A 144,179-nucleotide genomic window follows, 5' to 3' on the forward strand; every position below is an offset into this window, starting at 1 on the left:
TTATATTAGATCAACATGGATTACATTTTTCTCCTTTCTCACTGCATATTCATCTTATTTGTTCTACCACTCTTGAGATTATTCAGGTTTTCTATCCTGGTGCTTCTTGTGGTGTTCCTAATCTGAAAACCAAAATATGTTACGTCTACTTTCAAGTTCAGAAGATCAAGTTTCAAACATGGAAGTTATTATCAATAATTAAACCAAAAACCCATGAAGAAGCCACTGTGGGACAAGAATTTTGGCCTTTGAGCACTGAGTCTATTTTTATTTTGAACTATTCCACGTTTATTTTTGCCTCGTACTCCATAAAAGAGCAGCAGTAAACATGTGATGATCAGCCTTAGTATTTTCACAATTAAGGTATTGTTTTTTATATAAGTTGAACTTTTTTCCCCTGGGACATCAGAGGAATCTCATGTAAGAACTCTCAAGATGCCTTAAATACAAATAATAGATAATATCCTTCCCAGAGAATCTTACTTCCTGGATATCCTTTAGATTCACTTGGGAACATAAAAATGGGTAACACTAATCATTTCTTTGGAAAGCACAAAATATTCTAGGCTGCATTAAAAAGTATATGGAATTCATAACAAGTGAAGTATCAGTTTTTTGTTGTTTTGTTTTTTTACACTAGAGAGATGTTCACTATATTCATTTGAGGGCTCCACAGCAAACAAACAAAAAACAACCCAGTAAAATAGAAGCGTTTTCAAGAAAAATATCAACGATGAGTAGAATTTTAAGAAGCAAGAATTACGCAGCTTGCAAAAAAAAAAGAAAAAAAAAAGAAAAAAAGACATTTAATACTTAATTTTATTCCTTAAGATTTATGAGGAGTTTTCTGAGTACAGTGATCAGGTCCATACACATTAAAAATAAAGTAAGTTAAATTAAAAGTACTGGTATGTAGGCTAGATATGTTAAAACTCCTCTTTTGGATATCCCTAAAAGGAATAGATTCTTATATTTCGAAGATCTTACATGGCTTTGGAATAGAGCAGAGATACCCTCAAAATGCTTCCCATGCAGTGATAGGACACTGTCTTCAGATGCAGAAGTCCTGTGATTTCCAGGAACCTCTAAACTTCAGTTAATGTAATAAGTAAAATACAAAGAATATCTGTCTTCCTCACAGGATGTAGTATCAATTTAATACAACCAACATGAATTGTTAATGTGTAAAACAATAATGCTAAAATTGTCATGACACGGTCTCCGCTCTCAGTGAGTTTATAATCCAGTAGTAGAGGCAATATGAACAATTCTAATATAAGCTGTAGTGACCAAAATTCTGTAATGGAGGAATAAATCAATAGTGCTATACCCTCTCCCCGAGGAGAAAATGATTGATTTCAACGTGAAGAGTGGGAAAGGTTTCACAGACAAGGCAGTATTTGAGCTGAACTTGGAGGATAAGGAAGAGTGCAAGAAGCAATGAGATACAGTGGAAAGGGCATCAGTCTTGGAGCCGACAGCCCGAGTTCTGCTCCACACCTGCCTGCATCACTCACTGCAAGCCTGCAGGCATCTCCGGCACAAGGAAGGCCCCGAGCACGGGGCTCTGCCTGCCTTGCTGTTTGTTTAGGCAGGAAAGAACAGCAAAGTCTACTTGCAGATTTCACTGGGGGCTGAGCTGTTTTTGTCCACCCGTGCATAGCAGTGCTCTTCTGGCCTGAATCCTAGTATTCATGTTCTACTCCCCGGATGGTGAGAACCCTTGCTTTAGGATGGTAATCCCTGATCTTGCCAACTGCTAAATCCTCCTAGTCAAGGACCACAGACGCACATCTACCATCCAGTTTTAGCCGCTTTAATTGGATAAACTCATTGTTTGGCATTCTTCCATGATTTCTTTTAAAACTGTACTGGTTGTACTATTTTATCCATTTTTCATTTAAGGTGTTAACTTTAAAAAATGTATCTTTCATTTTCTACTTTTAGCAGAGAACAGGAAGCAGGAATAAGGGAGCATAACAAGGATAGTCCTATAGCTAGTCCTGCCTCAAACCAGGAAAATTAGTAGAACTACCCCATGCATCCCTGGTTAGCTCTGCGTGAATATTTTTAGGGCCCAGGTTTCGAGTTTTGAATGTGGGCTAATCTCTTTAAACTTGGATCCAGCCTCCAGGATCCAAATTTTGCATCTGAAAATAAGGATATTATATAAATTGATAAAAACATCAAGATCCAGTAGATAAAGAGGCAAAGAAAATAAAGAGAACATTCGTAAAAGATACTGTAACTAGTAAAAATGTAGGGAAACAGTTAATAATACAATTAACTGTTATGTATATATATAATTAACTATTATAGTAATAACAACAAAATATCCTATCCTAGGAAGGATAGGAAAGAAGAAACTAAGTCTCACATATTACGGGTGGCAATATAATTGGAATTTATTTGGCCATAAAATGTTCTTATTCTGTGATGCCCTCTTATGGAATTTGTACTGAGAAAATGATCTCAAAGAAGGAAAAACTCTGACAGTTTATCTGATGACTGTGGAAACCTCATAAGGAATCTTCCTGTTTCCATCCTTGCCCTACACTGTCCCCCCCGCACACTCAGCCCCAGCACAATCTATTTTCATCACCGCAGCCCTCTGCTCAGCACCCTCCCTTATACCCTCACTTGACCAAGGTATAAGGCCAAGCCTTAGGTTGGCTGACAAGGCCACCTATGCCCTCCCTTCTGCCTCTGGGACCTCATCTCTGTCACGCTTCTTTCGCTCTTTCCCCTCCAGCCACACAGGCTCCTTGCTGTTCCTCCAAACTGGTCATACTCCTACCTTAGGGCCTTTGTTCTGAGTATTTCCTTTGCCTCAGTTCTCTTCCCCCAGAGACCCACGAGGTCCCACTCTGCTTCTCTCAACCTTTTGCCCAGCTGTCATCTTCCCAAGAGGCCTGTCTTGACCTACGCAGTTTAAAACTCCAATTCACATTCCTACCCCTGAATAAAAGCGGGATTGCTGATTTCCCCTTTCCCTGCTCTCTCTCCTATGTACTACAGAAATTACTTACAATGTCTATGATCTGTCTTCCCCACACAAAATACGAGGTCCACAAGGGCAGGGATTTTTGTCAGTTTTGCACTGATGTATCCTAAAAACTTGGACTAGTACCTGGCACTTACACACAGGCAGTCAGTAAATAACTGTTGAATGAATGAAGTTTAAAATAGCAAAAAGGAGGAAGCATGTCTAAAAACAGAGGGTTGGCTGATTAAAATCATGGTAATGGAATGCATTCTAGACTGATGTAGTCAAACCTCTTAATCTTTCTGCGTGATTCAACCCTTTGCAACCAGGTACTTTAAAAAGGGGAAAGACCCCTCTCTGCATTGGGGAATCTGAACAGAGAAGATGAAGCACCGGCAGCTTCCCTCTTGGGGTACCAGGATACCTTGAGAGTCCTGGTCTTCAGGAAAGGACTGACAGCTGCATTGTTTGGCCTGACATAAGAGAGCTCAATGAATATTTTTTGACTGAAGGAAAGAAGAGCTTATGCCTCTGTCCTGGCTGCACTGGGTTCCTGGCTCCTTTTTAGGTGGGGAATGATCTGTGAAGTGGAGTTTGTTCCCAACAGGTGATCTAAGTAGGGTAAAGGTCAGGTCAGCCACAGAGACCCTGGCCTGTGCGTGACAAGGGCTCACACGTTCCTCAGAGCTCTTCCATCTTCTGCTTTCACTGCTGTCTTCCCCACCCCGTCGGAGTAGAGCCATCTCTTCATTGTTTCGACACCTCGAGGCTGTCGCGTGAGAAGCAGCCACTTCTCTCTCAAGGTGCCTTAGGAAGACAGAAGCCAGGGGTGGGTCTGCGGGGGTGACCAATTATTATGGGCTCACTTTACCTAGTACGTTTGATAACTTAGAAATCACAAGTGATTCTCATCAGGTGTACATTTTTCTCTGATTTGAAATGCAGAAGAACAGTTTTAATATTTAACACTAAACTTCATATAACTTTTATTGCCTTTCATTTTTTTTCTAACAGGAAGTAGTGATAATATTATATACAAGTCCACTACAAAGGCAGACATCTGGTTTTCTTTCTTCTCTTTTAAGGGGGAAGATAACCGCAAACAGAATATTAACATGAAGAAATTCTCAATAGGATCTACCCCTCAACTATCTAAACCAATGGTTTTAAAACTTTATGGGGGTGGGAGGAAAACAAGTTTATGGCCCCAAGCCCGGAAATTCTGAGTTAGTAGATTTTAGGGAAAGCCAGAAATCTGTATGTTAAGAAGCATTCTAAGTGATTCTGGAGCAGGTGTTTCATAGACCCCACCGGCAAACACTGATATCACCTTGGACAGAATATAGAAAGAAGGATGAAAAGAACATACCTGACCGAGAACTTAAAGATGTGATCCACTGTATAATCAAGCAGTAAGTAATAAAGATTAAGCAGCGGTCACAAGAAACATCTTTAGTCATGACAAGGCAGTGAACCCCCTCCTGGGAATAAATCATCAAATGTTGCTATCAGTGAGTACACAAACTGCTAAAAATGCATGTAGTCCTTGATGGAGAACTGCATTTTATGAAATTCAGTGTGTTTCTTCTGCAGAACAACGGAGTGATACTAAATGTATCATGTAAGAAATGATTTGGTCTGTATGTGAAAAATATAGAAAAGCTCACAAAAATTTCAGACAGGACATTTGAGAAAAAATAAATCTTGGACAGTCTACCCCTTTGATTTTTCATATCCATGGGACCTAGCTGTGGGTGTTACCTAAAATCCCATCCATGGATCACTTTTGGTTTCCTAGTTTGTTTTAGGCGATTTTTAACAAAGATTCATTTTTATTCTTTCGCAGGATTTTTCCTTTGTAAGTATGTGTTCCAGTTAATTGTTCCATGGGAATGAGCTAGCAAAGATCAGATTAGCTAGTCTGGAAGACATTCTGAAACAATTATGAAATAGATGCTGAAATACAATTGTTTTTGTTTTTGTTTTGCGATACGCGGGCCTCTCACTGCTGTGGCCTCTCCCGTTGCGGAGCACAGGCTCCGGACGCACAGGCTCAGCGGCCATGGCTCACGGGCCCAGCCGCTCCGTGGCATGTGGGATCTTCCCGGACCGGGGAACGAACCTGTGTCCCCTGCATCGGCAGGCGGACTCTCAACCACTGAGCCACCAGGGAAGCCCTGAAATATAATTGTCACCATAATAATACTGATGACTACGTAGCAATGTAGAAAGATGCTTATGAGTTAAAATTCAAAATGATGTATTTAAGATTATAACTATGTAAAATCATATACTATGAAGACAACTGTGACTAACTGTACCGTAGTGAGCAAGGCTCACTAACTAGGTAGCATCTAAGTATCACTGACTGCTAGGAGGAGGGGAGCCATCTACGAGGTGTGAGTTACCCCACACGAGGCCCACCAGACATGGCTTCTTCTCCAACTCACAGGAGATTAATATGCCACATGCCATAAACCGTTAAGCCATCCTTTGATAATTTGCTTATTGTTTAGTGCAGACCCTCCCCAAAGTCGAAAATTTGTGTATGACTCACAGTTCGTCCTCTGTATATGCGGTTCCTCCGTACCTGTGGTTCGCATCCACGCGTTAAACCAAGTAGCAGAGCAGATCGTGCAGTGCTGCAGTATTTATCATTGACAAAAGCCTGCATATAAATGGACCCACACAGTTCAAACCCACGTTGTTCAAGGGCCAACGGAATTGAAATAATAGTTGTTCTCTATTTCATATCTTGCTATAAGTTTTATTGTTTTCACAGCTTAAGCTATCAATATATAAAATTAAAAATAGACTCTCTCCTTACATTCTTTGATGTCCCTCAAAGAGGTTCACACATTCCCAAAGACATCTCAAGTGAACATTACTATTTCACTTGGGCTAATGACAAACTCTGTGCCTGTTTCCTCATCTGTAAAATAGGCATGCTCTGAGCTTTGCCCACATCACAAGGTGGCTGGAGGAGGGAAGCAGCATGCATAGCAGGGTGAAAAAACCATAGCATTTAGAGCCATGTAGTCATGAGTCCTAATTCTGGCTCTGAAACTTACTATCTCTGTGACCTCTGGCAAGTTATTAAACTTCTCAAAGCCTCAACGTGAAGTGGGCAATTTCCACCTTATAGGGTATATGCATGCACGACGTCTAAAACACTGCCCAACATGCAATAGACGCTCAAGAAATGCTATTATAGCAGTGCTTCGTAAACCACAAAACATATTATGTAAATGCAATGTGTTCATTATGATAATAGAAAGAAAAGGGGAGAAAAAATATATGAACAGAACTGGCCACAGAAGCACAGTACTAGGAATGTGAAAAACACAAGATGTGCTTGGAGAAGGGGTAACATGATATGGCTGAGTAAAGAGAGGAGAAGGGAGATTCAATATGGCTTCAAGGGTCTGACAGGGGAACTAGGAGAATGTTAATTCCGCTGTTCAAGAAAAAGGGAAGATGATGAGTTCAGTTCTGGACAAGACGGATTCAAGGCATTTAAAGAGATGTCCGCTAGACAGACCCCAGGAGAGAGACCTGGGCTTCTTATGTAGACTTGGGAGTGATCACCATAGAGATGAGAAGTAAAACTAAGAGGACCTGATGAGAATCAAATGGAGTTTAGGACGTACAAAATAAATGGTAGGAAAGAGCCTGAATAAATGTAAACACACTTACACAGGACTATTAAGAGGACAAAGGTTGCCTAAATGAAGTCTCCACCAGCAATGGACGCAAAAAACATAATATGGTACGAAAATGAGAGCAATAGTATCTATAAAAATCTTATTAACTTACTAAATTTATCATTTTTATATTAACTCACAGAAATAAAAGTTAATAGGGCTTCCCTGGTGGCGCAGTGGTTGAGAGTCCGCCTGCCGATGCAGGGGACGCGGGTTCGTGACCCGGTCCGGGAAGATCCCACATGCCGCGGAGCGGCTGGGCCCGTGAGCCATGGCCGCTGAGCCTGTGCGTCCGGAGCCTGTGCTCCGCAACAGGAGAGGCCACAACAGTGAGAGGCCCGCGTACCGCAAAAAAAAAAAAAAAAAAAGTTAATAAAATCATTGGGTTCCTTCAGGCATGCAAATTGCAACTGGTGAAACTCAATGCTTCTAAATTTTTGCTATGAAATTCAACAACATCTTTCCACATCAATAAATATCCAAAGGAGACTAATTCAAAAATTTCAATGTTTATTTACACTTTGCATATCTCAAAAAGTTTGGAAAAAAAAAAAGTTTCAAAAGGAAGTTAGCAAATTCTCATAGATCTGCTTGTTTCTAGCACTTGGGGGAGATGGAGTCTTGGAGTTTTTAGAGACTGGAATCCTGATGGCAGAACTTCAAATGTTCTCATCACTTGCCAAGGAAGTGCCATACTTGATCTGTGTTTAAAAATGGGGGAAGCAGGGTGTTAGGGAAGGGGTGGAGAGGGAGGTGGGGAGGAAAGGAGGATAAGACAAATTTAATTTAGACCTTTCGGAAAGATTTAGGCAGATAAAAACAATCAGAACTCAGTATGACACATTTCTATATTTAAAGCCACTCACCTTTAAACTCTCAGCCTAAGTTCTCTCATTTGGCTAAGGTCTTATATTCTAGAGCCTTCCCACCTTATTTCCTACATCTTACTGGGTCACTTTAGTCTTTATCGAATAGTACTGAAGCTAGTGTCCTAGCTACGGCATGAAAGGTCTAGGAAAACCCTGTACTGTAAAATCTGACTGTCTGTCAAATACCCCAAATGGGATAGTATTGCAAAGAAACAATCTGTTAGTTTCCCATATAAGGAATATCGTTTGCTTTCCCACGAAATCATGTCTATACATTTGCTCCTTTCTAAACATCTTACAACTCGATTCATAGTAAATAGTTCTCATTTTTCCTCCAAACTTGCAAGTTGAATATTCTTCTGAAGTTTCATATTAAAACAAAAAGGCAAAAAAGCCTTGCAATATTTTAAAAGGCAAATGATACACGCACATGCTTGTATTTTGAAATTTTTACTACAGAACATTTTTACTTGTTTCTCAAAACAGCTTCAAATAATGGTAATTTAAAAAAATGCTATTTTTAATCCTACTATAAATTTTGATTTTAAGATCTTTAGTTAAAATGAGTGATTCATTAAAATGATGATAGATAATAAATAAAGTCTCCTAAATGCAGACATTTGGAGGCTTAAAATTTATCAGGACTAGCTGGAACCTCAGTACTTCACCAACCGTCACTGCACAATCAAACTACTTTCTAGCCTAAAAGTAATAAACATGTTCCTTATTTTCTGAAATTAGGAAATAATTGATTTCATCTGAAAATTATAATGACTAAAAAAGTACTTTACTTAGTTTATATAATTTTTAAATTAATCTATTGTATTTTTTGGGGTCTCCACTACTGTAAATGAATACATTTACATATCTAGCTCCTCAAGAACCAGCATATACCATACCTTCTTCATTACTTCCTTTATTCAGTGAAAATGACACCTGAAAGATAAGAATAGAGTCTCTGTTATAATGAACGTTTAGATGTGGAAACTATATCCAGAATGGTTTTCTTTTAACATGAAATTATAGAACAAAGGGAATACTCCTCTTTGCCTTTTATTGTTATTGCCTGTTCTTTCAGATAAACAAACCACAGACTTAAGAGTCAAATAAGAAAAAAAAACATTCTTGAAAAAATTTTCTGTCATTAACCCATGGGAACTACTGAGAATGTGAAGAGAGGAGAGGGGTTTTCTTTCAGTTTCTTCTTTGGCTGAGACCTTGAGAACAAAAATCCAAAACACATATTCATAGATACATGCACACACATGGACGTAGGTACAACACACAAAGAGACATTATATAATGTATTTAGCTGTCTTCTAAAGTGTTTAAATTAATTTTTCTATTTTGATGACTGGGCCAAGATTCCTAGAAAAGACATAACCTGTGGTAGACAAGATTGAAAAGTTTTTCTGAGATATAAGATTTCTTCCTAATTAAGAACAATACATTTTTAAAGGTTTAAAAAGAAATTTAAAGAGAGATCCATTCTCCACAGAGAATGCACAAAGCCCAAGATAACCAGAATAAGCATCTATGTAACCAACACCCAAGTCGAGAAATGGAACATGCCAGGCACTTCCCCAATCATAACCTCTTCTCCCTGAGGTATAACCACCACCCTGATTTTATAACACACTTTTCAGATTTCAAATTTAATAATCAACTTCTAATTCTCTGAATTTGCTCAGCCTTAGTGGGAAAGATCTGCCTCTGATATTTGAGGTCTGGGGCAAATGTACAAATGGAGACCCATATATCATACACCTGAGTATTTAAAGGTTATAAATCAAGCTAACAAAGTGACTATAAAAACTGTTGCATCCTACTATCTTGATAAATATACCTTTGCACTGGCTTGGAAGCTCTCGTTTAGCATTCTGGACACCTTAGAGACTGCCTGAACATGGCAAAGTACGGAAAAGAGGCACATGGCCTTCATCCCACCCCGCTTCTGCTACCCCAGGCTCCATTCTGTGTTGAGGGCCTCACGTGCACAAGGGTAGCTCACACATCTAGGTATCCCCTGCCTCCTAACAGCCACCCACAGGCCGCTGTAGAAGTAATGGTGAGCGGAGTCCACACAGTCACGAACGTACACTTGGGGGGAGATGCCCATGTAGGCCCTGGAAACAGGCTTGCAGCTATCTGGGTAAGGAATTCCAGGGACTTGAGTAACTAAAAGGTGGTCTAGAATGGGGGCTTGGGCTCCTGGTGAACGCACAACTTTGGTCCCTCGGTCTTGCCCTGTGAGGAGGGACGTGATTGGATGAGGGCCAAAGCAGGACCCTCTAAAAGGAAAGACCCAAAGCAGGGCCCTCCTTAGGTCTAAGGACAGTCCTGAAGAACAACTCAGCAGGAAAATATAAATGTCAGCAATATTAAAAGATTCTCTATGATAGTTAATGTGCCAACTTGGAGGTTGGTTTTGGCTGAGATTAACTTTTAAACTGATGAACTCTGGGTAAAGTAGACTGCCCTCCATAATGTGAGTGGGCCCCATTCAATCAGCTGAAGGCCTGAACAGAACAAAAAGACCAGCCTCCCCAAGCATGAGGGAATTCTCCAGCAGACCGCCTTTGGACTTCATCTGAATCCCTGGCTTTCCTGGGTCTCCAGCCGGCCATCCCCTTCTGCAGATTTTGGAATCACTAAGCCTTAACAATTTCTTCATATGTATCTCTTATTGATTGTTTCTCTGAAAAAAACACTGGCTAATACATTCCCCTGAATCATAAATGGGTTAAAGTTAGTTTTCCTTCTACTCTTTAAGAAAAAGGTTAATCAAATATGCTTTGTTTTATTTTCTATCATACAAAATGATGATATAACAATGTAAATAAAGAAGACCTCTGTACAAATTTTATGTAAAACATCCTTGAGATTTTTCCAAGTACTTTCAAAAAAAAAAAAAAAAACCGAAAGAAAATTCTATTCAGCTTCCTAGCAAAGAGAAAATTCTTAACCATGGTTGGTTTTGAGGATGGCAGAACTTAAATCATTCTGGGTGTGAAAGTAACACTACAACATAAAAACTGAGATTAGGCCTTTGGGATTTAATGGCTCTGTTTTTCTATATAGACTATAAAAGAGAATAACTTGCTTATTCTTTGAAATTCTTATGCTCTTTAAATTGTGCAGGACGCCTATTACAGAGTTTGTTGGAAAGGTAGCTGTTTAGGTTTCCTGCTTAAAATTAGCAGCTGCTTCTTGCTGGAGCTGTCAAACATTTCAGGGGAAGAAAATGTGTGATATATGAAATAGAATAATCGAGCAGCTTCTCATTAACCTAAAAAGCATTACAGAAAAGAAATGGACAAACTACTCTAGCTAAAACATTTATCATTACATTTTATTTTAAAAATGATTCCCAGAATGCTTTATTTCTTTATTCCTAAAATCTATTTCTTGGTTGGTAGAATATATTCAGACTGTACAAAGCCTCATATAAAAGAAAACAAACATCACAGGTAAATCTAACAGAGATAAAATAACTATGAAAGTCTGGAAGTTTTTTTTTTGTTTCTTACACTTTTCCATATTAACATATGTCAAAAGAGACCAACATTTAAATTTGAAAACAACAATGGGTTCATGATACACATCAGCTATTTAACTCTTCCCCTACTGTCAATGACTTCCTGATTCTTAAACATTACACTTGCTTACAGAAAATGGAAGAACAAAGAAATGCACAGAGCAGCATTTTAAAGTGACCCAATCCCAACCCTCACTCTCAGAAGTCACCATCATTACATTTTCCTTGTAAGAAACAGAAGGATTTTCAGTTACTTACTTCTCCTAATTTCTCAGTAGGGGATGAATGTGGGCACCCTCTACTCATCTAAGATAAATTCTCCAGGAAATTGTATTACTTTATACTCTCATTCTAAAAATGCTATCTCCTTTCCTCTCCCACTCCAAAAATACTTCTCATGAATATTCATATCTTTAATTTCTTTCAAACAAATCTAGTGTTCTTATTACCAAAGTATTCCTCTTTTATCAACCAAAGAAGGCTTACTCTTTTCTGTCCCTACTCATGTAGAAACTGTATTTTAAATGAATATGAACTATTAAACAACTGTTTTGTACTCCTTCAGATAACCCCACCAGGTCCCTATAAGCATTTTCACCTGCAGGTTACATGTGTTCAAATTAATTAACAAACATGACACACTCAACCAACATAAAAGCTTACTTTACTACATGATATGAAGATTGATGTTCTTTTACTTTATTATAAGGATTCAAAATTAAAGAGAAAAAAGTTCCTGATTTTTCATTCAGGTGCAGTAGGGTTTTAGTTGAATTAAATTACCTTGGGTATTCTCTGCCTACATTATGTTTCCATGGTTCATAAGGCAGTTACTCTATATTCATTTTTCTTCTTCTTCCAGTTTTACTGAGATATAATTGACATACAGCACTGTATAAGTTTAGGGTGTACAGCATAATGATTTAACTTACATCATGAAATGATGACCTCAATATGTTTAGTGAACAGCCATCATCTCATATAGATACAAAATTAAAGAAACAGAAAACACATTTTTCCTTGTGATGAGCACTCAGGCTTTACTCTCTTAACAACTCTCACATGTAAAATACAGTGGCATGAATGCTATTTATCCTACTCTACTGTGTATCTCTAGTAGTTACTTATCTCATGACTGGGAGTTTGCACCTTTTGACTGCCTTCATTCAATTCTTCCTCCCCCCACCCACCGCTCTGGTAACAGCAAATCTGATCTCTTTTTCTGAGTGTGTTTGTTTGTTGCAGTATAAATGACCTACCACACTAGGTTAGTTCCTGGTGCACAATATAGTGATTCGGCATTTCTATGCGTTACAAAATAATCACCATGATTAATCTAGTTACCATCTGTCACCATACAAAGATTTTACAGTATTATTGACTATATTCCCCTTGCTGTACACTTCATCCCCATGATTCATCTATTTTGTAACGAAGTTTGTACCTCTTAATCTCCCTCATCTATATTCATTTTATTTTCACATTTCTTTTCTGATTTCTGCTTTATAAATCAACAAAACGTGACCAATTCTTAGTTATCCATAAACAAAATGTAAGAGTTTTTTTTGTTTTTGTTTTTGTTTTAACATTTTTTTGTTTATTTATTTGGCTGCACTGGGTCTTCGTTGCGGCACGTGGGATCTAGTTCCCCGACCAGGGGTTGAACCCCAGCCCCCTGCTCTGGGAGTGTGAAGTCTTAACCACTGGACCATCAGGGAAGTCCCTGTAAGAGTATTTTAGGTTTATGTTAGTTTAATCTACTTCCTCTTCCTTTCAAGAATGTATACAATTGGCTAGTAGCTGAAAAAAATTATTTTACTTTCATCTCCTTTGTTCATCTTTGAGTGGTAATGCAGTGAAGCTTTTAAGAGGAAAGAAAGGGAAAGGAAGAGGGAGATATACTAGAATCAGATCCTGATTTACCAAGAAAATACATTATTTAAATTTTTTAATAGTAAACTGCCACAAAGATGTTCATTTTCAGAGTCACAAATAAAACAAATCTGTATGGCATAAATATTGTAGCATGACCTCATTAGAAAAATCACATCCACAGAAAGGTTCCACTCTAAAGGGAAACACAGTCCTCTTTGATGGAGATGTAAAGTGAGTGCCCACAGAGGGAAGGGTCTCTTGCCTAGGCAGTCCAAGAGGTCCAAGCAACCCTGGTAATAAGACGGCACCCCAGACAGAGTGATTTCAGAACTTAGTTTTGAGTTGGCTTGATTTAAAAAACCAGAAGCCAAGGATTGTCATCTTGTTCTGAGATGTGCAAGGAAACTATTCTTGATGTCATCAATAGCTTTAAGCAGAGATGAAGTACATGCCCAAAGGAAACGATCTGAGAAGCATGCTGTTAAAAGTCCTATCCAACAACTATAATGAGCTGTAACATTATTCTTCTGGTCATTACTTTTCATATTTGAAACTATTTAAAAATATTCATTAGTTGGTAGTTTCCCATTAGAGCACAGAACCCCAAAGTGTGCACTTCTAAACTAGCTGCTTTATTGATTATCTTTGTTGTGGGCCTCTAAAAAAATGTTACTATGGCTTTGGTGTGAATTTTTTTAAGTGCTATTGCTTTTAAGCGATAACAATGCCTCAGACTCACATCAGACGCTTTTGATGATGGATTCACCTCAAGTCCTTCGCCTGGTTATGTAAACGCCAACATGCGTTTATGAGATTGCTGGTAAAGTTTAGGGATGAAAGAGGTGGCCACAGTATATACTGATGTTAACTGCCCCCGTACGGAATAACCAACTGTTCAGGCACTATTTGTTGAAAACTTATTACTTTGCAAATCAGTTGTCCACATATATGCAGGTCTATTTCTGGATTTGTTTTAACTGATCTTTCTCTAGTTTTATACCATTACTATACTATTTTGATTACTGTAGCTGTATAAAATGTCTATAAAGAACAAAGTTGGTATTCTAATTGATCTAATTGATCTATAGATCAATTTGAGAATTGACATCATAACAATATTGAGTCTTCCAACCCACGAACATGATACATCTTCCCATTTATTTAGTTCTCTGATATCTATGGGCAATGTTTTACAGTTTTCAGGGTACAGGTTCTTCACATTTTTTTTCCAGATTTATTCCTAAGTGTTTCATATTTTTGAAGCAATTATAAATAATGTATTTATTTTTCACTAATTTTTGTTCCTTATAAAAATACAATTGCTAATGTATATTGAGCTTATATCTTGCAACCTTGCTAAAATCACTTATTCTAGTATCTTTAGATTTTATGGAATATTTAATATAGACATTCATGCCATCTTCCTTTATAACCTGGATGCCTTTTCCTTCTTTTTAATGCCTTCCTGCACGGCTAGAAGCTTCAGTACAATGCTTAATAAAAGCAGTGGGATACGAGGTCTAGAGTTGTAGAGTTGTATTTACAGAAAGGTTTTTAAGTGCAAATTTAAGTTGTTTATGTCTGTTTCTTCTTCAGTGAGTTTTGGTAGTTTATGTATTTCAAGGAATCTGCCCATTTCATCCAACTTGTGAAATTAACTGGTATACAGTTTTTTCACAATATTTCTCTATTGTTCTCCTAATAGCTCCTAAAACAGTAGTGATGCCACTTGTCTCATTCCTGACATTAAAGATTTGTCTTCTCTCTTTTCTTTCCTGAACATTCTGGCTAAAGGGTTTATCAGTTTTGCTGGTCTCAAAGAGTCAATTTTTGGTTTCATTAATTTTCTGTGTTGTTTTTCTGGGCATACAAATTCTCTTAATTATGAAATATCAATACTTCAAACACACAGAAAATGAAGAGACCATTATAACAAATATCTACTCTCTAGATTTTTTTAGAGTTAACATTGTTATTTCAGAAAAGTTACAAGTGAAGTCTCTTTTTCTCCCAACTCATCAAAAATAAAGACCTTATTTATTTTTATTCCCTCTCAGAAGTAACTTCTCCTAACCACTATGCTGAAACTGGTGATTATTGTTCTTATTTATGTTTCTAAAATGTCAGCAACGTATCTGTTTGTATTCATTAAAAATATATGGTGCTGCTTTGGGTGTTTTAAAATTTACTTAAATGATGCATACTGTATCCTGCTGCAAATGCTTTTTTCACCCAATACTGCACTTTCAGGTTTTATCCATGTAGAGCCATATAGTTCTAATTCACATATTTTACCTGTGGTATCGTATTCCACTGTACAAATATACTACAGTTTATTTACCCAGTTTTCTATTGACAGACACTTGTCCAGTTTCCAACTTTCCCATGTCTGATCATAAAAACTATGTATTAGTGTCTCTGTAGAATGTACATCTAGAAAGGTAACTTCAGAGTAGTGGGTTATAAGCATCTTCAACTATACTAGAAATCACGTAATTGCTCTTCAAGGTAGCTGTACTAATTTATACTCCTATAAAGTATATCAACGAGTACGAGTGGTCTCCCTTCTCCACTTGCTTAAAAACACTTGTAAACGTTTGCCTATCTGATAACTATGAAATTGTACTATGTCTTAATTTGATTTCATTGATCACTGGGGAAATACAGCAGATTTTCACATATTTACTGGCAATTTAAATATTCTCTCTTGTGAGTTGCCCATTCATACTTTTGCCCATTTTTTTTCCTACTGGTTATTTTTTTCTTGTTGATTTGAATAAGTTGTTAATCCTTTTGTCACTTATATGCAAGTACCTTCTCCCAATCAATGGCTTATCTTTTGACTTATTTTGTGGTATCTTTAATTGTTTACAGCTTGAAAAAAAACTTTAAATTTGTCAGTCTTTTCTAGGTTATTCCTGGCCCTTTAATATTCCATATACATTTTAGGATTATCTTACCAAGTTCAGTGAAAACCCTATTGAAATTCTGATTAAAAATAGATTGACTTCATTACTTAATATGGGAGAAATTGTCATTTTCATAATTAAGTATTCCTTTAAACTGTTGATAAGTCTATTTGGGTTTTCTGTTTATTCTTGATTTGACATTGTAATTTATATTTTTAAAAAATTGTCAATTCATCTATGTTTAGAAAGGTATTGCCAAAAGCAATTTAGAATGTTCCTTTCTCTTTTTTTTTTTGGCCACACCGCGTGGCACGTGGGATCTTAGTTCCTGAAAAGGGATCGAACCCATGCCCCCTGTCCCCCCTGTAGTGGAAGCATGGAGTCTTAACCACTGGACTACCAGGGAAGTCCCGAGTATTCCTTTCTGATTACTTATATATCTCCTGTGTCTGTAATAATGTCTTAATTTTAATTTTTGATATTTTTATTTATGGCTTCTCTATTTCACTGTCTTTCCTGTAATAAGTTTGTCTATATTATTAGCCTTAAAAGAAGAAAACCCAGCTTTTATTTTATTTTTTTTTAACATCTTTATTGGGGTATCATTGCTTTACAATGGTGTGTTAGTTTCTGCTTTATAACAAAGTGAATCAGTCATACATAAACATATGTTCCCATATGTCTTCCCTCTTGCGTCTCCCTCCCTCCCACCCTCCCTATCCCACCCCTCCAGGCTGTCACAAAGCACCAAGCCAATCTCCCTGTGCCATGCGGCTGCTTCCAACTAGCTATCTACCTTACTACGTTTGTTAGTGTGTATATGCCCATGACTCTCTCTCGCCCTGTCACAGCTCACCCTTCCCCCTCCCCATAACCTCAAGTCCATTCTCTAGGAGGTCTGCGTCTTTATTCCTGCTTTACCCCTAGGTTTTTCATGACATTTTTTTTCTTAAATTCCATATATATGTGTTAGCATATGGTATTTGTCCTTTTCTTTCTGACTTACTTCACTCTGTATGACGGACTCTAGGTCTATCCACCTCATTACAAACAGCTCAATTTCGTTTCTTTTTATGGCTGAATAATATTCCATTGTATATATGTGCCACATCTTCTTTATCCATTCATCCGATGATGGGCACTTAGGTTGTTTCCATCTCCGGGCTATTGTAAATAGAGCTGCAATGAACATTTTGGTACATGACTCTTTTTGAATTTCGGTTTTCTCAGGGTATATGCCCAGTAGTGGGATTGCTGGGTCATATGGTAGTTCTATTTGTAGCTTTTTAAGGAACCTCCATACTGTTCTCCATAGTGGCTGAACCAATTCACATTCCCACCAGCAGTGCAAGAGTGTTCCCTTTTCTCCACACCCTCTCCAGCATTTATTGTTTCTAGATTTTTTGATGATGGCCATTCTGACTGGTGTGAGATGGTATCTCATTGTAGTTTTGATTTGCATTTCTCTAATGATTAATGATGTTGAGCATTCTTTCATGTGTTTGTTGGCAGTCTGTATATCTTCTTTGGAGAAATGTCTATATAGGTCTTCTGCCCATTTTTGGATTGGCCAGCTTTTATTTTAATTGATCCTTTTCATTATCTCCTTGTTTTCCATTTCATTAAATATTTGCTCTACTCTTTATAATTTTCTCTCTTATAATGTAAAAAGATAGAAAAAAACAGAGTGCTTGTTGAGTTGAATGTTCAGCATCTCAATTTTCTTTCTTCATTTCTGCTGTACAGTTAATTTCTCTCAAAAATTATTTTTGCTGCATCATGCAAGTTTTGACATAGAGTGATTTAGTTGTCACTCAATTTTAAATATTTTATAATTTTTCATAATTCATTTTTTTGAGGCATGACTTGAGATGTATTTTTAGTTTCCAAACAACACAGATTTGGGGTTTTTTTCTTTTAATATTTTTATAGCTGATTAGCAACCTTGTTATACTGTTGACAAAGAAAGTGGTCTGCATTACCTCAACTCTTTGGTATTTGTTTTCCAACTCTTTGTGGCCTAACATATACTCAATTTTAGGAAGTGTCCACATGTACTAGAAAAAACAACGTATTCTCTAATTATATATATTGATAAAGCTTGTAAATTTTGCTCCCATCTTCTCAATGTATTTTCCAAATAACACTTTATATACAGTAAAGGATCCTAAAACTAGCATCTTAAATCCCAGAATCAATTGTCATTAAATATCAACTGATATTAGATCTGAAAGGAAAACTACATGTGTGTGCACACACGCACACTCATGTGTGCACACACATACACAAATATACATTCCTTGTTCCCTATAAAGGCTCTGAACCTTGTTCCCTGAAATAAAGCTCCAACTTCTGGGCATACAGTCTTCAAAAACTGGGAAAGAGTCCTACCTTTTTGGCTATAAAAAAGACACACTACCCAAAAAAATGTAATTGGGTGGTCCTGTGGTTGAACTACCACTGAGAGTTACTCCTGTTGCTGGTGGCCACACACTGTAGCCCAGAGTAACCAACTGCCTCTGTGGATCCCTAGTGTGTTCAGATCTAAGTAGCAAACCTTGTTTTTGACACAGCCATGCCTTTCATGGTTGCATATAATTCAAACATCTGTATTTATAAACAAAATCAAGTAACCTTTCTGACCATTTCAGTTCTCCTTATCCTCCTCAGATCAGCTATCCTTCTGAAGATCTCTAACCTACGTCTGATAAATTACTTCTGTAGATATTTTCTCTTTTGTTTCTAAAATGCATCCAAATAATAGTCATCAGGGTGTTGGCTTTTATTTTTTCTTGGTTATGGTGACACTATTTTTCCTAATTTAATTGATCTGTACATATTGTTGGGTGACCACTTAATGATTTTGGGGGGAGGCCTCAATGCTACTACACTTAATTGTATTTTGATCAATATATGTTCACCAGTATATGCTTCCTGCAACAGTTCTCCTTATCCCTCAAGAGTTTAGTCCATTTCTTTTCTTTGTATACTTTAAAAGTATATGTTCACCAAAACCAATTACTTGATCCTAAAATCTCACCTAATTAACGATCGTTCTGCATATTCTGTGAATACACATCTAGAAAGTGAAAACCTGTTTTACTATCTGGCCGTGTTTTAAGCATAACTTCGGGCTCATTTATTTATCTATTTTTTTTTTATTTTTTAAAGATTTTTTTGATGTGGACCATTTTTAAAGTCTTTATTGAATTTGATACAATATTGCTTCTGTTTTATTTACTTTTTTGGGTTTTTTGGCCACGAGGCATGTGGGATCTTAGCTCCCCGATCAGGGATCGAACCCACACCCACTGCACTGGAAGGCAAAGTCTTAACCACTGGACCACAGGGAAGTCCCCAGATTCATTTAACATCTACACATCTGTCTTAAGATAATATTACCTAAGTTGATTAACTTGTTAGAATGAGGTCACTTATTCTAAGTCCACTAATAAACCTTGGGGTTATAATTTGTTTCCATACAGGCCCAGGATTGATCTGGTCTGAATATGATCAAGTTTGATAGATGACTTTAATGTCTTAAATTATTCTGAGCAAGCAAAGGTCAAACGAAAGCTGACAGTACTTTGAAGTCAGTGCAACGTTCAATATATAGCAAAATAGAGAGATCTGGGAATATATACCTAAGTAATGCTGATTCAAACATCTCAATGTGGTTGTGAAGAGATAAAATGCCAAGTCAAAATGCTCTGACTACAAAGAATTTCATTATTACAAGTTGATAAAATTTTCAGGAGAAATTGTTACCTAATCTGAGCTTCTGAATCACTAATGAAGCTGCTAATAGAGCAATTCTTTGATTTACAAATTTTTAATGGTGAAATCCCATATACAGTAAGTTCCACTAGAGCTGATGATGAGGGACTGCTTTCTCTGCATTTTGATTTTCTACCATAGTTTCCTCAGTGAAAAATCAGTATAGCACCTTCTTCATTATTACGAAACACAACAAACCTACCAAACCATGTAATTAAAGCTGGATGTTAATGTTTCTGAATTCTAATCTTGTTTCCCAAATCAAACTATCCAGATCATATCCATGTTCTCCAATTATTATTTTTTTCCAAGAGGACTTTTCCTACTAATACGCTAGGAAAAAACTTTTTAAAAACGATGTAAGATTGAAACTTTATTCTTACAGCTAATTTTAAGACAAGTATCTATTATATCTATCATTTATAAAACCCAAACTAAATGAATGAAATAGTCTTAATCTGAGATTAGTGGGAGACTACGTGAATAAAGTTTTTAATTTGTTTTCCTTAATTTTTTTCTTAAAGAATTAATAATAAATATTGGTGAGAACTAAGTTCAGAATGTAATGACACAAATATAAAACTGAAAACTTGAAGAAAATACACCGATATTGTAGCCTGCATTACTGTCATGGCTCCCCTGCATCTTCCCTTGCTTCCCTAGCCCGTTTGCACCAACGCAGCCAGAATGATCTTGTTAAAATCTAAGTCAGATCATATCACTCCCTCAGTGGTTCCTTCTTATTCAGAATAAGAAATGAAATTCTTAAAATAGTCTCTAAGGGTATTTTACAGTGTCTTTCATAATAATTTGCCTCCATTTTCACCCCCAGATCCATGCATTTCTGATCTCATCTCCTCCTTTCTCCCTTAGACTCTTTCTACTCCACCAGCCACTGTGGCTCCTCAGTTATTTCTTGAACATGTCAGGTACCCACTTGCCTCATGGCCTTTGGGCTGCAGCATGGAATTCTCTTCCTTTACAAGTCACTTGGCTCAGTCCCTTACCTTCTACAAATCTTGACTCAGGTCCGTTCTCCCCTCAGTGGGGCTGTTCCCTACTACTTTTCAATCACTACAACTCCCATCCCACTCCTGGCACTTTATCCCCTCTTCCCTCATTCATTTTTCATCATAGCATTTATCGCATTCACAAACACTATATATTTCACTTGTGTATTTATTATCCATCACCCCAACTAGAATGTTAGCTATACGAGGAAAGAGGTTTTTGTGTCTTTTAATACTGCATCCCCAGCACCTAGATTCTAACCACACGCAGCAGGCAATAATTAAATAACTGATTAATTAATGGAAAAAAATCCAAAGCAGCCATTGTGAGCAAACATTTTTGTTGTTCCTTAAGACCTAAATTCACTAGTTTCTATCCGATAATTAAGAGGAAAAAAAAACCAAACCCCTCAATTTATAAATGGGATTTCTAGCCTAAGATCACTCCTGAACACACTTTACACAGCAGCATTACTTGATTATCTGAATGTGAATTTCCTTATTTAGTGGTTTCCAAATCAAGCATTACTTTGCTAATAAATTCAGTTGCCTCCAGGCAGTATTATCACTAAGACATGTAAAAATCTGAGGGTATCTTCTTAGTTAAGAGAAGGAAAGCTTGTGAGGTAACCAAACTAAATGGAAAAAAAAAAAAAAAGGAAAAGAGATGTATTTATTTCATTTTTTTTGAGCCAAAATGCACCTGTGCCAGCAGCCAGTCACAATTTAGACACTGGATTGTGTATAACTCATAGGAACAGGTCAGTACAGAGGAGGGCAAATGCATTCACACAACAATAAACTGGTGAAAAATAGTATCATATGAAATCAAGTTAAGTGGTTAATGTACTTTAGAAAACAGAAATACAACTAAAAGGTTTTAAGGTTTTTAATCTAAATTCCCTGCATGAAAAAATAATTTTAATGTTGTTTTTAAACTTTATGCTCCCCAAAAGTCTTGATACATTTCACTGCTAGATTTTTCAGAATTTCTGCTAGACTTCCCCATGACATTTATAAGAATAAAGGATGCCTTGGACATTTGTTCCTTACCGATTCAACTAATGATCTTGCTTCCTCTTGAGAGCAATGGAAAGGGCTATCACATACCTGCACATTTGTGCTGGAAAGGAAAAGAGAATATTATTATTAAACAGGATAAAAAAGGAGCAATTACCAAAAAGAAAACCAGCTCTCAAATGCTTTACATTTGAGTGTATGATCCCAGCCAACAGTTGCTGAGTCTTTGGATCTCAGTGGATAATAACACATACACACACACTCTCTCTCTCTCACTCACTCACTCAAAAGGAGACAAGAGACCTTCTAATGCAGAATGCTAGAGCACTGCAGAAATGTGATTAAGATACCCTGAAAAAGGACCTGGATGAATATAAATTAGAACAACTGGGGTCTTGTACATTCTTTCAGGCAAAGTTATAAATATAAAGTGCTCCATAGCATTGCACCCTCCAGAATTAAAAAAAAAAAAACAAATGATAGTATACAAATTTAAATAATCTCCTGGTACATAAAAGGCTATTCCACTACTCTTCACCTTTACTGAAGAAAAGAAAAAACAAATTTGACCCATAGAACAACGACCACGAGGAAGAATTTTCCTCCAAGTGAGGTGATAAACACTGTAATTGGCTGCTGAAAGATGCTGTAGAATCTCTTTCTCAGACAGGTATGGAACACTAAGCTAACAGTGGTGAGAGGAAACCACAGGAACATGAAAGCTCAGTTTTTGTACAACTAAGGAAGTTTAGCAAGGCATAGATAGCAGCTCCTCCCATGAACAGTAAAGGCTCTATAAAGTCCAAAGTCTTCCCACACAGTGGGAACTAGCATGCTATCTCCACAAACATGCTGCCCACCACGTATTTCTTACCTCCTAGATGAAAGCAAATGCATCATTCCCCTCAAATGTATTAAGTCTGATTTTTAAAAATTTCATCAAAGAAATCAGATTAAAATGGATATAGAAAAAGGTAGTAGAGAAGGGCATTAAAGCCAAATTAATTTTTCAGAATTGAAGAAATAATTGATTAGCAGATCTCTAAAGGAGATAATTAATAGATGAAACACACACATGCACACACACACCCACACACACGCATGTATGCTCTCCAAGTGGTTCTAAGGGATGTACATTATCAAATTTATTTTGGCAATGGCTTTGTGAAATATGCTGGGATATATATGATAAAAAGATCTGTAGTTATTTATTTATCTTTTCAGCTACATCTGCCCGTAATCAGACACTGGGTACATAGCATTATGAAAGTGGTCATTTTGCTCTCTATCCAGACTCAAAATGTGGAATTTGTTTTCATTCTTGGCATAAGTGATGATGTTTGATGAAAGGTGGCATTATCATCTTTAAGACTAAACTATGTTATACTCTCTCCTTCATACTCCACGTTTAAGTAAGCTAAAAACTGAAAAAGGTAAGGCTTTATAAGTTAGATGTTTCTCTAAAGAAAGTCAAAACTAAATTTAAAAGGAACAAGGCAAAAAAACAGATACTGAAAAGTCTTAAGTGCTACTCTTCTGAAGAAAACATGGTGTATAATACTAAATATGCTATACACCAGCGGTCCCCAACCTTGTTTGGCACCAGGGACCAGTTTTGTGGAAGACAATCTTTCCATGGACTGGAGTTGGGGGGTGGGGGTGGATGGTTTGGGGATGATTCAAGCACATTACATTTATTGTGCACTTTATTTCTATTATTATTACTTTGTAATATATAATGAAATAATTATACAACTCACCATAATGCTGACAGGAGGCGGAGCTCAGACAGTAATGCGAGCGATGGGGAGTGGCTGTAAATACAGATGAAGCTTCGCTCACTCGCCCACCGCTCACCTCCTGCTGTGCGGCCCAGTTCCTAACTGGCCACGGACAGGTACTGGTCCGTGGCCTGGGGGTTGGGGGCCCCTGCTACACACAATGTTTTTAACATTAAAACTACACCAAAGTGAAACATTCCTTGGGAATTCTAGGAAAATGGTGATGAGAGAACAGGGAGTCCTGTAAATAGGGTTGTCAGATAAAACATAGAACACCCAGTTAAATTTGAACTTCAGATAAACAGCAAATTATTTTTTAGTATAAGTATGTCCCAAGCAAACTATTTTTTTTAGTATAAGTACGTGCCACGAGACATTTACATTAAAATCTGAAATTTAGATTTAAGGGGGTGTTCTCTATTTTTACCTGTTAAATCTAATAAACTATCTCTAAAGTAATCCTCTATTTCCACAACAAAGCAAAACCATCAGCAGAAATATTAGAAAAGAAAGAAAATATTAAAGCCAGCACTGTAAATTTCAAAAACTAATAACTTTTAAAATATTCTGTGAATTTAAAAAAACTGAGTAACTTTTAAAATATCCCCAATAAAATATCTTGACAAGTAACCAGCTAGAATCTAGGAAGCCAACAAGCTCTACCATTTTTCACCTTGGACAAATTATTAGTATGGCTGTTTCAAGAATTAAATGAAAGGTATATACAAATGGACTTAGGAGATTCTTGAATGATATATAAAATATAAAAGAGGAGAGATTACAAAACCCCTTATTACTATTTCTCCAGTAGCCCCCCCTTTTTTATAGCATTTTATTTCTACAAACAGTGCCATCCTCCTCACTAATATTCTTTTAGTTATTAAAGAATGCAATCTGGGTTGCAATATACTTTCCTCAGGATTTAAGGAAGTGATTTTTACTTTGAATGTTTGAAGGTGTAATAAAAGGCATGTTATCAAGAAACATTTTAATTTTATCTGAATTGTCCCTTATACAAAAATAGTTAACACTGACTCATATTATTTATTGATTCAAAAAAATTATTCTTATGCCATGTGTTAGGGACATTTCTAGATGCTGGGGATACAATGTTGAACCATGGAGCCCCCATGAACATTGTAATATTTAGGGTTCTTTCTAGCTTTCAAACTATGACTATAGCATACAAAAGGAGAAGCAGTATAACCACTTAAAGATGATGGTGCCTACTATAAATGAGATTAAAAATACTGACTGGGAAGAATGTGCTGCTTTCCTTTTTATAATAAGATATTAAATATTTTGTTCTAAATTTATAAACATTGTGTACCCTACACACAATCTTGATGATCAAAATAAGCAGATACGACATTAGAACAAAAGATCAACAATACCAAAATTTCTATGCACAACAAACCAAATTTCATTTACAAATAATAAAGATATATTAATAGCTATATAAAGAGCAAAATAAGTGATTAAATAAAAAGAAACAGGGGCTTCCCTGGTGGCACAGTGGCTGAGAGTCCGCCTGCCAATGCAGGGGACACGGGTTCGTGCCCCGGTCCGGGAAGATCCCACATGCCGCGGAGCGGCTGGGCCCGCTGAGCCTGCGCGTCCGGAGCCTGTGCTCCGCAACGGGAGAGGCCACAACAGTGAGAGGCTCGCGTACCGCAAAAAAAAAAAAAAGAAACAGAAATAGAAAATTACCTGCAAATAATAAACATATACCTAAAAGATGAAAGTTACAGGGCCAGCAATATGAAATTTTAGTAAAGAGAAGATTATTTTCTTCAAGACAATTTCAAATCAGACAAAGGCCCACACTCATGAGAATCCTCAAAGACAGTGCTCAGGATTCAGATTGCTCAAGGCTTTTCATTCTAAAGCAAAGTACTCAAGAGAAAAGGAGAGAGAAAATTTAAAGAGGTAAGAATGATGATTTGGGTCCATAACCTCCAGAGTTTGTCAAAGAAAACTGACTTTGAAGTAAATCTATACAAAGCTAAAAGAACTGGAGCTATCCATATATGGATCAGATACACCTTCCTCTAGAAAGGTAAAGGAAACAACTTCAAGACATAAACAGTTTGGAAGAATATATATATGGAAAAATATATATATATTTGAAATAAACCATGATGAAGAAAGGGTGAGAGGAGTTGAAGAGGAGTTGAAGTTGTATTTCTCCTACAAGGAATTTAAAGTTGTTTTTGGTAAAAACAGAAATAACAAAATTATCCCTGCTAAAAAAAATACGTAGCTTCCAGAGTAAACATTAAGCAGTGGGGAAAAGGAATAAAAATAACAATGACAAAACTTATTGTGATAAAGAGGATTATCAATTAAGTAATTTAATAAATGCAGGGTTCCTGGAAACAGTAGAGTCACTACTGGATTTAAAAAACAACATCTAGGGACTTGCCAGGTGGCACAGTAGGAGTTAAGAATCCGCCTGCCAATGAAGGGGACATGGGTTCGAGCCCTGGTCCAGGAAGATTCCACGTACCGCGGAGCAACTAAGCCTGTGCACCACAACTACCGAGCCCGTGTGCCACAACTACTGAAACGCGTGCGCCTAGAGCCCGTGCTCCGCAACAAGAGAAGCCACTGTAATGAGAAGCCCGCACACTGCAACAAAGAGTAGCCCCCACTCGTCACAACTAGAGAAAGCCCGCGCGCGGCAACAAAGACCCAAGGCAGTCAAAAAATAAATAAATAAATAAATAAATTTATTTAAAAAGAAACATCTATTTGTTGGCTTGAAAATATTATTCAGCAATTACTCCAACAAGTATTTATTGAGTGACTACTACATGTCAGGGATAAGGAATATAAAGATGAACACAACATCTTTATTCATCTACTTTTTTTTTTTTTTTTTTGCGGTACACTGGCCTCTGACTGTTGTGGCCTCTCCCGTTGCGAGCACAGGCTCCGGACGCGCAGGCTCAGCGGCCATGGCTCATGGGATCTTCCCGGACCGGGGCACGAACCCGTGTCCCCTGCATCGGCAGGCGGACTCTCAACCACTGCACCACCAGGGAAGCCCTATTCATCTACTTTTGAGGAACTTATACTCTAGAGGAGAAGACAAACTCATAAAACAAGCAGTTAATTAATAAATGCAGTGATAGGACTACACAGGGGGGCAAGGAATAGAGTGTAATGGCACCTTAGCAAGCACAAGGCTAGGATGAGGGAAAGTTTCCTAGAGAAAGCAAAGTCAAAACCAAGTCCTAAAAGATAAGTAAGTCAGCCATTTCAAGAAGTGAGAAGAAAATCATGGCAAAGGAAAACAAAATGAGTATGGCCCAGAGGTCAATAAGAACATGGTGTTTGTGAGGAGTGACAAGTGGTTCTAAGTTGTTGGAACATGAAAAAAGAGGCAAGAAGTGACGGAAAATGAGGCTGGACGGGTAGCAAGTGTCAAATCCTGGAAGGCCCTGTTTGTTCTTCTAAGAGAAGTTTGGATTTAATGGTTCTAAGCAGAGAAGCTCATCAGAAGCCAGGGAGCTTTTAAAACATACAGATGCTTAGACCCTACTCCTCAGAGATCCTAATTCGCCAGGTTTAAAGAAAAGGACAACACATTTGAATTTTCTAATGGTTTCCCTGGGTAATTGTGCTGTACTATACGTTGTTTGAGAGAACTGCTGTGACAATGTCTTCAGGTCAGACCTAAACTGATTTGCGTGGGGAGAACAGGTTAAAAAGGAAGGGGGGATGGTTTGGTAATCAATAACAGAGTACACTGTAAGGAACTGAGAGAGAGAAGCAATTCATTAGGTAAAGACAAAGGAAAGAAAAATTTTATTAATATAAATATATTTTATAAATCAAGTAGTGACAAAAATAAAGAAAATATGGACAAAAATGAGTTAAAATTCTGAATATTTTGACTTGAAATTATCTAGATGTGTAAAATTTATAACCAGAAACTTATATCCTAAAAATTTTCAAGCTAAAAAAATTAATTTTGTTGTATTCTTTGAAAACACAGAGGAAGAGTAAAGCTGTTGAGAGAGTAGGTTTGAAGTCTGGCTTAAATCCATCACACAGTGAGACCTTCAATAAGTCACAATCTCTACGTGGCCTCAATTTCCTCATATGTAAAATGGATATAATAATGATACACATCTTATAGGGTTCTGGTGAATATTAATTAGATAATACATATAAAACTCTTAGAACCTGAAAACTACTAGAGTTCAATAAATGTCAATTCTTATTGCTAATGTAATCCTTATCATTACCTAGGAGGCTACAGCAAAATGACTCCACAGAGCACAGAAATAAAGCTACCTTCACAGTAAAGATAATTAGAATCAACATAGAAGGAATGCTATCAAGCTATAGAAAATCTAACCAGAGATGCTCTCTAGCTGTGCAGCTCAGGAAACCTGGGAACCATACAAGTCCCGTTAAAGACGGCAAAAGCTTTTCTGAAAGTACCATTAGGAAGGAGAGGAAAGCAAACAGCAAGCAAATACCTCTTTGGACAATCAGAGGCCCCTCTTTTTAGAGGAGCCCACCACATTAATATCTGACTTAGAATATCTGACCATAAAGAAGAATTCAGTCTATTAGTTACTAGGATAGTGAGGGCTAGATGACATTTCATTACACCCAGTTTTCTTGTTAGTAAGTTGTACTATTTATGTTAGAAACAATTACCTAAATTTTAAGACTATGCTGAAAAAACAGAGTATTCTATCAATACATAAGAGGTAAGAAAAATGGGAGGAGAAGATGGAGTCCACAGTGTTACTCTAGACTCAGGAGAAACAGAATCGGAAGCTATAATGCCCAAGCATTTCCAAGATGAGCCTCTGATGACTTGGATAAAATATTCCTTGAGACTGCCTAATTCTTTACTCCATATTACTTTATTCTAATGATTTCTTTAATGTCTCTCTTGATGCCCAGACTTTATGCCCCAGAAGGACAGGGACTCTATTTATTGTATTCACGGCAGCAACCGTCCCATCAGCACAGTACTTGGCAGTAGACCCTCAATCAGTATTTGCTGAAGAGTAAATGGCTTCCCACTTTCTCCTGATTCAAAGAGGACAATGAAGATGGGTAGGACTCTGCTCTCCAGAAAGACTGTGTACTTTTGCTTCCTAGTTAGGCTTACCAAGAGTCAGTTGTTTTTGTTTCCAAACTTTTTTTATGTCAGTGGTCTTTGGTATTACAATTTCATAATTAAAGCTGTAATTATGCCCATCAATGAAGGGAGTATGGAAAGAGAACTGTTTCTATGAACACCAAGTAGGCTCTAAAACCACTGAGGCTGTACACACTATCGAGGCTCTAAAAAGCCTCCATAAAGGTGAATCACTATAAAAACTTGGTATCAAATTAGGTGTGGTAAGACAACTGTAAAAGGTTAGAAAAAAAGAACCCTAAAAATTTATAAGGGTTTTTAAGTGTAAGGAGTTTAAAGATTACAGGATTTGATCTTTACTTTCTGTTATATATTGTTAGGCTATATATAATCTATATGTAATCTATACAGAAAATGTCTTAGCCCTATATCCACAGATTGATAAATGAATGTACATTTAAATGTTTTAAAGTAAAAATTAAAACGCTTGAGTTATATATTACTATTGTTTGATTCCCCTTCAACAATTAGCTGGTGACCCAGATCATGTTGGATAAGAAGGCTTTTAAAGGTTCTTACCAAGAAATGATGTGGTACTTATTACATAAATTAATCATATGTCTGCATGTTGAAAAGTCGCTGAAAATCCACCTTTGCATATATTCACAGTGCATTATAATGAAATGCCTCTTTACTTGACAGTATACCGCACTAAATTATAAATTCCTTGGGAAAAGGGGTCATGTCAATTCCTAATTTCATAGTGCCCAGCACTTGGTAATGTCTTCCAAATAGGTGCTCTGTAAACATTTTTTAAATGAAAAAACATTTCAATTCTCTTAAAAAAAAAATCAGATCTGAGCAGTATCATATGGCTCTTTAGTACCAGTTAGTAATAAAATAAAATAACTCTACATAGAAAAGACAAGTCCTTACCAATTTATAGCCCCTCCAGCACACTTCTCCATAAGCAATGCTTTCCAACATTCATGAGTAGATTTAATAACTTCAAGAGCAAAAGCCTAGTTAAAAACCAAAAACAGACACAGAAATCACATCATTATACTAACATGGAACTAGTCATAGTATGACAGTTAATTATTAAGAACATGAGCTCTGTAGTCAGGCAAACCTGAGTATAAATTCTCATATCCTTATTTACCAGCTGTGTGACTTTATGCAGATTACTTCATCTCATTATATTAATTTCTTCATCTATAATATGAAATGTAATGAAGATCATCTAAATCAAGGGTTGGCAAACTTGGGCCTGTGGGCCAAATCCAGCTCACCATGTGTTTTTGTAAATAAAGTTTTTACTGAGCACAGTCATGCCCATTCATCTGTGCATGGCCTCTGACTGCGTTAGTGCTACAATGGAAGAGTTGAGTAGTTGTGACAGAGACCATATGGCCTACAAAGTCTGTAATATTTACTTTCTGGTCCTTTACACAAAAAAGTTTGCCAACCCCTGATTTAAATCATAGAGTTGTTGAAAGAATAAATAAGATGTTGAATGTAAAGCGGTTAGCCTACTATCAGTATCTTGCTTGTAAATAAGCATATACCTATTAATTTCACCTCATCAAAGGCGTAAGTAGTCCAACTGCATAGTCGTTTTAGATTATCCACTGTCTGAAGGTAGTAAACCTCAACATCTTCTAATTTTTTTTCTTAGTATGAATTCATATAGCGTCTAAAAATGCAAAATCAACAATAGATATAGATCTAGTAATACCATCTAAGGAAAACTTGCTTTATTTTTCCAAAGCAGAAAATTCTTTATATTTTTCCCCCCAAATGTTCCTAATTTTCCTTGTGAGAGATTACAGTCTAAAATAATAGTTTTATATTTAAAAATCCTAGACAAAGCCCTCAAGATCTTAAGTGTTCTTTTAATGTACTTTTAAAAAATACTGGGTTCAGCAATAAACTCTTGTATAACAAAATACTTATTATAATTTTAAAGTTTTCACGACCATGGCTTACTTTACCTGCAAAACATACTTCATTTATTAGTACCACTTAAAGGTTGGTTTATTATGTGAAGTTTATATAGTGGCAGTAAGTTTAAAAGACATAGTCCATGTTTTTGACTTTAACTCTTTGGTCTATTTCCTCCATATGTGTCATATTAGAGCCACTTTCTGGTAACTTTGTGGTTTTCTAATAGAAAAATCCTCTGACAGTAAGAGAATTCAAGTGCTGTCTTAATTGTTAAGCAGCTTAATTCAGCCATGGTAGGATGAACACTTAGGAGGGAAGCCCCTTTGGATCTGCATTAATGGTAAGTAACTTTCCCTTCTCTGGAGTAAGTAAATGGAAGGCTTTTCTTCATATACAATGTGCAGACTTAGACTGATCATGGAAATCCTTCATTTTCTGAGACGAAGGATTTATTGACAGATAAACAGATGCATATAGGTATTTATCAGCCTTACTGATTTACTTAGAGAGATCTCCTAAAACTTTTTTAAAACCAAAAATGATAAAATAATGTCCTTAAATATGAAAGTCAGTAAAAAGCACTTTTGTTATCATACTATATACAAATGTTCACATATGAAATCCCCCAAAGTGAAAGAAATATTGTACAGGTATCACAGGCATATTTTAAAATAAAGATTATGAACTTCACCTTGTTCTTGAATTCTCCATTAAAAGCAAACTGGTTTTCTGGTTTTCCCTCTGGTATCTTATAAAATCTAAACCAATTAAGCGTAGCTTCTAAGTAACCAGGTTTGTACTTCTTAACATCTTCAATATCTGTAAGTGAAGAAACAAAAATACTTTTTGTTAAAAATCAAAATCTACTCCTATTAGTGGCAGAGCACTGGCGTGAGGGAGTCAGTCCAACCCTGCTGCTCACTAGCTGCATACTCGTCAGCATGTACCGTATCACCTCCGGACTTGCCTTTTCTTCCCCATGTAAAATGTTACTCCTTCATTCTACAAACATTTCTTGAGCACCTTCAGATACCATGTAAGGAGTAGGGGATGAGTCGATGAAGACAACAAAGTTCTTTTCCTCAAGGAGCTCAAAGGTTTAATCAAAAAAACAAACATACAAAACAACAGGCAGATAGACAACAAATTGTATTGAAGTGAGAAGATTAAGTGAGATATACTTAAGGACTGATGTCATTCTGAGGACAATGGGGGGCTTCGAGTAGGGAGAGTTACAGCATCAGGATCCGTGTTTTATATGTACTAAGCCAAAGGATGCTGACAGTAGAATGGAGAGGGCAGCACCCAGAAGAGAACATACTACAGGTGGATGAGAAGGGTTTCATGCACTCCTAGACCAAATATTTAGTAAGTTTCTCATTATGTATCCGACACTGTTGTAAGCAGTGAAATAGAACAGGAATCAGAAACAAGTCCCTGCTCACATGCTTACATAGTAGAAAGAGACAGACAACAAACAAAGACACAAATACACAATTTAAGCGGTGAAAAGTCTGATGAAGAAAAATAAATCAGAGTAAGGAAGACAGAGAATGTGGTCAGGGCAATTTTAAACAGTGTTAACTGGATGGTTCAGAGTTTTTCATTTCAAATTAGTAATGATTTATAGGATTTACTTTTAAGTTCTATTACCACGTAAACACCTTAACCATTACATTTTGAAGACATTCATTTAAATATAATTGGAAATACTACTGTATTAGTAATAGGCCCCTCCCCCCAAAGAGGTCCCCAACGAATGTATCATTTCCAAAAATATCATTTCAAAAAGTATGAGAAATAACTAGATAAAACTAGAAGTCTTTACTCTCCACTAGACTGTGGCTTAAGGGAAATTTAGCATAGTCCTTTATTCACAGTATATTACGGCAAATGACAAACAGACTTAGCACCACTTGGAGCATTAGAAAGCTGTAACTAAAACCAGGAGATGACACCAAGCATAGGGATAATTTAAAGATCACTTGGTTTCAGACATGCTCATGCAAGCCTTGTGGGAATCCCCACTCACTAGGCATGACAGGAAAAGGTAAGAACTTTGCAGTCATGGGTTGAACAGACAGGAATTATCCTTTTCCTTTTTATCCTTGCCTTGTGCCTGTTAGGTAAAGGTTTAGCAAGAGTGACAGATGTCTCCAAAGGCCAGGTGTTTCACATAAGTGAAATAAGTGTGGTAAGGCAGAGACCATAGAAATGGCAGAGACTATGGCAAATAAAAGACTGAGTATGCGGCCTAAAGGCACACAAATCTAAAATTTTAAAATATGTCAATGGGCCACACATCTATCTAAAGTAATTCTGGAGCAAACTGCAGAAATGTTACAACTAACTAAGAAAAAAGAATCACTTGAAACTGAACACAGGTTAAGTAAGTGATGGAAGATGTTTAAAACAGTGAATTCTAAAGATTAAGATCACATCTTTTTAATATTATACACTGTATCCTCGGTACAGAGTTCTTTGTTACGCCCCAAATGGAACATTCAATAAAGATTTCAGCTAATTAAATTCTGATTATTTTTCCTCTTTACCTTATAAAAAGAGCTTCCTTCTAAAGTGAGCTTTCTATTGACCATCTTCTGACATCTTATCTCATTTTTACAAAAATAAATCTCTGAAATTAACTGAGTTCATCCAATTCACTGTTTTCTTACTCAGAGGAAAAAAATATCTCTTAGTCCACTGAAGGTGAGCAACCAGAAATGCACTTTAATCAATGTCCAAAATAAATAATTTTCTATTACTTAAATCTGATTTATGACATCATTATATTTGCCCAGTCTACCATTTCCTGTTCCACTGCATAAACCTTTTTTTTTTTTTGATAATTGCTTTTTAACACACTGATTTCAAATAAGAAAGGAAAAACTAAGTTATCCAGTATCTACCTCAGCTGGCAAGGTTTTCCCTTCAGAAGTTATGAAGGGAACCTGTTAAGAAAAGACATCAATAATAAAAAACCTGAACATTTAACAATGCCAATAAGAAGTGTAACTCTACAAATATAAGCTAAACTTTTCCATTCTCAATTAATTAAACCCTGGGGAATAAACAGCTGCATTTTCACAAAAAAAAAAACATTTTAAATACGCAATTTAAATATTTTTAAAACCTCAGTAGCAAATGCCTCAAGCCAAAACCTTATATGCAATACCAACAGTCAGTTCAATGAATTACCAAAAATATGAAAAATTCCACCTGAAGTCTATAAACTGACTTACACAGTTCATAAAAGATTTTTATATAAATAACCTCATTTCTTCCTCATAAAACTCCTGAGAGTTGTGAGGAGTAAGTAAATTCACATTAAACTTAAGAAAACTACAGCTAAGGAAAGGTAAAAGGGACTTCCCTGGTGGCGCAGTGGTTAAGAATCCACCTGCCGATGCAGGTGACATGGGTTCAAGCCCTGGTCCAGGAAGATCCCACAAGCCACGGAGCAACTAAGCCGGTCAGTCACAACTACTGACCTGCGCTCTAGAGCCTGTGAGCCACAACTACTGAGCCTGCGTGCCACAATTGAAGCCCGCGCACCTAGAGCTCATGCTTCGCAACAAGAGAAGCCACTGCAATGAGAAGCCCGCACACCACAACGAAGAGTAGTCCCTGCTCGCCGCAACTTGAGAAAGCCCATGTGCAGCAACGAAGACCCAATGCAGCCAAAAATTAATTAATTAATTTTTAAAAAAAGAAAATGTAAAAGATTTGTCAAAATGTTGCCAACTCATTCATGGTAGAACTAGTATTATATAAATACAAGTCCTCTAATTCCATGAATTCTGACTTTTCTTCTATATTGCACATTAATAATTTGCCACAGGTTTATTTATATTAGTTTTTATGTGTAGATGTATTTTTATTTTGGTTTTATTGCGGGAAAATATACATAACATAAAATTTACCATTTTTAAGTGTTTGATTCAAGGGCATTAAGTACCTCCACAATGTTGCACAACCATCATTATTACCTAACTCCAGAATTTTTTCATTAGATATATTTTTTATAATATATGTTATTTTAAGAAAAGCAGCGATTCTCTAGTAGTCATTTATTTCCACTCTTGGAATTAATTTTATACGAAAGTTTCTACTAGAGATAATTATATAATTTATTTTCAAGATGAACTAATCCAACAATAAAAGTCAGAATAATCTAGAAGAGCTCTTTTATATAATCAAGCTAAGCTTATTTCAGTTTCAGTTTTTAACTACAATTAAACTCTCTTAATCGAGATCTACTTGATCAATTAGCCAGACGATTAACAAACACTCTCCACTTCTGTAAATATTCTGCCTGATGTCCACAGTGGTCTGTCTGCTGAGTCTTATAGACAGCTCTAGAATGAAGCCCACACTTGGCTCCCACCAGTTAAGTTTTAGCCTTAGCAAGCAGGTATGTTTATTCCCAAAACATTCATGCCAACTGCATCTGTTGTTATAATTATGAGATTTAATAAAAATTATATAAGGCAGTGACTTTATCAGTACAAAAAAATGAGATTTTGTTTCTATGAAAGTAACTTGAATGTTTTTAAAAGAATTCAATAAAAGAGACTGCTAAAAATATCTGCTGTCGGGGCTTCCCTGGTTGCGCAGTGGTTAAGAGTCCTCCTGCCGATGCAGGGGACACGGGTTTGTGCCCCAGTCAGGGAAGATCCCACATGCCACGGAGCGGCTGGGCCCGTGAGCCACGGCCACTGAGCCTGCGCGTCTGGAGCCTGTGCTCCGCAACGGGAGAGGCCACAACAGTGAGAGGCCCGCGTACCGCAAAAAAAAAAAAAAAAAATCTGCTGTCAAAGTAGGCCTGGGTCAGTTAAAGATGAGATAAAGATGTAAAAATTTACAATTAAACATGTCGATTGATCTGCAAATGAGGTGGGGAAGAGGATTTTAGATATGAGAGATCAGGGACAGCCTCTGACAAAAAGTATTTTAGTAAATTCTTAGATGAAGTGTGGGAGCAGCTCATTCACATAGGCAGAAGAGGAGTTCTGGGAGGAAGACTGTGCCAATCAATACTCTGAGGTAGGAGTGTGCATCAAACGTTTGAGGAAGACAAGAAAACCCTGCGTTTAGAGCAGGATGAAGTAAGAGTATTAGGAGATGAGATTATAGAAGCAGTCACATAGGAGTCTAAGGGCCAGACTAGGGACTTGGCTTTGCGATGAGAAGCCACTACAGGATTCTGGGCAGAGTATGTGTTGCATGAAGAATTCTAGCTGCCGTGTAGGGAAAAGACCGTGGAGAGGAAGAAGTGGAAGCAGGAAATCCAATATGAGGCGAAATGTGATGAGGGCTTTGATTATTGTAGTTGTATGGACGTGGTGACAAATGGTCAGTTTTGGATATTATTAGAAAGCAGAACTGAGACGAATTACCAGTTAAAGAAAAAATTAAAAACAACAAAACCCAGTAAAGATCAGACTTACGTAAAATTTAAAGTATCAAAGAGCTAAAAAGGACTAGTCTGTAACATTAAGTAGCAGTTTAAATTATAATACAACTAAATGCAGTCACCTAATATATATTACCCTATTTTTTTAGTTTCATAAAAGGTGTCATAACTTCTGACAAATAGTGTACAGCCATGATTTACTTTATAAAAGAGCTGCTTCCAAATTTGAAAGTTTAATTAACAAAGATTATATACAGTCTCAAGGGAATTTTTATATTAAAACTAAAAATACATGATTTATAAATAACCATAGTTCTATATAAAACCACTGGAAATTTTGTAAATTTCTTTATTAAATGCTAGGTAAAAAGCAAAACAGAAAATAATGATGCAATATAACAAAATTTAAAGTTCAATTTGGCTTTTCAAAATCCAGAGCTCTCCATTTTAATTTAGTTTGTCTTAACTAATTTTGATTTAGAAATTTATAAAAGCAGAGAAATTAAGCTAAAATATCTTAGTCAAAACCTACCACTTTATCTCTGTAGATGTGAGAGGATCATAACACTTTTCACTTTTTAAAAGCAATCTTTATGACTTATCTTTTTCTTTCTTTAGAGATACTGTATACCTTTCAACATGTAATCAAGTTTCTTTTCAGTATAAACCAATTCACTTGTTTCTAAAACGTAACTGAATATCACAAACTGTAATCTATTAAGAAAAAAAAAAGGTTTGATAATTGACTTTCTTTCTAATATTTATTATAAAAAAATACATTCTCTTATGCCAGGAGTAGCTTCTAATCACAGGTATTTGTCAAGACTTCCATTTTACCCAGATTTCAGACTTAAACACACTTTAATACTCTATTTTTGCCAAATAAGCAAACAGTAATGATGTAAATGAGGTAAAAAATTCAGTTGATAAGGCTCATTTTATACATACAGCCCATGAACAATATGAGAGAGAGAGAGAGACAAATCTAACCTACGACATATTTTTACTCTGGAGACTTATCAAAGACACAATGAACTTTAAAAGTAATTATTTACCAAAAACAAAAAAAAATAAGAAATTTTAATCATGAGAAAATCTTAACACATTCTATAATAAATACCTTTAAGATATTTATTGATATTATTATATTATATATTAATAATATATATTAATATTCTAATTAATTAATATTAAATATTTTAAATTACTCTCTTGCCTACCCAGAAAGAACCATGCCAAGTCCCCCCAACTTTTGATATAATTAAATATTGCATATTAAAAACAAACAATAAAGGAAAAACGCACTCTTACTTATTAATAAATAACTTCTTGGTACAAAAGAAAATCAAAAGAAATCAATCCTGAGAGGACCCCTACAAACAAGGGTTTTAAAGTAGTTATTATGAATATGTTCAAGGACGTTCAGGAAAATATGGTCACAATGCATGAACATGTGGAAATCTCAGTTGAGGAATAAAAACTATGAAACTATCAAAAACAACAACAAAAAAAAACAAATGAGGGAGTATCTGAAATGAAAAATCATGAATTTAATAGCAGAACTTGGATATGGCAGAAATCAGGTAAGTAGAAGTCAGATCAATAGAAATCATGGAGTCTAAAGAACAGTAAGGAAGAAAGACTGAAAAGACATGAGAGTTTCAGTGACCTGTGAGACAATTAAGAGTGGTCTAAATACAGCATACACAAAAATTAACTCGAAATGGATTAAATACTTGAATATAACATCTGAAATCTTAAACTTCCTAGAGGAAAACATAGGCTGTAACCTCACTGACATCAGCCTTAATGATGTTTTTGTGGATTTAACTCCAAAGGCAAGGGAAACAAAAGCAAAAATAAATAAATGGGACTACATCAAACTAAAAAGCTTTTTTGTGCAGCAAAGGAAACCATCATCAAAATGAAAAGGCAACCTAATGAATGGGAGAAGATATTTGCTAGTCATACATCTGATAATGGGCTAATATCCAAAATATATCAAGAACTCATAAAACTCAACAACAACAACAAACCCAATTCAAAACTGGACAGAGGATCTGAATAGACATTTTCCCAAAGAAGACATACAGATGGTCAACAGGCACATGAAAACATGTTCAACATCACTAATTATCAGGGAAATGCAAATCAAAGCCACAATGAGATATCACCTCACACCTGTTAGAATGGCTATTCTCAAAAAGACAAGAAATAACAAATGTTGGAGAGAATGTAGAGAAAAGGGAGCCCTTGTGCACCGTTGGTAGGACTGTAATTTGGTGTAGGCACTATGGAAAACAGTATGGAGAGTTCTGAAAAAATTAAGAATAGAAAAGCCATATGATCTAGCTAATCCACTTATGGGTATTTACCCAAAAAATATGAAAACACTAATTTGAAGAGACATATACACCCCTACGTTCACTGCAGCATTATTTACAATAGCCAAGATATGGAAACAACTCAAGTGTCCATCAACAGATGAATGGATAAAGATGTCATACATAAACATAAACATAATACTACTTGGAAATAAAAATGAATGAAATCCTGCCATTTGCAACAACATGGATGGACCTCAAAGGTATTATGCTAAGTAAATAAGTCAGAGGGAGAAAGACAAATACTGTACAATTTCACTGACATGTGGAATCTAAACAAAACAAAACAAACAAATAAAACAAAAACAAACTCATAGATACAGAGATTAGGTTAACGGTTACCAGAGGGGAAGGGGTTGAGGGGTGACTGAAGTGGGGAAGAGGGTCAATGGTTTGGTGGTGGATGGCAACTGGACTAGTCATGGTGATCACTTTGTAGTGAATACAGATGTCAAATTATAATGATGTACACCTGAAATTTATATAATAATAATTTTTAAAGTGGTCTAAAATATGTTATGAGTCTCAGAATGAAGGTAGAAAATATGGCCTGAAAACAATGTGAAAATATAATGGTAAATAATTTCCCAAATGTGGCAAAAACATGAACTTACAGATCTGCAAAGTTCAGGATATCCTAAGGAGGACAAATAAATATAAAGGAAAGACCACCTTAGCATATCACAGAAAAATTGCTGAAATCCAAAAATGAGGAGAAAACCTTTAAAACAGTCTAATAAAAACAATATATTATACACTAAGTTAACAACACACTGTTGACTTATCAAAAACAATGCAGGCCAAAAGAAAATGGAAAATCTTTACAAAAAAACCCTGTAACTCAAAATTCTATATCCAGTGAAAGTATACTTCCAAAACAAAGGCAAGAAAAGACAAGAAAAGACAGATCAATGAAAATGGAGAGAATTCATCGCCAAAAGGACTGCACTACAAAAAATGCTAAAGTTGAAGGGAAATAACACCAGATGGAAACTACAGATCTTCAGGAAGTAATAAAATATATGGGTAAAAAAATGGCAAAACATGGGTAAATATAATAGAATACATATGTGTGTGTGTGTTTTTCCTCTTAATTTTTTTAAAAGGTATTTTATTGTTTAAGACAATATGAAACCAAAGCACAATGGATGGAGGTTCTGGGACCAACTGGATCTCTCATACAACTTGCTGGTGGAAATGCAAAATGGTATATAAAGTCACTTTAGTAAAGTTTGACAGTTTCTTACAATGTTAAGCATATAATTACCCACTGACCTATAACCCTATTCTCAGGTATTTCCTCAAGAGAAATGAAAACATAGGTTCACACAAAGACCTATATATTTGAATGTTCATAGCAGCTTTATTGTATTAGCCCCAAACTCAAAACCCAAATTTCTGTCAACAGGTGGATGGATAAACTGCAGTGTATCTACACAATGGAAACTATTCAGCGACAAAATAGAACAAACTACACTGATCACACACAATATGCATGAATCCCTACAGCACTGCAAATACCAAAAAATACCTGTCCTTAGCAATGTACAGGTAACTCCAAAGAAACATAACTACAATTGTTAAAAATGCCAAAAATTTAAGTACAAATGTTTTCTCACTTTAAAATAAGTGAAAATGCACTATTTTGAAGGTATTTTCAAACTTTGCTCAAAACATTCAGTTTTTATCAATATATATATGCATACATTCATTTATTCATCAATTTAAAAAAAATTACCAAGCACCTATAACATGCCAGACACTGAACAAAGCTTTTGTAGTGGAAACATTAAATACCTAGAAACAAACCGAACATAAAATGTAAGACCTTCATTAGTAAATCTACATCAGTTTTCTAAAAGATAAACAAGAAAACCTGAATAACTGGAGAAATATATAAACATATCATGCTCATTATTGCAAAAGTTAATATTTTAAAGAGAGCAGAAATTCCTGACAATTAATTCCAAAAATTTGCCCAGAAGAATATATGCATTAGGAAAAAACCAAACAACTTGGAAAATGTAGAACAAAAGGAGGATTTGCCTTCTATATGTTTTATTATGAGGCTGTTGTAATTAAAATAATGTGGTACTAGCACAGAAATAGATCACTGACACCAAAGAGAATCCAGAAGCAGACTATCTGTATAAATAAGAATGCAATATACAATAAAGGAGACATTTCAAAAAAGGGGGAAGAGAAAAGATTTTTCTGTTAAGAGGTGATGAAAAAATTATTTATATGGAAAAAATAAATTCCACATGGATTAAAGATCCAAGTGTAAAATAATTAAAACATAAAAGAATAAAAAAAAATAAGGAAAAACAACTTTGTGACTATGGGGTAAGAAATCCTTACATAAGAATCAAAATGCTAAAGTCACATATAAAAATGATTAACAAAATGCAATACGTCAGAATTTAAAATGCCTGTAAGACAAAAGGCAACACAGCTTCTTTGAAGATAGGGAGAAAATATTTGCAACCTAAATAATAAAGAATATCCAAAATATCTAAGCAACTCCCAAATATCAAAAGAATACGTCAACTCAATAGAAAAATGGAGGGCACCATGCATAGGCGATTCACAGAAGGGAAGATACAACTAGTCAATAAATATATGAAAAAGATGCTCCATCCAAGCATTAAGCAGAAAAATGTAAAATTAAAACAAAATACCATTTTCATCTATTAGATTGGCCAAAAAAAAACCTTTTAAAGGCTCAGTAATAGTATGTCATTGAAGCTTCAAAACCTGTAAATTAGGCATTATTTATTTCCTTTATGTAAATTAGGAAACTGGGACTCCATGAGGTTAAGTAATTGGCTCAAGATCTTAAAGGGAATAGAGTAACCTCAATATAGAGTTGACCCTTGAACAACATGGGTTTGAACTGTGCAGGTCCACTTATACCTGGATTCGTTTCAATGTGTGTACTGCAGTACTAGTGATCCATGGATGGCTGAATCTGAGGATGCCTGCACTGCAGATATGGAGGGCCAACTGTAAAGTTACATGTGGATTTCTGACTGTGCCAGGTTGGTGCCCCTAACCACCGCGTTGTTCAAGGGTCACCTGCGCTACCTTTAAATATGGGGTGGCAGGGGTATGTGTGGGGAGAAGAACATCATCAAATTTGATTAGGTGATTACATCTCCTAACTGAACATATATCAAAATTGTTATCAATTATTCTAGTTCCAAGACTGGATTATCCAACCAGCAAAGAAGAATAGATTAACAGAATGGTTCTCAACTTGGAGGAACCCATCAGGGTCACCCAGGGATATTTATCAAACTATATATACAGTCACATCATTAACTTCCTATCCACATCCCCATATAGAGAACCACCTGTACTTCCATGAAAATGATCCAGAGGGGAAAAAAAAAAATGAAAATGCTGTTTTCACTGGCATTATCTCCACCAGATCACAACAGGAAGTAAGGAAAGCATATAATCAGCTGAGGATTTCTGTTTTTATTTTTAGATAAAAAATAGTAACACAAATGTAGTGCCATATCTCCTTGCCCATATTATTTAAAAGAAAAAAAAAGATACTAGAAAATGTGCTCATGTTTGAAATTCTGTCCAAAGAGAGTAAAAAAGAAAGTAAAAAAGGAGTTTCCAATTCTAAGGGATGCCACCAAAGGAAGTGACACAAATGCACAAAGCTCTCGTTCCAATGCTGTAGATGCTGCTCTCACAGAGCTAAATGTGTGCAAGACCAGACTCCAAACAAAGTCTGTGGGAAGTGAGAACATACGTTTTTAATGACATTTTATAAACATTCACAAGAAGTAACAGTTCTGTTCCATAATATTTACTGTATCATCACAAATAGAGGTTCCAGCTCAGAGAAGTGTTTTAATAGCTACACTTACGTGGGATCCCTAAAAGGTTCTCATGTTTTCCACGCTGTTCTGCATATCTATGCTTAATAGCACACAGACTAATGAATAGTATCCTTCATTTTAGTTGCCTTTTCTTTCTCTATTCTCCTTTTCCACAAATTCTACTCTTATCAACATCTATACTAAAAATATACGTTAACATCATGAAAAATGGAAATATACTTCAAAATAAGTTAAAACCAAACAAAGATAGAAGCCTATTTGTATTGTATCAGAAAAACTTCTTGGAAAAGACTTGGTAGATTTCTTTCCCAAAATATAAATATTTTTTACCATTTCACAAGAAATTTTACATGACCAGTAAAATGAAAACCATCCAGGTGCCTTGTAACACAGAAATTCAAATGGTTTTCTAATCTAATTTTAACTAGAACCACATAACCAAGTAGCTAAAAGCTAAGGCTTTGGGTCAGCCAGACTTTCACTGAAGTTTCAGCTCCACCACTTAACAGCTTCCCTAAAGTACCTAAAAACGTGCCAATGTCCCCAAGAAACCTATCTCATGATCTTTAACTTAAACTGCGTTTCATTCAGCACTAACTCTGAAGATAATTTAGGTCTTTCTATTTTAGAAGAAGACAGGCTTTAGCCTGTCTAAATAATGGATTGAAATATTCCTAAAACAACCAAAAGTTAGAGAAGAAAAGCTCTAGGGGTCATTTACTGATTAGAAGATCAATCCCACAATTTTAGAAATGAAGAAAGCTTCAAGAGGTTATGTGAGGGACTTCCCTGGTGGCGCAGTGGTTAAGAATCCGCCTGCCAATGCAGGGGACACAGGTTCAATCCCTGGTCCGGGAAGATCCCACATGCCGCGGAGCAATTAAGCCCGTGAGCCACAACTACTAAGCCTGCACTCTAGAGCCCGCGAGCCACAACTACTGAAGCCCGCACGCCCTAGAGCCTGTGCTCTGCAACAAGAGAAGCCACCACAATGAGAAGCCCGTGCGCAGCAACTAGAGACAGCCTGCGTGCAGTAACAAAGACCCAACTCAGCCAAAAATAAATAAATAAATGATAAAAAAATAAATACATTTGTAAAAAAAAAAAAAGAAAAAGCTTATTCGTGTATTGGGAACATGTGCTGGAGGGAAAAAGGAAATTAAAAAAAAAAAAAGGAGGTTATGTGACTTTCCCAAGGTCAGATAACTAATACATACAAGAGAGGATTTTAGAATTTAGGCCTCCCCTACTCTTCACATCATAGGAATATGACTGAAGCCTGAAAAAACACTGGAAGAGGTCAAGGTTCAAAAATGAGGCAAATGGGGCTTCCCTGGTGGCGCAGTGATTGAAAGCTTGCCTGCCAATGCAGGGGACACGGGTTCGAGCCCTGGTCCGGGAGGATCCCACATGATGCGGAGCAACTGGGCCCATGAGCCACAATTACTGAGCCTGCGCGTCTGGAGCCTGTGCTCCGCAACAACAGAGGCCACGATAGTGAGAGGCCCACGCACTGTGATGAAGAGTGGCCCCCGCTTGCCACAACTAGAGAAAGCCCATGCACAGAAACGAAGACCCAACACAGCCATAAATAAATAAATTAATTTTTTTAAAAAAAGAGGCAAATGATTCCCAGTAATTTAATTCTATTCTTAATTATAGTACATTTTACTTGATTTGTCCCCGTTCCTCAATTGCCTCCTCCCACATCCCATCCCTACCCACCCACGCCTATTTAGCCATACCTATTAATGAAATCAAAGGAATGAAGATCAAAAGAGCCATCTTTTACTAGGACTTCTAATCTTAATTATCCCACTGATGCCTCAACTATTGAAGAGCAAGTGGTCAGCGCTCTCAGAAAGCAAGACAGTCCAAGGCCACAAACACTTTTCCGAGCATCAATGCGATGCAGTGGCTCCCACAGCCTTTAGGGAAGTCACTGACCAATGCCCACCCCCAACCACCAGTGCCTCAGGTTCCCAGTCTGAAACAAAAAAGGGAACACTAGCACATCTTGCTTGAACTTAGGTAAACATTCAACAGATATTCCAAAAGAAGCACTCAGCATAGTTCCTCGACATACAGTAATTGTTCCAGAAATGTTACACCTTTTAGGACGACAATGGTGACATGCCGGCCCCTTTCTGTGCCAAAGAATACACGCAAAGGAAAGCAAAGAGAACACCATTCTTTCCGGTTACAAAGGTTAATGTGAATATTTTCCCTTAAGATTAATATGCTGTGCCCTATTTTTTCCCTAAATGATAAGGTTAACTTGTGTTTTAGGAAGTAAGGAAATTAAATACCTTATTAATTTGGCTTATTTTTAAAATAATAATTGCAGGGGCACTAGAATTGTTTATTTAGCACATGAAAATTTAAGTCAAATAGATTTGGTTTCCATGTGTTTGTTCCTGCCTTGAAAGAAAATAAAAGAAACTACATAGTTTTATTTGACTTTCAAATTTCTTTAAATGTAAGTTGAAATTCTACAAATATGATATACATATAAATTCTGATAGTTTCAGGACAAGTGCGATGCTGGCCTTTGAAAAAGTCCCAACTGCCTCATTTAAAATAATTCCCGTATTACTCATGTAATTTATTCATCCCAGAATGTATCTACATCAATATAATTGTTCTGATTTTCAATTTTTGAGAACTTTAACATCACTGCACAGGCAATATTTATTACAGGACATCAGACAAGAGTTTTCATTTATTTAATACCAATCAAAAGAAATCTTTATTGCTCTGCAAGTTGACATAGCTTCTAGGCTTCAGTTACCTCATGACATTACTTCTCCTGACATAAGGACCTTAGGCATTGTTGGTGGTCCTGAAGAGGCTCAGACATCTGTTTGGTGAATATCTGAAGCTCGATATTATAGAAGGTGGTTAGTTTAACCAAAAGAGAAATTACATATGCCCTAGCATTTCCATCTTCTTAAAAAGCTCTGAACTTGGTTATTTCAGAACCAAGCGCTATTATCCCTAACAGCCAAGGCATTCTCTAGTAACAATTTAGGTGCCCTGGGAGTCTTATTAACTCTTTCAGGTCATTAAGGTACCATTAAGAGCATTAGGGGCTGGAACCTAATTACAGTGCATTAAATGGTCTTAGTGCTCACCAAGTGTTAATGAGCCAGCCAAAGTGACCAATTTTCTATCAGGGCGTATGAGGAATTTGTTTTCAAATGCTGTTTAGACATTTTTTAGATTTTCAAAGTTGCTACTCAACTTTCAGAAGGCAAAACTTGAATATTTAAATAATAATGTTAAAATTACAGAAATATAGCCAGCAACCACAGTTTCCTTCCAGCTGAAATGTATTCTCTGATGCAATGGCTAGTTTGAGTTCAGTCAAGTCAAAGTTTAAAAAACTATAAACATTAAAACAGGATATTACAGTCTACCAAAGTCTGTACATGTTCATTAGGATCAAAGAAGTTATTTCCTAACAAATAAAACAACCACAGGGCTTCCCTGGTGGCGCAGTGGTTAAGAATCCAACCGCCAATGCAGGGGACACGGGTTCGAGCCCTGGTGCAGGAAGATCCCACATGCCGCGGAGCAACTAAGCCCATGCACCACAACGAGTGAGCCTGCACTCTAGAGCCCGCGAGCCACAACTACTGAGCCCATGTACCCTACAGCCCGCGCACCACAACTACTGAGCCCACGTGCCACAACTGCTGAGCCCGCGTGCCTAGAGCCTGTGCTCTGCAACAAGAGAAGCCACCTCAATGAGAAGCTCGCTCACAGCAAGGAAGAGTAGCCCCCGCTCACGCAACTAGAGAAAGCCTGCACACAGCAACAAGGACCCAACACAACCAAAAATAAATAAATAAATTTTAAAATATTGGTATCATGCTTCAAGCATGATACATCTAGAACTACATGTATAAAAATTAAAGAGTAATAAAAATTGCTTAAAAAAAACCCACAACCCCAGAACTTCCTTACAGAAATACAAATGTGTCTGAATACACCAAAAAATAGATAGATAGATAAAACATACTGTCTATAAATTAAAACACACTTTTTTGTTTTCAGAAAAGAAGAAACAGGTACTGACCATGTCAAAAACAGCTTCTTTTTCTTAAGGTAGTAGAAATTAATAGAAGGGACTTATTTTTTAAATGTCTAAATAACAATTATATATAGGAAATAATAAAAAAATTTCTCTATAAATTTCTGTATTACACACATCCTCAGAAAACTACAGAATTTTAAAGAATGTCCAGATAGTTACCCTTCCCTACATGTTAATTCTTCTTCCCATTGAATAAAAATGTCAAGTATAGATGACAAATGTTTAAACTGTTAAAAAAATCACTCCGTTGTGATAGAAATTTCAACTGATATACAGTAATTTATATTTAAAGTTACTGCATTCGATATTTTAAAGTTATTTAAGGAGAAGTTGACCACCAAAACAAACCATTTCTGACATGTATGGACTCTGACACGTATGAAGTCAATCTCCCATGCATTTTCTGTAAAACTTTTTGGAAAATGTACACCAGCCAACAATGAAAAAGGAAAGTAAAGCAGAGGGCATCAAAGAATCTAAGGAAGAATAGAACTAATAACCCAGAAAGGCAATGAACTAATAACCCAGAAAGGCAATGAAAAGAAACCCCATGATAATAGCTATGCAGCAGGCTCAAGGGTACAGCCTGTCTAAAACCAGTCATTCGATAAACAGTATGATAAATGAAGTGAATGATAGTTACATAAATACTGTAAATGTTATTTATTAGTTTTCAACTTTCAGATTCAAGAGACAAAACATGAAAAACAGTTATGGTGAAAGAGCAGAACCTACGCATTACAAATGTTTACACTGTAGAACTCATAGTGTAGCTGAGGGAAGCTGGGTTGTAAGGGGCAGAGAAGGAAAGAAGTACAGAAACCTGAATGCCCTGGTTTTACACTGGGCAGCCACGAGTTACCGTTCAAAATTAATGAAGCAATAAATACAGCTCAAAGTGTAATACCTAGAGTTATTAAGATAACAGAAGAAGAAATATGGTAACAAAATTGAGAGATGTATAAGATGTTAAATTCCTAATCTTTGAAAGCAGCAACTTTAGTTAACAGGGAAAAGAAACAGAGGTGTGAGCACACTGATTACAGAACAGAAGCAACCACTTGAGAACTAAAAACATATGGGGAAGAAGATATGAGAAGTAAGACTAGGGGGCTGGGGATGAAAAAGTAGGAAGGAGAACATTACTTTTCATTTTATATACGCTTTTTATACTTCTGAGTTTTTATTTCCAAATATATGACTATTTTTTATAATTAAAAAAATGCCATCCAAAGTCTTCTGTTTGTGATTTCAGAAGGTACACGTGGGAGGGACACAATAAAACGTTTAAAAGTTGCTTGGTTTCAGATTAAATACTGTTGATTAATTTTTAAAGATTTATAGTAGACAGAGAATAGCACCAAACTTTTCATAGAAACTAATTTTGTAAAATTTCCTTCACACATTTAGGAAGCTTTCAACCCCTGTGATTAGTGAGCATCTTTCAGTTCTCATCCCCTCCAATTCCCCCCTTTACAGGTGCTAATGAAAACACAAACAACACACCAGGCTAAGTAGTGAAGAAAAAAAGTAAGGTTAGGAATGACTTCTGTCCATTAATATTTGCTTGAGCAGCAGGACAACAGAAACTCTGTCTTTTGTCTGAAATCGTTTCAGAGGAGAGCTGGATGATGTTAGATATGATAAATATAAACCAAACTTCAGTTTCAATGAAAAATAAAAGCTGCTACATAGGGTTACCTAGTATTCCATGATTTAGGATTAAAAAAAAAAATTTATACTGCAGACTCTTCAGCCTTTCAATTTGCACCTACATCTATTCTTTTTCTTGGGTCTCTATCGAATAAAAGAGGAGAGAAGAAACGTGGAATATGTGGAGTATGTACAGTAACGTGGAGGTAAAAGAAATGAGAAGTCACAAAAGAAAACACTTATAACTCTTAAAACTACAGAACTTATCTTACAAAATCTAGATATATAAGAGTACTTAAGTATTGGAACTACTCAGTGTAAATAATATGCAAATATCCTTAAATAATCCATTTTCCCCTGTATACCTTATTCATTCTGGAAATAAACACAAAGCACAATGTCAGCTACCATTTCAGAGCAAAATATGTCAATAATTACTCATCTAGTCTTTTAAGATTTAAAAAAGTTATTATAAAGAAGCACTGCTGTATTTCTTAAGATGAAGATAATGTATGTGTTCCCTTTTAGTGTAATGAAAAAAAAGTACTTTTTGCCTTTCAAAACAATAATTTTAATTATTCTAGTCTGATAATTTCATCTCAACCAAAATAAGCTTCAATATTTCTGCATGTCATGGTTTCAGTATTTCTGCATGTCTCTCTGTATAAGCATACACAACAAGAATTTAGAAGAGGATGCCCAAAGTGCAAGCCGTCTCCATTTGGGGTATAAACAGAAAAAAAGTGAAAATACAGTTATATTTTTTCATTCTAACCCTTAGGAAACTGTAGGAGTAAGGTACTTTATACTGTGTAATCTGGTTTCAATACTGCTAGTTACAAATACTGTAAATTACACAAATATGAATTGTGCAGTACAGCATGGTAGATGGGACAATGGACTTTCTCATCAGACTGAAATGAGTTCAAATCATGGTTCCACTATTTACTAAATGTGCAAACTTAGACAAGTTATTTATTTATTTATTTTAAAATTTATTTATTTTTGGCTGCGTTGGGTCTTCGTTGCTGCACAGGCCTTCTCTGGTTGCGGCGAGCAGGGGCTACTCTTCTTCGCGGTACGCGGGCTTCTCATGGTGGTGGCTTCTCTTCTTGCGGAGCACAGGCTCTGGGCGCGCGGGCTTCAGTAGTCGTGGCTCGCGGGCTCTAGAGCGCAGGCTCAGTTAGTTGTGGCGCACGGGCTTAGCTGCTCCACGGCACATGGGATCTTCCCGGACCAGGGATCGAACCCATGTCCCCTGCACTGGCAGGTGGATTCTTAACCACTGTGACACCAGGGAAGTCCCTAGGCAATTTATTTAAATCCTTTGAGATTCTTCTAAATTAAGAATAATAATATGTACTAGGAAAAGCAACCAGTGTTTGACATATGTTAGGGAATCTGAGGTGTTAAATCACATCTCCAACAGTACTGAGCTAAAGACTAGTTTCCTTAGACTCTCAGCCTCTCCAGTTTAAAGGGACATCCCTCAGTAGAGTTTCGTGACTTTAGTGTGCCGCATCACAAATGAATTAGCTGAACAGTTTGCTTTTGCTGGCTGTTGTATCATTATATTATCAGTTCTCATCTGAGGAGCAGCTTATGTATTAAAAAACTTTTAAATTGGGTATTGATTTACTCTTGTTACATATGTATACATATATACGTGCATACATATATATGTAATACAATAATAAAGAAATCCAGTGCAAAATAATGAAATAGATAAGAAAAACATATGGTTTATGGGCTTGAGTCTCATATTTTAATTGTAGTTTTCATGTTTTAGTTTTGACCTTGAGTTTATATGTACTTCACCCGATCAGACCCCTCCCTTTCTCAATTACAAGCAAGAATGGCATAAAATCTCTCTTGTTGTTCCATGTGCAAGAAAAGTTTTTTGTTTTTTTGTTTTTTTTTAAGAAAACACTTCCTTTATTAAATGCAGCCATGCTTATATTTTGGTGCATTTCAAAAAGCAATGTTGGTCAGTGGTAATGCTTATGTTAAATTGAGCATGCACAATTATAATGGAAAAAAATCCCTAAGAACAGCTTTTACACATCCCTCTTGCTAGTGCAGCTCTGTGTAAAAACTAGAAAGTCTGCAAAGTATGTTTTCTGCATCAGGAGTTTCCCTCTCTGTACTTCTCCTTCCTGCTCCATGGTGAAGAAAAGGTTTTAAATGCACATAAATTAAGACAGTTTAAAATGTAAGTGTTAATGAGTTTCAGTCAATTCAGAAATGGTATATTTTCAAATTGAGATAAGAATTGAGGTCTAGAAAAGACCAGGATCCCAAATAAGGATGAAACTGAAAGGAAAAAGGTTAGAAAACTAGGGGAAAAAATTGGTCAGAGAATAATAATAGTGGCCATATACCCAACACTTCATATGACAGCCAGATGCTTAAGTAAATCATCTCTTATACTGCCAACAAGTTCACAAGTAGGTATAATTACCTACATTATTAGATGAGCAAACTGAAATTCAGAAAGGTTAAATGATCTATCCAAAGTCACTCAAGTAGAAAGTAGCACAGCCAGAACGCAAACTGAAGTCCGTCCGACACCAAAGAAAGTTAACTCTTTATCATACCAAACTTCTGGAACTTAAATTTCTGGGACATCAAAATTTTGTTAGAGGGCCGTTATCTTTCCCTTCACCTGTACAAGACAGAACAAAAACTAGGTATAAAACCAGCTTATGGGGCTTCGCTGGTGGTGCAGTGGTTGAGAGTCCGCCTGCCGATGCAGGGGACACGGGTTCGTGCCCCGGTCCGGGAAGATCCCACATGCCGCGGAGCGGCTGGGCCCGTGAGCCATGGCCGCTGAACCTGCACGTCCGGAGCCTGTGCTCCGCAAGGGGAGAGGCCACAACAGTGAGAGGCCCGGGTACCGCAAAGACAGCTTATGTCTTTGATGAACACTCCCCTTTTTGTTTTTTTATTTTTCCTGTTACTCAAGTGAATAAAAGAGAGACTTAAGAAAGAAAAGAATGAAGGGCGGGAGGGAAGGAGGTGAGGGGGAAGGGAACCCATAGATTGTACTTTCTTAATCTGAAGTATCGTCTGTCTGTCTGCACTCCTTTTCGTTCTCTTGCTCCTCCCATCAGTACGACATAACTCAGATACAATCATATTGAATTGCCCTTTATAGTCCATGGAGAGAGAATTAGAAAACAAAACGTATACGTTTAACTCCCAAAATATACACTGTGTTCTACATGAGCCTCTTTTAAATTCTAAGAATTCCAATGACACACTGATTTACTTCTGTTTCTGGAAAGTTACAGACTTACCATGAAACTTCGAGGCTTCAGGATCATTCACATTGATAGCAATTAATTTCCAATCTGTTTCACCCTGATCAATAAGAGCCAAAATTCCAAGGATCTTCACATGAACAACATCTCCACGAGAAAGAACCTTTAAAGAGGAAAGAAATTCAGCATTTGCCAGGCTTTGGAGAAATTTACTCATATATCATAAAAATCTATATGAAAGATTAAAAGCACTATAGACTGAAACTTAATAATTAAAATTATTGTAAACACAGTCCTAAAGCCTTTTATGATATCCTTCTTAGAACAGATGTCTTGATCCCTTTCTGGAAACTGAAATTATTTATAGATCTTAAAATTTAATGTACTAGGCCTAGAAACTCATACTAATAAGCAGAAAATAAAGTCATGTATATCATGTTATAATATAAATCTGGCTTCTGCTGCTTGGGGGTAAAAAGACATGAGAATCCTTTGAAACTTGGGGGTAAAAAGACATGAGAATCCTTTGAAACTGCTTTATAGTACCTTTTTTGCAAACTATATTTATCAGTTACTAGTGAAAAGTAAATTTTTATCATATCTGAATACAGCCTTAAGATAATGAATGACAATGAAAGAATTATTAAAATGTTAAAGACAGAGACAAAGCAGGTTTCATAAAATGCTTTAAAAAGATTTTAAGTGAAACCAAGAAACAGCATGATGTTGAAGCAGATGTTCCTTGTACTAAAGAAAGTTATTTCAGTGGTTCCCTCAAGTTGCCAATGCCAAGTTTATATGCATGCATTCTTTCTATAGCCTTTTATTTTTAAAGGTTTAGTCGGCTATAGAATTTCACTGTAAGCTGAAATCTGAACACATGCTTCAGAATAATTCCTTCATGTTTCAAAATTCAGCTTTACATCTGGAAATCAAGGTATGCAAAGGAAAGTCACTGTTGTATCTTGAAATTATTTGAGAGAAAACAACAGATCTTAAACCAGAAAGTCAAATAAATCCTTTCAGAACATTTGCAAAATGAATCTGAAATCTTAATAGAAATCTGCATGAAAGTGAAATTAGTTTATCCAACAGATTAATGTGACTGTATAAACTAAACTGAAATACCACTTTTAGGAGAATATGCACAATTATATTAGCCAGACTCTCACATGTTTGGGCTCTATTTAGTGCCCAGCACTACATTAGACACTATGTATACAAAAAGAAAGCATCCCCTTTCTTAAAGGTTTACAATCTTGTTGGGGAGACTTACACACCTCATGCCAGGAGGTCCTTTATAAAACAAAAATGTTCAAAGTTATCACATAATCATCAATGAAAGGTGGCTCCATTGGTTAACTCAGTGATGAACTGCATCCCTGCTTCTCAGCCAGAGGCAATTTTGCCCTCTAGAGGACATGTGGCAATGCTGGGGACATTTGGGGTTGTCACAACTGGGGGGGTATTATTAGCACATTAGCGGGGAAGAGGCCAGGGATGCTGCACAGGACAGTCTCCTATTACAGTATCATCCACCCAAAATGTCAATAGTGCCAAAGCTGAGGAGCCTGCAGCAGACTTTGGTGACAGGGGTGTTTATCAGAATTACTGGGAATCATATATAGTTTTTAAAGGCACCTTCTAAATTGTTTTATTTTTATTCACAAGAATTAATTTACTTTGAAATTTCATACAACATAAGAGCAGATTTGAGACTTTTATGGTTACAAGGGCAAGCAGGAAGCATGTCTGGGCATTACCAAATTTCATCAGAATGATAAATGCCCTCTGATCTCATAAGCAACAGAAAGGGATTAGACAAACCACTGCCTTGCAATAACACTTTAAAAACTGGAAAGGAAATTCTCTCAATCAAACCAAAAACTCAGGATAAGATGCTTAAAAACAGATGGTAAAATTCTTCTGAATACCCCACAATTCAATTCAGTCTAAAGCAATTCAACAAATTTTGCAGAACACATAATGTTAGATACCAAATGAATAACACTTCTCAAAGAACTTAACTTAAAAATTTCTGTATCTGTGATTCTAAGTCTATTAACAACTTCCAGGACTCTGCTCCTTTTCCTTTGTCCATTTACATATGTGGTGTTAAAAGAGGCTTTCTTCTATGATGTTCCTTATAGATGATTTAAGGACTAGCCAGGCATAGCCCGAAGCAAGATAAAGGATCTGTAGTCCCAACAAAGGCCTATTGTTTAAATGCAATTAAGTAGTTACTTCATGTTTACTAAATATTTTTTCGGGCCTCATTAACTAAAAGAATAAATTGCTTTGGATATAAGATAAATCCTATTGCCTCAGTTCCATTATAAAACTCTCAGTCTACCCTGCGAGGAAATTAATGTACACAGAAGATTCTGATACTAATTCCTTGGGAATCATACAGTTGACCATGTTTCAAACATGAGTCGACACTATGAAACAAGAATGTAGGTATGCCTCAAAGATTTCAGGCAGAATCAGACTAGGGTTATTACAGACTTTTCTAGCTATTATAAAAATACTTCAAAGGTAGGATTTTTAAGTCACAAATATACGGGGTCAAATTCTTCCTCCACCATTCCTAGAGGTGACTGAGGCCAACTACTTCACACAATATTTTAGGACTTGGTTTCTCCACAGTAAAATGGAGATCACATGACTTACTCCTTGATGTAAAGATAAAGAGCAAAGGAAACAACAGATGCATGAACTAGAACACAAGAGGTCTTCCACAGATATTAACATTTTTTCTCTCTGGGCTCTACCTGTACTTATCTGCTCACACTTGTCAACTGCTAACTCCTGGGAACCTGGAATGGGCAGAATGTAATAGTGGTCTACAACAAAACTTCTGTGCTGATTTAGAATTTGAAGAATGAGGGGTAAAACTTCAACTGGACCCAACCAATATAAAAAACTATGGAAAGTAAAACTGCTTAAAGCCTGTTATCCTGTGTATTAGGTTTTTACTGTAGTGTAACAAGTTATTATAAATCAAAAGGCTTAAAACAGTGTACATTATCTCACAGTTTCCATGGGTCAGGAGTTTAGGCACAACACAGCTAGATTCTCTGCTCATGGCCTGACAAGGCCAAAATCAAGGTGTTGGCCAGGCTAGGCTCTGATCTGAAGGTTCTAAGAAAGAACCCATTTAAATGCAATTCTTTGCAATTGTAGGACTGAGGTCCCCCTAAATTTGCTGGCTGTCAACCAGGGACTGCTCTCTGTATACAAAAGTATGCTTTCAAGATTAATGATGTATACCTTGTTACAAATCACTTACATTTAAAACCTTTAATTTTATTCCACATATTTAGTGACTTTGATACGTTTATTTAAAAGCCTGTATATCAAGTTTTCTTAGATTTCCTTGTTTTGTCAATAATGACTTAGTGTTACTAAGTCAAATCAGTTTATCAGGTACTGAGATTTTCATGATTTCCAGTTACCAATCTCATTAATTACGTGCTCACTGACAAATTTTTACATCAGTGAAAATAAGATACTTTCATTTAATCTTTTTGCTTACACTTAATATCTGGCACAAGGATTTAAATTACCTTAATAATCTGCACTTAATATAAACTGAGTGGCCCCAAGGATTACACCTTCAGAGTAAGAGTTTTCTAAGGAACCTTCCTACATTGTTGGTGGGAATGTTCGTTGATGCAGCTACTATGGAAAACAGTACACAGGTTCCTCAAAAAGCTAAAAATAGAGTTGCCACATGATCCAGCAATCCCACTCCTGGGCATATACCCAGACGAAACTGTAATTTCCAAAAGATACATGCACCCTTATGTTCATGGCAGCACTATTTACAATAGCCAAGACATGGAAGCAACCAAAATGTCTACTGACAGATGAATGGATAAAGAAGATGTGGCACATATACACAATGGAATATTACTCAGCCATAAAAAAGAACAAAATAATGCCATTTGCAACAACATGGATGGACTTAGAGATTATCATACTAAATGAAGTAAGTCAGAAAGAGAAAGACAAATACCATACGATCTGTTATATGTGGGATCTAAAATATGACACAAATGAACTTACCTACGAAACAGAAACAGACTCACAGACAGAGAACATACTTGTGGTTGCCAAGGGGTACGGGTGGTAGGGAGGGATGGATAGGGATTTGGGGATTAGCAGATGTAAGCTATTATATATAGAATGGATAAACAACAAGGTCCTACTGCATAGCATTGGGAACTATATTCAATATATGTGATAAACCATAATGGAAAAGAATATGAAAAAGAATGTATATATATGTATAGCTGAATCACTTTGCTGTACAGCAGAAATTAACACAAAATATTGTAAATCAACTATGCTTCAATAAAATAAAAAGAATTAGGGTTTTCTACTATATAACCTTTCCATCGATGTAATGTTATTTAATTTAGTGACTCTTCTTATCATAAAATAAGACACAGGAAACTGACCCAAAGTATATAGCATAGCATCTGGAACAAAGGAGGTACTCATTGAAATATTTATATTCTTCCTTCTAATCTATTCATTTTATACACACTTCACTACCTACCCCCTCTGGAGAAAAAAGGCCAAAAAATAAATGTGTAAACTATAGCTTAAATTTGAAATAAAGCAAACAATTTGGCCATATTTCTGCTGGAGAGATAAAGGAATTATAGAGTAACACAAGCATGAACTCTAGCCCCTATTTGTCCTTATCTAGGTGTAAACTAGAAATCTAAGTTGGATGGGAATCTCCCCTGCAGGAAAGGAGTAAGAGACAGAGGGAAGGAAAAGCTGCCGGGGGAGGGGTGGGGGAAGGGCAGGGTGGTGGAAGAGAATAAAAGTACAAGGAAGAAAAAAAGAAGGAAGCAGAAGAATAGAAGGAGAAAAAGCAAAAAGAGAAGGAATAGAAAGTCAAAGAAGAGGCTGAAGAAGAGGAGGAAAGGAGGAGGAATAAGAAAGGAGAATGAGGAAGAAGACGAGAAAGAAAAAAGAAGAGTAACAGAAGAACACAGTAAATAAACAAAGTGACAAAGAATCAGAGGACACTATTCACTGAATAACATTCTGGAAGCCTAAAAGTGCTAATATGAGTTTCCAGAGAAAACCGATTTAACCTCAGCTAGAAGAATATGACTCAAGTAATGATTGCATTTGGAACGTCTTACATTAAGCATACGCCCTGTGCCAGGCACTGAGTTACATGCTGTAACGGTGAGTCCCATCCTCACAGAGCTCACTGCCATCTCGGAGGAGACAATTAGACCAAAAACACAGCACTACTGGTACTGAGGAAGCACAGACCAGAGAGCAAGTATGTTAGTGTACAGAGGGCAAAGGGAGACTTCTGAGAGGAAGTGATATTACAGCTGAGATCCGAAGGAAGAGCAGGGGGAGGTAAAGTGAAAAGAAGGGGGAAGTCAAATAAAGTGAAGGAAGAGAATATTCCATTCTACATAAAGGGAACAGCTTGTGTGAAGGCCTGTACACGAGTGACGGCAGATACATTATAGGAATTGGAAGTTTGGTACAGCTGCAGACGAACAGTGGCAGGAGAGGAAGTCAGAAAAGGAGGGGACAGGGACTCAAAAAGAGTAGAGCCGGAAAAGAATCTGGAATCGGGAGGGAAAATAAGACTCGGCAAGGAAACTGGTCAGTAGTAGGAATAATTCAAGTGCAATATAATTGAGGACTAGACAAAGCTGGCTGCAGTGATAATGGAAAGAAAGAGATTTAAAGGCCATTTAGAACAATAGAATCAGTATTTCATGACTAATAGGATAAAGAGAAGCAAAGGACGATCAAGGATGTCCCGTCAGTTTCTGGCTCAAGAACCTGGAGGTGAGGAGGGAAGGAGGAGAGACGTCCTTCATGTGGACAGGAGGAAACAATGAATTCAGTTTCGGACACAATGAGTTTGAGGTGCCTGGGAGACACTCAAGTGTAGGTGTAGTAGTTGAGAACATAGGTCTGAGCTGGACATTAATTTGAGAGCAAGACCATGAACGCTTGGGACTGGATCACCAAGGGAGTCGCGACACCAAGTGAAGAAGAGGTGAACCAGGGCACAACCCTCAAGCGAAGCAATGCTTAAGGAGCAGGCAGCAGAAAGGAGCTTGCAAAAGAAACCCAGGAGGAATGAGAATTGGAGGATATCCAAGATACTATGATATAATCAAAGCCAAGCAAAGAGACTGTTTGAAGAAGGAAGATGAGGTGGAAGTATAAAATACTAAGGTAAATTCAAGTTAGGCAAAACCTGTGAAACAGGCCAGTTGGATTTGGCTAAAAGAAAGTTACCAGTAACCTTAATAAGAGCAGTTTCACTGAAATAATGGGGGGACGGAAACAATTTTGAAATAGGTTGAAGATTAAGCGGGAAGGAGGAGATAGAGGTCAGTGTTGACTATTTTTACAAGTCTTCCTATGAAAAGGAAAAAGAGAACAGGCATATGGGAGGAAGCCAATAAAGAAAGAGAAGTTGTAAATACAGGACAGAGAAGAGCTAAGAAAATAGTGTCACTCAAGAGGCAAGAAGGGACAGGATCTAGAGCACAGGGGGAAGCCCTGGTCTCAGAGTAACAGAAGGAAGGGAAGAAGGAGTGTCTGCAGGCACAGGTGTCTGGTACTCTAACGGGGAAAGTTAGGGGGTTCCTACATGCTGGTTTCTACGAGCTCTACAAAATTAAAGACAACATGTTCTGCTGGGAGTGAGAACAAAGTACAAGGAGTTTAATGTCTGCAGAGAACAATAAATATTGGCAATAAATGCAGTAGAAAATAGGAGAAAGGAAGAATGTGTGCAAAGACACACAGTATTCTATGGGTAGCAGTAACCTATGAAAGCTCAGGTTTTGTTTGTCCCCAGTGGGACCCTGCACCCTGGAAACAGGCACAAAAAAAAAGAGTACCAGCTGGCTTTCATCAGTGTTGAACTTCCTGTCTGGATAATGGGCAAGGATGATGAAGACAGGACTCAGCAAACTTATTCTGTAAAAGGTCAGATAGCAAATATTTAGACATCGCAGCCTGTACGGTCTCTGCTACACTCCTCAACTGCTGCTGTGGTGCAAAAGCAGCCGTAGACCATATGTAAATGAACGGCTGGAGCTGTGTCATTTATAAAAACAGGTGGCGAGCTGGATCTGACCGGCCACCAGCTGTAGTTTACCAACCCCTAGTTTAAGAGAAGGAAGTAAAGATACAAAAAAGAACTGACATCAGAGGGATGAATAGGCTAGAACTTTGAAGAGTTGAAGAATCAGTGCCTTCCAAAGAGAACTGAAATTTTATGGCATGAATAAAGTTGAACATATGTTAGAATAACAGTCTATGCAACAAACCTTTGAGCCTATTTCACAAACATCAATAGGATCATTATCTCCACAGCAGTCTGTGCTCTTATCTTTTCGATGGGGATCTTCCCAAGTCTAAAAAACAGAAGGGCGGGGGTGGAATATGGGTTAATACTCTCTATAATGTATCTTAATCTTTCCACATGTCCATGAAGTTTTACAGATAGCCATAATCCGAGGGGAAAATTCTCAGAAATTAAATAGGCTCAATGCCAACATGCCAGCACATCCCTAAGCATCATAATAATTAAAACAGATTCATACTATTTCCTCCCGTCTGTCTTTCATTTGTCTGTATAATCACATCTGAAAGTGGGTGGTATTTACAAATACACTCTTCCTCCAAGTTTAGTCAGTGTCTAAAATCATGCTCACTTTTATTTAGAGCTTCAGTTCAGGTGTTCCCGTTGTCTGTGCCCTTGTTTCCACTAACTGTCTGGACTGCTGCTTCCACTACTCACTGCTTCCTTTGACATGGAACAGCATTGGGTCTGGCTTTCCAGGTTTGAAAATAAACTTCCTATACTCTAAGTAACTTCTACTAGAACAAACCCAGTTTTCCCTTCATAAACCAAAGAACAAGTATCTACGAAAGAAAAACCCATTTTTGTCCTATTTCATTCCATTTTAAAAATCCTCTACATTTGTCATCAAATCTCGAAAGTTTGACAAAACCAGGAAAAGGTGTCAACTCTTTAGTTTACTGAAAAGATTATACCCTGTTGGCTATAAACTATACACACTGAGTATTTTTATAAATGAACAGCATAACGGAAATTTGTTATCAAGCTTCAATATCCCTTAGGCACTATCCTTCCCCAAAAGCTCCATAATCAGCTGATTCTAAGTGGAACTGTAGAAGTTCCCTGAAATTATTTCTCTCAGATTTATAAGATGTGCAGAGACTGTGTCATCTCAAGAATGTTACCTAGAACTTCAGATTATCCAAGACTGGCTCCTCTAATTTTATGTAGATAATTTAAAATGAACCCTATTTACAGCTAAACCCTAGATAAACTCTAGTATTTCCCTTCTGATCATAATTATAGCATATTCAGGAATAAACTGACCCATCCTTACCAGAAAGCAAAATCAGTAAACCACGACTAACATTTCACTACCCCCAATACTAGCATTACTAATAAAATATAAGGATAATAAAAATAACTGTTAACCTTACATATTGGTTATAGGTGAGAGATACCTTCCCAGTGATATACACACACATATACATACATGTATCCCATGAAGAATGTACCACTATTAACCCCATTGTACAGATAAGTAAACTGCAGCACAGAGTTTAAACTTGCCAAGCTCAGATTCTAAATGGTGGCAATGAGATTAGAACACATGCTATTAAAAATTATGTTATGATGCCCAGATTTTGATAACAAATATTTGGTAATTGAATGGCAATTACTTTCAGATATAACCTTATTCATGACTCTCTTCTTTTAAGTTCTCTTACTCTCAGAATCTCCTAAGTATATTTTCCTACGGTTGACCTTACTGCTTCTTGTTTTCTATTACCAGGCATCCATTCATTGAGTTAATATTTATTGATTACCTACTCTTGACCAGGAGTTAGGAACAGAAACCAACAGGACACAGTCAACACCCTGAAGAACACCATGCTGATAAATGGTGTAGCATTTGTCACAAATGCTACAAAATTAATCTTAATGTGCTGGAGAAGCCAAGATGGAAGTGAAGTATAAGTGGAATTAGAAAACCCAGAGGCAGAATCAGAAAATATCTGAGAGGTTCTTCCTTCCTAATGCAGGAATCCTTTCTTGAACCTTCCTTAACCTCACTCCCACTCTCAGAAGGGAACAAACGTGATAAGCTAGAAGTCACTCCAGCCTGAAGGAAGATACCTAGATTCTAGTCCTACTTTAGCCACAAACTACCTTGGCCAAAACATCCAGACCTCAGTTTCCTCACCTACAAAAAGAATGGCTTAAATAAGACAATTGCTAGATACATCCCAGCCCCGAATTCTATGGTTGTTAGTGGTCATTCATAATCTACATAAATACTACCAGTGAACAGGAAGCTCACAAATTCATGAGATAACTTAGCCCATTTTGGTCGGATTTAATATTTACAAAAGTCCTTTCTGGTACTGACACAAAAACTGTCTTCATATAAGTGGTATTCCATTTGGTTTTTGTGAGTGTTTCTGTTTGTTCATTGGTTCATTGGTCTACATTCCCTTCAGAAACTCCACTTTCAACATTACCTATCAATTTAGTTCCTTCTCTTGAGAAAATAAGTACATACAGGCAAAATTCTTAAGCTATAACAATGCTGTCAATTTTAGGGCGAGTGAGTGGTTCATGATTTCCCTCACCAGAAAAAAAGACCATACGAGTTCTTTCTATCTCTAGTCCTGCCTTTAACACTCTATACCTTCAGGGCTCAGTTTTTTACTACAAAAAGAGAGTCATACTAAATGACTTCTAACTTAACTTGAAAATACAGTATAATTTCAAACAATCACTAGGAGAGGAAATCTTGACAAATTTAAAACTTTATGCCCTCGAGTGTAGCTTTAAGTATCTAACTAGGCAGAGAAACAACTAGAAAAGCACAGTCAGGCTAGAAAAGAAATATCCAGAAGAGGAAATTCCAAATCTTAATAATTGTTTCACAAAAGTGACAAAAGATTAGATCCAGAATTTAGAAATAACTTCTACAGTTAAATAAGAAAAAGAGCAATGCAATACAAAATGGGTCAAAGACAGGAACAGGTAATTCAAAGAGGAAACGTGAATGACTTACAAATATATGAAAAGATACCCAGTCTGATCAGAGAAATACAAATTAAAACCAAAATGAGATGCTATTTCAAAAACTTAAAAATCTGATAATGCTAAATACTGGTAATGATGTAAGAAACCTGGAACCCTACTACTACTGGTAGGAGTATATATTATCACAACTTCTTTTGTAAACAACTTGTGAATACCTAGTAAAGTAAATAGGTGTGTAACTCAGAACTTAGCAATCTGACTCATAGGCATATACTTAGTAGTATATACGTATATATGTTAAGTATATAGAAAAATTTTAGCAGGGACCCACGAAAAGCTTTAAAAAGAGTTTAAAAACCTATCAAGAAGAATACAAATAATGCTAAACTCGTATAAAGGATGGCTATAAAGCTATGAAAAAAAATCAGAATACATAGATTATTGATCTAGCCTAAAACAAACCTTACTCACCCTCATGAAGGTTTTGAGATCATTACCTTACAATCTTATAAATATTAACCAATACATCTGTAATCACCATGATCTTGTACTTCAGTCTCTTCAAAAAAATCACTGAATGGTACAGAGCTGGGTATACAGATGCTTCTTGAGAACTACTTCCTGATCAATCAGAATTCCTATAATCAAGTCAAAGGAAGTAAGATCTACTCAACCGCTACCTGAAGTTCACCAGCTTCAATCTGGAGCAAAAGCTATTTACTATTAGCCGCTAATATCAATCAGTGGCAACAGTGTCATCATCGAGATAATACTATTGAACACTCACTACGGGGCTACACTTGCTTTGATCATCTCATTCAATATCCACAATAACCTTGTGGGGTAGGTGGCAGGATGATACAGATGAACAAATAGGCCTAGAGACATTTAGTCACTGGTCCCACGTTATAAAGCTAAGAAGCAGTACTAAATGAAACTTGGGGTCACTGAACCAAATTTATAATGAAGTTCAAAGTAATAAATACGATGATATTACATTAAGACTGAAGAAATCTTGAAGTTAGTGATTCTAGTCCTTTAACATTATTCAGACAGGTCCTCTAAATATTTACACAGAAAGTTATTACACTTGAATAATATGTGGGAAATATGCACAATAAGGGGGAAGACAAAGATGATTCTTGCCCAGTCCAAACTCAAACTCTGAGGAAGGCATTATTGCTGTTGCAAGGGAAGTTATTAAGGTTAAACAGTCTAGGCAGATGAAGGTCTGAAACGAGGGCACACAGACGGATTACAAGCTAAATGGAGAGGCTGCTACTTCAACAGTATTCTGCTGCTTAAATGTTCTTCCAAGCGTGGTTGGCTTGGTAACCGCTCTGGACAAACTTCCGGCTGTTACAAGACAAATCGTAAGAGAACAGCAAAATCCAATTACCCACACATGCCTACGAAGCAAATGCAACATACACCGTGCATTCATGGATTCATTCATCCCCAAATATTTACTGATCACCTACTTGGTGCCAGACACTGAGCTGGGCAGTTGGAAGACATCAGTGAACAAAACAGACAGAATCCCTGCCCTTATGGAGACTGCATTCTAGCTAAAAGATATTAAAAATAAACATACTAAATAACTAAATTATGTAGCATGTTAGAAGTTGGTAGGTGTAATGGAAAAGGGAAAAAAAAAACAAGTATGGAAGGAGGAATGGGAGTACATGGGTTAAAGCTGTAAAGGATGTTCTGGGCAGACACCGTGAAGGAGGTAACCGACCAGCAAACATTTAAGAAGGCAGGACATGTGACCACTGGGAGAGAGTGTCCCGGGCTGGAGGGCACAGTAAGTGTGATGGCCTGAGGCAGGAGTGTGCCTGGAGCATAGAGCAGTCGTGAGAAGGCCAGTGTGGAGGTGAGAGAGCAGGAAGAGAAGCTAGACACGAGACCAAAAACATAAATGGAACCGGGGGCTGGCTTGCATTTTAACAGGCTCACTCTGTCTTAACATCAACCTGAAGCAAAGAGATACTGGGTACGGTACCTTGCCCATCAACTGGCCTAATTTCAACTTTTTATAAACATGAATCTATGTAGCTATTTTTGTTTGGTGTTTCACCTCTACGCAGTCTATAGTACATTCTTCTGCTGAAGACTCTCACACACATACACACACACGCTACAACGTCAGTTTGGGTATAAAAAGATACTAAAGATCTCTGGTTGAAAACAGCAGAGAGAATACAGGTCGATTTCCTCTTCCTCACTTCCATTCTAGCCACACTGGCCTCCTTTCTGTTACTCAGGCACTAGAAGCCTCCTTCTACCTCGGGACCTTTATACTTGTTTCTTGATGAATTCCCCTAGATGGCCCTAGATGGCCCTCACTTCCTCAGGTCTTTACTAAGATAAACACCTTCCCATTTTCTTCAGGTCTCCCCCCAGATAATACCACCTCACTGAGGCCTTCTCCCTGTGTAAGCCGCAACAATCCCAACACACCCCAGCCCCATTCCCTGATTTATTTTTCTCTAACACGCTTACCACTATCTGATGTACTGTACATTTTTACTTTTTTTTTTGTCTGTCTCTCTGCCCAGAATACAAGTCCCAGAAGAATTTTTGTCCCTTTTATCACTGCTTTACCTCCAGTACTTAGAACATGGCCTGGCAAACGTTAGATACTCAAAAAATGTGTACAGAATGAATAAACAGCTCTGTGAAGGAAGGGCTGGTGTGGAAACGCCAAGGGACACTCGAAACACTGAAGAAGCTGCTGTGGTGGGATGGAAGTGAGGAAAGACGAAGGCTGCAAAACGAGGCTGGAGAAGCAGGGCCACATCATGAAGGGTTGGGGAGCCATATTAGGAACTTTTTATTTTATCCTTTTAGCAACAAGAGACCATTAAAAGGTTCTCTTATGGGCAAAATGGTATTTTGGATACTAGGTGGAGTATGAAATCTTGGTAGGCAGTGGTGAAGGCAGGGGGCAAAGAGCCAGCGGCAGTCGAACTCTGCTCTAATATAAGAACCACTGCACCTAACAGACCAATATAATAGCAGCAAGAGCATCTTGCACATTCAAACACATGTAGAGGAGCACAAAAATTTGTCAGGACTTTAAATAGATAAACTACAAAAGATGAGTTAGTAGCATCTATTATGCTCCACTGTAACCACTAGTTGGTTGATGATCACCCCACCCCCAAGAGTCTATATAAAGACCATATAATAATAAAAGTACCAACAGTAATAATAATGGGATCACTATCTATTAGGCGCTATTCTAACATAAACGTGCAATAACTCATTTACCCTCAACAGGACCATGTGCAGTAGGTACTTTATCATCTCTATTTTACATATAAAGAGGGTGAGGTACCGAAAGACAAAGGAACTTGCCCAAGGTCACATTACTAGGAAGTGGCAAGCTGGCTCCAAAATCAACATTCTTAGTCACCGATTATGCTGCCTTGACCTTATACGTATCTCTCATTTTTCTTTGTTTTCCCAACACCTAATACACAGCATAGCACATAAATCCTTAATAAATGTTTAATGAAATAAACAAATACATACTTTTTATGGCTCTGTTTTTGTCTTTCTCTAATTCAACGGCTTCTTTGGCCTTCCCCTCATCTATGTCTTCTCGTACAGACCTATCCCCCAAGCTTAACAAAAATATTCTTGCTCTTTCACTGCTAGGTCAAACAGGGTCTCTACTTAGGCACCTGGGGAGTCAGAGAACCTGCCTTCTTGGTTTCAACAGACATCCTCATTCTTAGCACACCATGTTAGAAATGCCTGTTTTAACCAAGAATGTATCTACTTGGGTGGTCTAACTGCATCAAAGACAGCCTGACTCTTTAGAAAACATTTTTCTTTTTTCTTTTCCTGTGAATGTTTATTCTACATGGGCAGCTGTTTTTCTGAGTTGGATAAAGCAAGACCTCCTTTTCTCAGATAATTTCCAAAAAGCATCTTGGAATTTCATGTAAAATATTAAAATTAATAAATAAAATTTAAATAATCAAAATTAAATATTCAGATAGACAGATGCTCTAATGGCTTTTATAAACATAAAGGCAGATGCTTCTCTGTGTCCCCAAACCTAGACTTCTGAATCTGCATATTCTGAGTTTTACTCACTAAATTATCTGGAAGGAGTTACCACTTCCCAGGAGTGAGGAAACATGAGAAGAAAACAAAAAGGGAGAAGAAAGGAAGAAAAGCAAATACTGTTACTCTCTAATAGGAATGCTGCTTTACCATTACTTAGTCATTGTTTCCATTGCTTCCCACTTAAAAATTATAAATTCATAATAGTATATAATTAAGTTGCTTTACTCAATTCACAATGAGTTCTGAAAGAGGTAACAATTTAAAAGGTTCATCTGTTAAAATTTAAAAAACAAAATTCATGCTGTCATATATGAATGCATATAAAAGCATAACTTGTCATATCCAAAGAAATGACTGCAGATAAAGGAGATAAAACATTTTTCACGACTCTTAATAGCCAAGCCCAGAAAAAGAAATAACATTCAAAATGCCAAATGTGATTGTTCTATATACCTAACTCTAAGAACTTGAGTACAGACATATATATACTTTGAAAAAAAAATTTACTGATACAACAAAACTCCACATTAAAAAAATTTATATTCACAAATCTCTCACACTGACATGTCCTCAGAACCAATTTAAATTCTAGTAGTTCACAGGATTTACAAGGCAATTTTTTCAGAAGACAGAGAAGTTTTACCCTTATAACAAAAATGTTACCTGAGGGAGGGCACCGTAATTCCATATATAACCCTTGTGAGGAAAGATATTTGCCACGTAGCGAAGCTTGCCATCCTTTACATCTTGCTTAATGGGATTCAATGGCTCCTCCGTGGCAATCTAAGCAGGTCATGGAAAAAAGAGGGGTGGGGAATAAGAAACGATTAATCCTATATTCAAATAGTATTTTTTAAATCTGCCATTATCAGACTAAGTATTCATAATCCAACTTACTGATCAAAGACACTTTAAAATAAATTAAGCCAGTTCTTGTTTCTAATTTACTGTTCTGTATTAAAAAAAACTGTCTGGAAAAGAAACATCAGACTATATTTTTAGGCACTCTATTACTTATGAACTCATTATTTCTAACACAAATAAGAAAGCTTATTGAAACGGCAAGAGGATAAGGATTAATCAACTTCCTCTTTGTTACTAATCTCGGACTTTCTACCATCAATCTTATAATAAAGTTAACCTAAAGATTTTCACCAAGTGATTTCATTTCAAAGTTACCTTTCAATCAAACATATCCAAATTGCCATGCAAAAAGAAAAAAAAAAACTATCCTATAAAGTAAATAAAAAATAACTGAAGCCATGTTTGAATGAATAAACACCGCTTAAATTAGGCAGAATCTCACAGAATCTTGATCCTATACCCAAGTGAGGTAGAGAGTAGCCAGAATGATAAAACATTGTATTTAAAGCAAGAACAAAAGAAGAATCTAATATCTTTACTTTTTCCTATTAAAATATTAACAACAACAACAAAATACTACCAGGACTTGGTGAAGTTACTGACAATCCTCCAAATATAAAATCTCAGAAATATATACTGACATAACAATCCTTAAACACTTGAAATAATACTTGCCATCACATCCAAAGTTGTAGGAGAAGGCTTAAATAACTAAACAAACTAAGTACCATAAATCAAATTTCATTCGGAACTATAAGGGATCTTACCTAACTGAAGATGAAATCATAAAATTCTGAAAAGCAAAAGGGAAGTTCTTGATAGGTTCATGTCTCATGGAAAAACTTAAAAAAAAAAAAAAAAAAAGCTAACCAGGGGAACAGCAGATGCTCTTAGAAAGTGCTCAGAAACCAAGTTGGCCAGCAAAATGCTTTCATTCCTAGTAGACTAAAATAAAATCTAAAGGAAAATTAAGTCCTTAGAAACCAAAATTATCATCAGCCCCAGATAATATGTTTCAGTTGTGTCTATGAACAAAATACATCTCAGAATCTATTTAAGAAAATCTTGAAAATATTTGTCATTTTCAAAGACAGAGGAGTCAAGGAAAATTAAATAAATACGTGTATAACAAACTAGGGAGGCAAAAATGGAAAACATTTTCTTTAAAGTATAAATTCAGCTTTGAATAATATTTTCCTTTTTGAAATTAGATTCAAAATAAGTTCACAAGAATGTTTTCCATTGCTTTAATTATAAAGAAGTTTGTCAACCATCCCAATTTCAAAATATTATGGCAAACAACTTGAAACCAAGTTTTTATATCATTATTATCATTTCCATTTGATATTAATAGGATATATCCATACCTCCATTTTAGCATTTGTCCACCGAGGTACTTCTACAACCATATTAAACAAATTCTGCAATTTAAAAAAACAACAAAGAAAAAACATTTAAAATTTTGCCTTCCTTTATCTTTTCACTTATCTCCTGCATGAGAATGCTTTAGTCTTTTTCCCACAAAAAATGTCAAGCGTCTGCATCATATGTCTGCCTATGCCTTAAATTCCTTCTAAAAAATTATAGAAGTTGTTTAAAACACAACAGAATTTAAACCTGATCGTGTCACTTGCCCACTACTGTACAGTGTTAGGAGTTGCTACATTTCTGGAAATACCTTTGCAGGGTAGTGAAAGAACCAGAATGGAGCCAGGAAACTTTTATTTTCCAGCTAAAATAGGAGTGAGAGCTGAATGTGTCACTTTTCCAGTCTACAAAGTAAGTGTGATAATCTCCTTCCTCACCCCACACAAGGTTGTTGTGAAGATGAATTACATATTTTAAATGAAAATACAGACAATTATGAAGTATTTTTAAAATTATAAAACAATATTTAAATCCAAGTTATTATGATATAATATAAAATTAAGGCTACTGGTATAGGTAGTTGTAAAGCTTACAAAGAGTTTTAAAGCTTAGCTTGCATATCTAGTGATCTCTGGTTCCCTAAAGTTATAAAAGGACCACTGCTTCTTTTTAGCATTTCTGAACTTTGCAGAGTACTTAAAACAAAGGAGACTCTACATCAGTGATGGGTAAAAATAATTTCCTACAGTAACGGCCTCACAAAGAGAAAGTCTTACAGGTAAAGTTGACTTGTATGCCATTCTGATATCAGTACCAACAACTTATCAAAGCAATGGTTTAAAACAGTCCTACTCCAAGTGTGGTCATGGACCAGGGCTAATCTGTAATCTGACTGTTACTGGTTCATTTAGAAACATTTATAACAATCTGACAGAGTACTTTTTATGACTGTTGAACCTAATAATAAAAATTTGGCACTTGAATTACACTTTTCTAATAATTCATTTTGATTGTATTTTTTTAAAGTATCAGTTCACAACAGATTAGAAGTAAACAAAAAAACTGTCCTTCACCACAGATCATTTGAGAAGCAGTGATTAAATATACTTATTCTCAACTGTGTCACACAGCAAAATCACCTGGAGAGCTGTAACCGAGTAAAAAAAAAAAGAAAAAGATTTTTAGAGCCCCATCTCCTACATATTTGAATTCAATGGTTCGCAGGTGGAGCCAGGGCACTGCTTATTTTTAAAAGCATTCCAAGCAATTTTCATATGCAGCCAGAGTTGAGAACCTCTGGTTTAAAGCACTGGTAAACAATATCTGGAGCTTCCTTAGTGAAACATGAATGCTATTAATTCAAAGAATGCCATTTATACAATTAAATATAAATCAAGCCACAAAAATAATGATGGTTTTTAAGTTCTTCTAGATAAGACTAAAGTTTACCAGTGACAAAACTGCATACTCATAACGAGATAAGGAACAAAGCTGAGAATGAATTCTCAACAATTGCTCCTTAGAAGTATGTCTCATACCTATCTTAGCAACCTTATACACAGGCCTGCTGTTATGTTTCATTTTCTATGCTCTTTCATGAGGTACCCCAGCACCTGTTTAAATATGTCTGAAGTAGCTGTTAAAAAGAAAAACCTAAGGAAATGACAGATGTTCACATAATTTATTCATCCCTGAAAGTCTGGCTATAAGAGAACAAATGCATGCAGATGAATACTCAGAGGTGACAGAGAAGACAAAGCTAGTGACAATCCTTTTACACAAGGACACCTACCAAAAGCACTCACGGAGACTTGAATTACACCAAAAGAACAATGGATCAGGTTTGAATTTTACGCCTACAAACTACACTCTCCCTCATCATTTGTTTCTGATCACTAGGAGTGTATTTCCAGCCTGTTTTTCTTCTCTCTGGCTAAAATGCATACGACCTGTAATTTTTTAAAGCCAATGTTAGTCTGGTTATCCTAGGATTAGTGTTAATTACAAACCAAAAATGGCCTGCTGCAATTTATTAGAAAATCACAAAGATACAAGGGGACACATTTCAAATTCAGAAAGTTGAGTATGGGTCAGGGGCATTTACTTCCTCCTTCAGTTCTTTTCTTTCTATTATTCCCTTCTATTTTTATTGCAGGGGGGAAAAAAAAGATGAAAAAGCAGTCAGTAGATTTTATATACTTGGGGACAAAAATGAGAGGAAATCACCCTTCTATCCTCTTTCTCTTAAAATATCAAATAAACTTTGGATTTGACACTAAAAGCAAAGGCAACAAAAGCAAAAATAAATAAATGGGAATACATTAAACTAAAAATCCTGCACAGCAAAGAAAACCATCAACAAAATGAAAAGGCAACCAATGGAATGGAAGAAAATAAGTCGTAAATCTGTTAAGGGGTTAATATACAAAATACATAAAGAAATCATGTAACTCAACAGCAAAAAACCAATCCGATTAAAAAATGGGCACAGGTCTTGAATAGACACTTTTCCAAAGAAGACATACAGATGGCCAGCATCACTAACCATCAGGGAAATGCAAATCAAAACCACTATGAGATAGATGCTCATTGCCTGTTAGAATGACTATCATCAAAAAGACAAGAAATAACAAGTATTGGCAAGGATGTGGAGAAAAGGGAACCCTTGTGCACCTGTTGGTGGGAATGTAAATTGGTGCAGCCTCAATGGAAAACAGTATGGAGGTTCCTCAAAAAATTGAAAATAGAACTACCATATAACCCAGAAATCCCACTTTGGGATATATATCCAAAAAAAAAAATGAAAACAGGATACTGAGCAGCTATTTACACTCCTGTGCCCATTACAGCATTATTCACAATAGTCAAGACACGGAAACAACCTAAATGCCTGTCAACAAATGAATGAATAAAGATGTTGTATACATACAAGGGAATATTATTCAACCATGAGAAGGAAATCTTGCCCTTTGTGACAGGAGGGATGAACCTGGAAGGTATTATGCTCACTGAAATAAGCCAGAAGGAGAAAGACAAATACTGCATGGCATCACTTATATGTGGGATCTTAAAAATTTTTTAAAGCCGAATTCATATAAAGAGAGTAGAAAAGTGGTTGCCAGGGCCTAGGGGGTGGGGGAAATACGAGAGAATTTAAAAAAACAAAATACCAAAAAACCCTCAAATCAGGTAGTCTCTGACACACAAACTATGTAACTAAGAATTAAATGTTAAGTTGGCTGTGTGTACTCAGAATACATTTCTCCCACTGAAACAACTGTTTCCAGTTTAACATTTGAAGTCTCTAGGAATCTATAAAGACTTGAGCCCCTGAATGTCTATTCACCCAACATCTAGAGCAATGGTTCTCAAACTTCAGGTGCATAGGATGCCCTGGAACACTTGTTAAACATGTAGACTAGCCAGTCCCCAGCAAGCAGAGATTCTCATTTAGTAGATATGGAATGCACCAGGAATCAGAAATTTTAACAAGGGCCCTAAGCAGTTCCAATGCAGATGGCTTAGGACCATTTTGACAAACGCCAGTTTAGGAAAATACAAGATGGAGGGCAGGCAAAGGTGACAGGAATTCAACAGCCCCACAGCTATGTTTGGAAGTGGATTCAAAGGCTGGGGTCATAAGTTTCAGCCAGATGAGAGACTAGATAGCAGTAAGGTTGGAAAGGGAAAAGAAGGCTAAGGAAGTGGCAGGAAAAGCTGCCTGGAAACAGCAAGATATAAAGCTATCAACAGCAAGAAATGGGATGATCGTAAGTCAAGAAATATGTCAAATGTGCTGATCCTAAGCCCAGAAATATTAAAAGCTTGACAGTCACATACTTGAAAGATTGATTTAGAATGTATTTATTTTAGCATATAGTTGGTATAACTTTTTTTTTTTCTTCTCTACCCCCAAAAGAGTTGTTCCTGGATCCTAGAATAGTCAGATTCATAAACAGAAAGTAGAATAGTGGTTAGGGGCTGCATGGAAGCGGGAATGGAGAGCTTTTGCGTAATGGGTACAGAGTTTCAGTCTGGGAGGATGAAAAAGTTCTGGAGATGGATGGTGGTGATGGTTGCACAACATGCTAAAGTACTTAATGTCACTTAAAGTATACTTAAAAAGTGTACAATAAATAAAATGCTAAGTGTAATGTCACTTAAAGTATACTTAGAAAGTGTACAATAAATAAAATGCTAGGTGTTATGTTATGTATATTTTACCACAAGGGAAAAAAAGTAAAATGGTAATATTGTCCCTAGCTGCCTTAAAGAGTTACTAGAAGCAGAAAAACATCAGAATGCACACAAAAGTTTTGCAAGGGAGAATAATTCAGAATCATTTTACAAATGCAAACTATCATCAAGGTCTTTAAAAGACAATGTGAGACACACAAATAAAAACCTTTAGATATACCTCATATTCATCATTTCGTGCTCTCTTTGTAGGAATGCCATTTTCCTATAAAAGAAAAGATGGTTATCAGAGAAATTCAATTCAAAAATACAATGAGGTACCACCTCACACTGGTCAGAATGGCCATCATCATAAAGCCGACAAATAATAAATGCTAGAGAGAGTGTGGAAAAATGGGAACCCTCCTACACTGTTGGTGGGAATGTAAATTGATGCAGCCAATATGGAGGACAGTATGGAGGTGCCTTAAAAAACTAAAAATAGAGCTGCCATACGATCCAGCAATCCTATTCCTGGGCATATATACAGAAAAGACAAAAACTCTAATTCGAAAAGATACATGCACCCCAATGTTCATAGCGGCACTATTTACAATAGCCAAGACATGGAAGCAACCTAAATGTTCATCAACAGATGAATGGATAAAGAAGATGTGGTATATACATATAATGGAATGTTACTCAGCCATAAAAAAGAATGAAATAATACCATTTGCAGCAACATGGATGGAACTAGAGATCATGATACTAAGTGAAGACAGACAGACAGAGAGAGACAAATACCATATGGTATCACTTACATGTGGCATCTAAAAAAATGATACAAAAGAACTTATTTACAAAACAGAAGTAGACTCACAGTGATAGAAAACAAACTTATGGCTACCACAAGGGAAAGAGGAGGAGGGATAAATTGGGAATTTGGGATTAACAGATACACACTACTATACATAAAATAGATAAACAACAAGGACCTACTCTATAGCACAGGGAACTATATTCAATATCTTGTAATAACCTATAATGGAACAGAATCTGAAAAAGAATATATATATATTGTGTGTTTGTGTGTGTGTATACATATAAAACTGAATCACTTTGCTGTACACCTGAATCACTGTAAATTAACTATACTTCAATTTAAAAAAGAAAGTATTTATGATTGTGATATTTCACGAAAGAATACAGCTGCATTGACTGCAGAGCAATGAAAATATGCCTATTGAATAAACACTCCACTACAGAGGCTTCCAGGAACCTGATTCAACAGAGAATCCACCAAATGCCCACTTCATTTTTCTCTCAGCATTTGCATCCCCAGTGCATGAGCATCAAAGTGTTTCACAAAACAAATTATCAGAAAAGCTACATCTCTTTCAAGTATACTTTCCTAGTTTTTATAAAACAAGCAAAGGCTCTGTTCAGTCTTTAAGGAAAGACTGGCAGCTTCCAGTGACTATGCTTAAAACAGTCATTTCATTATTGGAATGAAACTTCAGGGAGTATGACTAACAAGCCATGAAAGTACTCGGCTGCACCTCCTGCCTGTGATTTCCACCAAGGTGTGATTACTATGCCTCCATCAAGCACTTTTAAATTAAGAGTGTATGGTGGGTTGAGAAGAAAAATTATGCCATTCACAAATGCTCACACATTATATGTAACTTTTACACACCAAAACAACTAGTGGAGGAAACAAAAACTAACAGCAAAACAATTATTCCAAGCCGGCCCGGAAACATTATTCCTGTTCCTAAAATACCACCACCCAAAGTATAAGGTGCAACCATTCTACCCATTAGGACTGGGAACCAGGGAAACCTATTTACATAACCACTGTGTGTACCAGTCTCCAAAAGGCCCAGAATTCACCAGTATAGCCTGTTATACTTTGTCCTGCCCTATCCTCAATTTTTCATAACCCCAAATCTCATGTTCCCCAAAACCCATCCTCCTTAGGCAGAATATTATGCCCACTGGGATGTTTAAAGCCCACTCTTTGTTCCACCTCCACCCCTACCTACTACATGATTCCTCCAAATATTATTATTATCATTGTTACTGTGATCAGGTATAAAGATTTTGTTACAGTACACCTGAAGCAGCACCCACCAGTCACTCCTACCCTCCTTACCCTATTCTAGTTTTTGAGCACATAACATTATCGGATTGACTTGTTTATTTTCAGGTTGTTAGTCTCCTCCGGCTGAGTGGGAACTATATTCACCTTATTTACCACTGCAACTCTAGTGCTTGGAATACTGTCAGGCTCCTAATAAGCATGCAATAACTGTTTACTGAATGAATAAGTCTATGAGTAAATAAATAGATGAATGCACGCACTTTTGGCCAAAATCAAAGAGAATTTTTGGGAGACGTGAGATTATCTAGGTTGGACAGCTCACTGGCCACAACAAAACAAAACACATGGACACACACACATACACATACACACATTCACACACACACACAGTACTGTGGAGTTCTTTCTGCCCTCTCATTGGTTTCTTTCTCTCTCCAGATTACATGACTCCTTGTCCTGTAGCTGAATACTCCTCGGAAGTAATGAGCTAGAAGAATTACACAAGAGCAGTTAAGACACAGGCTTTGTAGAAAAGGGTACCCCTGTTGCCGAGCATCCTTTTCCTCGCTCTTTCTGGGAAAATTATTTATAGAAAATTCTATAGACATTATAGGAAATGACTATAGCTTTAAATGTGTTTGTAAATAATAGTTTAGAATAAAATACCTTTCCTTTCGCTTTTTTTTTTTTTTTACTATATCAAGTCACCATCACCTATTGTCTTCTTGACCTCAAACCTGCTATCATTTAAAATAAAGCCTGAAGAAATGTTTAAAAAAAAAAAAAAAGATACAGTCTGTGGAGTTAGAGCACCTAAGTTCAAATCTCACCTCCACAGCAAACTAGATTTGTGACCATGAGCAAGGTACTTAACCTCATTAACAAAATAAGGATGATAATAGTAGTCCGGCACATTTTTTTGAAATAATGCAAGTCAAGCTCTGGGCACAGTGCTTGCCTAAGCACTACAAACGCTCAATAAATCTTTGCTACTATTCTCCCCGCTGCCACTGTTATGGACAGTCCAGCCCTGTGAAGGGCTGCAAGGCAGCGTAAGTCCTACTCCAGAGTTCCAGAACCTTTGGATGATGCCTGAAATTCAGTCCCTGAGGTAACACCAAAAAGGTCAAACCAGCCTTGCATCTGAAGCAGCTTCCCACTTCTTCACTGGCCTCTGCCCTCACACTCATCTCCCCACAGTTCTAGAAAACCCCACCCCACTAACTAGCCCCATATAATCTCAACCAGGAACATAGTCCTGGTTAACTTACTTAACAGATGAAGTCAGCCAATTATTGTAACTACTCAGATTTCAAGAAAAGAACTTCCAACGTCATGGTGACTACTAACATCCACTGCCAATTATGCCATCTCACCAGCTAGTCAGGAGAGTCCTCGGAAGGTTCCAATATTCCGAGCCCCTCTTAGTTCCACCTTCAGCAGAAGATCTCCCTCTGACCTGACTTACATCCCTTCCACCGTCACACCTGTCAAGTAATTTTAGGTTCTAAAAGAATAACTATTCAAAGACTACAATCTTCCCAACTTTATCTTTCTAGCATCTGTCTCGTAGAGTAGTTAAAGAGCATGAACTCTGTGGTCAGAAATGCTAGTTCAAAACCTGGTTCTGGCACTTACCAGCTGCGTGACCTTAGACAAGTCAATAACATGCCTTCGGCTCCGGTGTCCTTAGAGATGATAATAGCAACTCATAAGGATTAAATAAAATGTCATATGTTCACATGGTGGCTAGCAAACAAAATAATTCACAAATGTTATTACTTCTACTACTACTGTTACTACTACTTAAAATAAGCCTCTTGTTAACCTCTTAAATTCTATACCTTAAATCTTTATTTCTGACCAAATTCTAAGCTTTATCGACTAACATCTCTTTCTCCTCAAGTCCTCCTGGAAGAATCCTATTCTTATCCAAATTCTAATTCACGAAGGAGGCTTATAATCCTGTTATGATAACTCTGTTGCCCTTCTCAGCTTCCGACCACATTCTTTCCTTTCAAGATGCTTCCAAAAAGCATTTTATGGTGATACGAGAAGTACATATTTTCATGCCCCAAACAAGTTAAAACAATACCTCTTCAGAGTCCGCCTTCAGAGGAATATCATGAAAGGGGGAAATGTAGTGACCAGCTACATTCTCTGCAAAGGAAAATAAACAAAAACACAGAATTAAAGCAATGGTCTATCTTGTTCTTTAGAGCAATTATACTCTTACCCACTTTTAAATTTTAAACACGTTTTTAATGTTTTTTTTTCAAAATTAACTTTAACTCCCAATTTAAAGTTTAATTCAACTTTTAAAACTTGCTCCAATCTGATTACGAAAGAGAAAAACAGTAGTCCCCCCTTATCTTCGGGGGATACATTCTAAGACCCCAATGGATGCCTGAAGCTGTGGATAGTAACCCTACATATGTTTTTTTTTTTTCCTATACACACATACCTATGATAAAGTTTAATTTATAAATTAGGCACAGTAAGAGAATATCCGAATTGCCAGCATCACTATTCTTGCGCTTTGGAGCCATTATTAAGGAAAATAAGGGTTACCTGAACACAAGCTCTGTGGTGCCTGGGCAGTGGGTCTGACAACCGAGATATCTACTAAGGCTGGACAAAGGTATGACTCATGCCCAGGACAGGGACAAGGCAGGACAAAACAGAACAGCACCAGATTTCATCACACTACTCAGAATAGTGTGGCACACAATTTAAAACTTATGAAATATTTACTTCTGGAATTTTCCATTTAATATTTTCAGACCACATATGACCAAGGGTAATTGAAACTGTGAAAAGCAAAACCACAGACAAGTGGGACTGCTGTACACACCAAATCAACCATATTTGAGTTCCTGAAACCATTTACTTATTCCTGTGGCGTAAACATCCAAAGCAAAATATGTCTAAATTAGACGAAAACCCCAAATATGAAAAATCTTACTTTCGAAAAGAGACTGATTAATAAGTGAAATGGACTAAAACTGATGTCAATTTTCCCAAGAGAAACCTAGCAATAGAATTCCTAATTTCCACCTACAATTTACATGAACAAAGGATTAAAGGTCCTACCAAATTAAAAGAAACGAATCATTTGTTCCACTCAAAGTGATAAGGATGCTAATATTAAGGTGAGCTTAAAACAAAAATTTCAGTAACAGAAACTATTTTATCCTCATTGCATACTGAAATGTATATATAAAATACCTTTAAAAGTATATATTATTTAAACAAAATACAATAACCCAATGCATACTTTTGCTGGAATGAATGTTTCTAAAAGCTGGGCTTAATACAGCCATAGAAAATTTTCACTTTGCAATTTCTTAAGTCAGGGTATGTTCTACTTCTGGCCTGCTACTTCTTTGGTATAATTTTCAAATTCAGACTTTAAAAATATCTTAATAAATAAAATGAGGACTGGCTGACACTCCAGTAGCAATGAGTATACCTAGCACCCAAATCTTGGCTTCTAAATACCATTCTCCAATGAAAAGAACTAGGGCTTCTTGAAGAATGGGATGATTCTAAGCCTGGGGCAAAGAATATACAAGATGAGCCTGGAATATCCTGTACTACCAGAAACCAACCAAGTGCTCAAAACAAAAGGCTGGAGGTATGTCAAAGGGAAATGGAGCCAACCTGAAAGAGTTCCCAAAGGCCAAAGCTGGAACAAGTTGAGTGACAAAATAAATAATGGGTATGGGCAAACCTTGGAGATACTGTGGGCTTGGTTTCAGACCACTGTAACAAAGTGAATATCACAATGAAGCAAGTCACACAAATTTTTGGTTTCACAGTGCATATAAAAGTTATGCTTACATTATTACACTGTAGTCTTCTAAGTGTGCAACAATATTATATCTTAAAAAACAATATATATACCTTAATTAAAAAATACTTTATTGCTAAAAAAACACCAACCATCATCTGAGCCTTCAGTGAGTCGTACTGGTAAAACCAAAGATCATTGATCACATATCACCATAACAAATATTGCAAGAACTATGAAAATGTGACACAGAGACACCGAATGAGCAAATGTCGCTGGGAATTGGCACCAACAGACTTGTACAACACAGTGTTGCCACAAAACTATTTGTAAATAACACAGTATCTTTGAAGTACAACAAAGTGCAATAAAATAAGGTATGCCTGTATTGAATCATAACCCAAAGTATACAATAAATATAGGTGAGTCCACAGTCATACAAATAAATGATTGTATAAATAAATAAATGAGGGGTAAGAGACAAGTCTTACTTTCAGAAAAATTCTAAACAATATATGTAGACGTCCTCCCCTCCAAGAAGTAAAGCTTACCCTGTCCCCCCAATTGTGGACTGGACTTAGTGGCTCACTTCCAAAGAATAGAGTATGGAAGGGGAAAACATTTCAGTGGAGAACGCTTGACAAGCAGTACCCTTAACCAAGTGATCAAGGTTAATATCACCAGTCATGTTCATAGCATGTACCTCCTGATATGCCATGATGAGAAGGGTACTTCACTTCTGTCGTACACTTCCCCCAAACCCAGAACTCCAGTCTCATCGTGAGAAAGACATCAGACACACCCAAACTGAGGGACATTCTACAAAATACCTAACCAATACTGTTCATAAATTTCAAGGTCATTAGAAAACAAAAAACAAGGAACGACTGAGAAGTTGTCAGATTAGAGGAGACTAAGGAAATATAATGACTAAATGCAATGTGGTACCCTGAATTGGATCATGGGACAGAAAAATGACATTAGTAGAAAAACCAGTGACACCCAAATAAAACGTGGAGTTGAGTTAATAGTATGTACCAATGTTGGTTTCTTAGCTTTGACAAATGTACAGTGGTAATGAAAGATGTTAACGTTAGGGAAAACGTGGTAAGAGATATACTGGAATTCTGTACTACTGTTGCAACCTTGCCAGATCTAAAACTATTCCAAAATAAAGTTTATTTAAATAAACAAACGAAAAGCAAGCCATGGCTTCAGTCCAATAAAATTAGAAGTATATAACTTAATAATGGCCTCCACTCCACCAAAATTTTATTTCCTCTTCTCATGCTGTGTGAGTTTTCCTTAGCACTTATCAATAGACTAAAGTTCTTGAAGATTGTTGTTGTTGTTGTTTGTTGCTGTTTGCTCTGTTATGCTCTCTACTGGATCCCCAGCATCCAGAAAAGTTTCCAGCACTTAGTAGGCATTCAGTAAATATTTGCTGAGCAAATACCTCTATTTCATTTTTCTGTACAAGCTGTTAATGTAATTTTTCTCTTCCCACCCTAGCAACAAGCTAACTCATGAAGGACCCCGGTGCACAAAGTAGGATAAAGATGAGAAAAAGCACACAAGTGGCAAAGGGTATAAAACTCACTATGATCTGTAAAGCTCTTTTCCATCAGTTAAAAAGGATGCATCTCGAAAAAAAAAAACTTCTCTTTTGCATACCACATCAAATTTCAAATTCTGTGCCTGATTTTAAAGTCTTCTATGAGCAACACAAGAACAGAAAGAACAAAATTATCAGTTTGTTGCTTGATTATTTACTTTTCTATAAATAACAAGGGTACTTAAGTGGGTCACATTTACATATTTTTTATTAAAATAAAATGTAGTGGCAGGAAATGAAAATGGTACAGCAACTTTGGAAAAGAGTTTGGCAGTTTCTTATAAAGTTAAACATATGACCCAGAAATCCTACTATTAAGTACTTAACCAGGAAAAAATGAAACCTTATGTTTGCACAAAATCTTCTAAGTGTATGTTTATAGTGGCTTTACTCAATAACCACAAAAACTGGAAGTAACCCCAATGTCCAACTGGTAAATGGATAAACAAACTGTTACACCCACACAATGGCACTTTACAGAATAGTATATTAGTCCATAATAAAAAGGAGTGAACTATTGATACACACAAGAAAATGAAAAAATCTAAAATGTAACGTGCTAAGTGAAAGAAGCTAGACTCAAACAATTCCATTTAGATGACATCTGGAAAAGGCAAAACTATAGGGATAAAGACCAGACCAGTGGTTGCCAGAGGATGAGGGTAGAGGGTGGAGTTGACTTGAAAGAGGGGCCACAGGAAATTTTGGGGAGTGATAGACTGTTCTGTATCATGATTGTGATGATATTTAAATGAATCTATATTTCTACTAAAACTCAGAACTGTTCACCAAAAAGAAGAGTGAATTTTATCCTATGTAATTTTTAAAATAAGTATATATGGAGCAAATAAAAAAGAGATGGCAATTAAGAAAAATATAGTATATTAACATATAAATAGAAACACTTATTCCAAATAACAATCAACCATCTGTGATCCTTTTCTCCACTTTAAGTCACAAAGATAAGGTAGAATTTTGAAGAGAAGAAAGATGTAATCCTTTAGCATATTACTTCAGTTGTTACATTTGGAACCTATCATTGTGATGGAAATTAACAATAATCTCAGCTCTAAGAATTCAGGAAGTTGTACAAACCAGGAAAGTTTGTTATTAAAATTAATGAAGTACAGGAAACTTGACAGAATAGCTAGGCTGCCTTTGTAATTAAGGGTAAATGATACCTTTGGCACACTGATTTTGTGTTAAGTTTCCCTAAAGCTCTCCTTAACTGGGGACAAGCCCCAACAAACTTATTAAGATGTTAAGAGGAGCACATGCTACTCAAGTATGAGGAAAAACAGGACTAGACCAGGCTGTGATCACTAAAATCTAAAGATCTGTGAGAAGCATGCGATATCTCTTTCTTTAAATTGGGATCTAAATATATTCAAACACTAAGGTAATGCCAATATATACATTAAAATTGTTTTCTAACTGCCATTTTGGAAGGTAAAAAATATATAAATGTAAGTGAATGGTCTGACTCAGATAACCAAACCTACTAGAAGCCATTTGGATCATGAAATAGTTTAAATAAAAACATAATAATAAAGAAAAAAAGAATAATTTCTGGGAAAATAAAATAGGGCCTTAGATATCTGATAATCATAATGCTTTGATGAGCAACATGCCAATAAATTTGCACAGGAGCAACGAACACAGAGGCCAAGAATCTGCCACGTTATTTGCTGAGCCTGATTAAGCCACTCGATTTCTCTGAAACTTAATTTTCTCAATTTTCTTCAATTAAGCAAGATACGATTTAGTACTATGTAAAAGGCAACATACTAGATGCCAGAATACAAAAGTGCTAAAATGTGAGCAATGCCCACAGATAAGACAGGGCGAGTACTACATGTTATCAGGATCAGCATCATCCTGTAAATTTAAAAAATAAAGGAGTCCTCTTGGCACAATTAGAGAGCTAACCATTGACCTAACACACAAAGGCAGGCTGAGAACCCATTAAAAGTTTTCTAGAGTCAGTGATATAAGTATACTATTAGGCTCCACTTAAAGGGTATTAAGATTCTCTAAAGGTGGATTTAAAGATAGGTACAGGTATCCCCTGCTTTTTGAAAAGTTTGCTCTATGCCACTTCACTTTTACAAAAGACCTACATTAGTACCTGTTTTTGCTAACAGAAAGAAATCCTAAGAGGATTTTCACTTTTACAAAAAAAGGCAAAAATCGAAAACAGCACTCGGTGTGTTTTCCAGCAGCTCTTATAGAGGCAGCGAGCACCCCTGAGCAGTGAGAGTGGCCAGCCAAGCTCCTTCCCTGGGAACTATACACTCATCATCTCAGCAGCAAGCTGCCATAGCTTTGAACTGTGTCTATGAGCACCTGTGCTTTCTCTCCATTTATTTTGTGCATTCATTAGCAAGATGTATCCTGAGGTATTGCTTCTTTGCTTTATGCCATTTCAGCTTACGAATGGTTTCACAGGACTGCTCCCTTTCTGGATAGTGGAGAAACCTGTACTACCTATCCTGATCAACTATAAAATGAACAGGGTAATCCATATTATACCTATGAGGCATAGACAGACAGACACGGTACATGCAGCAAGCACTGTGGTAATCACCCTGTAAAGATACAACTGAAGCACAGATTAGAAACAGCCCTTTCTTAGAGCCTCAGAGAAAACTAGCAATAAATCTTAAGTTTGAACTTCATTATCTATATCTCAGACTGGTTGCTTCTTTACAATTGAAACCAAGTCGTTGCCAATTTACTTTTATAAAAATCTATTTTGTTGTTATTTAAACAAAGCAATGCATGTGCATGGTTAAAAAAAGTCCCCACCTCTCTCCAATCCAGCTCCACTCTAGAGCAACCCACCTAGGCCTCCTTAACTTACTTTAGATCTAGATGTTATCTTCATCTCCCTAAATAATATATTTATATGGTTAGTTTTTAATTTACAATTTTAGAATATTGTCTACTGATTTCAGCTCTGAGAGGTAAGTTTAGTTAATTTGACCCCAACCTTTCCCTTTAAATTCTCTATTGGCCAATCTTAATACTTCACAGCTTTAGTCCTTGCTCCACCAAACATATACAGTATTTCTTGACTCAGCTAACTGGCTTTTTACCTCTCTTTCTTCATCCTTCTCTCTTCTAATTTTATCTTCTGCACTTTTATTTTTTCAAGGCTCATAAAATGTTCTATAATCACACTGAGTTTTCTATGCTTTTCCTGTTAGTATATTTCCTAAGATTAAGAAAAATCTGAATTACTTGTTAAACAGATCGCTGGACCCCCATATCTAATCAAAATCTTAAGGAGAGAAATCTGGATATCTGTATTATTAGCAAGCACCCCCAAATAATTCATATAGCCAGGCAAGTTTAAGAAACACTGTGTGTTGATTTTTGGCCAGGTAGAATGTCATAAATAAATTTCCTTTCTTGTTCAGCTTCTATGACTTGTGCTTCTAATTTTCTTCCTTCCATTGTCAGTCATAATCATATCTATCAATTATTCAAATGTCTCACAGCTTCCATAAAAACTATGGAATTCTCTCTCTACCCAAGCGGCTCCCTTTGGAAATCTCATTCTTCCTGTTGCAATCTGGATTGGAAGCTTTCTTGGCACCCTTAGACTCTGCTTTGTTGGTTTCCAGCTTAGATCTGTTTTCTGGATCCCATGCATTCACCTTTTTTGGTTTACTTACATGTTTTGCAGAAGCATATCCCTAACTTGTGTTGTGTAAGAAAGGATGCATGGGAGGTAAATTTCCCAAGTCCTTAAACGTCTGAAACATCTTGATTCAATCTTTACCCTAGATTAATGGTTGCCTGGGTAAATTCTAGGAGGAAAATCATTTTCTCAGAACTTCAAAGGCATTAGTCCAGTTGCTGAGCTTTCAGCGCTGCTGGGTCAGTCAGATACCAGTTTGATTCTCAGTCCTCTGCAGGTGACCTGTTCTCCCTCCCCACCCCCGACCCCAACCCCAGGGACTTTTAGCGTCTTCTTTATAAAAGCGTCAGTTTTCAGAGATTTCACAAGAAAGTGTCTGGGACTCAGAACACTTGGGTACTTAAATTCTTAGATCTCTTCCACTATTCCTTGGAAAATTCTTCTTCGTTTTGTCTGTTCTTTTTTTTCTGGAACTCATATTAGCCAAATGTTAGGCTTCCTAGATTAAATCTCTATGTCTCTTCTTTCTTCCTCATTTTTTTGCTGTCTCAGACATTTTGTTTACTTTCTGGTAGATTTATTTACCTTATGTTCTAACTCCTCTGTATCAGCCTTCTAGGACTGCTATACCAAATTAGCACACACCTGGTGGCTTAAAACAACAGAACACCATTCAACCCACTACACCATCCACTGACTTCTTTGTCTTAACATCACAATTTTAATTTCCAAGAGTTCTTGTTCTTTGATTGCCTTTTCTTCACAGCCTCCTCTTCCTTCTTAACGGGCGCCATCGCTTCTGAAATCTCAGAGGACACCCATGCGACTTTGAAAAATTCAAGTTCTCTTTCTACTTTCTTTTTTTCCCATTTAGCTTAAGAGGTTTTCTTAAAATCATTCATTCAGTAAATATTTACTGAACACATACAGTATCCCAAGCACTGTTTTAGGTACTAGGTATACAAATTCCTTGCTTTTACGGAACTTATACTCCGGTGGGGGAGGCGATGCATAGGAGCAATGAAGATGTTTTTAACTCTAGCAGGTACAGGGCAAGAAAGGAGGGAAAGAGAGAAATATGGAAATGCCAGGGAAGATCTCTCTGATAGGTAACACTTCAGCACAGAGCTGAATGAAGTGAGGACGTGAGTCAAGCAGACATCTAGACAGGAACACTGCATGCAGAGCAAGCTCAGAGGCAAGAATATGCACGGCGTGTCTGAGAAACAGTCAGGAGGCCAGGATGGCTGGAGCACAGTGATCAAAAGGAAGAGTGGTAAGCAATGAATTCAGAGGGGAAGCCCAGTATCAGGCCACACAGGAACTTGTATACGAGGAGCAGAACCTGGCATGATCAGATGTACATCTTAAAGAATCAAGATGACTTCTGGTGGAAAGCAGACTTCAGGGGACAATGGTGGAGGCAAGGTGAAGAATCAGGAGGCTACTGCAATTGGTCAAGTGAAAGACAATGGTGACATGGATATAGTGGCAAGGGTGGGAGTGGAGAGAATTGTCTTCTGCATACATTTCAAAAGCTGGACTGGGGCTTCCCTGGTGGCGCAGTGGTTGAGAGTCCGCCTGCCAATGCAGGGGACATGGGTTCGTGCCCCGGTCTGGGAAGATCCCGCGTGCCGCAGAGCGGCTGGGCCCATGAGCCATGGCCACTGGGCCTGCGCGTCCGGAGCCTGTGCTCCGCAACGGGAGAGGCCACGACAGTGAGAGGCCCGAATATCGCAAAAAAAAAAAAAAAAAGCTGGACTGAAGGGAGAAACTAATGAACTAGATATGGGCTAAGAGTAGTGGTGGCCACAACAGTGATTCCTAAGTTACTGCTTATAGGTGAGAAGACAGAAAGAAATAGTTGGGTGGGGGTAGGGGACCAAGAGCTCTGTCTTGTATACGTTAACCTTTAGATGCTTCTTAGACGTTTCAGTGGAAATACAGAGTACATTTACTGCATCTGTAAATCTTGAGCTCAAGAAGAGACTAGAGCTAATGTTACACATCTGGGAGGCACAGATGGTATCTCAAGCTACAGGACTGGATGGGATCATCTACAGCAAAAGCAACAACAGAAACTCCAGAGCATGGGCCAAAGCCAGCACATGGCCTGTTGTTATTTTTGTAAATAACCTTTTGTTGGAACAAAAGCCATACCCATACTTTTACTCTCTGGTTGCTTTTGCCCTGCAACGCAGAGATAAGTAGTTGTAAGAAACCACAGGTTTTGCAAAGCCTGAACTATTTACTATCTGGCCCTTTTCAGAAAGGGCTTGCCAACCCCTGCTCTAGAGAGAGAACGATAGATAAGTGGGCTAAGAACAGAGTCCTGAGCCGTTTCAAAGGTTAGAGTTCAGATCAGAGGATCCAGCAAGGGAGACTGCTGAAGGAGAAGCCATCAAAAGAAGATAAAAGCACCGTCCCAGAAGGAAAAAGAAAACATTTCAAGGAAGAAAGAGGGCTTCATTGTGAAAATACTGTTGAGAATTCACATGAGATGAGAATTTTAAATTGATCATTAAATTTGCCACATGGAGGTCACCTTTTTTTTTCTTTTCCTGTCCTACAGAGCTTTGAGGGATCCACACAAAGGGTATCTGCCTCACTTCCATAGCTTCCTGATGGACATGCTTTGCTCACTCTCCTTCTGCATGACCTTGGCTACTGCCATCTCAAAGTCCTCCTGGGTGACATGGACTCACCACTCCCGTAGTGAGTACAAGCTGGCTTCAGTGCACACACCCTTCACTTCAGCCCCTGACGCTCCTGGCATGAGCTCAGCAATTTTTCTCAGGTTGATCCCCCGGGTCAGGTTCATTTTCCAAGAACGGATCTTCAAAATATCCAGCCGGGCCTCCTCGTTGGGGGTGGGAATTCAATTTTTCTGTAGATGCACCCTGGGCGTTGCAGTGCCGAGCCCAGGATATCAATCCTATTAGTCGCCATGATGACCTTGATATTCTTGGTGGCCTCGAAGCCATCCAGCTGGTTGAGCAGCTCCAGCTTCGTGCGCTGGACTTCACTGTCCTCTCTGGAGCCTCCCTCCAGCCGTGAGGAGCCGATGGAGTCAATTTCATCCATGAAGGTGATAGATGGAGCATGTTCTCGGGCCATAACAAACAGCTCCCTCACCATTCTTGCTCCTTCCGCAATGAATTTCCATACCAATTCACAGCCAGAGACACGAATGAAGGTATAGTCTGTATGATGAGTCACAGCCCGGGCCAACAGTGTCTTCCCAGTGCCTGCGGGTCCCTACGGCAGCACTCCCTTGGGCTGCGCGATCGATGCCCGGCATTTCAAAGAGTTCAGGATGCTTAACGGGCAGCTCGATCACTTCTTTGATCTCCTTGATCTGCTTGTCCACCAATCATCTCTTAAGTTGAATCTGGCACCTTTTCCACCATCATCAGTGACACCAGTGGGTCTACCTTGTTGGGTAGGATCTTGTGCAGAGTGTAGCTGTCATTTCTGAGAGCCACCCAGCAACTGGGTGTCACATCACTGATGTCGATGTTCTTGTCCACGTCGACGACAAACTTGCCCTCAGGATGTACCTTAACCAACACTTTCTTCTTATCCATGGTCCCGACTATCTCCCCCACATAGGAGCCCTTTTCCTGCAGCAGCTGTAGCTCTTCCTGCAACAGGCGAACTTTTGCATTAATCTCATTCCTCTGTGCCTGCAGCCTCCAGAGATTTTGGCTCTTATCATTCACAATCAGCTGGAGTTCTTCAATCTTGGACAGATAATATTGGCGGAGTCCACTGCCTGCCTTCCCCTCTTCCAGCTCCATCTGTTCTGGTCCATCAAGCGCCATCTTCCCTCTTCCGCGGAGACCGCGGGCATCAGAGCCGCCATGGCACCAGGCCGAGGACACCTTTTGGCAAAGCAGTTTGGCAGACAGAGGATGAAACCCTGGCTGAAAGTGATCCCTGACAATTTGGCTTATATTTAATAAGAGGCTAGAAAAGACTGATGTGCATGCAGCGAGGCTTGTTGAACGGCCAGCTTCCCTCGGAGACGTGTGGGTAAGAAGCTGGCTGTGACACTGGGGCGTTCCCTAAATGTCACAGAGCCCAGAGCTCCGCTGAGCAGCGACACCATCAGGTTGGGCTACTGACCTCCAAACACCTTCTTCAATTTCTGCAGAAGGAACCAGCACATCGCCTAAGCCCCAGGCCTGCATGGTAAACATCTGTGTGCTATTCCATGATAAAACGTAAACTGCTCCCCCTTGTGTCAGGCTCCACATGTCTCTTACTCTCTCTCCAATCTGACATCAACATGTCCACAAACTCTCTAAGGTTCTGCAAAGCAGTTCAGCTTCTTCCGAAACTACAGCCCCCTCAGCACACAGACTTCAGCTGGGACTGCCTCCGTGCCGCTTCATCAATAACCACATCTCCATCTGCTTTTCTTCCTTTATAAATATCTTGAAATCACCGGCTCTGATGGCTCCTTCTTATTTGTTGTTTCAGGGTTATCCTTTTTTATCCACCTACTATCACTTTAATAGGATATTTATGAGGAGGGAGATAAGACAAACAACTGTAGTCACCCTACCATCTCGTTTTGGTATTTCACTTTGTCAAAAATCAGACTACACACCTACTGGGCATAAGCTAATGAATTCTATCCGGCCCATCAATATACATTAGACATTGCCAAACAGTGTCAAAACTTTCCCTTCGACTGGACTAAAATGAGATTTTATTCTATCATTTTGTAAGTAATCTATATGTTTTTCTCTTATAACAGCAAGTTGTATCAGGATGAAAGTTTATTACTTGTATTAGCAAGTGAGGAAACTGAATGGACTGCAAAACTTATACCTGATTATATATGTTATACACATCAAATAGTTACATGTATGCTAAGTACCAACATACTATTACGTATCATTACTAAAAGCATTTATAGAGATTCTTATTGGAAGCTGTAGCAATGACAAAAACCAAGTAAATATAACTAACATTTCTATATCCACACAATAACTATTATCATCTACTGTGTCAATTCAAGTTTTATGATATGGGCCAAATAAAAAAAAAAGTTACAGGAACTCATATTTAAGACTCAAACACACGTTTCATGTAATTCAGTAAATTTTATTAAGTCCTAATGTGTGGTACATTCAATGGCAGATTCCTCCTTCTATTCAAACGACATACGTAAAAAACAAAACATACAGTAACTTCAACATAAGCACAGTCTTACTAAAATGATAAATTCATTGTTAAAGAACTGCATGATTCGTTCTCACACTAAATAAAAGCAATCTGAATTATCTACAGCACTATTTCTCTAAGTGAACCAGTCACCTATCCCATAGTAAAAAAAAAAATCCAAACTATGAAAAGTGTAGCTTCTCCTCATCCTTTAGGAAAAGTTAAAAAATCGAAAATAATGAATTTTCAAGTTATTAACAAAACAAAAACATGTAGACTACCAAAGAATATTGGCATGCAGTGCTATGTCTTTGGTCCCATATGAACAAGTCTTACTTCGTTATGATTTCACAACTAATTCAAAAGACTGCAAGTTGGTACCCATGAAAACTGTAAGACTTGGAATTAATAAATCAGGACTTACTCAAAGTATGCAATTCTATCCATATCCCATTGTTCTCATCCTTCACAAAACGTAACAAGAATTTTGGTCTTAAAGTCAAAAGGGAAAAAGAAATAATTCATATTAAACATTAACCATGTGCCATGTGTGAGACAGTGATAGTCTTTACAAACATGGTCTCATTTAACTGCCACAGCAATTCTATAAAATCATCAGTGCTATCCCCGTTTTACAGATGGAGAAACAGAGCTAGGGGATGTCAAGCGATGCCTAAAATAGTCAAGCCAGGGCTACAACCTAACTGTTTTGACTATTAGTGTAGAACCCAATGCTTCTCAAATAGAATTCCATCAAACTCTAGAGTTACTTAGATGTCAACAAATGTTCTGAGAAACAGGGGCTCTTGGATTCAAAAGTTGGGACAAGTTACTTTACATAAGAATTTCCAACAACTTTAATATGCACATTGTGACTCCCCAAGGTGATAAAATGAGAAGTGTTTTGCTAATTTATTAAACCATGAAGCTCTTCCTTTAAAGAAAGCCTAGTAACATACCATGGGATGTTTGTGCTCAACTAAGCAGTTTGGAAATGATCAAGTCCAATCTCCTCTTTCCGTGGTTTAATAAAATGAGGTACAGAGAGGTTCAATTACTCATGCAACGCCACACAAAAAGTTCATTACAGGGCCAGGACGCCTCATGATTCCCACCAGGATGTTTTTTCTCCTCTGTCACCCTGTCCCACTTCAATACTGTTCCCACAAAGTTCAACACCAATTAAAAAGAAAAGTACTGCATCTATCATTTATTCTAATTCTTCTGAATGATGGTAAAGAGAACCATTTACAGAAATGAAATGCCAAAAAGTCTACCTCCCAACTGCACTCATATTTCAGAGGCTTGGGATATATTTGGAAATGTGGGAGATGATTCCACTGTAATAACGCTAAATAATACTTTTCAGCCAAGTAGTGCTATATTCATGTTCTTCTTTGAAGGGAGCGAACTGCACCATACTACTGCACATAGATACTGCCAGAGTATAAAATATACAATTTGTGACCACCTTTATAAAGAGCAAATTGTTCATTGTTACCCCTTACCCCTTAATCCTAAAGGGGCTTCCTTTCACTTTGTCCTACCCCTTCCAGCAGGCAGTAAACAGTCTTGGGCCAAGGATGCCATCTGGCGTTTAGTTCAGGAATTGTTCAACCCAACAATACCTTCCAATGACTATCTCACCACCTGGCCCCTCCCCCAAACCACATTCTCCTTTCTTCCAATTTTTGCCCATTTACCTCAGTAAAACCTTTTTTCTTCTTTTCTGTCATTTGTTCCAACTGAGTGAAAAAAATATATATGTATTTTATTTGTGGCATTCCAGTTAAAGAAAATCGTGAGTCTGAAATACACTTGCAGCTAAAGAAACAAACCACAGCGAGAGGCCAATATAGCCTCAAAAATACCTAACAGAGGCCCGGCCCCAATACATAATGTTAAGAGTATCTATTATTCATCCAATGTCTCCAAGGACTATCATCACTAAGAAGGACCTTTAAGATCACTGGTAGGTCAACTGCTTCATTTTACAGCTAAAGAAACTGAACATGTAAGAAATGAAGCCATCACCTGGCCAATCAGCACACAGTGAGTTACAGCAGAGTGAGAACCAAGGCCTAGGACTCCCCATGCCAAAGTCAGTGCTCAGTGGGTTACACCATATGCTCTAGGAGCCTCAAGACTATTTTTTCTCAGCCAACATTCAAATAATTTTATTTGAATTTTTTAGTGTTTTTATACTTTCCTTAATTAATTATATTGATATCACCAATCTCTTGAGGTCAGGGCCCATAACTAAAATTTCCTCAGTGCCACATCTAACAGTGTCCAGCACATTTTATAAATATTTATTGACTTTTTGGTCAATCATTTATTACTGTATTACTTTCACCATTTTATGAGTTAGACAGCTTTTATCTACTTAAAAACCTAACTGCCATTTTGTAACACTGTTTCTATGGAAAGTTGTTCCTCAAACCATTGCTTTGTAACCTTTTGGAACAATCCATTCAGAAATTTGGGTCTTCTTGTTAATGGTCCCCTTCTACCTGATCAGTCTTGACTAAATTAGGATGGAAAAGAATATGGAGTCAATTCTGAAGAAAATGGGAATTTTAGTATCAACTGCATTATAACCACAAAACTATTCAAATTCAGCTTTCTCTTCCATAAAATACTCCTCGACCCTAAGCTCAGATAGCATACATATAAACATTTTATAAATTACAGGTATCAATAATGATCACAAGTATTATTAACAATAGAATTTATATTCTAGACCTGGTGACTAATCATTTGCATACACTATGCCATGTAAGTCTTACAGCCCTATTTTACAGATGAGAAGAACTAAGGCTCAGCAAGTTAGGAAACTCGTCCAGGGTCCCAGAGCTAAGAGCTAAAGAATCCAGGATTCGAGCTGAGATCTGAAATTCTCTAGAGCTGGTGTTCCTAACAGGTGGGCGATAAGGCAAGGTCGACTTTACAGAATAAAAGGTACTACTCCCCTCGGGGCTCTGAAATCAGTGAGGCATGAAAGCAACTCAACCAACCTGGCTATTTCACATCATAGCTAACCTACACAGTGAAATATCGGGATGCAAAGAAAAATGAGAATAATGGAGACCTGGGTGTTTTCCCATCTTAGTCGGCCAGGTCAGTGCCCCAAGTCGCTTCGCCCTCTGGGTTTGCTCAATTTGCGGAGTTGAATGAGCTACTTTGCAACCAGCGAGGCTCTTGATCGTGGATCGCATTCAAGGTGCAAACTCGTGAGTATAAATTCACGCTGCTGGGAGGCCCTTCATCAGAGTCCCTGCCCTGAAAAAGAACCACTGGACCTGTCATCTCCGAAGTCCCGCCTCATGGGCGGCCCTCAGCAGGAGTTTTGTTACATCCACTGGGAGGGGGAGGGGGAGGGGAGGGGAAAGGAGGGGACGGGGAGGGGAGGGGAGGGGACGGGGAGGAGAGGGGAGGGGAAAGGAGGGGAGGGGAGGGGAAAGGAGGGGAGGGGAGGGGAAAGGAGGGGAGGGGAGGGGAAAGGAGGGGAGGGGAGGGGAAAGGAGGGGAGGGGAGGGGAAAGGAGGGGAGGGGAGGGGGACGGGAGGGTAGGGGGGAGGGTAAGGGAGGTCGGCTAAACAGTGGACTCTGCTCCTCGCGTTGGGAGCTAACGCGAACCCAGAACAGTGACGCGGGCTGGGCTAACGGCTGCCGACTCGGCCAGGTGACCGGGCGCACTCCCACGCGCGCTCCGCCCGCGGCTCGGGGAGGGCGGTTGGCCGCGCCCAGGGTGACCCGGGCGCGGCCCAGCCGGCCGCCCTGCGTCTCGCGCTCCGCGTTTGGGGACTTAGTCCGCCGCCCCCATCTCTGGCAGCTCCCATGGCTCGGCGCTGGCCCCCGCGTGCGGGAAAGTGACCAGAACCGCGCGGCGATCGCGGCGGGCCCGAAAGAGGGAGGGGATGGAGGCCGCGCTCCCATCCCGAGCCTCCGGCGCGGCGCGCGGTGGGACCCCCTCGAGCTACTTACTGAAAAAGAGGCGGTAACCGGGAGAGTGGGGCTGGCCGCGCTCCTCTGTGCGGTAAAAAGCCATGGCGCGGCGCGGCCCGGGCCCTGCGCTCGCTCCCCGCGGCAGGCGGGCGGCGGCAGCGGCAGCCGGGACGCCCAAGCGCCAGGCCCAGCTGGTGCGCAGCAGTGGTAGCCGCACGCGCATGGCGTAGACCCGGGTCCGGTTTCGCGCGGGTGGTGCCGGGGGACCGGCCCAGCCGCACGCCGGCGCCCCCTACCGCCCGGAGTCGTCGCTCCCGGCCCGGGGCTTGGAACCCGCCCCAGCCAGGCTGGCCCTGGAGACTGCTCTTTGAAATTAGAGCGCCCGGTGAACTGCCAGTAATACACACGGTACACGCAGCGAGATCGGGGTTCAGAGATAATCAAAATAAGGTCCACCGCCCCTGAGGAGCTCACTGCCACTTATTAATGCATACATGCATTCACTCCTTTACTCATCCAGACAGTATTTACTATCATAATATTGTTTTTATTATAGTGATTTAATATTGAATGGTTACTCTGTGCCAAGCACTGCTCTAGATCCTGTCCAATGTAGGAGAAAAGCATGCACGCACGTGAAAACATCACTTTGAGACATAATGATCAGGCCTCCTTGTGAGGAATTGACCTTGACGTGACTTATAGAGCCAAAAAACGGTAACTTCCTCAAATGCCTTCTCCTCCATGAAGCCTTTTTCTGTTTAACCCAAGTAGAGGTGATTTATCCTTCCTTTTTCTTACATTTTCATTCCTACAATGGCACTGGGTACTGTGCCTATATGTTTGTGAGCTTATCTTATTCCCCATTTCACCCTGACCGGCCCACTGGATTGTCTACGTGCCAAGCACTTGAGATTTTTGAAGAATGGAACATCCATCATGTCTTGCATAGATAATGGCTCCTTTGTGTTGAGTTAAATTGTTCCTGGAACTCCTTCTCTACCAGATCTCTCTCATGAGCCTATGAAATTCTACTTATCGGCTTTTCCGACACACTTATGAAAACATCTTCTACAGGCACTATCTCCACTTTTTCATATTCTTCCCTCATCTCACTCCAAACGGCTTCCTCCACCTTCACAGGGTTGTCGATGACCTCCTTGTCAAATATGAAGGTCAATTCTCATAACAAATCAGAATGAGAGAATCCAGAAGAGAGCATTAAATAAGACACTTTTTAATTAGAAATTAAAACTTTTAAAGAAAATCAAATATTTCAGTTGTTTCATCTGTAAAAGTGCAAGCAAGAAGAGTAATAATTTTATGTTGTACACCTGAAACAATACCTCAATACATTTTTAAATTAAAAATAGATTGAAAAATAAAAAGAGAAGAGTAGCAATTTTACAAGAAGTGGCAAAAAAGTTCACTTATGATCTTTGCAAAAACTAAGTGAAAGAGTTTTAATTAAAAGAGAAGCCATTTCTAAAATAATAAATTACGGTAATAAAAATTAACTAATAAATGAAATGTTAATAAGCACAATGAATACACAAATTCATGAAAAATATAATTCTAACTTAAAATTCTGGCCCTTGCAAGAGAAGACAAACATCTTTATGTAAATTATGTCAATTAATTTATAGTAATTAAGTCACAGTTACAAGATCTGATCCAATTCAAACTAGTTAACCTCTCCCTGTTCCATGGCTACAAACAACATCCTCTGGTTATTAATGTTAACAAGATAGACAAGATTTTTAACAATTGGTGGAAACAAGCTTTTACTCACAAAAATCAGAAAGCAGAAATCTTACCAAGATGACTCTATAGTCATCATGTAACTTTATTTAGAGAGGATAGTACTTACATCTACCTAGGCAGTGGTCAGGATTTTGATCAACACCAATGTCTGGAGGTAAGTGATACAGGGCTTTCCTGTATGAGGGAGCCACCTTATTTCTATCCTGTTGCTCTGATGTATTCGATCTCCATTGCTGAGGTAACCTTCACAGTTCAAAGTGACTGCTACAGCTCCAAGCATGGCATCTTCAATCTACCTAGCAAGAAAGAAGAAATAAAAGAAGGATGTATCCTTCTCTTAACAACACATCCCAGAAATTGCATACACCACATATACTTGCGTCCCATTGAGCAGCACTTAGTTGACTGTCCAGAACTAACTATAAACTAGCAGTCTTTTTTCAGGGTGGTCATAAGCCCAGATGAAAATTAGGAACCATACTACTACAGAAAAAATGGAAACTGAATATTGGAGAATAACCAGCAGTCTGCCATAAATGTCATTTTCTTTTCCTATATCCAAATTGCCTGGAAATGTCGGTGAAAGGTTTACATATTTCTACTCCAGTTGTGAACAAGGTTCACATTGTGGGGCACCTGAGTTCTTTCAGCATCTCCAATTATTTCATGACAGTTAAAATTAGGAGACTGGTCTACCCAAGTTCCCAAAAAGATCTCTAGGAGATATCATCACTAGTTAGTTAGACTCCCTCCTTAGATCGTAGATCCTAAGATGTTTTTGTCAACAGTAGTGGCTTTGTAATGTGTCAACCTGATTAGGCTACAAACTATAAGGCAGACTCTCCCATAAAAAAGAGGGAAATTTCTTTTGTGCATATACCATGATGGTTGTATCATTTTATTGTTTCCTGACGTAGAAAAAAAGCTTAATTGTTCTTTTAACCTTTGAAATTCAGATGTTTCAACAAGACAAAATCCTATTAAGATAAAGTTGTGGGCTAATTTCTAATGATCTATATATTCTTAGAATGAGACCAAACATTCCAGGTGTCTGATTCTTAGACATATTATTGCTCCATAGCATTAAACACAATGACTTTCTTTTTGAAAATAAAAACATTGAGGTATAGTTGATGTGCAATATTATATAATTTTCAGTTGTACAACATAGTGATTCACAATCTTTAAAGGATATAGTCCATTTGTAGTTATTATGAACTATTGGCTATATTACCTGTGTTGTACAATACATCCTTGTAGCTTATTTATTTTATACATAGTAGTTTGCATCGCCTAATCCCCTACCCCTAACATGCCCTTCCCGCCTTCCCCCTTCCCGCTGGTAACGACAAATTTGTTTTCTAGATCTGTGAGTTTCTTTTTTGCTATATTCACTAGTTTGTTGTATATTTTAGACTCCACGTATAAGTGATATCATACAGTATTTGTCTTTCTCTGTCTGACTTATTTCACTTAGCGTAATGCCCTCCAAGTCCATCCATGTTGTTGCAAATGGCAAAATGTCATTCTCTTTTATGGCTGAGTAGTGTTAAACGATGGCTTTCTTTAGTAAATGATGAAGAGAAGAATTTTCCCCAGAGAATTCTTCCTCAAATTAACACCATAAAGTTTCCTAATACTTGTAGTTACCCATTGGGAGAATCCAGCATATAGTTCTAAGGGCCCTTTTGCCAATGGCTTTCCTTAACTCTGGCAACAGATTTATTCATAACTGCCAACAAGTTATGTGCATCCTGATTTGAGAAAACCGGCAAACGTATTAAGCATTTTTAGAATACGAAATGTTTACTCAAAATGAAATATTGACACTTGTTATTTTGTAAATTACATTTTAGAGTGTTACCTAGTTTATCTTGCATTCAGAAAAGTAAGTAAGGCATTTTATTAAATAAGTTTTCACTTATTGTTAATCATTTAAATCCTCATCTTTCATTCCCTACAATTTACTGAAGTATTAAAGAATCAGAATTAAGAGTGTGTTATAGCAATAAGAAGAAATAATAGGTAAACCAGGTTAAAGTTCTTTAAAGATTTTCAATATGCATTTCTGAAGGTAATATTTATTACATAATATTTAATTATTTCTAATTTAGCCCAACGATGGGCTTGCATCATTGACATCCCCTGCAATTGTCAGGCAGCAAGTCTCAATTCTAGGAGTTTACAAGTTGGAGAGTAAAGACAAATACACACGAAACCATTAAATAACATTGCCAGAGTTTATATTGATAAAACACGCCAGAGGTTGTTGAATAGAGGATTGATTCTATAAACTGATGGTTTAGGAAAACGTTTAGAATAGCACGCAGGAGGAACCAGAATAGGAAGGAAAAGACAAGGGGTGTCTAGATATTGACAATGACGCAAATATCAGGTGATAAGGACCCAGACGTTCCTCCTGGCAGTGGATATAGAAAGGAATGTTGGATTCGAAAAAATTTACAAAATTTGATGCCTGATTGGAAGTCATGGAATAATGAGAGAAGAGTCAAAAAAAATCACTCAATTTTCTCTACAGAAGAACAACAACAGCAACAAAAGAAAACAACATGTGATGTTATTCTCAGATAAAAGGAAAGAAAAGTGGGAGATTAACTTGGAGATAAAATGATAAATTTGCCTTGGGACATGTTGAGTTTGAAACAGTGCAGACAGCTCTTATTGAAGATGGAATGCTTTTCACTGGTTGGATTCTCTGAAGAGCAGACTTTGAGATCAAGTGTGGTATGTACAGTGTTTACTAGGTTGCACCCTTGGGACTGGTACGTGGAAGTGAAGGCAAGAAAGTGATACTGGGTAGAGGGAGAAGTTGAGCTGTGATGCAGGCCCAGCAACAAGTTCAGCTGACCCTGCAGGACACCCTAGAGCATAAAAGGCCAGTTAGATTCGCCCAGTGTAGGGTCAAAATCATCGAGCTTTATAACCCCAATGATTGGATGGGCTTCCCTGGAGAGGGGCATGACTTGGACAAAGCAGCTAAGGCTGTTCCTGGAGAGGCTGACAGCCAAAGCAAATAGCCCTTCATTAAAGGGGGCACATCCCAGTAACTCCCACAATTACAAAACTGTGGTGGAGATGAGAGTTGGAGCTAAAGCAAAGTTAGTTAATTAGTGAATCCAGTTCTGTTTCTGCTTCTAACACTGGTAAACGTAACACAAAATCTACCATGGTTGTAGTTGTCATTTTCTGAAATGCTGGATTATCCTAGCAGGAAATAAAAGAATTTTAGAATTGTGGAGTAGTCATTCATGTGTTGACTTTTATAAAAGCACATATGTCTCTAAAATGAATGATTATCCTTACCTACAACATAATAAATAAGCAAATTTAAAAACTGCTAATTACCGTTGCTCATGCTTGCTAGCCAATAGCTAGCTTCGGGGGCTGGGCCATGAAATACAGCAGTAGTCAATAAAAGGAATGAGAATTTTAAAACAATTCTGAACATTTCCTAACTTATCTGTTTAGGGACACATAGACTGTGATATTTCACTGGTTTTTGAATACTTTATCTAAAGGGGTAACTTTAAAAATATTTTTATGTTACCAAATGTTTAAATTTTTGTCATATTAATGACAAATAAATGTTCACAAATATTTCTAGATATTATCTAGAGTTCATGTTCATCCACTATTTGTCAGCCACACTTTTTCCTTCTAAATACATGTCAAAGTTCTGTATCATTTCTCACTTAAATACTATTATTCTATTTAGAAATCTTAAGTAGACTGGTAGAAAATCTTTGCAAAACACACATCTAATAAAGGACTGGTATCCTATTCAACCCTCCCCCATCCCCAAACCAAGGCAACCACTCATCTTTTTATTCTCTCCACAGTTTTATCTTTTCCTGAATTCATATAGTTGGAATATACAGTATGTAGCCTTTCAGATTGACTTCTTTCACTTAGGAATATGCAACTAAGGTTCCTCCATGTCTTTTCATGCCTTGATGGCTCTTTTCCATTTGAGCAGTGAGTAATAGTCCATTTATTTGTTCATTCACCTGCTAAAGGACATCTTGGTTGCTTCTCAGTTTTGGAAATTTTGAATAAAGTTGTTATAAACATCCATGTGCAGGTTTTTGTGTGGACATGTTTTTCATTCATTTGGTAAGCACCAAGAAGCATGATTGCTGAATCATATGGTAATAGTAGTTTAGTCTTATAAGAAACCACCAAACTGTCTTCCAAAGTGGCTTTAGCATTTTCCACTCCCATCAGCAATTCATGAGAGTTCCTGTTGCTTTCCATTCTTGGAGAATTTGTTGCTGTCCGTGCTTTGAAGTTTAGCCATTCTAATAGGTGTGCAGTGGTATCTCATTGTTGTTTTAATTTGCAATACCCTAATGACATATGAACTTTGAACACCTTTTCATATGCTTATTTGCCATCTGTATATCTTTGGTCAGGCATCTGTTCAGATCTTTTCCACATTTTTTAATGGGGTTGCTTATTTTCTTATTGTTGAGGTTTTAGAGTTCTTTGCATATTTTAGATACCAGTCATATATTAGATGTGTGTTTTGCAAAGATTTTCTGCCGGTCTGCTTAAGATTTCAACTTAACTTCCCTTTTAGTATTATCTTAGTCGGTTTTTAGAGTTGAACATATTACATTTTTTTTCTTTCAAGTACAAATAACTTCTTACTTTAAATACATCATAATGATAGGTCATGTAACATTTTTACACCATTTTTGCATAAAATTGTATAGGTAGTAAAGAGGGGACCTTAAGTTAGTCAAAACTTACCCTAAAATATTTTCTTATGCAAGAAGAAAAAAATTAAGATTAGAATAAAGTTCAGCTGGGAGAACCAGAAAACAAAAACCGAAACAAGAATATTAGTGGCTTAAATAAAATAGATGCTTATTTCTCTCTCATGTAAAGATCCAAAGGTATGTATACTAGATAAGTATGGCAGCTCTGCTCCACAAAGTTTCTGTGTTGTCATGGTGATAACCTTGTCTCTCAATAGAATAATAGTATTTAAGTGAGAAATGATACAGAACTTTGACATGTATTTAGAAGGAAAAAGTGTGGCTGACAAATAGTGGATGAACATGAACTCTAGATAATATCTAGAAATATTTGTGAACATTTATTTGTCATTAATATGACAAAAATTTAAACATTTGGTAACATAAAAATATTTTTAAAGTTACCCCTTTAGATAAAGTATTCAAAAACCAGTGAAATATCACAGTCTATGTGTCCCTAAACAGATAAGTTAGGAAATGTTCAGAATTGTTTTAAAATTCTCATTCCTTTTATTGACTACTGCTGTATTTCATGGCCCAGCCCCCGAAGCTAGCTATTGGCTAGCAAGCATGAGCAACGGTAATTAGCAGTTTTTAAATTTGCTTATTTATTATGTTGTAGGTAAGGATAATCATTCATTTTAGAGACATATGTGCTTTTATAAAAGTCAACACATGAATGACTACTCCACAATTCTAAAATTCTTTTATTTCCTGCTAGGATAATCCAGCATTTCAGAAAATGACAACTACAACCATGGTAGATTTTGTGTTACGTTTACCAGTGTTAGAAGCAGAAACAGAACTGGATTCACTAATTAACTAACTTTGCTTTAGCTCCAACTCTCATCTCCACCACAGTTTTGTAATTGTGGGAGTTACTGGGATGTGCCCCCTTTAATGAAGGGCTATTTGCTTTGGCTGTCAGCCTCTCCAGGAACAGCCTTAGCTGCTTTGTCCAAGTCATGCCCCTCTCCAGGGAAGCCCATCCAATCATTGGGGTTATAAAGCTCGATGATTTTGACCCTACACTGGGCGAATCTAACTGGCCTTTTATGCTCTAGGGTGTCCTGCAGGGTCAGCTGAACTTGTTGCTGGGCCTGCATCACAGCTCAACTTCTCCCTCTACCCAGTATCACTTTCTTGCCTTCACTTCCACGTACCAGTCCCAAGGGTGCAACCTAGTAAACACTGTACATACCACACTTGATCTCAAAGTCTGCTCTTCAGAGAATCCAACCAGTGAAAAGCATTCCATCTTCAATAAGAGCTGTCTGCACTGTTTCAAACTCAACATGTCCCAAGGCAAATTTATCATTTTATCTCCAAGTTAATCTCCCACTTTTCTTTCCTTTTATCTGAGAATAACATCACATGTTGTTTTCTTTTGTTGCTGTTGTTGTTCTTCTGTAGAGAAAATTGAGTGATTTTTTTTGACTCTTCTCTCATTATTCCATGACTTCCAATCAGGCATCAAATTTTGTAAATTTTTTCGAATCCAACATTCCTTTCTATATCCACTGCCAGGAGGAACGTCTGGGTCCTTATCACCTGATATTTGCGTCATTGTCAATATCTAGACACCCCTTGTCTTTTCCTTCCTATTCTGGTTCCTCCTGCGTGCTATTCTAAACGTTTTCCTAAACCATCAGTTTATAGAATCAATCCTCTATTCAACAACCTCTGGCGTGTTTTATCAATATAAACTCTGGCAATGTTATTTAATGGTTTCGTGTGTATTTGTCTTTACTCTCCAACTTGTAAACTCCTAGAATTGAGACTTGCTGCCTGACAATTGCAGGGGATGTCAATGATGCAAGCCCATCGTTGGGCTAAATTAGAAATAATTAAATATTATGTAATAAATATTACCTTCAGAAATGCATATTGAAAATCTTTAAAGAACTTTAACCTGGTTTACCTATTATTTCTTCTTATTGCTATAACACACTCTTAATTCTGATTCTTTAATACTTCAGTAAATTGTAGGGAATGAAAGATGAGGATTTAAATGATTAACAATAAGTGAAAACTTATTTAATAAAATGCCTTACTTACTTTTCTGAATGCAAGATAAACTAGGTAACACTCTAAAATGTAATTTACAAAATAACAAGTGTCAATATTTCATTTTGAGTAAACATTTCGTATTCTAAAAATGCTTAATACGTTTGCCGGTTTTCTCAAATCAGGATGCACATAACTTGTTGGCAGTTATGAATAAATCTGTTGCCAGAGTTAAGGAAAGCCATTGGCAAAAGGGCCCTTAGAACTATATGCTGGATTCTCCCAATGGGTAACTACAAGTATTAGGAAACTTTATGGTGTTAATTTGAGGAAGAATTCTCTGGGGAAAATTCTTCTCTTCATCATTTACTAAAGAAAGCCATCGTTTAACACTACTCAGCCATAAAAGAGAATGACATTTTGCCATTTGCAACAACATGGATGGACTTGGAGGGCATTACGCTAAGTGAAATAAGTCAGACAGAGAAAGACAAATACTGTATGATATCACTTATACGTGGAGTCTAAAATATACAACAAACTAGTGAATATAGCAAAAAAGAAACTCACAGATCTAGAAAACAAATTTGTCGTTACCAGCGGGAAGGGGGAAGGCGGGAAGGGCATGTTAGGGGTAGGGGATTAGGCGATGCAAACTACTATGTATAAAATAAATAAGCTACAAGGATGTATTGTACAACACAGGTAATATAGCCAATAGTTCATAATAACTACAAATGGACTATATCCTTTAAAGATTGTGAATCACTATGTTGTACAACTGAAAATTATATAATATTGCACATCAACTATACCTCAATGTTTTTATTTTCAAAAAGAAAGTCATTGTGTTTAATGCTATGGAGCAATAATATGTCTAAGAATCAGACACCTGGAATGTTTGGTCTCATTCTAAGAATATATAGATCATTAGAAATTAGCCCACAACTTTATCTTAATAGGATTTTGTCTTGTTGAAACATCTGAATTTCAAAGGTTAAAAGAACAATTAAGCTTTTTTTCTACGTCAGGAAACAATAAAATGATACAACCATCATGGTATATGCACAAAAGAAATTTCCCTCTTTTTTATGGGAGAGTCTGCCTTATAGTTTGTAGCCTAATCAGGTTGACACATTACAAAGCCACTACTGTTGACAAAAACATCTTAGGATCTACGATCTAAGGAGGGAGTCTAACTAACTAGTGATGATATCTCCTAGAGATCTTTTTGGGAACTTGGGTAGACCAGTCTCCTAATTTTAACTGTCATGAAATAATTGGAGATGCTGAAAGAACTCAGGTGCCCCACAATGTGAACCTTGTTCACAACTGGAGTAGAAATATGTAAACCTTTCACCGACATTTCCAGGCAATTTGGATATAGGAAAAGAAAATGACATTTATGGCAGACTGCTGGTTATTCTCCAATATTCAGTTTCCATTTTTTCTGTAGTAGTATGGTTCCTAATTTTCATCTGGGCTTATGACCACCCTGAAAAAAGACTGCTAGTTTATAGTTAGTTCTGGACAGTCAACTAAGTGCTGCTCAATGGGACGCAAGTATATGTGGTGTATGCAATTTCTGGGATGTGTTGTTAAGAGAAGGATACATCCTTCTTTTATTTCTTCTTTCTTGCTAGGTAGATTGAAGATGCCATGCTTGGAGCTGTAGCAGTCACTTTGAACTGTGAAGGTTACCTCAGCAATGGAGATCGAATACATCAGAGCAACAGGATAGAAATAAGGTGGCTCCCTCATACAGGAAAGCCCTGTATCACTTACCTCCAGACATTGGTGTTGATCAAAATCCTGACCACTGCCTAGGTAGATGTAAGTACTATCCTCTCTAAATAAAGTTACATGATGACTATAGAGTCATCTTGGTAAGATTTCTGCTTTCTGATTTTTGTGAGTAAAAGCTTGTTTCCACCAATTGTTAAAAATCTTGTCTATCTTGTTAACATTAATAACCAGAGGATGTTGTTTGTAGCCATGGAACAGGGAGAGGTTAACTAGTTTGAATTGGATCAGATCTTGTAACTGTGACTTAATTACTATAAATTAATTGACATAATTTACATAAAGATGTTTGTCTTCTCTTGCAAGGGCCAGAATTTTAAGTTAGAATTATATTTTTCATGAATTTGTGTATTCATTGTGCTTATTAACATTTCATTTATTAGTTAATTTTTATTACCGTAATTTATTATTTTAGAAATGGCTTCTCTTTTAATTAAAACTCTTTCACTTAGTTTTTGCAAAGATCATAAGTGAACTTTTTTGCCACTTCTTGTAAAATTGCTACTCTTCTCTTTTTATTTTTCAATCTATTTTTAATTTAAAAATGTATTGAGGTATTGTTTCAGGTGTACAACATAAAATTATTACTCTTCTTGCTTGCACTTTTACAGATGAAACAACTGAAATATTTGATTTTCTTTAAAAGTTTTAATTTCTAATTAAAAAGTGTCTTATTTAATGCTCTCTTCTGGATTCTCTCATTCTGATTTGTTATGAGAATTGACCTTCATATTTGACAAGGAGGTCATTCATGACCCTGTGAAGGTGGAGGAAGCCATTTGGACTGAGATGAGGGAAGAATATGAAAAAGTGGAGATAGTACCTGTAGACATCTAAATATTAGGACATAGCTCTGGGTATCTTGAATAAAGAAAGTATCCTATATATTTGGTTGAAGTGAAAAAGAGATTTCCATCTTGTGTGACACATCTAACCACCTGACCAAGAGCAAAGTGTGGGTCTCTGAACCTCAGTTTTGGTGGTTTAGACCTCAGGATGCCTAAACACAAATAGTAAGTTTTATTTTCTAAAGTGACACTGTTTCACAGTTCTTTTCCTAACTCTACACTCTCAGAAGAGTCCCTGAGAACAAATCAATTTGTTGTAAAGCAATTGTTAAGCAGCTACTTGGAGGAAGGCACTGGGGCTGTCAACACCACAACGGTTTGCACAATCAGAATCAGGGCCACTTTAGGAGGAAGCCGGGGCCAGGGCTGCAGAGAGCAGATCCGAGGGCCCATGTGTTCCCGTAGGTCCCTTCCTAAAGCCCAGAAGCCTTTAAAACAAAAACTCAAATGCCAGAACTCCTTGTTCTACTGTAAAGAGACAAAAAGACAAATATGATCATAACTTCCTTGCAGAGTCTGTGTCCATTTGGAGGGAGGGACCAGGAAACTTGGTCACTGGCTTTTATTGTCTAATATTTGTTCTGTTTGGTGGAGTATGTTAAGGTGAAACATTTAGAGAGAATTGTGAAAAGATCTGAAGCCAACCTGGCTGGAAAAGCTGAAGGACAGACATCTGGGGAGACAGAGGGACTTTGTGAAAAGAGGAGAGAGTCTTAAAGCAGATTTTAAAGAAGTTTTGCCATATGTGGTGAAGTGTACCTCTTTCCTGAGACGTCCTTTGAAGGATACAGGGACGTCTATATTACTCATTAACACTTTCAGAGTTAAGTTAGTGTTTTAAGGAAGATGAAATATACTGAGACTGGCTTCCATGCAGTTCAGATACATGAGAGTTACGTATATATTTAAACAGGCACACTTATACTGTATCATAGAATGCAGATATGCATTCAATTTTAAGGATAAAACATGAATCTTCAGAGAAACTTCAAGATTCAAGGAGTAAACTTTGGGTCACATGTTCTCAAAGGAGTAGTACTGCCCCCAAGGAGGCATTTTTGAAATTGTCAGGGTGTTTTCTGATGTCACAAAGATTGAGGAGCATTACTGCCATTTAGTGTATAGGGCCCAGGGGTGCTGACCATCCTACAACACTTAGATAGGCCTACCCAAGAAAGTATTGTCTTATGTCCTTCATTGCTCTCAAATCTCCCATCAGACATTCAAGTAGGTGCAAAATCTGCAAATCTGTTTTTTTTATCCAAAATTATCTCCGCCTAAAAACTAAGGTCATTTTGTATATAACACAAAGTGCTTTTTGCATTGTTTTAATATGTTTGTGATATTCAAATCTCTAATACTGTATCAGTCTGCACTTATAACTCCTAATTCACAGTGAGTCTATATGTGGATGCAAACATAGGACTACTTAGTAAGTCTCAAGTACTGGCACCTGAGTATTTGCATATTGAAATATGCATAATTTTATTACAAACTACTTTTCTTTTATGTCTTTTATATGATAGGCATTACATTGATTTTTTGAAAATTATCAGTGTAATAAGTTTTATTATCTATCAATTTCATTTCAAGAAAGTAAAGATGCTGTTACAAAAGATTTCTTATTAAAAGGGAAGTTAAGTTTATCCATTCACCCATTGATAGACATTTAGATTATTTCCATCTCTTGGCTATTACAGATAACACTGCTGCAAACATTCCTATGTAAGTTTCTGTGTAGGCATGTTTTCATTTCTCCTGGGTCATATGGCCATTCCATATTTAACTTTTTGAGGAATCACCAAGCTGTTTTCCATAACAATTGCACCGTTTTACATTCCCACCGGCAATGTACAGGGATTCCTATTTTTCTACATCCTTGTCATAATTATTTCCTGTTTTTTAAAAAAATTATTAGAGCCATCCTAGTGGGTGTGTAGTGGTATCTCATTGTGGGTTTTATTTGTATTTCTTTAATGACCATGAAGTTGATCTTTTCCTGTGGGTTGTGGTTTTTTTTTTTTTTTTTTTGGCCATTTGTAGATCTCTGGAAAAATGTCTATTCAAGTCCATTACCCATTGTTTGAATAAGTTATTTGTCTTTTTGTTGTTGAGTTGGATAAACAAGTTGTGGTATATACATGCAAATGGATATTATTCAGCCATAAAAAGGAATGAAGTTCTGAAATATTCTACGAGTTGGACATCAAAAGCATTGATGCTAAGTGAAAGACATCAGACACAAAAGGTCTTGTGTTGTATGATTCCTTTTATATGATATATCCAGAGTAGGCAAATCCTTAGAGATAGAAAAAAGATTAGTGGTTGTCAGGAGATTGGGGGAGGGAGGAATGGGGAGTGATTACTCAAAGGGTAAGTGGTGTTCTTCTGTAGTGATGAAAATATTTCGAAACGAAAGAGGTGATGGTTGCACAATATTTTGTCTGCATGAGATGCCACTGAACTGTACACTTTAAAATGGTTAAATGGCTAATAGGTTTGAAAATAATTGCTTTAGAGGTGCCTGAACATTTTTATTCAATGGACCCCACGAGCCACCTATGAGGCCTATGAAACTCTTCTCAAAATTATGTTTGTAAACGCATAAAATAAAATACATAGCTACAAAGAAAACCAATTACACTGAAATGTATTTACAAAAATATTTTAGAAAAAACATCGTATCTAATAAGATACATGCTTCTTCACAGAAGCATTAAGTGAAATAGATCTAATAACTACCCTAATTTTGAAGTAGTGACAGATATAAATGATATTTAGAGACACCTGCGATATCCAAAAAATAATATAACAATTATATACCATTTCTATTGGAAGCAAAAATCATATATAATACTAACACTACTATAGGGTTTGTTGCCTACATTCATAAATGCTAAATTTTAATTAAAGTAAGTGAAAATAGAGACATAATCTTTTTTTAAAAATCCAAGTTCACTGACCCCCTAAATTCTACCTCAGAATTGCTGGCGGTAAACATCTAGTAAAGGGAAGGGGCATATATTCTCTCCCCTTTGCCCTTAGGAGTAATTTGGTAGAAGTGGTTAAGAAGAGCTGGATAGAAGAATAGAGGACAAAGAAAAAAAAGTATGTTGTTATATTGGATTCCTCTTTAAAACTGTCATGACTGAAGAGCAGATGAGACATCTGTCTGTCCTCATTTTTTTTTAACGTTTTTCTTTCCTATTTTACAAAAGATATTGATCCAAGTTTTGATGAAACAAATGGCCCAAGAAGCAGACTCACCCAGGAAGTAGAGACATAATGGGTTGAAAGATGAGAAATTAGTTTTATTCCCCTTTGTCTGAAAAAAAAAAAGTTGCTGTTGTTAACATGTAGAAATTCTTTTCTGAATGATCATATATATGTGAAAATAAGTCCATGTCCTGAGGCCCATACACCTCTTAAAAATAGAGTAGAAGACAATCAAGTTGTTTTTAACCAAGTCCCAGTGATGTGCAGAATACATCGGCATTAAACTTTCAGTCTTTCTGGCTATTTACTAAATTGGATGTAATAAAATTTATCCATCATACAAGAATCACATGTGATTTCACTACGCATTGTTAAATGGCATGAAGAAATAGAAAGTTTTGCTTGATTAAGTATTATTACTGCTTCTAGGCTAAAATAATCATGAGAAATTTCAGTTCCAAATGACACATTATAAATCCCTTGTAATATTATAAATCTAGTAATCATAGTAATACTCTAATGCAATTCAAGGGTGAGCTACTAAATTAGTAATAATAGGTCCTGAACAAAATCTAATGAGACAACCCATTTTCTCTGTCCTCTTTCTAGATTTTCCCTTTAGGCCTTGAGCAGTGGGAATTAATTTTGTTTTTAAATGGCTTAACCATAGAACTTCTTTATGTTTTTCCTCTTTTATGCTATTCTAATTATATGGAATAACGGTTTTCCGATTGGATTCAAAAGAACCCTGGGTTCCAAAGGCAATTCCTTGAAATAAATTTAAAGTTACCTATTGCAAGAAAATATGGACAGGATTAATTTACATCAAACCTCATGCTCACACCACAAAAGAATTCATGGCCTAATAAAAGAATGCAGAATAGTGTCATGATTTCAGTTGATGATTCTTGTATTAGAAACTCAGTAGCTGTGGATTTTTCCTTGTTTGAAAATAATGTTTTTAGAAAGAGAACTCGTCCTTTCTCTCCCTCCTTCATTCATTAACTAATATTTACTAAAGATGTACCATGTGTCAGGAACTATGATAGTAACTGGATGAAGAATGGAAAAACTAGGAAAATCATTGCCCTTACGGTGTTTAGAGTCTGGTGAAGAATTTGGGCATAAACAAATAATCACATAAGCCTATTAATAGGATTTAAAAGCTGAGATAAGTGCTATGAAGGAAAATATAGGAAGCTATGACAGAAAATAATAGGGAGACTTGATTTAGGTTGAAGATCAGGGAAGGACTTGGTAAGGATGTGACATTTTAGTTGGTACCTAAAGGGTAAGTAGGAGAGAGCCAAGGGTAAAGTGACGTAGGGAAGAGAATGTGCAAAGGTCCTGAGGCAACATTTGTCTGAAAAACATTTTCTGAGAAAACATTTGCCACAATATATGAAATATATATTTTTGGCAGGATAGATCCTCCAGGAAGTAGAACCTGAGACGTAGTATTTATTAGGAAGTGCCCTTAAGATCAATCCCTGTGAAGGCAGGGGAAGGATTCAGGATTGGGCCAAGGGAAAAGTCCAGTTGCAACACAGACCCAAACAGCTCTGGTTGAACACACAGGGAGATCTAGAGGTAAACTGGCCTGTCAGGATTGTCTCCTAGTGGGCCAGACTGGCTGGACCTTTATAACCTTCCGTCCATCACGTCAGTCTTTGGGTGTAAGCTACTATGGTGAGAGTGTGACTTTGAGCTAGGTGGCTTTGCAGCTGACGCCATCCCTGAAGGACCTGACAGCTGAAGGCTCTCTGCCAATAGTACTTTCTGCAGCTGAGGCAACAAACCCCTCCTTGAAGGGGGGGCCTGGGGGGGGCGGACATCTCCACATCCATCACAATATTCAATGTTATAACAAGCTTTTACAAATCAATAAAAGACAACCCAATAACCAATAGAGTAGAAGACAAAAGTAGGCAATTCACAGAAAAATCACAAGTTATCAACAAATGTATAAAAACATGCTCAGCCATTGTTAGCAACAAGGAAAATGCAAACTAGAATGAGAAGCCTTTTTGTTTGGTTGTGCATTGCATTGTCAAGAGTTTAATGATGATAATACCCATAGTAGATGAAGGTGTGGTTAGTTACACTGCTGCTTACCCCGGGATTCCTGAACAATGGTCCCTCTCAACGTGATACACCTTCCTCAGTGAAGGAGCATCCCTGTTAGATAGTGTATCAGAGTTTGCAGTAACCAAGGTGAATTTCCACACTAGGTTGGGGCAGGGGGAAGAGGAAAATTAAACTGTTAAATGGACTGATTCATTTAACTGTCTCTACAGTCCACAGGAAAAGCAAGCAGAAAATTTTATAGGGGTTCATCATAAATATATCTCAATTTCTAGCCTTCTACCCTGAGGTTCAGCTATTTTGGGGTGAGAAGTTATAATTTTGTTTGTTTATCCAAGAAATAACTTACCTGTGTTTATGTATACGTTAATAAATGCAGAGAAAGATCTGGAAAGACATCTCTGAAGCTTATTTCTGAGTAGCAGTAGTAGTAGTCGTTTTTGTTACAACAGCATGTATTATTATAGTATTTTTAAAAGGCTTTAGATGATCTTGCAGCAAAAGTAATGCCTCCCACTATAGTAAGCGTTTTCTGAGCCCTCCAGTAGCTAACAATTTTCAGAGCTTCATCCAACCCCTATGTGGACAGTATCTCTCTCTTTCTCTCTCTTTTTTTTTTTAATAAGCCTAAGACATTAAGAATAACCATCACTCTGACTCCCTCCCCTTCCAAAAAAAAAAAAAATTAGGCAGAAAGAAAGCAAGGGTGGAAGATAGGACAAAAAGCAGCCCACACTGGATGGATCACAGTGGGTAACAGAGGAGAGTAGTAAACAGATCATGAAGAGCCTTATGGGTCATTTTAAAGATTTTGGAATTTATCTTAAATACAGTGGGAACCCAATGAGGTGTTTTAAGCAGGGGATGCCGTGATTCAATTTGTTTTATAGCTATCACCTTGGTTGGAGTGTGGCCAATCAACTAGAGGGGTGCAAGTATAGCATCTAGGGGTCTGATTAGGAGCCCAACGGAAGAATCCAAGCAAGAAACAATGGGAACAGTGGGAATGGCAGCAAAAATGGTGGAAAACACAAGGCTCTCCTGTGGTCCTTTCCTCTAGGAAAGGTAGAGAAGCTGAAATAGGAAAAGATTTCCAGAGTGGAGGAGAAAGAACAAATCCAGCACACAGAAAGACAGGAGAGTCTGAGAGAAAGAAGGACAAAGATGACTGGACATGGAGGGGAAGAAAGGAACTAAGAACTGTGCAGCTGAGGAAGAATGAGGCAAAATGTAACATGGGAAAAAAAGTTAGGAAAATGAGTGGGGCTATAATTTGGAGGCCATAAAACAGTAGTGATCTATATCTTTGAGCACCAATTAATAAAAAATTAAAATGATTGTGTACTTTTTTAAAAAACTAAATGTTATATCTCTTTAACTTTTAATTAGGAAAACCAATATCTGCTGCTATGTTTAAGCAGGTTTCAGTTATTTTCCTGTTATTGGAAAAGTATCTCTTTTGTTACAAAATATCAAAGTTGTGTAACATCTGCTCAGTGGTGCTTGGTGTGATGCAGCACATTTGAACAGACTTCGTGGTTGAGGAAGATACTTCTGAAGCTAGTTTATTGTATCTTTCTTGACTTGCCTTCTAAGCTACTTCAAAAAATTTTTCTTCTCATAGAGACAATATTGTATTCTTTAAGATAAGGGACTTTTCCATTGCAAACAAGATAAATACTAATACCTCTAACACAAAGAAGAATGACTTCATTAAATTAAAAGACAATCAGAGTTATAAATTTTGTGGAATAAATTACTCTCTGCAGCCCCATCTGTGTCTCACATTAGAAGCCCCTCAAGGAGAGATCTACTTGAGTTTAGCATCTGTACTCTCTAAGGACCTGGAACAAGGCAGCAGCACTTATACATCCTATTCATGCTATGGAAACCAGCATCATTTATCAGAGCCATTCGTGGGTCCTGTGCTCCCCAGCCCTTCTCAAATAAGACCAATCAGGGCTTATAACTTTCTTTCAGGGTAATGTCAAAAATATCCTCCTTGTCTTCTGGACCAGCCAGGGGCTCAGTCAAAAATGGCCTGTGGGCTGTCTGAACTGTTTAGGACTGAGTTTGGCCTCATCTGAAAGAGGGCAAAGGGGAGTGGGTAACTGAACTTAAGTGGAGGTCTTTCCCATAAAGTCAGGAAGACTATAAGCCACCAAAAAATCTCTGATAGCTGTTCACCACCTTTCAGGTTTGAGAAGAAATGAGCATGCAATGTTCTTTGGTGATCTTTTTAGGACCGTACGCAATCAGCTAGACTGTTAATCCAGTGCATGATCCTAGTATATATACTTTTAAAAGCTTTCACCTAATTTTATTATGTATGCTTATAAAATATATCTATACTATTATAAAATATATATAACATATAGAATAATATTTATTATATATAATTTTATTTTAAAATCTTTTTCTTTTCTCTCTCTTAGAACATTTTTTTTTAAACTTTACTCTAAGTGAAAGTAATATCAAAATTACCTAAGTAGTCTGCTCAGACTTTTCTTGGCTGACTTTAATGGCACAGTGCTATCCACTTTAATCATGGATAAATAAGGTTTCCCTAGAGAAAGCCAACTACTACCATATGTCTTTAAGAAAAAAACTGCTGGTAACTGATTAGCCCTATTTGCTGAAATAATTTTCCTTCTTATTAATTATTTTTGCTTTAGTGACTGAGAAACAATTTGCTTTTTATAAGTAAAAAAAAAAAAACCTTCAGAAGTAATACTTAAAAATAACTTCCCATTCATTATCACCAAGATTACAAAAAGAAAAAAAACACATATAAGTAAGAATAGCAAGGTAATTTAACCTTAAGAAGATGAATATAGAGGTGACTGAACTAAGGTGCTTTTTATGTAACTTTTGGAAATCTACAGCTGGTCCTTACCTGCAAATACAATTATTTCACTTAATTCCTATTGGCTTTCTTTTTTAAACTGATCACCAGTAAAATTCAAATTTCCCCATCTTAGAAAGGAAGCTTGAGTCTTTCCTCAGACACTGGACAAGAGTGATGATGACAAACTTTTAATCCTATTTTTATTTTTTTAATTATTATTATTATTATTTGCGGTACGTGGGCCTCTCACTGTTGTGGCCTCTCCCGTTGCGGAGCACAGGCTCCGGACGCGCAGGCTCAGCGGCCATGGCTCACGGGCCCAGCCGCTCCGCGGCATGTGGGATTTTTCCAGACCGGGGCACGAACCCATGTGCCCTGCGTCGACAGGCGGACTCTCAACCACTGCTCCACCAGGGAAGCCCTAATCCTATTTTAAAACAAACATTCAAATGAACATTTTCCCTTATTTGCAGCCATCATATGGTTATTTCAATTCCCCTGCCTTTGCTTAAAACACTTACAGTAATCTTTTCTTAGAAAAGTCATTCAGACCAGGTTACCAGCTACTTTGAAAATATCAGTCTTATCATACCACGATGGTATCTCATTTTAGACCCCAAAATGCTATTACTCAGTGAAATCATAAGTCCTTTCCCTGCTTCAAATGACTCTTTTCAAAAGCCAAATTATTCAGAGGACAAAAATTTGTCATTATTGAGAATATTCCAAAGAGAATGTCATAGGCACTGAAGAAAAAAGACAAGAATACCCATAGACAGTTGTCCTTTCAAATTTTCAAAACATCTTCAAGTCTCTCTTCTCATTTATTCTTTATGACTTTCTTTAGGTATTATTAATCCCAAACAGGGGAAGAAACTGAATGCTGAAGAAGTCATTCATTCATTCATTTGATAAATATTATGTGATGTTTACTATTGGCCAACACTGGAAGATCAGAGTATATGTCTAAAGTTACATGGCTAATAAGTGCCAAACCAGAACTACAGCACAAGTCCAATTTTCTGCTATATCATAATGCCTGTGGTAGATGATATATTCCAAAATATAAAAATCACCAACAATATCTGTTACCTCACATGCTCTAGAAGCTTGCTACTGCCCTGTCAAGAAGTGAAGTTGAAATAGAGAATTATCCTTCCTTTGAATCCAGACAAGCTGTGATGCACTTGTAGCTAATAGAATACAGTGGCAGAAGTAAAGTTGCATTGCCTTCCAAGGCTATGAGCTAGAATATCTGCTCTTAAAGTCTTGCTTTTAAAGCAAGCAGTCCATGTGCCCTGAGGCCACCATGCAGTAAGGAACTCAAATTAAGCCTTATAGTAAGACTACATGGTCAGGCCATGAGAGCAAGATACCCAGCCAGCCACCATCGGCTTCAACACTCCCTCTGTTCCAACCCTAGCCATCATCTGACTGCAACTGCATGAGAAACCTTTTCTCAGTTCCTAATCCAGAGTAATAATTAACCAGAACACTATCATTTGGAAAATCCAAAACAGTTGTGATAACTGTCTGCATGGTAGATTGCATGAACTGCTCCAAATTCTTTATCCCTCCCTGTATCCATGCCTTCTCTCACATGTTTCTGTGGTTCTCCAGACAGAGTATATCTGCCTACCAGCAGAAGCGTGGAAAATTGATTATTGTTGTTTTAAACCATAGAGTTTTGGGGTGATTTGTTTTGCAGGAGTGGTTAATTGATACACCAACCTTTTTTTGGAAAATATATATCCTCTCAAGACAAGCAAAAAAGAAAAATATGTACTATTATGTATAAGGTCTAATTTTTTTTTGAAAAATCAGCCTTCCTATCTTACAGCCATAATTCACTAATCCTGTGTTTTAGAAAGTGTGTCTGGAGTTACCTGGGGTGTGACTCCTGTCTATGCTGTTCACAAGCTGCTTAACCTGGGCAAGATTTAAACCTCTCTAAACTCAGTTTCCTCATCTATAAAAAGGGAATAATAGGACCTACCACATAGGATTATGGAGAGAATTAAATGAGATAATCCACAGTGTTAGTTCCATGCTTTTGTTACAAGTAACAGGACTACAACTCAAACTAATCTAAGCAAAAATGGAAATTAGTTGACAAGATATCTCATATAGTAGAAGGAAATATTGAACAACTGAGCCACAAGGTCACAGCTGGTCCTTGAAAACAATTGAAGCTCATGTCTTTGAATAAGTTGAGGACTCTTGCTCTTTACCCAAATTTTCCGCCCATTTTTCTTGACATATCAGTTTTCTTCTTCCTTACCAGCTTCTCTGGAAAACAGAACCATGGCTGCTAATTGCTCCTGAGTTTGAGATTTTGTACTCCCCACTGCCATATTCTCTCTGCTCCTAAATTCAGAATTCTCAGTGATGGACTCTTATTGGATGTTCTTGAGTCAGGTGACTTACCTTGAACCAACCAACTGTGGCCAAGGGGCATGGTCTGTAAGACGGCAGCTCTTGTACATACTACATGGCAGTATGTACAAGAGAAAAGTAGATTCCATTAGAAAGAGGCACTAGACCCAGAAAAGGTGAGAGTAGTGGTAAAAGAATTCCTTCGATGGCTACTTTACATGCAAATCATTTGGCACAGTGGCTAGTTTATGGTAAAAGCAGAACATATATTAGCATCTTTTGAATGATTCAACATTGTCAATAATCATCACTGAGTACATTGTCTAATATCCATATGCCTAATTTATAACCCATGATTGCAAAGCAGCCTAATATTAGTTTCTACTGGTATTCACCTTCCACTCAAGTGTTATATAGCACATTAATAGACCTTTCATGATAGTGTATGGTTTGAACAAGTCAGTGAAACCTTGGGATTTTTCTTTTTTTCTGAGGCACCGTTGGCTAAAATTCCCTTTACAGGCCTTGTGTTAGTAACTTTTATGCATCAACTTGACTAGGGCTAAGGGATGACCAGATAGCTGGTAAAACATTATTTCTCCATGTGTCTGTGAAGGCACTTTGGGAAGAGATTAACATTTGAATCAGTAGACTGGGTAAAGAGGATGGTCTCACCAGTGCAGGTGGGCATCAACAAATCTGCTGAAGACCTGAATAGAACAAAAAGGCAGAGGAAGGGCGAATACGCTTTCTCTGTTTGAGCTGGAACTTTGTCTTCTCCTGCCTTTGGATGGGCCTTCCGATTCTGACTGGGGCTTAAGCCATCAGCATCAGAATTCTCAGGTCTTTGGGTTGAGACCGGAACCACACCGCCAGCTTGCAGATGGCAGATCGCGAGACCTCTTAGCCTCCATAATCATATGAGCCAGTCCCTCATAAAAATATATATATATATATATATATATATATATATATATATATATATATATATATATATATATATCCTATTGGTTCTGTTTCTCTGGAGAACCCTGACTAATACAGACCTGACGTACCTTTTATCACAGAAGCAAATGATATTAGCAAATAGTGTTTTGTGTCTATTCTACTTAAATAAATCACACTAAGCTCTCTGTACACATGACTTAGAAGGTAAATTATACATATTGCAATAAAACAGATCATATACTAGAAGATGTATCTTTCTACATAACATACTCAGAAAAAAATTAAAGAAAGAAACTTGCCCTTTTTCCAACTTAAAAAATTGTGGGGAAAATTCCCAAGTGATAAACTTCTATACTCCAAACAGTAGCAAGTAAACAAAAGATCTTCAAATTAGCAGACTTCACTCCTATCCCCTCTTAGAAAAACAGATGTTATAAATAACAAGCAGTTTTTAAATATCACCTTCCCCTGAGGAAATCTTGGTCACCTTGTCTAGTTCTCTCCAAGAGGTGGGTGAAGAGAAGATAATGTAATATTCAGAACTTTGGTGACCCAGGATCCAACTTTTCTGCCCTTCTCCTTTCACTATGAGTTGGATAGGACTTTTCTCTGAGAGCCAATTTGGGGATAGTCTGAAACTCAGGTTTTGTAGGGATTATATCTTCAGCTGTTCATTTAGAACCTTGAAAGATTTTTCTGCCCTTCCTTCCTATTAGAATTACATCAGCATGGAACGGTAAGTTTCTTCCAGTCAGAGAAACTTATAGAGGATCTTCAGGAAATAGATGGAGTAGACACTAATTGGGGTGATTATCTGGTTCACAATGATCTTCCCAGTCGTCAGTGTCTGATGCTCCTTTTCTCTGGGGGACTGATTCTTCTGTCCCCCCTCTCACTCTAGCATATGGTCCAATGCAAGTTATGTGATCTTGTCTCCAGGGTTACAAGAAGCCAAACATGGGCTCATGACTCAAGCAGGCCAGTCAGAGTCCTTCCCTGACATTGTTAAAACTGGAGCAGTGGGCTTCCCTGGTGGCGCACTGGTTGGGAGTCCGCCTGCCGATGCAGGGGACATGGGTTCGTGCCCCGGTCCGGGAAGATTCCACGTGCCGCGGAGCGGCTGGGCCCGTGAGCCATGGCCGCTGAGCCTGCGCGTCCGGAGCCTGTGCTCCGCAACGGGAGAGGCCACAACAGTGAGAGGCCCGCGTACCGCAAAAACAAAAAACAAACAAAAAAAAACTGGAGCACTAAGTAATAAATATGCGAGTCCAGGGTCATACCCCACCACTCCACAACATGAAGAAACATGTCCGCAAACATGAGCAGCAGAAACAACGAGAGGCACAGATGGAGCCCTTTGTTCCAGTTATTGAAATTCCTAGAGCTTCTCTAATCCCCGACTTTCCAAGAGGTGGTTGTTCATCTTATATTGGCTTTGGGAGCTTCATCAGTACCCTGCCAACACATCCTCTTTATTACTTTAGCTTTAGTTACATTTCTGTCACTTGCAATCGAATCCTGACTTCCTAGAAAGCAAGTGGCTGTCATTGAGTCAAACAAGCAGTGTCAAGGTTCAGAGTGTTCAGAACCCCACATTTTTTCCCGTCACACCTATTAGCCTTAGTGAAGTCAGGGACCGCACTCACATATCTGACCACCTGCACTGTCTAATCTAACATGAATCCTAAGGTCCTCTGTCTGTAATCAGCAACTTGTTTCAGACGAGGAGAATGATTTGCCTTCTGAGGTTTTCCCCTTAATAATGTTGAAGTCATTCTTCATTTCAGCCCTTTCATCACTTCATTGTTGAGGGACTTTAATTTCTTGGAAGAGTTCTCAAGATGATGTGCACTCTTCCAAAAGTTTTGTTCACTGTGATCTGAATTTTTGTGTCTCCCCTAAATTCATATGTTGAAATCCTAATGCCTGATGTGATGATATTAGGAAGTGGGGGCTTTGGGAGGTGATTAGGTCATGCGTGTGGATCCCTCATGAATGGGATTAATGCCCTAATAAAAAAAGACTCCAGAGAGCTCCCTATCCCCTCCCACCATGTGAGGACACAGTGAGAAGGCACTGGCTATGAACCAGGAAGAGGGCTGTCACCAGAACCCAACCCTGCTGCGCCTTGATCTTGGACTTCCAGCCTCCAGAACTGTGAGAGATAAATATCTGTTGTTTATAAGCCACCCAGTCTGTGGTATTTTGCTACGGCAGCCCAAAAGCACCAAGACACCAATCATCACCCAAAACAAAACTAATAGATATGCATTTTTCTCCTCAGAGATCTGAGCAATCTTTCGATTTTTGTTTCTCAGCCAGGAATGTCTGTGGGAAGAAAATAAATGTTTATATTCTCTTTCCAGAGCCCTAAGCCTGTCTGAGGAGCCTACTGACCAAGGATAAAGGAAATTATTTGTCCCCAGTCTCTGCAACTCTGCTTGTGGGGATGTGGACTTATTTTGTAGAAGGGGGTAGAGGATGAGGGAGGTGGAGAGAGGTAGGGATAGAATTACGTCTGTATCAAATGTAGTTCCACAAATATGAACTGGTCGGTGCCTTCCAACAGCTCTGCTTTGATTTTGCAGTCTGAAAGCCAGGAATGTTATCTCCCTCATTGATTTCTGCTAATCAGGAGACTTCTAGAGGCAGGGAGGGGGAGCCACCAATATTTATAAAAATCAGATCTCTTCATTCTGACTACTTAGGGCTGAGTAAGTAGCCATAGTTCACAAGTGATTAATACTGTTGAGAGACTGATTTTTTCAAACAATGTTCCATAAAACCTTGTCTTGTGTTTCTCTGCAGGAGTCTCTCAACTTTTTGCACATTTATAATGCTATTTTCTCCTTTCTGTTGATGGGAGATCAAAAACTTGACATGCAACTTTCAGCATCTCCCCATGTTACTGAAACCAGCCGCTTTGCTGTAAGGCTTGCTATCCCCAGAGGAGACATTTAGGCACCAGATTCTTGGTGCTTCAAACAGTCTGACACATAGCAGACTCAACAAAACTTTAGCGATGAATGAATTTAATATTTTAAGACCATATATGATTCTTAATGCCAGAAAGAAGCCCAAAGGAGAGAAATCAGGGGTGTCTATGGCTTGTTTTAGTGTCAATGGGGGTCAGTCCTTTTTGAGTCGCAGACCCATTTCAGAATCTGATGAAAGCTATAGACCCTTTCCCCCACCAAGTGCACAATATATATAAATTTGCTTAAAACTTTAGGTTGTTCACTGACCTAAGTGTCTGTGGTCTTTGCATTAAGAATTTCTGTTAAAGTAGAATATTAAATATTAGAAAAAATATTCATAATCATTGGGGAATGACTTTGGGGCTAATTTGTGCTCAGACGTCATCAATTCTTTCCAGCTTATTGTTACGATTTAACTGAACTAAGTACTCTTTAAACAGTCATTTCAAAAAGGAGAAGAGTCTTCTGTATTGGGCAGTGAGCAAAAAAGAAAACATAGAAAGGTTATGATTCCTCCTCCCTATGGACTTCCACTCCTGGTCCCAATTTAGAAGATTCTCAGCATATCCATACCCTCAAGCCAGATATGGTCATCAAGATACGTGATGTTAATGACCTTCTGATAACAAAACTTTACCATCTGAATCTGAACATTTATATGGACTGTGCCCTTTATTATTATTATTATTTTTGTGGTATGCGGGCCTCTCACTGTTGTGGCCTCTCCTGTTGCGGAGCACAGGCTCTGGACGCGCAGGCTCAGCGGCCATGGCTCACGGGCCCAGCCGCTCCACGGCATGTGGGATCTTCCCAGACCGGGGCACGAACCCGCATCCCCTGCATAGGCAGGCGTATTCTCAACCACTGGGCCACCAGGGAAGCCCTGCCCTTTATTATTTTAAGGGTAGGATGAGATGAAGAGAATGAAATATTTCACGGAGAAAAATCCCTGATATACCTGCTGATATCTGCTTTATGTTCCTTCATTTATATTAAAGTTCAATAACCCTAATCTATACTTAAATAAAAAGTCTTCTTTAGTATTATGCTTTGGTATATCTCTGTCTCCCAAGAACCAAGAAGAAAACAAGATGATCTAGAATTATGGCCACAAACCTTTAAAACTAAAGGGTATAGGTCATCTAACCTGACACTTTGTTTCACAAATGAAAAAACTGAGACACAGAGAGGTCAAAGTAACCTTTCTAAGATCTCTATAACTTTTCCAAGTTCTCCATAACAGATTCTTTACTCTCTTCCTGTTGAAAAGTTATTCATCCACACAACATGACCAGGTGTCATTGTAATTCCTCTCAGTAGAGTAGGTGGAAGTATATTCTTCCATCACATTGACGTTGAGCTTGGCTATGTGACTTGCCAATAAAATATTAGCTTAAACTTTAAATGTGTTTGCCTGATTTGGTTTATCCTCTTGCACTTCTGCCATTGCATCATTAGAAATGGGCAGCCACTGGACCCAGATGATGACAGCATGTGGAGCACAGCTGGAGTCTAGAGTCCAGGCAAGCCCAGCCAAACATCATCATGTCCAAGATCAGATGAATAGCAGCCCACATGCCAACTCATAAGCAAGAAAAGTCTTTGCTGTTTTAAGTCACTGAGATATTGAGGGCTATCTGTTATACAGTACTATCACAGTGAAAAATCAGATTAATACAGTCTCATAAAAGATCAGCAAAGGTAGAATATTCAAATATTTTTTTCAAATTGAATTGGCTGCAATTTGATTCATATGCATATAATAGAAAAACTCAAATAACAATGGCTTAATCAAAAGTGAATTTTACTTTCTTCAGTAAATGCAGTCTAGAGTCAGGCAATTCACACTAATCGTTTAGTGATTCTCTGCGGTCATTAGGCTCTTTCCTGTGCATGACTCTACCATCCTCAGGATATGACCCTTGTCTTAATGGCCTAAAATTGCTAGGAGAGCTTCTGCATCAAAGACAGGAAGAAGACTGGGGAATAAAAGGAAGAATGGTACATGCTCTCTCTTTTAAGGAGACTTCCTAGAATTTCCACAGAATCTCTGCTGAGATTTTATAGGCCAGAACTAAGTCAAATTAACATACCTAGATGCAAAGGAGACTGAAATACAGTCTTTTAGCTAAATAACAAGGTGCAAGCAAAAACTACAGGGTTCTATTGCCAAAAAGAAGGGGAGAATAGATACTTTAAGGCAACTTCTGTCATAATGGACAAATATCTGTTGCCCTATAGGAAGTGCCCAGTAAATGTTATATGGATGACTGACTGAAAATATTAATTTTCATGATCTAAATTACCAAAAGGGAAAATTTGATTATGCAATTCATTTAAAATTTGTTTTCTTGTAAAATGATGCTTTACTATGCATTATAAAGTTTTGCAATTTCATTCAGTAAAAAGTACTGGGCACTACAGTGTGTAAAGCACTGTGCTTAGATCTGCTGAAATCCAGACAAGAAGAAGACACAGTCCCAAGCTGCATGGAAGTTCGACTTTAGAGGAAGCTATTGAGACAGAACCATTGGGCTAACAAGCTATATGGGACGCTTTTCCTATAAACTAACAGCTTTCTATCTCAGGATTCTGGTCTCTTGGCTTTTCTTTCTGAGGACTTTCTCCAGTGTTACTGAAGCTTAGTCAGCCCATCAGTAGGATAACCCAGAACTTCCTGGAATTTAATTCTTTGTGTTTACAAAGGGGTTGTTCTATGCATTGTAGTATTATTTTTAACTGAAGAGATTGAGTTACTCAAAAGCCTTCAATTTATAATAGATAAACTGAATAGATATTCAAAAGTTAAAAATTAATTGAAGTGCAGGCTCATGAAAGGATGCTCAACATCACTAATTATTAGAGAAATGCAAATCAAAACCACAATGAGATATCACCTCCCACGAGTCAGAATGGCCATCATAAAAGTCTACAAATAACAAATGTTGACGAGGATATAGAAAAAAGGAACCCTTGTATATAGTTGGTGGGAATGTAAACTGGTGCAGCCACTATGGAAAACAGTATGGAGATTCCTCAAAAAACTAAAACTACCATATTATCTAGAAATTCCATTCCTGGCTATATATCTGGAAAAAAAATTGAAAACACTAATGCAAAAAGATACATGAACCCCAATGTTCATAGCAGCATAGTTTACAATAGCCAAGACATAGAAGCAACACAAGTGTCCATCAACAGATCTGTGGATAAAGAAGATGTGCTACACACGCGCACACACACACACACACACACACACACACACACACACACACACACGTAATGGAATATTACTCAGCCATTAAAAAGAATGAAATTCTGTCATTTGCAACAACGTGGATGGACCTAGAGAGTATTTTGCTTAGTGAAATAAGTCAGACAGAGAAAGACAAATACTGTATGTTATCACTTATATGTGGAATCTAAAAGTAAAACAAATTAATGCATATAACAAAACAGAAACAGACTCACAAATATAGAAAACAATCTAGTGGATACAAGTGGGGAGAGAGAAGGAAGGGAGGGTCCAGATAGGGGTAGGGGACTAAGAGATACAAACGACTATGTATAAAATAGATAAGCAACAAGGATATACTTATACTGTATAGCATAGGGAAATATAGCCATTATTTTATAACTTTAAATGGTATATAATCTATAAAAATATTGAATCACTATGCTGTATACCCAAAACTAATATAATATTGTAAATCAACTATACTTCTATAAAAAATTTAAAAAACAAAAAAATTAAAAAATTAATTGAAGTGTATAATAAAAGTCACAACAAAAATTATGATATACAGAGCTGTTTTTAATTTTATTGATTTAAATAAACAGAGAGTATTAATATGTGGATGTTTATCTATTTCCTCTGAATATGGGACCATAATGTAATAACCCAGACCAGATTTTCCAGCCCACAATAAATAACTAGAAAACTGGATAAAATATAAGAAAAAGTGTTTTCAGACATGGGATAACAGGAACAGTGGAACTATTATCTCTAATATAAAAGATAAACAAATGAGATGAGCCCTACAATTACCTGGTTTTTTGCCTGAAGACATTCCACTTGGTTGTACTGATAGGGGGATCGCAAGCAAAGCAGAGATCTCACTGAGCTGAGGAAACTTTCTCAACCTGATAAAGGGCATCAATGAAGATTCAACACTTTCCCTTGAAGATCAGGAACATGACAAGAATGTCTCCACTTTCTCTACTCCTTTTCTTTCTTTTTAAAAAAAAATTTTATTTATTTATTTGGCTGCACCAGGTCTTAGTTGTGGCTCGTGGGATCTTTAGTTGTGGCATGCGGGATCTAGTTCTCTGACCAGGGATTGACCCCTGGGGCCCCCTGCATTGGGAGCACAGAGTCTTAACCACTGGACCACCAGGGAAGTCCCTCTCTACTCCTTTTCAACATTTACTGGAGATCCTAGCCAGTGCATTAAGCAAGACCACAGAGATTGCAAAGAAAGAAATAAAAACTCTATTTATTAGAAAACTGATCATATACATACAAAATCTTAAAGAATCTAAAAAAAAAATTACTTGCTAATGAGTGACTTTAGCAAGGTCCCCAAATCAGAGCTAACATGAAATAAATCAATTACATTTCTATATATTGACAACAAACAATTGGAAATATAAATCATAAAATATTTCTATTACAATAGTATCAAAAACCATGAAATTTTTAGGGAATAAATATAACAAAATATGTGCTTGCATATATGTTTACTGAAAACTACAGAACATTGCAGAGACAAATTTTAAAAGATCTGAATAAATGGAGGAATATATGATGTTCATTTGTTGGAAGATCCAACACTGTTAAAATGGCAATTCTCCCAGTATCTAGATTAATTTATAGATTAAACTAATCCAAATCAAATCCCAACATGTTGTTTTGGCAGTAACTGACACACTGATTATAAAATCTGTACGGAAATGCAAAGGACCTAGAATAATCAAGTAATTTTGTAAAAGAACAAAGTTAGAGGACTAAGATTTATTATAAAAAAAGTTAACCAAGGGTGAGCTATTGGTGAAAGAATAGACACACAGATCAATGGAACAGAATGGAAAGTTCAGAAATAGACCCACATATATATGACAATTTGGTTTTCAACAAAGGTATTAAGGTAATTGAATGGGGAAAGAACAGTCTTTTAAAAAATGGTGCCCAAACAGTTGGATATACATATGAAAAAAAAAGAGCCTGGACCCTTACTTCATACCAAATGTCAAAATTAGACTTAAACATACACTTAAACTTAAGAAATAAAACTTAAAATTTTAGTAGAAAACATAGGAACAAATGTTGTTTACTCTGGGATGTCATGAGTCACAAAAATTGATTAATTGGTGTTCACACAAAAAAAATGTTGGCTCTTTGATAAACACTGTCAAGAGAATGAAAAGGTAAGCCACAGAGTGAAGAATATATTCATGTTACATGTATTTGACAAGATGTGAATTTGAAATAAAGAACATTTGCAACTTATTAATAGTAAATTGAACAACCCAATAAACATGGACAAATACTTTAAAAAAGAAGATATACAAATAACTAATGAACACATGAAAAGATGCTTAATGTCATTAGTCATCAGGAAAATGCAAATGAAAACCACAATTAAGTACCACTACAATACCCAGTAAATGGCTAAAATTAAAAAGTCTGACAACTTTAAGTATTGGAGAGGATGTGAGTTAAATTCTCATACATTGCTGCAGGAAATGTAAAATGGTACAATCACTTTAGCAAAGAGTTTGACACTTTTTACATGGTCCATAAAAGGTATTGTATCAATAACAGGGAGAACTAATCAACCCTCATAGCCACATGTAATATCAAGTAGAAAATGGTTCTAACAGTAACAAGCACATTATAACAAAGTAGGAGTGTTCAAAAGTATTTGAATTAGCAAAATGTCTTAAAGAGAAATGTACGTTCCTGTTCTTGCATCCCTTAAGAGATGAAACTGTTATGTGGTTCTACAAATGATAAGAAGATCCTAGTTAAGGAATAAAAAATGTTGTAATAATGCTAACAGACCAGATCAATATATTATGATGACAAGACATAGATGAAATTACTAACTTTCAAAATACATCATTTATTAAAAGACAAATGGTTGCAAAACTTAACCATAAAAGGAAATAGCCTGATAGTAATTATCTTGATTTTTAATCTGCTTGAGAGAAACAGCTAAATTCTATATCCAAAATCTCCATCCAATAATCAACTGATTGATAACCTAGATCCTGTGACCATAGCTAGTTAGGAAAAGTCTTTTTTCTTTTTTTAATCAGGAAAGATTTATCACCCCTGGAAACACTATTTAAACATAGTATTACTAAAACCTTAGGCAGATATCAAATTAAGTAGAGTAAAAATACTATACAACAACACTAGGAATATTGAAGATGTTAACCAACCTTATAATGTTACTATTTTAGAATACATGTAAAGGTATATGTAATAATAAGTTGTATAATTCCTGTATTTATACATATTCTATTTTCTGTTTAAGGTGTTCAGTCATGCTTAATATGGAATTAATGTTTACCTTTTTAAAGTAAATTTAGTTAACCAAATTTACCATCAATATGAATATACGAGTCTAGTAAGTAAAATTATGAATTTAGTAAGCTGAAAATCAAATGAAGTAAAAATACTTTGGGTTGTTCCTCTCCATAGACAAAACTCCTGGGCATCAAAAGACATATAATCAACCACAAATTCATAGAGAGCTAATCAATACATAAAGCTCAAGGTTAAACAGCTAGCTCCTAGCACAGAGACTGACATGGCTAGTTAGGAAACGTCTTAAAAAATTTTGAATCTGGTAAATATTGGTTAAATAAATAACACAAGGTAAACTGTGGAGAGGGAATTGAATTACAAACAGAATTCTAGGTTTACAAGCCATGACGTGTTTCATAAATGTATATTTTCTAATGACTCCACAGAGCATGATGGATAGCAAAGGGAAGACAAACTAGAATGTTAATTTTTTTAAACTCTTTTATATTGGAGTATAGCCGATTATCAATGTTGTGATAGTTTCAGGTGCACAGCAAAATGACTCAGCCATGCATATATATGTATCTATTCTCCCCCAAACTCCCCTCCCATCCAGGGTGCCACATAACATTGAGCAGAGCTCCCTGTGCTATATGGTAGATCCTCGCTGGTTATCCATCTTAAATATAGCAGTGGGTACATGTCAATCCCAAACTCCCTAACTATCCCTTCCCCCCACCCTAGAATGCTAATTATTTTTTTACAAATGAAGCACAATGTGACTAGCTTATATTTAGCAAATTACAAGTTAATGGTGGTAAAAATTAAGAGACAGTGGGTTTCCTTGGGAAGAACAGATGTAAGATTCCCAATACCAAATCTAGCACTTGCTGGACTAAATCAGAATATATGTTTATCACTTCATTCAAAAAGATGGTCACCATTATGGTGTTAACATATATATTTCAATGAAAAATTCAGTTTACATTTTTCACATAGCTCTAAATTTGTTTCTTAGTTTGGAAATCAAGAACAACTGCATAAATTACAATGTATTTAAAGGTGGGAATTGTTTTCTATATAATGACATTCAGAGCAACGTTCTGTTAGTGACTAACTCAGCCATGAGGGCTTTGGAAAGAAAAATGTGTTGCAAATATCTGCAAGTATACTGTACATAAAATGCACACAGCTTTCAGAGGTACAGTTTCATATCTCAAGGAATATAAACTCTCAGAGAGAGAAGAAATATAGTTCTTCTGTACTTTCTACAGACTAATAAAAAAACATAAGATCCTGGAACATGTTATGTGTTAATTAAAGTTTGAGAGACAAAATTAAGTTATTACTTTTCCTAAGATTCAGCTCATCAAGGAAGCTTATGTCCCACAGGTTTAGACCTTTAACACATCAACAGTTGTTCATGTTTATCAGTAACACTGAACTTTGCTCCTTTTGAGTGGCATGCTTTGCAAAAAGTATGTGTGTGATGATCATAATTCAACAGTTTTAATTCTGTGACCATTTTATTTTCAGGAGGTTATTTAGGTCAATGGAAATTCTGCCATTGTATCCTTTGGTATGGCTCCAGCATCATTTAACATTACCAAAGTTGTAGAAATGGAAATTGCCAATATTCTTTTGTTTTCTAGTCATTTCTCTTCAGACTTAAGTCCATTTCTTTTTTCTTGGTTATACTCTATAAAAGGCGTCAAAAAGAAGATTTTAGAGAGTTGTGTATTCAGATAAATAATATTTTATTAGATCAAAGGGCTTAAGTAAAATATTGTCAAATACAGAGGATGTTAATCAGGGCCATTCCAACATTAATATCTTGTACGTCTTTCACAGTACCCATCACTACTTCACCTTTCCCTCAACACATTCTCTGGCCCTTGTTACCTATTCAATTTTTTGGATTATTTAACCAGAATTGAGGCTTGTAATTACCTATACAATACCATTTTCTACTTCTTTCTTAATGACAAAACTCCAAATTTATTCAAAGCTGCAACATGCCCAGCTAGAAAAATCATTTCCTGGTCTCACTTGTAGGTAGGCAGAGCCACGTGATGAAGTTTGGCCAAAGAGATGGAAACAAAAGCGTTGAAGGAGACTTCCTGTAAGACTTCTTGAAGTTGTTGGGAAGTGGACCCCTTTTTTTCTCCTTCCTGCTGCCTGTAGGATGTAGAGTGGGAGTGATGGGCAGTGTTCCCACAGCCATGTAGTACCCAGTGTTAGTGTGGTGAAGAATTATACAATCTAAGATACAGCATGACCACAAAAGTACCACACTAGCCCTGGATGTCATTTTAAAAAAAAGTAAAATACCAAGTTTTAAATACCATGATTGGAGTTTTCTCTGTGGCACACAGATACAGTTTTAGTGGCAAATGAATGGCAGGCTTGAATAGGGTTACTAAGGACAGTTTGGTGAAGGGACTTTTTACAAGGGTGTGAGCAGGGTTAAGGAACATTATAACACATTTACCAACTGCAAAGAAACCTGTTTGGTCTCTAGGCCTAAGGAGTCAAGGAAGAGAGCCACAGACAGATGAATGGATAAAGAAGAGGTGGTATATATACACAACAGAATATTACTCAGCCATAAAGAAGAATGAAATAATGCCATTTGCAGCAGCATGGATGGACCTAGAGATTATCATACTGAGTGAAGTAAGTCAGACAGAGAAGGACAAATATCATATGTGGAATCTTAAAAAATGACACATATGAACTTATTTACAAAACAGAAATAGACTCACAGACTTAGAAAACAACCTTATGGTTACCAAAGGGGAAAAGTGTGTGGGGGGGGAGGGATAAATTAGGAGTTGGGGATTAAAATATACACATCACCATATATAAAATAGATGACCAACAAGGTCCTACTGTATAGCACAGGGAATGATATTCAATATCTTGTAATAACCTATAATGCAAAAGAATCTGAAAAAGAACAGTATATTTGTACATATGTATGTATAACTGAATCACTTTTCTGTACACCTGAAACCAACACAACATTGTAAATCAACTATATTTCAATAAAAAATTTTTTAAAAAGGAAGAGAGCAGTTTTTGGACCCCAGGTTGCTGTAGAATAGGGCCTCCTGACAGGAGCTGTGTCTTCAAGCAGACACGCATGGCAGGGAGTGAGTGACTCAGGATAACAGTCACTCTGGCCTCACTCTACACCTGCTCTCTTTTCTCCTGCTGTGTTTCCTATTGGACAAATTAATCATAAAGTAGAGGGTAAAGGTAACCTATATAAATAGTCTGTAACAGTCAGACTCCAGGGGCACAATGCAGGTTGAAGAAGGACAGAGAGTGAACCTGGAAGGGCAAATAGAAACTGTCCATCACAACGGCTTCATTACTTTCCTGCTTTCAACTCCATTCCCTTACCTGCCCTCCCCCAATCCATCCCACATTCCACTGACATCTTAAAGTGGAGATTAATATTATAATTTCCCTCCTTTGCTTAAAATTCTGCAGCATATCCCAGTTGCCTAGCAAGTCAAGTCCAAACTCCTAAACTAAGCATGCAAGGCCATCACCATCTTGCTCCATCCCGCTTTCTCAAAACTATCTCTGCAATTTCCTACGTGTATCATATGTTGCAACCAAACCACAATGATCACGATTTCAAATAATGGCCCATGCTTTCCCATGGCTTTTCTGGCTTAAGAAACAGGATACTCTTCTTTCTTTCTCCTCTGTGAAAACCTCATCCATATATTAAAGCATAGTTTAAAAGCGTGTACCCTATGGATCCTTCCTGAACATTTGGGCAGTGTCTACCTCCTTATTGTGAATGTTAGATCTTTGTTTCTACCCCCCATATGGACTGCCAACTACTGACTCCTACTTCACCCCCCACGTGTTCTCAGTTCTTTCTCAGTAAGTGGCCCACCAGTTGCCTAAGACAATACTTTGGAATCATCTTTGATTCCTTTTTTTCCCTCCCATTCCCCATATTCAATCCTCCAGCAAATCCTACTGCTTGTATCAACATATATGCATAATTCAACTCCTTGTCACTACCTACCCTGAACCAGCCACCACCCAGTTCTTGCTCTATTGTTATAATAGTCTCCTTTTCATCAGTCCTTACCTACCACTACTCCTCTATCAGGAGAACAGCAAGAGTCATCCTTTCTCCTTGAACAAGAGAAGAGAAATCACTCCTCTGTTCAACATCCTCCACTGGCTTCTCATCTCACACAGAATAAAAGCCAAAGTTCTCGCAATGTCCTACAAAGCCCTACATGATACAATCCTACCACCCCCATACACACATACACACTACCTCTTACTTCATTAGCTCTTTTACTTCATAATTCCTGTCTCACTTACTTCATTCCAGTGATGTTTGTCCATTGCTATTGCTAGAATCCTCAAGCCCATGTCCTCATATCCTTCGCACTTGCTCTGACTTAAATGTTATCATCCTCCCCACCCCGCCCCCATCCACATGGCTTATTCTCTGAATTCTTGAAGTTTTCTGTTCAATTATCACCTTTCCAGCGAGGCCACCCCTGATTACTCTATGGAAAATAGAAACCCCTCCCCCCACTGCCAGCATTTCCTACTCTTTACCACGGCTCTTATTCACAGCACACTGAGTGGTTGGAAAGACAAGAATGGGGGGATGAATTCAGGAAGAAGTGCAGAGAGGCCTGTCTTTGGGGTGGTGATGTCAGGTCAGTGAGATGAGAAGCACTGTAGGGCTCCCTGATCTAAAGTTCCCGATGGAACGCCAGTGAAGTTTTTTGTTTTGTTTTGTTTTTTTCTCCTCTCTCTTCTGGAGTCATTAGAGGTTAATGGGTGGGTATAACAGTGACCTGATGAGCAATCACAGGGCTTTGTTCAAAATTGCAGGTTAATTTGTGGTCTCCTTAAAGCAAATTCACAATGCATTGTTTAATTGCATTAGAACAACACAATGGGAGAAAGCAGATTGGTCAAATTTATCTCTACTATTAAGCTTTTAATATTTTATAGAAAACTTCTTTACTCATAATTTAGCCAAGAAGAGTGTCATGGCCCACGGCAGAGGAGATGCAGGGTAGTTTTCTCAGCAACTCTTTCAAAAGCCTCAGCAAAACAAAAATAAGTGTTGGCATAAAGAAATAATATTCCAATAAAAATACTATTTGAAATAATCAAATTTGAGGGTAAAAGAAAATTTCATTACTTCCTCTCCTACTCACTATTCTACCCACGGATTTTCTAAATATGGTATTGCGGGAGGGAAAAGAAATAAAGACAGAAACTGTTATTTCGCTTGTATGGTTTTTGCCATTGGTCCACCAAAAAGTTGATGATTTCTCTCACTGGGTGCTTTTGTGGGTTTTTAAGAGACCTTCTGTTGGGGTCAACTCACTTTCCCAGGAAGTCATCTTGGGAGGGTCCTTTTCAAGATAGCCTAAGTGATCCACACTTGGTCTATGTGATATTTGCATACATCCCTGCCCTACCAAATTGTGCCATCATAGCTGTGCCGTTTTTCTTCAGCCATCACAGGTCCCTTCAACCAACCTCCCCTTTAGACATTTGCTGGAACTGAATAGCATATTGGTCCCTGAGTCTTTGGCTATCGGTAAGGGGGAAGTGCCACTGTCCTGTCGCCCAGGCAGAGGGGAGGAGAAATGCCGTAGCACTCTGAAAATCAATAAAGACCACCTTAATGAGAACTGAGGCTATTTGTTCAGAGCCTTTTGTAATAAGGACGTCATCACCAGCACTTGCATTTAGCAGAGAATCAAAGGCAGGCAGGGGAGTAGGAAAGCTCCAGAGTATAGAGAGAGGAATGCCTTCAGGTTTCCTCTGATTGGAGATTGTTGGTGTGGGGAAGTCAGAGGAGCTCTAACTAGAAGCGGAGCAACTTATGTGATGGGTTTGAGGAGCATATTTGGCTTTTTTTTTTTTTTTCTGGCTGGTTCTGAGTTGGAAGTAAGGTCAAAAATTAGGAAGCTGGCAGTCACGGATCAAGGCCTAACTGTTCTGGCTGATTGCTACAGAGTTTGTAGTTTGGCTTTCCTGGCTGGTTGCTTCAGAGGATGTGGGTGAGAGTTCTTTTGACATATATGATCTAGTCACTGTTCATTTGTATATTCATTCTCTCATGATTCTCTCACTAAGGAAGTTCTACTCACCCATTTCTATTAATTTTCAAGCCTCTCCTTAAAGTATCTTCAATGTAGGCTAAGGATGAATTTACCTGATTAATTTTTAGGCTGTCTCTTTCTAGTCACCTCTTTTTATAATTTGTGGATAATAAAACATTTTGTTCTCAAGTTTAGAGCCTCACCTAAAGCTGAGAAAATAGCAACTATCCTACTTTGACATCCTATTATATAGGTCTCAGTATAGAGGACTCATTTGAGAAGTTTGGCAGCCAAAAGAGGAAGAGAAATTGGATAGCACTTAGAATGCATTATCAGACAAACAAGAATCCATTTTCTCTTCTTCCCCTTCTCTTCTTTTTCTTCTCCTCCTTTTCTTTTCCAAAACATAAACTCTCACTATAAAGTCCAAGCTCCTCAGCATGGTTACATCCTTCAGCCTCAAGACTTGGTCCAGCCTCGCCCCTCTGGTCTCATTTCCTACCACCCCCAAACACTATCTTGTGTTTCCACTATGAGAAGTGAAAACGAGCAGGACCCTGAGGGGTCTTCCCAGGGACAGACACCTCTCACTGGTGTCCCCTGCCTCTTGTTTGTAAAAAATCTTCAGCATCCTAGGCCTTCCCTGAGTTCCAAAGAGCAAATTTAATCAGAGAAGTGAGAAAATGGAGAAACAAAGGAAAATAGTCAAGCAAGACAAAATAATAATAGTTTAGCCATAAAACAAAGTCAAGGACCTTTCATTTCCCCTCAAGGGCTATAGAGAATATCCTGAACCCTAACCTTGAGTTGTTTTGCAGATATTGAAACCCCTGCCAGGTGGAAGAAATTAACTGCATGCTAAACACCAGCACACAGACCCCAGACCGGTTGGAACCAGAAGGTTGTTGATGTTGACTCCTGAGCTACCACTGGGTTACCTCACCGTCAACTAATATGAATAATGTGCATGGGTTGATCAGTCACCCTGCGACCCTCTCCCTCACCTTGCCTTTAAAAACCCTTCTCTGAAAGCCATCCAGGGGTTTGGATCCTTTGAGCGTGAGCTGCCCATTCTCCTTCCTTGGCCTCACATTGGTTGCCTTGCAATTAATGCTATACTTTCCTTCACTGCAATCTGGTATCAGTAGATTGGCTTTGCTGTGCATTGGGCAAGTGGACCCAAGTTTGCTTCGTTAACAAAAGCTGCTATGATAGAGAAGACAGGGGGAGAGTATGATGTATCCAGATTAGGAAGGTGTCTCAGGAATCTAGAAGGTCTGTTAAAAATAAGAGCTGGCTTAATTCATAACAGCAGCAATTGCTGCAACAATTTCTATTTTTTAAATTTCTGTTCAATAAAATAATAAAATTGGTGACTCTTTGCTCAGCCTAACCTCTTATGAGAACAAAGAGTGGAAATTACTAACTTTAGTAAATTATTGTATGTACAGTATGTAAACATAGTATTTCTCTTGGAATTCCAAAGAATAATTTCAGGAATTATCAGTCTTGGTGTTTTGGGCTCTGACTTTGAAATGAAATGAAAGATTCTGACCTTTCAATTACTGAAAATTGCTGTATAGTTGTGATTTGTTCTTGACTGTAGGTCTTTACTGTAAGATATAAGTATTATATGGTTACAATCTAAGTACCAACTTGAGCAATACATCACAATGTATCCCCACATTTTTTCCTACTTTTGAACAATCACAGGCAATCTAAGTGTAATACCCACAGATTTTAGTTTAACAAAGATTTTCTTATCATTTACTATTACAGGGATACCTCATTTTATTATGTTTCACCTTACTGCTCTTTGTAGATACTGTGTTCTCTACAAATCGAAGGTTTGTGGCAACACTGCGTCAACCAAGTCTATCAGCACCATTTTTCCAACAGCATGTGCTTACTTCATGTCTCTTTGTCATATTTTGGTAATTCTTGCAATATTTCCAATTTTTTCATTATTATTGTATTTTTTTTGGTGATTTGTGATCAGTGATCTTTGATGTTACTATTATAATTGTTTGGGGGCTCATCGTTACTGCTCATTGACAATGTACTTGGTCACCCAAAAACTCTGATGGAGATGTACAATGAGATTAAGGTTGTTTTCATGCCTGCTAACACAACATCCATTCTGCAGCCCATGGATCAAGGAGTAATTTCAACTTTTAAGTCTTATTATTTAGGAAATACATTTCATAAGGTTGTAGCTGACATAGATAGCAACTCCTCTGATGGATCTGGACAACGTAAATTAAAAACCTTTTGGAAAGGATTCATTATTCTAGATGCCGTTAAGAACATTCATGATTCATGGGAAGAGGTCAAAATATCAACACTAACAGGAGTTTGGAAGAAGTTGATGCTAACCTTCATGGAAGACTTTGAGGGGTTCAAGACTTTCAGGGAGGAAGGAACTGCAGATGTGGTGGAAATATCAAGAGAAATAGAAGTGGAGCCTGAAAATGTGACTGAATTGCTACAATCTCATGATAAAACTTGAACAGATGAGGAGTTGTTTCTTACACATGAGCAAAAAAAAGTGGCTTCTTCAGATGGAATCTACTCCTGGTAAACATGCTGTGAAGATTGTTGAAATGCTAAGAAAGGATTTAGAACACTACGTAAACTTAGTTGATAAATCAGCACCAGGGATTTCAGAGGATTGACTACAATATTGAAAGAAATTCTACTGTGTGTAAAATGCTAGCAAACAGGGACGAGGGGAAGATGGAGGAAGAGTAAGACGTGGAGATCACCTTCCTCCCCACAGATACACCAGAAATACATCTACACGTGGAACAACTCCTACAGAACACCTACTGAATGCTGGCAGAGGACCTCAGACCTCCCAAAAGGCAAGAAACTCCCCACGTACCTGCGTAGGGAAAAAGGAAAAAAGAAAAAACAGAGACAAAAGGATAGTGAAGGGACCTGCACCAGTGGGAGGGAGCTGTGAAGGAGGAAAGGTTTCCACACACTAGGAAGTCCCTTCGCAGGTGGAGACTGTGGGTGGTGGAGCGAGGGAGCTTCGGAGCCGCAGAAGAGAGCGCAGTAACCGGGGTGCGGAGGGCAAAGCGGGGTGATTCTCGCACAGAGGGTTGGTGCCGACCGGCACTCACCAGCCCGAGAGGCTTGTCTGCTCACCCGCCGGGGTGGGCGGGGCTGCGAGCTGAGGCTCGGGATTTGGTCGGAGCGCAGAGAGAGGACTGGGGTTGGCGGCGTGAACACAGCCTGCAGGGGGTTACTGCGGCACAGCTAGCCGGGAGGGAGTCCGGGAAAAGGTCTGGAGCTGCCGAAGAGGCAAGAGACTTTTTCTTCCCTCTTTTGTTTTCTGGTGCGCGAGGAGAGGGGATTAAGATGGCTGCTTAAAGGAGCCCCAGAGACGGGCGTGAGCCGTGGCTAAAAGCGTGGCTAAAAGACTCCAGAGACAGGCAGGAGACGCTAAGGCTGCTGCTGCCGCCACCGAGAAGCCTATGTGCGAGCACAGGTCACTATCCACACCCCCCTTCCGGGGAGCCTGTGCAGCCCGCCACCACCAGGGTCCCGGGATCCAAGGACAACTTCCCTGGGAGAACGCACGGTGAGCCTCAGGCTGGTGCAACATCCCGCCGGCCTCTGCCGCTGCACTCCATGCCCCTCCCTCCCCCTGGCCTGAGTGAGCCAGAGCCCCCGAATCAGCGGCTCCTTTAACCCCGTCCTGTCTGAGTGAAGAATAGACGCCTTCCGGCGCCCTACACGCAGAGGCAGGGCCAAATCCAAAGCTGAGCCCTGGGTTCCGTGCGAGCAAAGAAGAGAAAGGGAAATCTCTCCCAGCAGCCTCAGAAGCAGCGGATTAAAGCTCCACAATCAACTTGATGTACCCTGCATCTGTGGAATACATGAATAGACAACGAATCATCCCAAATTGAGGAGGTGAACTTTGAGAGCAAGATTTATGATTTTTCCCCTTTTCCTCTTTTTGTGAGTGTGTATGTGTATGCTTCTGTGTGAGATTTTGTCCATATAGCTTTGCTTCCACCATTTGTCCTAGGGTTCTATCCGTCCGTGTTTTTTTTTTTTAATTTTTTTTCTTAATAATTAATTTTAATAACTTTATTTTATTTGACTTTATCTTCTTTCTCTCTTTCTTTCTTTCCTTCCTTCCCTCCTTTAGACAACAAATCATCCCAAATTGAGGAGGCGGACTTTGAGAGCAAGATTTATGATTTTTTCCCCCTTTTCCTCTTTTTGTGAGTATGCGTATGCTTCTGTATGAGATTTTGTCTGTATAGCTTTGCTTCCACCATTTGTCCTAAGGTTCTATCCGTCCATTTTTTTAAAAATTTTTTTTCTTAATAATTATTTTTAATTTAATAACTTTATTATATTTTACTTTATTTTATTTTACTTCATCTTCTTTATTTCTTTTTTCCTTCCTTCCCTCCTTCCTTCCTCCCACTGTCCCTCCCTCCCTCCCTCCCTCCTTTCTTTCTTTCTTTCCTTCTTTCCTTCTTTTCTTCTTTCTTTCTTTCTTCCTTCCTTCCATTCTTTCTTTCTTTCTTTCTTCCTACTTCTACTAATTCTTTCTCTCTACATTTTCTCCCTTTTATTCTGAGCTGGATGGATGAAAGGCTCTTGGTGCTCCAGCCATGAGTCAGTGCTCTGCCTCTGAGGGGGGAGAGCCAACTTCAGGACACTGGTCAACAAGAGACCTCCCAACTCCACATAATATCAAATGGCAAAAATCTCCCAGAGACCTCCATCTCAACACAAACACAGAGCTTCACTCAACGACCAGCAAGCTACAGTGCTGGACACCCTATGCCAAACAACTAGCAAAACAGGAACACAACCCCACCCATTAGCAGAGAGACTGCCTAAAATCATAATAAGTCCACAGACACCCCAAAACACACCACCAGATGTGGACCTGCCCACCAGAAAGACAAGATCCAGCTTCATCCAGCAAAACACAGGCACTAGTCCCCTCCACCAGGAAGCCTACACAACCCACTGAGCCAACCTTAGCTACTGGGGACAGACACCAAAAACAACGGGAACTACGAACCTGCAGCCAGCAAAAAGGAGACCCCAAACACCGTAAGATAAGCAAAAAGAGAAGACAGAAAAACACACAGCAGATGAAGGAGCGAGATAAAAACCCACCAGACCTAACAAATGAAGAGGAAATTGGCAGTCTACCTGAAAAAGAAGTCAGAATAATGATAGTAAAGATGATCCAAAATCTTGGAAATAGAGTAGACAAAATGCAAGAAACATTTAACAAGGACCTAGGAGAACTAAAGATGAAACAAGCAATGATGAACAACACAATAAATGAAATTAAAAATACTCTAGATGGGATCAATAGTAGAATAACTGAGGCAGAAGAACGGATAAGTGACCTGGAAGATAAAATAGTGGAAATAACTACTGCAGAGCAGAATAAAGAAAAAAGAATGAAAAGAACTGAGGACAGTCTCAGAGACCTCTGGGACAACATTAAATGCACCAACATTCGAATTATAGGGGTTCCAGAAGAAGAAGAGAAAAAGAAAGGGACTGAAAAAATATTTGAAGAGATTATAGTTGAAAACTTCCCTAATATGGGAAAGGAAAGAGTTAATCAAGTCCAGGAAGCACTGAGAGTCCCATACAGGATAAATCCAAGGAGAAACACACAAAGACACATATTAATCAAACTGTCAAAAATTAAATACAAAGAAGCATATTAAAAGCAGCAAGGGAAGAACAACAAATAACACACAAGGGAATCCCCATAAGGTTAACAGCTGATCTTTCAGCAGAAACTGTGCAAGCCAGAAGGGAGTGGCAGGACATATTTAAAGTGATGAAGGAGAAAAAACTGCAACCAAGATTACTCTAACAAGCAAGGATCTCATTCAGATTTGATGGGGAAATGAAAACCTTTACAGACAAGCAAAAGCTAAGAGAATTCAGCACCACCAAACCAGCTTTACAACAAATGCTAAAGGAACTTCTCTAGGCAAGAAACACAAGAGAAGGAAAAGACCTACAATAATGAACCCAAAACAATTTAGAAAATGGGAATAGGAACATACATATTGATAATTACCTTAAATGTAAATGGATTAAATGCTCCCACCAAAAGACACAGATTGGCTGAATGGATACAAAAACAAGACCAATATATATGCAGTCTGCAAGAGACCCACTTCAGATCTAGAGACACATACAGACTGAAAGTAAGGGGATGGAAAAAGATATTCCATGCAAATGGAAACCAAAAGAAAGCTGGAGTAGCAATTCTCATATCAGACAAAATAGACTTTAAAATAAAGGCTATTACAAGAGACAAAGAAGGACACTACATAATGATCAAGGGATTGATTCAAGATGAAGATATAACAATTGTTAATATTTATGCACCCAACATAAGAGCACCTCAATACATAAGGCAAATACTAACAGCCATAAAAGGGAAAATCGACAGTAACACATTCATAGTAGGGGACTTTAACACCCCATTTTCACCAATGGACAGATCATCCAACATGAAAATAAATAAGGAAACACAAGTTTTAAATGATACATTAAACAAGATGGACTTACTTGATATTTATAGGACGCTCCATCCAAAAACAACAGGATACACATTTTTCTCAAGTGCTCATGAAACATTCTCCAGGATACATCATACCTTGGGTCACAAATCAAGCCTTGGTAAATTTAAGAAAATTGAAATTGTATCAAGTATCTTTTCCGACCACAACGCCATGAGACTAGATATCAATTACAGGAAAAGACCTGTAAAAAATACAAACACATGGAGGCTAAACAATACACTACTTAATAACGAAGTGATCACTGAAGAAATCAAAGAGGAAATAAAAAAATACCTAGAAACAAATGACAATGGAAACACAATGACCCAAAACCTATGGGATGCAGCAAAAGCAGTTCTAAGAGGGAAGTTTATAGCAATACAAGCCCACCTTAAGAAGCAGGAAACATCTCGAATAAACAACCTAACCTTGCACCTCAAGCAATTAGAGAAAGAAAAACAAAAAAACCCCAAAGTTAGCAGAAGGAAAGAAATCATAAAAATCAGATCAGAAATAAATGAAAAAGAAATGAAGGAAACAATAGCAAAGATCAATAAAACTAAAAGCTAGTTCTTTGAGAAGATAAACAAAATAGATAAACCATTAGCCAGACTCATCAAGAAAAAAAGGGAGAAGACTCAAATCAATAGAATTAGAAATGAAAAAGGAGAAGTAACAACTGCCACTGCAGAAATAAAAAAGATCATGAGAGATTACTACAAGAAACTCTATGCCAAAAAAATGGACAACCTGGAAGAAATGGACAAATTCTTAGAAATGCACAACCTGCCAAGACTGAACAAGGAAGAAATAGAAAATATGAACAGACGAATCACAAGCACTGAAATTGAAACTGTGATTAAAAATCTTCCAACAAACAAAAGCCTAGGACCAGATGGCTTCACAGGCGAATTCTATCAAACATTTAGAGAAGAGCTAACAACTATCCTTCTCAAACTCTTCCAAAATATAGCAGTGGGAAGAACACTCCCAAATTCATTCTACGAGGCCACCATCAACCTTGATACCAAAATTAGACAAGGATGTCACAAAGAAAGAAAACTACAGGCCAATATCACTGATGAACATAGATGCAAAAATCCTCAACAAAATACTAGCAAACAGAATCCAACAGCACATTAAAAGGATCATACACCATGATCAAGTGGGGTTTATTCCAGGAATGCAAGGATTCTTACTATATGCAAATCAATCAATGTGATAAACCATATTAACAAATTGAAGGAGAAAAACCATATGATCATCTCAATAGATGCAGAGAAAGCTTTTGACAAAATTCAACGCCCATTTATGATAAAAACCCTGCAGAAAGTAGGCATAGAGGGAACTTTCCTCCACATAATAAAGGCCATATATGACAAACCCACAGCCAACATTGTCCTCAATGGTGAAAAACTGAAAGCATTTCCACTAAGATCAGGAACAAGACAAGGTTGCCCACTCTCACCACTCTTATTCAACATAGTTTTGGAAGTTTTGGCCACAGCAATCAGAGAAGAAAAGGAAATAAAAGGAATCCAAATCGGAAAAGAAGAAGTAAAGCTGTCAGTTTGCAGATGACATGATACTATACATAGAGAATCCTAAAGATGCTACCAGAAAACTACTAGAGCTAATCAATGAGTTTGGTAAAGTTGCAGGATACAAAATTAATGCACAGAAATCTCTGGCATTCCTATACACTAATGATGAAAAATCTGAAAGTGAAATCAAGAAAACATTCCCATTTACCATTGCAACAAAAAAGAAAAAAATATCTAGGAATAAACATACCTAAGGAGACAAAAGACCTGTATGCAGAATATTATAAGGCACTGATGAAAGAAATTAAAGATGATACAAATAGATGGAGAGATATACCATGTTCTTGGATTGGAAGAATCAACATTGTGAAAATGATTCTACTACCCAAAGCAATCTACAGATTCAGTGCAATCCCTATCAAACTACCAGTGGCAATTTTCACAGAACTAGAACAAAAAATTTCACAATTTGTATGGAAACACAAAAGCCCCCGAAGAGTGAAAGCAATCTTGAGAACGAAAAACGGAGCTGGAAGAGTCAGGCTCCCTGACTTCAAATTATACTACAAAGCTACAGTAATCAAGACAGTATGGTACTGGCACAAAAACAGAAAGATAGATCAATGGAAGAGTACAGAAAGCCCAGAGATAAACCCACGCACATATGGACACCTTATCTTTGATAAAGGTGGCAGGAATGTACAGTGGAGAAAGGACAGCCTCTTCAATAATTGGTGTTGGGAAAACTGGACAGATACATATAAAAGTATGAGATTAGATCACTCCCTAACACCATACACAAAAATAAGCTCAAAATGGATTAAAGACCTAAATGTAAGGCCAGAAACTATCAAACTCTTAGAGGAAAACATAGGCAGCACACTCCATGACATAAATCACAGCAAGATCCTTTCTGATCCACCTCCTAGAGTAATGGAAATAAAAACAAAAATAAACAAATGGGACCTAATGAAACTTCAAAGCTTTTGCACAGCAAAGGAAACCATAAACAAGACCAAAAGACAACCCTCAGAATGGGAGAAAATATTTGCAAATGAAGCAACTGACAAAGGATTAATCTCCAAAATTTACAAGCAGCTCATGCAGCTCAAAAACAAAGGAACAAACAACCCAATCCAAAAATGGGCAGAAGACCTAAATAGACATTTCTCCAAAGAAGATATACAGACTGCCAACAAACACATGAAAGAATGCTCAACATCATTAATCATTAGAGAAATGCAAATCAAAACTACAATGAGATATCATCTCACACCAGTCAGAATGGCCATCATCAAAAAATCTAGAAACAATAAATGCTGGAGAGGTTGTGGAGAAAAGGGAACACTCTTGCACTGCTGGTGGGAATGTGAATTGGTTCAGCCACTATGGAGAACAGTATGGAGGTTCCTTAAAAAACTGCAAATAGAACTACCATATGACCCAGCAATCCCACTACTGGGCCTATACCCTGAGAAAAGCAAAATTCAAAAAGAGTCATGTACCAAAATGTTCATCGCAGCTCTATTGACAATAGCCCGGAGATGGAAACAACCTAAGTACCCATCATCGGATGAATGGATAAAGAAGATGTGGCACATATATACAATGGAATATTACTCAGCCATAAAAAGAAACGAAATTGAGCTATTTGTAATGAGGTGGATAGACCTAGAGTCTGTCATACAGAGTGAAGTAAGTCAGAAAGAAAAAGACAAATACCGTATGCTAACATATATATGGAATTTAAGAAGAAAAAAAATGTCATGAAGAACCTAGGGGTAAGACAGGAATAAAGACACAGATCTACTGGAGAACGGACTTGAGGATATGGGGAGGGGGAAGGGTGAGCTGTGACGGGGCGAGAGAGAGTCATGGACATATACACACTAACAAACATAGTAAGGTAGATAGCTAGTGGGAAGCAGCTGCATGGCACAGGGATATCGGCTCGGTGCTTTGTGACCACCTAGAGGGGTGGGATAGGGAGGGTGGGAGGGAGGGAGAGGCAAGAGAAGAGATATGGGAACATATGTATATGTATAACTGATTCACTTTGTTATAAAGCAGAAACTAACACACCATCGTAAAGCAATTATACCCCAATAAAGATGTTAAATAAATAAATAAATAGATTGTTTCAAATTTCTTTTGATAAAGTTATACTAACTTACACTCCCATCTCCTAAAATGGTCCATCATTAAGATCATCACTGATTTTAATCTTTTAATCTTTAATCTTTTAATCTTTTTCCAAGAAAAATATCTCATTGTTTGAATTCACATTTCTTTCATTAATAGTCAGCTGGAACTTCTTTTCATATGTTTGGTGGTTGTTTGCACTTTTTCTTTGGATTTTTTTAAAATGAATTTTGCCTTTTCCTTATTTTGCTTGATTACTTGGTATTGATTTGTAGAATTCCTTGTAATTTATGGCAATAAACCTGTCAATCACATATGTTAAAATATTTTTTAATTAATTACTATGTATTTAATTTATTTTTGGCTGCCTATGCAGGATCTTCGTTGAATCATGCAGGATCTTTTTTTTGTTGTGGTGCGCGGGCTTCTCTTTAGCTGTGGCATGCAGGTTTTCTCTCCCTAGTTGTGGTGCATGGGCTCCAGGGCCTGTTGGCTCTGTAATTTGCGGCATGTGGGCTCTAGTTGATGCGCGTGAGCTCAGTAGTTGCGGCACAAGGGCTTAGTTGCCCCGCGGCGTGTGGGATCTTAATTCCCTGACCAGGGATCGAACCTGCATCCCCTGCATTGTAAGGTGGATTTTTTACCACTGGACCACCAGGGAAGTCCCTATGTTAAAATATTAATTCCCAATTCATTGCTTCTATATCTACCTTCTTTAGGTTATTTTTTATACACAGGTTTTAATTTCTAGGTAGTTAAATTTATCCCTTTTATAATTTTTGATTTTTATGTCAGGCCTAGGTAGAATTTTACCAATTGAGTTATAAAATATTTAACCATATTTCCCCCTAGCATCTTATTCTTTTCATTTTTCATTGTTAGTTCATATTTTAAAAGAATCTTGCTTACACATTTATTCTCTAGTAAATCACTATAAAAATCCAAGTAACATAATAGCAGAATATGTAATTTGTGATTATAACTTTCAAAATAGAGAAATACTTAAAAAGCATCATTGGAGATATAGACAATACTTCTATAAAAAAAAGGTGCCAATTTAGACAACATATGAATAAATTAGCATATATTTGCTAATATTTATGAATATAAAAGTATTTTGTTCTTAACAAATATTGGGTTTTTTGATATCCTGCTAAGTGTTTTGTGAATTTATTATCTGTGGCGATTCAGGTCAATTGAACAATTTTAATCAAGGACCTCCACTTTACCCAGTGCTGGGAATACAGCAGTACACAGGCGCTGTGATAAAGAGATTTCTGGAGGCTTCTAAAGAAAGAAGCGTCCTCATTTCTTACAAAAAGCCTTCTGTAGTAGGTCTGTGTCTTTATTCCCATCTTACCCCTAGGTTCTTCATGACCCTTTTTTTTTTTCTTAGATTCCATATATACGGTATTTGTTTTTCTCTTTCTGACTTACTTCACTCTGTATGACAGACTCTAGGTCCATCCACCTCATTACAAATAGCTCAATTTCGTTTCTTTTTATGGCTGAGTAATATTCCATTGTATATATATGCCACACCTTCTTTATCCATTCATCCAATGATGGACACTTAGGTTGCTTCCATGTCCTGTCTATTATAAATAGAGCTGCAATGAACATGGTACATGACTCTTTTTTTTTTATCATAACCATATATATATATTTTTTTTTCTTTTTGAATTACGGTTTTCTCAGGGTATATGCCCAGTAGTGGGATTGCTGGGTCGTATGGTAGTTCTATTTTTAGTTTTTTAAGGAACCTCCATACTGTTCTCCATAGTGGCTGTATCAATTTACATTCCCACCAACAGTGCAAGAGGGTTCCCTTTTCTCCACACCCTGTCTGAATGGACTTGATGATATGGGGAGGGAGAAGGGTAAGCTGTGACAAAGTGAGAGAGTGGCATGGACATATATACACTACCAAACGTAAAATAGATAGCTAGTGGGAAGCATAGCACAGGGAGATAGCTAGTGGGAAGCATAGCACAGGGAGATCAGCTCCGTGCTTTGTGACCACCTAGAGGGGTGGGATAGGGAGGGTGGGAGGGAGGGAGAGGCAAGAGAAGAGATATGGGAACATATGTATATGTATACCTGATTCCCTTTGTTATAAAGCAGAAACTAACACACCATTGTAAAGCAATTATACTCCAATTAAAAAAAAAAAAAAAAGCCTTCTGTTTCTCTCCCTGGTCATGAACTGGAGGAACATTGAACTTGGAGTATTTGGTAACCATGTGGCACCACAAGAGGGAGCCAAAAGTAGAGTGAAGCTGAGCTGACCCCTGGGGAATTGTAGAATTGAGGAAGGGAAACGTGTTCTTGGATGATGTTTTTTAGTTGCTGATTCAAACCTATGCTGATCTATCTTTAAACTTACCAGTTATTTAAACCAATACATCTCTGTAATTGTGTAAGCTTTTTTCTGTTACTTACACCCAAAGACACCTTGACAAGCACAGTGGTCCTCTCACATACCTGCATTAGTACTATGTACTTCTCTATGTCTGCACTTTTCTTGTGGTATTGTGATTATCAATTCACTAGTCTGTATCCTTTTTAAATTTTAAGCAGCAATTGTATCTATCTTGTATACCAATTTACACTCAGTATAGTGCCAGTAGGGTTTAGATGCCTCAGGTATTTGCTGAATGTGTAAGAAGTAATTATGCTGTCAAGGGACCTTATATTAGTTGATTTCTTCCACTTACTATGCACTGTTTTTCTTCATTCACTGATTCTTTTTTATAATAAACAATACAGAAAACAACATAAATCCATGTATATTTGTAGTGCATATTCCCTAATTTTTCTCTCTTTTTATCCAAAAAAATTATCATTACCTGCCATGTTAGGCAGACCAAGTTTTTAGGATAATATTCTTTTGTATAGTTTTAAAAATGTATGCAAAAACATTATACTATATATAATATTAGGCAACCTATTTTTTGACACTCAGCATATGTGTTCTTGACATTTACCAGTGTTAATCCATATAGATAGCTCATTCATTTTAACTGCTGCATAGTTTTTCATCAAAGGAAGATACATCTTATTTATGCAGTCACCTATTAGTGGAGATTTGCATTGGTTCCAGTTTTCATTATTAAATGATACTTCAGTGAACATCTTTGTTTATGTCTTCTCTGAGAGCTCTTCTATGATAACAGGCCTAAACAAGAAATTGATAGTCACAGGGTATGCACATTTTCAAGTGTACTGGATATTGCCAAACACCCTTCTTTCCAAAATGGCTGCAAACTTTCAAATTTTTATATATTATAAAATTATTTTCCAAAGTAGTTGTACCAATTTGTACTTTCACCAATAATCTAAAAGAGTAATTATTCATCCACATCATTGTTAACACTTGGCATTATTAGAAGTTTTACCTTTCTGCTAATCTGTTGGATGTGAAATGATTCTTTATTATCATTTTAATATTTTTGCCCAGATTACTATTGACATTATGATCGTTTTATGTATTTAATCATCAGTATGCTTTCTTACACTTCAACGACTC

At 37.4% G+C, this 144,179-nt stretch overlaps 1 protein-coding gene and 1 pseudogene across 6 annotated transcripts; both read right to left on the bottom strand.

Moving 5' to 3' along the window:
• Window positions 1–7,191: 7,191 nt before the first annotated feature.
• PPA2 (inorganic pyrophosphatase 2) lies at window positions 7,192–92,344 on the bottom strand. 6 transcript variants are annotated; one of them, XR_009519592.1, is made up of 13 exons: window positions 92,127–92,344; window positions 76,006–76,070; window positions 72,048–72,092; window positions 67,630–67,683; window positions 66,062–66,181; window positions 58,545–58,631; window positions 51,238–51,364; window positions 31,218–31,345; window positions 29,516–29,601; window positions 21,722–21,791; window positions 11,881–11,964; window positions 8,459–8,495; window positions 7,192–7,391 (listed from the first exon to the last, which is right to left on the bottom strand). XR_009519592.1 is itself a non-coding variant. In XM_060012841.1 (13 exons), the coding sequence occupies exons 2-13, from the start codon at window positions 91,355–91,357 to the stop codon at window positions 7,363–7,365; spliced, it is 975 nt and encodes a 324-aa protein (XP_059868824.1). In that variant the 5' UTR covers window positions 91,358–91,421; window positions 92,127–92,265; the 3' UTR covers window positions 7,192–7,362. The 6 variants fall into 6 exon arrangements, 5 of the variants coding, with proteins under 5 accessions (XP_059868824.1, XP_059868820.1, XP_059868821.1 ...); XM_060012841.1 differs by lacking the exon at window positions 11,881–11,964 and adding an exon at window positions 91,231–91,421 and having other exon boundaries at window positions 92,127–92,265; XM_060012837.1 differs by lacking the exon at window positions 11,881–11,964.
• Window positions 85,082–86,939, bottom strand: LOC132425543 (26S proteasome regulatory subunit 8 pseudogene; annotated as a pseudogene).
• Window positions 92,345–144,179: the final 51,835 nt, after the last annotated feature.

Source organism: Delphinus delphis, chromosome 5 (assembly GCF_949987515.2).
Source record: "Delphinus delphis chromosome 5, mDelDel1.2, whole genome shotgun sequence".
Taxonomy (NCBI): domain Eukaryota; kingdom Metazoa; phylum Chordata; class Mammalia; order Artiodactyla; family Delphinidae; genus Delphinus; species Delphinus delphis.

What these genes read in the sequence shown, in the direction of transcription:
- PPA2 (XM_060012837.1), bottom strand. Translation starts at nt 92,310, where the DNA reads ATGCGCGTGCGGCTACCACTGCTGCGCACCAGCTGGGCCTGGCGCTTG. An exon ending in TGAAGCCTCGAAGTTTCATG is followed by an intron (nt 31,346 to 51,237) that starts GTAAGTCTGTAA and finishes CTTCACTTACAG; the next exon opens with ATATTGAAGATGTTAAGAAG. An exon ending in ATGGAGAATTCAAGAACAAG is followed by an intron (nt 29,602 to 31,217) that starts GTGAAGTTCATA and finishes GTTTTTAACTAG; the next exon opens with GCTTTTGCTCTTGAAGTTAT.